The 144179-nt window shown below is 34.7% G+C and overlaps 1 protein-coding gene across 2 annotated transcripts; it reads left to right on the top strand.

Moving 5' to 3' along the window:
* Positions 1-26199: 26199 nt before the first annotated feature.
* On the top strand, positions 26200-135998 carry alc (5'-AMP-activated protein kinase subunit beta-1). 2 transcript variants are annotated; one of them, XM_090407065.1, is made up of 8 exons: positions 26200-26462; positions 63302-63500; positions 77394-77557; positions 86773-86866; positions 99234-99351; positions 102537-102670; positions 116886-116954; positions 134713-135998. In XM_090407065.1, exons 2-8 carry the CDS (start codon positions 63345-63347, stop codon positions 134788-134790), a joined length of 813 nt encoding a protein of 270 aa, XP_090263191.1. In that variant the 5' UTR covers positions 26200-26462; positions 63302-63344; the 3' UTR covers positions 134791-135998. The 2 variants fall into 2 exon arrangements, with proteins under 2 accessions (XP_090263191.1, XP_090263190.1); XM_090407064.1 differs by lacking the exon at positions 26200-26462 and adding an exon at positions 36083-36303.
* Positions 135999-144179: the final 8181 nt, after the last annotated feature.

The following is a 144179-nucleotide window of genomic DNA, read 5'->3' as shown; positions in this document are numbered from 1 at the left end:
AGTCAGCCATCCTCTTATCCATGCCAATAATCCAATCCCATATTCTCAAATTTATGCAACAGTCTTCCATGATGCATTCTCTCAAGTCATGAGCAAAATCCAAAAGTATCATGGTGTATCCATTCCCCTTGTCTAGTTCAATGGTAACATTATTATAGAATGTGAGAAAGTTGCTAAATCATGACCATCCCTTCGTAAACTAATGCTGTTCATTGCAAAGTAGAGATTCACTGTCAACCCATTTCTGAATGCGAGCCCTAACCAATTTTTCTAAAACGTCCACCACTACTCCTTAGACACTGATTGGTGGATAATTGGATACATCGGTCTTTGCACCACCTTGTGCAATGGGATAGTTGAACAACCTCTTCTGCATCCGCCACTCTCTCTCACACACCATCTGCATTCAGAAACGTTATTTTTTCATGTTCATTCTTTCTTTTACTTGCAGTATATCGATAGACTTCTTGAGGGTTGTCTTTAGCTTGCAGAGCAGGTCTCTTTTCATACTCAGACTGACTTAGCTTTTCGTACAGCAGTTGTGACTATTCTAGCTTATAATTTTCATAATGCACATGATCCTCATGCAAACGGCTTCAACATCATCCACTTCTTACGAATCTCTTGCTTAATAAGATTACACACCCATTTGACTCCTACCCTATTTATTCTTCGAACTCTCGGGGAACATTCTGCTATCGCATCATTTTAGCATTTTAAGTATTATCAAACCTCACCGTTTCTATAATCCATTGCTTAAGATATTCCTCATCTTTTCTTACCTAATATTAAAAATATGAGCTCGGAATATTGTTCCAACTCTCTTCTTCACTATTTATTTTTTCATTAGTTACTCCGGAAGAATTTGACTCTGCCATCAGAAGACTGTTGTTATCTGTCTTTTATGCACTTTGAATTATCTTATGAACTTCAATTAAATCTCCTCTAATTCTCTTCTTAGTTGAATAAGATTACAGCTAATTAACCGATTCCGCTAGAGTCAACCTTCTCTGAACGCAATCGATTTTCTAGACATCTATTACAACCATATTCTAAGATAGCATTGCGAAAATGACCATTGAGTAACAATAATCCTTTCTTACTGTTCTTCGGATCGTTTGTAACAGCACGGACTTGTAACACGAACACTCAAAAGTGCTATTAATTCTTTCGCATTCCTGTAACACAAGTGCCAATGTCCCATTGGTGGCATAACGTAAATATTTTCAATTCCTTTAAGACTTCCAACTTATTTATCTGTTACCGTGTTCTAAATTTCGCTATCACCTATGAAATGTTGACTGTTCCTTATTAGGAATTCTGAAATTTCAATCATGAGCTGAAGCAATATGCTTTTTTGTTTTTCTTTGGTAACTCCCATCACAAAAGATTAATTATTCCATTAGGACATTCGTATCTTGGATAGCCTAAGAGAATTTATTAGATTATTCATATTTTTTTTTTTGTATTTTTGATTCATTTCGTAAAACAATCTGAAATCTCTTGTGAACAGACCGAATATTTGACAACCAATTCACTACTTTAAGTGGTTGAAATCGTTTACATAAAGTGAGGATGTTCATCTTCCACCTTAAAAATAGCGATGCCCAGTTTATGCCGTGTTTATTATTCTCATCTTTAGAAGAAAACGCATTTGAAAATGCCATGTCGGAAGTTTTAAGTGAAGGAAGAATTCAATCTTAAGATATCTGTGAAAATTAATTTAGTAATTAAAGTTAAGTGGAACAAGAAAATTTTTGAAGAGAAATTTCGAATCGCTACTATTCTTCCCCTCTCTTAATAACATGGCTAATTCCGTGGGAGGGTTCCGGTATTGAGACTACATTATTATGTAATTAAAGAGTTAAATAAAATAAACAATTAAAAGCCGACAAGTTTCGTAAGACATGAAGAACAGATTCAGAACAGGAATGGTAAAAAAATTGATTGACTTTATAGTTTATAATCTTAAAATAATGAATTCCTTCTATAAACAAAGATATACATAAATATACTTGGGCAACAAGAGGATGGAAATCAACATTAGATTACTTTTAAATAAAAAGACATCAAAGTTTACTATGGATGTTAGAGCCTACCGAGGATATGAAATAGTGAACATTTCATCGTTAAAATAAAATGAAGATCACCATCCAGCATTTAAGTTTTGTTTATCTGGAAAAGATATAAAACAAATTGCCAACAGAAAAGCTGTTCAAAAACACTACAGTTATGCAGTGTAAATAGTGCAATTTTTTTTTTGCCTGTTTTTGAGTTGTAAATCTGCAGTCAAAATTGAAGGGGTACAAGATAGTCTGATGATAAAGCAGGTGTGAGATAAAGGTGCAGATTATGAAAGACAATGGTATTAAACCTGATATCAAAATTGGAAATTCTTGATAACAAATTGGATACCCTTAAAGAATATCAAGAAAGATAAAGCTGAACACAAAAAAGTTGTAGAAAGACTGCAAAGCATGTGAAAAGAAAAAAAAAACATATATATATATATATTATAATTTTATACTATATATTTGTTTCATAGTTTATAAGTTTTTTTAACTTACATGAATTACCTGAATTAAATAAAAATATTGTTTTTTTTTTTGGATATGTCGTTGCTTATAAAATTTAAAAAACGATTTCGGAACCTAACTCCACTTTTTCTAGGTGATCTGAGTCTCGTATAATGCGATTTATATAATGCGGCATTTCTATGGAATTTAACATCCGCGTTAGACCAATAAGTTCTTCAAGAACGTTAAACTTATCGTCAATTCTTCTTAGAAAAATGCTTAACTGGGCTACATCACACCTATCAGCAGATTTGTCCAAAGCTAAAGCAAAAAAGTACAAGCATGGACAAGTTGTTCAGATACATGAGAGAGTTATTCGTTGCTTCTGGTAACTGTTTGCTTTGACAGAGCAAGTTTGCCTGCCTTTCCTTCGACATTTTTATCACCAAGACATTGTGCAAATATCTGGAGACAAAGCTTAACAATTTCTTCTCCATCAGAGAAAGACTTCCATTGCGTAGCAGAGAATGCTGGGAGTGAAAAGAACCCTATAATATTGCCATGCAAGAAATGAGGGGATGTTTGGTACTTGAAAGTGGATATTTATGTAATCTTTCATGTAGAAAGAAAAAAATTATCAAATGTTATGTTATGACATGACAACTTTTGGGGAAAGACACGTTTGGTAGTGGACCTCAGCAGAATTCTTGTAATAAATATCGATAAAAATTGTTAGTACTAGTGATTATTTTTTGGAAAGAGAGGGGGAAGAAGGGGGGGTGCGAATTCCTGAGAAGTGCGCGCACGATGCTCTTTAGTATTCTTAGTTGGGACTTTCATAATAGTAAAGAAGTAGGCGGGAGTGCTACTTGCACAACGTTTTACACAACAAAAGCCTATTAACAATTAATTACAAATATTAAATGTTTTTGATAACTTTATAACTGTTAAATATACGCTAACACTTGGCTGGCCTGGTTGGCCGAGTGGTTAGCGTATACGCTCTCCAGCGGCTAAAAGACCGCTGGATCGAATCACGCTGTGGGCATGGATGTTTTTGAGTGTCTGTGGAAATTGGTGTTGCGGTCAGTTGGTGGTTGAGCAGTGGAGACAGAGCTGTGGAGCAGGTGCCCTCCCTCGATGAACCTTTGGATTCCCTGGAGGTGTCAAATAATAATAATAATTGAGAAACCAAAATACAAATGGTAAATTCGTTACTGTATGCGTGTTAGAACATTGCTAGTTGTTACTATCACGTTCTGTGGCATCACGCGATTCTAGGTCCGTGGCAGTTAAATTTATGATTGATCATACTTGATGTAAAATTAAGTCTTTGTTATTATTGCATTGTGTAGGGATCCTAAGCATTTGCGAGGCTTCTTTAAATTTTCTAATAAAACAGTTACGATTAATATATGATATTTATTTGTTGCCAAAGTACCTGATGGCCAGTATTTGTGTGGAATGCCAGGCCTGATTTATGTTAGCTTCTTTTTTTTTTTTTTGACGTCTTTTACGTGTTCAGACATGCGGATCTCTCCTGACCTTCCTGTCTAGCCTACATAACGAATGCCATAAGAGGAATTAATCTCATAGACGCCTGGTTTTTTCATGAGTCACTTTCATATTGTACTTGAAGAGCAACGCAGTCACTTTGAGATTCTTGATGTGAGGCAACGAGATCGCTCTTGTGACATTTGTGCAGGGCAGACAGGAAGATTGGGAGGGATCCGCCTGTCTGAACACGTAAAAGACGAAAAAAGAAGAGAGCTTAAATCAGGCCTGGCATTCCACACAACTACTACGGGCCATCAAGTACTTTGGCAACAAACAAAAATGGCATATATTGATCGTAATTATTTTACAAGAAAACTTAAAGAAGCCTCGCAAATTCAATAAAAATCAAGGCTTAATTTTACATGTGATAATCATATCCCGAGACTTTTATGCAAAATGTTAACACACACACACACACCGACCTTCATCTCAGTTAACAAGCAGTTTATATTTTGTTCCTCATTTAAATGTATTGTCTGTTTCGAAAAAATCTGTATGTAACGGCATTTGAAGAAATTCAATAGCTAGAGAGAGAGAGAGAAAGAGAAAGATTAAAAATATAGTTTGTATTGTTTGAAATTAATTTTATCGGTCATTGCGATCTTTTACAAGCAACAGTAATTACGTAAGAAATGTATTGTTATAATTATAATGGGAAACAAATCAGTCATTTCGCTAAATAAATAAAAGGAAGTGTATTGTTAATTTTTTTTTTGTATTGTTGACCATCATAATGGATATCGTTCAAATACACTGAGTTAACAAAAGCTGAAGTTCTAAAGCTGAAGGATATTTTGATATGCACTTTTTTAATTTTATAAGAAATCAAGTATGTTTCTGAAAATATAATTAGTAATCATTCGATACTTAGTTTATATTATATTAACAATGATATTAATTTATATTAATATTAATTTTAAGATCAGTAATTCTTAATTTATAATATCTCATTTAAACTAATATTTTAATATTCGTTTAAATGAGAAATTAAGAATTAAACGTTTCTAAAAACTTAAGTTACTGATGTATATGAATAATCGCCAAATACTGCAAGATTTTGAGAATTTAATTTAAATCATTTATAACTGTAATAATATAAATGGAAACATTTATGGAACCCTTCCCCATACTGATTTTAATACACGTAAAGAACAATAAAAATAAATTATATATATATATATATATATATATATATATAGCAAATATCATTCCATATTGAGGATATTTATCTTATATTGTGTATTATACTATATTATGAATGTTTGTCTTGAACGTAATAATTCTTAGAATATACTGTATAAATATATAGTGTATTCTAAGAATTATACATTACCTTTGAGACAAACATTTATAATATAAAGCCAAGTAAATGTCTATATAGTGTACCAACCTTCTCTTAATATTGTTCCTTATGTGTATCAAAATCAGTGTGGGGAAAATTTTCATAAAGGTTTCCACTTATTATAGCTATCTTCTTCTTCTTGGGTTCCCGTATTAGGCAATTGTTTGCCGGTAACGTTTGCAAGGGTTTAAAAAGTCTTCTGCCCATCTCCTCCTGGGTCTTCCTCTTGATCGGTGTCCCTTTGGTTTATGTTTCCAAGCAACATTTGGCCATCTGTCCTCATTCATTCTTTCTTTCCAGTTTTCCTCCATTCTCTTGAATTTTTTTCAGTATATATATATATATTGAAGAGTATTGGTGATAATCCACTTCCTTGGATGAGATCTCTATTGGTTTTAAATTTTTTATTGTTTCATTATTAATTTTAATATAGCTTTCTTCCATTATATTTGCTATTGTTTTTGTAGTTTGTGCTGGAGCTTTCAATTCATACAGTGTATTGATTAATTTTGTTCTATCGATTTGATCATATGCTTTCTCATAATCTAGGAAGGCCATATATGTTGGCTGGTTAAATTCTATTCTTTTTTCTATAATTTGTTTGAGTGTAAATGTGGGATTTCTGGAGGATCTTCCTTTCCTAAAGCCGCATTGTTCTTCTCCGATCATTTCTTCGGCCCATGGTGTTAATTTACTTTTAATTATATCTAAATTATATAAAATATTTAATTATATAAAAGATGTATGAAATAATTATATATCTAATAATCTATGCAAAAAATCATCATACACATATAAATGTCTACATACGTACCTAGCCATGCTTACCTGTTATTCTGTTAACCATGGTAACTGAAATCCTATATTTTTATTGTAAATCATGCCTTGTATATTATAAATATTTGTCTCATACTGTATTTCTTTCCATTCTGTAAATGTTTGTATTATATGGGATAACAGTCCATATTGTAAACGATTGTCTTATATAGTATTCATTCGATACTGTGAATATTTATCTTATTGTATATCATCGGATATTGTTAATATTTGTCTTATATGGTATATCATCGACTACTGTGAAAGTTTGTCTGCTATAAATTGGTATTCAATATTGTGAATATCATCCTATGTTCTCAATGCTCTTCTTATATGCTTTATCATCCCTATATTTAAATGGTTGTCCTTTATATGGTATCATTCTACATTGGAATTATTTGATTTATATTGTGTGTGTCATGTGAATTTTTGTTTTAAAGATGAATACATAATTATGTATTCAATTAAAACATGTAACAATCTATGCAAAAAATAATTTTTTTCTTATATTTTTTGTCTTATATTTTATATCATTCGATATTGTAAAAGTTGTCATTTTTTTTATATTTATTGTGTATCATCGCATAATGCGCATGTATGACTTATAGGTGAATAGTAATTATCATGTATAGTATATACTTATGTATAATTATGTATTAAATGAATCTGTATTCTTTAATAATCTTTGATATATAGACAAGTAAATAACTATATACTGTACCTACCCCAACGTTTATGTATTTTTCTAGTATTCGATATGGCGATTATCCTTCGACGTGTAATTATATTTATTGTTGTAAAATCTGCCTGAGGCAGATTTTACGCCAGGTAAAATACGCCAGGCAGACTGCCTGGTATATTTTATCAGCCTATATTGAAAATGCTTCTTTTATATGGTTTATCATTCCATGTTGTAAATCCTTCCCTTATATCACCGTTTATCTTGTTTATCTTATAGAGTATATATTATAGAGTATGTTTATCTTATAGAGTATATCACCCAATATTGTAAATAGTTCTCTTATATATAATATATCATTCCATATTTTGAATGTTTGTCATATATTATATATCACCCCATTATGTTATATCACAAACAATATCATACAAATAAAAAATAAATAAATAAATAAAATAATGATGATGATAATAATAATAATAATAATAATAATAATAATAATAATAATAATAATAATAATGATAATAATAATAATAATAATAATAATAATAATAATAATAATAATAATAATAATAATAATAATAATAATAATAATAATAATAATAATAATAATAATAATAATATACCAATGATCAACAAAAAATTACCAACACAAAGTCAACAACAAACGATGTATTTTCCACCTGTAACAAAACAGGAACTGAAAGAAGCACTCTTACAGCTAAAACCAAAGACCACTCCAGCGATAGACAAAATAAGACTCGTAGACCTTTTAACACAATTTGAACAAATAAATCCAATACTTTTGAGACTCGTGAACATAATATTCGACACTGGCATTATTCCACAACAACTAAAAACTGCGATAATTACGCCAATTTACAAACATGGTTAAAGAAATGATACACAGAACTACAGACCAATGGCTAACCTACCAGTCAACCAGTCCTCTCAAAAATTCTTGAAAAAATAACACACACCAGACTACAGAAGTATTTATAGAAGTACAACATTATCTCACAAAACCAGTACGACTTTCAGAAAACAAAAAGCACAGTCACTTTATTAGAAGCCATCGCCGACGCCATAAACAAAGCCCTCGATAAATACAAGTACGCTGCCCTTATTGACTTAACCAAAGCTTTTTATACACTTGAATATGACATACTACTGATGAAACTATACTCAATCGGAATAAGAGGAACACTGCATACCTGTTTAAGAACTACCTTTCAAGCCGAACACAAGTAACAAAAATAGGTACATGTTACAGCCGGGATATACAAATAAAACGCGGTGTCCCACATGGCGCCATATTATTACCCACTCTATTCAACATATACATTAGCGATGTTCATAACCTGGCCACACAAAATCAAATACATCAATACACAGATGACGCCGCGCTACTGGCAGTCCACACAGACATCAACACGACTCTCTACAAAGCACAACAAGACCTAAACGAAATCACAACATACTTCTACCAAACCGCAATTCTAATCAACGGCACCAAAACAAAGATGTTGATCATACACAACCCAAGAATCATGCTCCCCGCACCACTATCGATACACTGTCACACATATCACTGCATTAACAACAACAAAACCTGCCAATGTCCCAAAATCAAATCTGTAACAAATGCAAAATACCTTGGTCTTTACATAGATTGTCACCTTAAATGGACAAAATATATAGATTACCTACACACTGAACTCCGCATCAAAGTCGCAGCAAAACTCTTCCAAGTAAAATACATGATTCCATCCAACATAAAAAAAACTCCTTTATCACTGTATTTGCAAATCTCTACTCAGGTACGATATAATATACGCAAACACATCAAATAGCCACCTAACAAAATTAGAAACAGAGGAAAATTGTCTCAAAAGTGATTTGGAGACCTTATATACAACAGCCAATAATCCGCAGTTTATGGCGATACAGAGAATCCTGATCATTAAAAATCTGAAATACTACATAATGTTACTAAGGAATTACTTGAACACATAGTTATGCGATATGTGTCTCTGTTGTTATGATAGGCACATATCGCATAACACGACCCACAACAAGTATTTACATCACTAGACCCTTCAACAACTCATACGGTTCTACAGTGAGATAACATCTCATACCCACGCTACTCAGCAACCTACCAAGAAATTTAAAACTCATATAAAACTACAGAACATTAAAACACGAACTCTGGAAACTATACCAGCCAGTTTACATTAATAGCATTAATGCTTATATACACATGACAAATCATCAGCATCCAACGTCTACATTCCATCCATAAACAGTACCAAACAACATAAATAGGGAAGTAGGTGGGATTAGCCAGCCTCATTCAACTAATCCTCATAATCATAGACTGCAAAGTATTGTAATGTATATGTCAATACAGTGTATAATGATAATAAATGATGATACTTATATGAAAAAAAAGTGTGTATTTATATTCAAATTATTGTCTTATAGTGTATATCATCCGGTACAGTAAATGTAAACGTTTGTCTCACTGTGCAAATGGTTGTATGATATAGCATATCACCCCATATGCTGAATATTTGTCTTATATTGTATATTTTCGAAAGTTGTGAATGTTGGTCTTGTATGGAATATCATCTAGCATTGTATGTTATCCCATACTCTGAATGTTTTATATGGCATATTAGGCGATATTGTTAACGTTTATCTTATACTTTATATCACCCTATATTGTAATATTTTTCTTGTATTCTTGTTACTTGTATTATGCTGTACGCTCTATATATACAGTATAGACGTTGATGTTATTGTGAAGTGGAAACAGCTTGGGACAACAAAAGCACAAGAGTGATCTCGTAAGCCACACATTTTAGTAATATTAATTACTAAAATAACAGCGCGGGACCGCAGAGTGCAATTCACTTGTAGGGAAAAAAATCTCTTCTATGATTTAACGTTTAATGTTTTGGTGTTTTTATTCAAAATAAGAACACTTCCGATTGATTTAAAGCAGAAACCTTTAAATAACACGAGAGTAGACAAGACTTTCTAAAAATGTTTTCTCCTCCCTAGCCATCTCCTGATGAGGCACCAAAAAGTGCCGAAACATGTTTCTTGAATGGGGTAGGGAATCTCAGATTTTCGGACTTTATTAGATAGAAAAGGTTTAAGACTGAAAACAGTCTAACTTGAGAGAACTACCAAAAAGCAATGCGGATCTCCTTTGATCTTAAAAAAAAAAGGGGGGGTCAAAATTTAAAAAAATCATTTTTATCTGTCCATTTGGAGGACAGCACGATCTGTCAAGAAACATGTCGGGATGGTGGGAAAGGCACTTGAATCAGGACTCTTATTGTGCGGACATTTTTGAATAGACGTACAGATGACGCGCTGACTCTTAACGTTCCATTGGTTTTAAAACACCCAGAAGGAGGCGCATGGTGTGCGCTGAGACAAAAACGCAGAAATCAGTGGCTATGATTGGTTATTGTGTCAACCAATTCAATTGAACGTTGTCATTTCTCGCGAATTGCTGTTTTGGTTTTCTGAGTTTCATCCGTTTTGTGCGTAAAGTGCGAGGACACCGATATAAGTAAGTGTTTAATATATAATTTTCTATAAATGATTTATAACTTTTTGACCATATTTACAATAGGAAACAGTGTTGACAAATTTCTCAATGTCCCGTTTTCTTCCAGAGCGTTTGTCCTCGTAGATTGTATGATTGTAGTTGAAGCAAGTAAGCCTCGTCCTCCTCTTCCAAATATGCTTCTATATTTACACCTTTGAGTAATTCAAATATACCAACCAAATATAGCATTCTCTTTCATTATTGTTTTTCAATATACCTTAAAATAAACCCATTGTCCCCATTCTACGCAGATTTCGTTACAATTAATTGATAAATTAAAGTATTCAAAGTTATCCTACAATTAATTGCATTGGAGCAGTTAAGGTGAGTACTGATGCACTATGCACTCTTAAAACTTTCATACATCAATAAAATTGCAATCATACGGTCAAACATGAGGTAAATTTTGTAGCGCGGGTTGCATAAGCCACACAACAGCACTCCCAACCGAAATAGGCACGCAACGCCGCTGTCCAGAACATAATATTTTCCCACTTAAATATACATATATTTAAGTGGAAAAATAATTGGATATATGCATAAAAATTAAGCTTTAAAAAACTTCGAAATTTTAGTTTTTAAGTTTTATGTCAAGTAATTTTAATGCAATAAAATTTAAGCAATAATACCAATACAAGAGAGCCTGTGTAGCTCAGTGGATTGTGGCGTTTGTATACCACAGCACTTGACCGCACGAAAGAAGACTTGCTTTCGAATCTAGTCGACGACCAGAATAAATTTTTTTAAGCATTTTTTCTATCGGTTCCCGAGTTAGTCGATCTCTGGCACGGGCAAGCTTTTTTTTTTTTCTACCAGAAACTCGGGTTTTTCGTTCCATAAACTCAAAAAAACCGACCCTAGAACCCACATTATTTCAGGTATTAAATACATATTGTGTTTGGGTTAGGGAGATTGAGGTGGTAACAGAAGAGGTGAGAGAAGATGCGCCTTGGACAATGTTGTATGCAGATGACATCTTGTTGTGTGCAGATTCAAGAGAAGAGGCGGGAACTAAACTGGAAAGATGAAGAAAAGTACTGGAAGAGAGAGGTATGAGACTGAGCAGAAGTAAGACAGAGTATATGTGTTGCGCAGTGGGCGGCAGACAGGAGACAGATCTGGAGCTGGAAGGAAATGTCATCAGGAAGGTGAGAGACTTTAGATACTTAGGTTCAACAGTGGAAGAAGATGAAGGAGCTGAGAAGGAAGTGGGATGCAGGATACAAGCGGGTTGGAGGAACTGGAGGGAGATGGCTGGAGTGTTATGAGATAAGCGGGTCCTGATCAATCTGAAAGGCAAAATTTATAGGACAGTAGTGAGGCCAGCTATGACATACGCTATAGAAACTGTGGCCCTGAGGAAAAATAATATCAGCAGGATGGAAGTAGCAGAGATGAGAATGCTTAGGTGGATGTGCGGTGTGACCAGAAAGGATCGTCTGAGAAATGACTATGTCAGGGGAACAGTGAAATTTACGAACTTAGGAGAGAAAATACAGGAAGCAAGGTTGAGATGGTTTGGTCATGTGATGAGGAGGGAGGACGAATATGTGGGAAGAAGGGTCATGCAGATGGATGTGCAAGGAAGGCGGAAGAGTGGGCGGCCAAAGAAGAGATGGAGGGAGCTGGTAGAAGAGGACTTGAAGATGAAGAACTTGGATGTGGTGACAGCCCAAGACAGGAAGGTGTGGAGGAGACTCATTACAAACAGTGACCCCACTTAAGTGGGAGAAGCTGCAGAAGAAAAAGAAGAAGTGTTAGGGTTAGGGGCCACGAGATGGCAGCACTTGTTGAGCTGCCTCTTCACTGCGTGCCATTTAATTAGTGAGAGACATGGGCCAGCTATCTCTGATTGGCTACCAGTCGAGATTGAACTGCCCACTCAGTCTTCAAAAGTTAGATAGGGCTAAATGGCCTCGCCTACTCCCTATACGGGAATAAAAAGGCGTTAGCTGGTTTTTTTTTTTTGATTACCAATACAAGCAGTTCAGCACAGATTGTAATTATTATCATTATAATCAGTATATTTTATGTAATTCCCATAAAAATATAATTAATGTACTATTAAATTGTTCGCAGTTTATATTTTATCTTTATCTCTTATTTGTTGTTGATTTTAACATATAACAGACAATATTGAAATCAACGGATGCGTTTTATTCAATTTGAAGTCTCTCTCTCCTAAAAGTCCACAACCTCATGCAATCTATAAGAGGTATTTTGAAGTCTTCTGTGTTGCACTCATGTGACTGATTATAACGCCACTTTGTGATGGAATTAGAGATACAGCTGTCCACTCACTGACATGTAAATCTCTTTGCTTTTCTAAAATCGAAACAAAAAAATAAAATAAATAAGCGACATTACTTGCGTATCGTCATTAGTACATACATATTCCATTGGGGAATAAACTTAAATTGGCTAAGAGCAGAATTCTATTTGATGGATATCTCAGAATTGCAGTCGGAATTAACCACAAATTTTTATTTCTTTTTTAACAAAGAGCCATAATTGCCATTTGGTAGATAAGAAGAATTTCAGCACTTTCTTTAAGATGCTCTTCAAATTTGCATGTTCTATGTAGAAGCTTAGCATTATCCCAAAGGATCCTACATATAGCTAGAGTTATTTGACATTATATTCTACAAGGCCAGACTTATGATGTTTATTTAGTTCCATATAGGATTGATGTTTAGAAATACGTTTTTATAACGTATTTCTGTTCACAATAGGATAAGCTGCAGTTACATTGGAATTGGACAGATTCCAAACAGCATAAGTTTTACATTATCATTTGGGGAAGATACGAATAACCTGATTTGATTCAAGGGTTTCTTCATGACTGCAAGATGAAATTTATTTAGGATATGAGTTAATAAGTTCAGAGGTACGTTGCATATAAGAGCAGTATCCTATGAGCGGCATCACTTCTAGTAGAACTGGGGGGGGGGGTGATGATTTTGTCTATAATTCTTGGGTTGTAGCAATTCAGAGAAGATGTTTTCTAGATGATGAAGATTTCCTATGGAAAAGATGCTAATGAAAAACAGATTATGTAGGCTCTTGATAGCAATTTTTTGATAATACCATATTTCTGTGAAGTATGGTGAACTGATGTATATCACAGCCAGAGAAACTAGATTTGTGGTAGACAGAAGGGGAGAGAAAAGAGTTTACTTCTCTTTTTACTGAACGTCAAGAAAGGATAAAGTCTTACCGAATTACATTATTTTTAAAGTGAATTTTATCCTGTGGTAAGTTATTACTTTTCTGTACATCTTGGCTGCAAAATTGTCTTCAGCATATAAGTCTGTCGATCCTGTTTTTTTTTGTTTTTTTTTCTCCTACAGTTATAAGACTTTTGATTCTACAGGTTTCATGGAAGGAGTGAAGCAGTATCTGTTTCGATATGCTATTAGATTTCAGGGGCTTTTGTAACTCAATTGGTATAGACGAGCTCTTTGGTTGGTAAGATCCACGTTCAAATTCATCCATGACCTGAGGAACCTTTATCATGTTTTTTTCAATCAAATAGCGAGTTAATCATACAAAGATGAGGATTTTTTTTATCCTGTAATCTCGGATTTTTCGTTCCTCAGAGTAACAAAACCAGACCCATGAACACACAGCTCTTCAGCCATGAATATTTTCCCTTAGTGGATGCAGAAATAGAGAGAGGTGCGGTTGCATTAATTTGTCATGACTCCTAATCAAGGGACTCTACCCGTCCTAAAGGATGAAATGATTAAAGAAGAGTTAGATTTCAAGGTTTTTCCTCTAGTGATTTCTTACTTTCTTTTCAGTGTCCTTAAGTTATTCTAAATTGGACATATTTGAGAGATCAACACCGAAAACATTGGAAAAGTTTTGCAGTTATTTGTCATGAACGATCTTAATTTTTTAAAATCATATTTAATTAATTATTAACTGATGAATTAAAATTGGAACGTAGTATCATAACTACCGCTTTGTTAGATAAATATAATTCACAGATTATTATTAAGATAAACAGATTTTATTTAGATTTATCGCAGCTCTAAGTTGGTAAATTCTAAATTTTAAAAAAGCATTTGCTAAGTTTGTTTTTGGAAATGATAAATTTCGAAGATTGTCTAAATCTTTCCAGAGTTTTTGCAGTATTTTCTAAATGTTAAATTTTCTTAACCAATTAACAGAAAGAAGTCAATTGCTGCTTTTCGGCAAAAAAAAAAAAAAAAAAAAAAAAAAATCGAAAAAAAACCAATGTTTTTTCCGATTTCATACAAAATCCCAATTAGCATCACTCTTTTCACCGTAGCACTATCTGAGGCCTCTAGTATATCTAATATCTGTACGTTATGTAGCTCATCTTGATTTGATTTTTTTTTTTCGCATGGTCCAGCAACTCACGAGAACATGGTATAGGGTCAGTCAAGGACCCTTCAGACCAATTGCGATATCCCTTACACAGTGTTTTTGCAATTGCTAATGTTTCACTCATGCTCAGTTGCCCTGACAAATGTGATACAGCTTTGTTCTCCAATGAATGAGTCCTCTGTTTGATCCGCGATACCATCTCTCCAACATCAGAGAAAGGGATCCTTGCATGGATGCAATGTTCTCGTGTGGAGCGGGAAAATAATCAGCAGTGGCACTCCTCTTCATATTTTCATAAGAATACCATAACTGCACAAAGGTATACTGAAAACAGATCCTTGAATCCCCATGTGTGACTCTGTACGGTTACGGTTAGCCAGATTTTCTTTTTATGCATGACAGTTCCATTCTTCATGGAATTCAAACGATGGAAGGTATCTTGAGGTTGTTTACAGAATCTTATAGACATCCTTATATTGACTATGGTCCACTGCTGTCAAGCCTGTTTAACTGTTACAGCAGATCATACACCGTATTGGTATTATGTAACCATATTTTCGAGCACACTTGGCCGACTTCTGTATTATCATATGTTTGGTAATTTTTGTACAACCTTATGTAATATTCTTTACAAATGTCCGATTTCTCTTTGCCTCTACTATATTTCATGTAGTACACCAATGTACCAAATTTGGTCCTAATTCATCGCAAACTGCTCTAGTTATATCACAATTTCGAAGTGTTTTGTTAATTTTGTCGAGCAGTGTACATTGTACAGTTAACGGCTTCCGAGCTACCCTTTTCTGTTTATCTGCCTTTCACTACCATTCTCTATTCGAAATCACTAATGTTTTACCTGCTATCACATAAACTCAGATACCATTTTCCCGTATGTAATCAGTCGACAATTTTAGTCCTTGAAGTGCCTGTCACATCTTATACAGTCTTTCTGATAATTACTCCTCATCAAAAACAAATAAAAGGAAAAGTTCGTTTTTAATTTTTTTTTTTTTTAAGAAAATATTTGAATGAAGCTATACGACTTCTGGACCAACAATGTAAAGACTACATTTCAGTCTCTGATAAATAAATAAATAAAATATTCATAAATAAATAAATAATATAAAAATAAAAAATAACGTACTTTTAATTAAAATTTTGTGTTTAATAACGTTTTTTTTTTTTGATAATTTGTAATTCATGCTTTTTTAATTGAATTTTTGTACCTCACCGCTCTACGATTTTGTAAATTCATATCTGGAACAAATGTTCGTCACTATTGAAGATTTATCCGAAGAAATGGGCCCAGTCCTGAACACCATAATCTGGTGTTCTGAATATTACTTTTTTTTCTTTCTTTCTTTTTTTCCTTTTAAATTGATCATTTTCGATTAAATCTGTGTTAAATGGATCGATTAAAAAATTAAAGAAATTTAAATAAATTACGTAAATGAATTATTTTAATGATGTTTTGACATTCAGAAATGAAGCCATTTTAAAATGGAAAAAAAAAAAAAAAAAAAAGAGCACATAACAGAAAACCAGAAATCCATAATCTCTGAAAGAGGTTGAGCAGGTGCACAGCCCTTCGGTGATTTGAACTTTCCAGCTCCGTCCGCAAGTTTCCTTGCTGTGTTTTCTTAAATTACGCTAAGCATTTCGGTTGCAATGAATTATAACACGCGAGGCTTTGTTTCCGTGCCACTGTTTCATATGAGGAGTAATTGATGGATTTATTTGTACCTCGCATTGCACGGTTATGTAGACGCAGCTGTTAACCTTGCCAAATTAGAGCGAGCTAAAGCGAGAGAATGAATTAATATTTGCACGTGTGCGAAGTCAGTCATTTATTTTTAACTTGACCTATGAAATTATTCGCTTTAACTGGAAGGAAAATGTAAAGGAAGTTGTTTACAGTTAAATCCGTTTTTTTTTTTTTTTTTTTTTTTTTTGTGTGTGTGTGTGATTATGGTATTTGTTAATCTTGCTTTTATTGTTGCATACCAAGCTGCTTTGAGCATGTAGTAAAATTGTAACTTATCTTAGTATTTCATTTATATATTTTATTTATTTAAATTTTTGCCTGAACCTATTTTTATAAAGGAAAAACAAAACAAACATGATATGAACTGCAAAAATTATAAAAATAATAAATAAATAACTAAAAATCCATTTTTACAAAACCGAGAAGTATGAATGAATAAAAAAGCCAGTGGCACTGAAAAATAACGGTAAAAACACTTACAGGCTTATTATTATTATTTTTTTTTTAAATAAAAGCTAGTTTTTGGCAGTCTATGATGAACTGCTCGTTGCTGTTCAGTGAAACAGAAATTACTTAAAAAAAAAAAGTTCATGATTTTTAAAATAATATTATGTTCTTAATTGAATAAGGATGGGAGAAGAAACTGTCCTGGCATGTGTTTAAAATTTCCAGAAGTTAGCGAAAAAACGATCCATCTACTTTGGAAATAAAAATATAGAGGCGAAGCTCTTTTAACCTTAAGGCTAAAATAGCGTCAAGATGGGTTCACGACTATATTTTCAAGATGTCAGGGAGAAAATAGGCAGACAAGTGCCGCCATCTTGTGGTTCTACTTGAGTTAGGATATACGTGTGTCTTGAAGAGTGAGAGTTCTAACGTCAATTTTCTTCTAAGATAATGGGTAAAAAATTTATTGAAAAAAAAAAAAACTAATCTGCTCCAGAAATTGGCTAATTCGAAAATAGGATGGAAATTCTCCCCCCCAAAAAAGCTGTTTCAGTAACTATCATCGTTAAACTGATGGTGTGATTCTTTTCACGAAAACTCTCAATTCTCGATTGAACAATTTCTTGCCACTGATAGATTATTGGTATGGATGTGAGTTACTATCAAAACATCTACGGCTATGGACACAGTTCTTAAAAAATAAAATAATAATAATAATAAATAAAATAAAATAAAATAATCGACTGAAGCCTTATATTTCCTTATGGGGGAGGGGGGAGTAAGCGAGGTCGTTTTAGCCTATATACCTTTCGGAGATTTGAGTAGGCATTTCAATCTCCTGTTGTTTTTTTTGGACAAAAAAAAATCATTGCTTTTTGTCCAACAAACGTGTTCATTTAAACCTTTTAAACGCAGATTGCAATATTTTGATTCCATACGTTGATCGTTGCATACGCATATGTGCAAACGTTAAGTTAAGCAATAGATAATGTAAAAGAATAGATAATTCCCCTGCTGTTTATTACATGTAATAAAATAAAACGCATCTGTGATCGGATAAGTACGTACCGATTACCATAAATGCGTGCGTGTCGTGATGCACTGTAATGTGTCCGATACACGCATATAGATTAAAATGAAAAAAGCATCCTCGATTCCACCGATTCTTAATATTTACAGGAACTCTACATTAACATACACATTTTTAAACATCAGTTTCGCATTCCGCAATAATGCACATCATCTGAGCAATGTTGTGTTCGAAAATAAATTACGTACTCATTGAACTAATTTATTATTGTAAAACAATATATAATAATATGTTTGTCTTTAACTGTAACATATACATCCGCCATGACGTTATCACGCAAATTCTTGATTTCGCAACGTACCTCAAAATCATCGGAATGACCATAACTGCCCTTCACTCACTATTAACTTGCTTTACGGCGCATCCTGTATTACGTTTTCTCATTTAAAAAAATAATAATAATCTAATCTTAGTTCATAAATGACTCAAGTACAATGATTTTTATCAAATATATGCGTGCGGATATTTGTGTTTCACGTGATATGGAAAATAAGGATCATTAATTCTTTTTGGTGGGTTGCGTGACATCATAACACCAATAACTATCCTTGTACTTGTGAAAAGTACTACCTATGCTAAACGGATGTGCACTGAGAGCTGACCTTAAATGGAATTCAAAAACATTAAAAAATATTACAGATGAAAACATAAAGATGTCATTTGCTGGCTGGTTAACGTATTCACTCTCCGACAAACAGGATGTGGGTTCGAACGCCCGCCTTAGGCATGGATGTTTTGTGACTGTCCTTAGGTAATAGATGAATTTAACCGCCACGTGTGGCTTAACTTCCCCTTCTAAACTGGCTTGAAAACGTTCCATGTTTGGTTCTCTAGAGCAGAGTTTCTGGCCTAGGTAAAAAAAGGAATAAAAATATTTTTTCAAAAATTAATTTAAAAAAACCGGAGAAAAATCCTCCCACCCACTGTACGAATGTACTATATTTTTATAAATAAACCCTTCTTCAGTGAGCGCCATAAAAAAAAAAAAAAAAAAAAAAAAAAGACGATCTTCATTGAATTTTCTATGCTTATAGATAGGATTTCACTTCCAAAATTTATCCAGTATTTATACATCGATTTTTTAACAGTTAACTTATCACGTTAAGTGTCTTCAGTGAATATAAGTTGCTCAGTGTGCATTTCTCGTATTTGCAAGTTTAATATATTATTTAGGTACAATATACTATGTCTCATTGTTTTATCCTTTATTATATATATATAATCTGATAAAAAAAAAATCACACCAGTTCGCCAACGTCTCACTTTATTTATTTATTTATTCTTATGGCAAAAGGAATACAGAACAGCTAGTCAATGTCCAGTCTGGAAAGCCAATCCAAGGCCTCATCCGTCACCTTGTGGATGTCCTGTAAGCCACCACCACCGTGAAATTGGCGCCTTGGGCAGTCGTTCACAATATGAGTAATCGCCTGAGCCACGGGAGAACAATCGCAATAAGGTTGGTCTAACAGTCTCCATTTATGTAGTAGGTAGCCACATCTGCCCTGATTAGTTCTGATCCTGTTGATTGATGACGAAATCTTCCTAGGAAGAGCAAAACCAGGCTACAAAGCACAGAAATCTTCTACCATGAAGCCGTTTGTTGGGAGATTGTTGGACCAGTATCCTCTTCATATGTCAGGTGTTGATGGCAGGGCAGCTGAAGAGAGTTCATCCACCAACCAGAAAGGTTTTCTAGATTTTACGCGAAGACTAGGTGGATTTATGAGAGTCTGCTGCAGGGGTAGGAGTGGGTTGCTCATTGCGTTATTAAATTCTTTAATCGAGGCTTGTCTTCTCCGTATGTTTGGTGGAGCAATGTTAAATAGGACAGGCAGCCAGGAGAGAGGGGGAGGGGTGCTTCTCACTGTCCCACTAATTGTGCGCATGATAGAGTTTAGCTGGATGTCTATAATGTTAGTATGTGCACTTCTTTCCCAGACAGGGATGCATTCTGCTGCAGAGAATGCGAGGGCTAGTGCAGACGAACTTAAGACTTCGGTACCACAACCCCAAGTTGTTCCAGCAAGCTTTGAAATGATATTGTTTCTCGTTTTAATTTTGTTGGACAGGTTGGTGATGTGCCTTTTATAGGTTAGGCTTTTGTCCAGGCTCACTTCAAGGTATTTCGGGTGAGGCACTTGTTCTACCATTTTTTCGCAGAAAGAAAGGTTGAGGTGTCGATTCGCCTCTGCGTTGTTCAGGCGAAATATTGTGGACACAGTTTTTGTTGAATTTGGCTTCAAGTACCACTGCTTGAAGTACTCTTTCAGGATGTTCAGGTCTGTGTTCAAGGTTGATTCCAGGTTGGAAAAGGAGGTAGATTGATGTTGGATTGCTAGGTCATCAGCGTACTTATACTTGCTTGAGCTGGTATGTGGTAAGTCATATACGTAGATGTACGCCTCACTGACAGGTGGGATTATTAATAATTTCAGAGGAAAGAGTATAGGAAACAGCACAGCAGGCGCTAGGGTCTTTGCTGCCCTCATGCAATGTCTATCTAAGCGCCTCTGTAACGATTCAGCATTTGTGTGGTTCTTTTACGATAATAAAAATTTAAATTATTTGAAATTTCTTAAATAAATTTTGACGGAACAGCCACACGTTGGTTCGCTAAATGTAACGAACCGGGGGCGTTGATTAGGCAGGACAATCATTAAAAACCCGAATATTCAAAAAATTCTCAAAAGTTAAAGCAAATTTTGATAAATCCACTTCACTTTAATCGTTGAATATAATGATACAGGAAACGTAGCCTTCTCACCGACCCGAATCGCTAACAAAATTAAAATGAATTTTAATTAAAGCTAAAATTTATTTGAACTAAAGTTAAAAAAATCCTTGCACTTTACTAAATTCTTTAATAAGTTGTAAAAATTTTTTAATAATTTTTATAAGTGGAATTATCTTTTAGGAAAATAAAAGAAACTCAAGATAGATGAGAAAATAAGAAAAGAATTCAGAAATAATTAGAACATTTAATATAAGTATTCAAAAAATAAAATCTTTACAGAATAACAGAAAATAAATTAAATTACATAAATATACTTGAAATTTTTTTATTAAAATTTTAGGGTTCTTGATTTCATATTCACCAAATTAGAAATAATGGTCTTAACATCTAATTCCGGACATACATCATTTTCAATAGCTATTAACACCAAACTAACAAGGCTTTTTTGTGACACACTTGTTCTTAAGTAGATTTTAATCAATTTCAACTTGGAAAAGGAACGTTCACCGCTCGCTACACTAACAGGTAAGGTTAATAGTATTCTTAAAGCAATTGAAAAGTTAGGGAAAGATAAATTATTGGATACAATAAAATTAAGAATATCGAAAGGCTTTTGAATATTTAAATTATCCTTCCGAAAAATATCCCGGAAAGCACATAACTCGTCATATAGTTCTATTTCATTTACGTTTTTATTGTCGTAGTCCTTCAAGAGAATCTCTAAATTGTCACATTTTTTTCGTATATCTTCGTTATTAATTTGTAGTAATCTATACAAGAAATTGAAATTATCATAATATGTCTTAAGTTGTTCAAAACGTTCTATTAACGAGCACATTGCGACGTCTAGAAGTGTATAAAACACATTCGCTCTAAATTTATGTTCTTGCGATTGTGGCGTTTCGTCATGATGCTCGTAGTCAAATTATTATTATTATTATTATTATTATTATTATTATTATTATTATTCGTGACACCTCCAAGGAGTCCGAAGACTCATCGCGGGAGGACACCTACAACTGTCTCAACCACTACACCGAACCTCTACTACAATCATCTCCATCAACGCCATCTACCGTCCACCTCCACCACTACCACAACTAGTATTTTTTGTCTGTAAATTGCGTGTGTTCTGAAGGTCCGATTTGTCTGTATGCGGGAAGAAAAACCCGAGTTTCCGGGAGAAAAAACCCTGCTACCACGGGATGAGATCGGCTCACTCACCTTCGATTGAAATCGTCCAGATAAAGATTCCTCCCGTCGCGACGAGAATCGAACTTAGGCGTATTCCAATCGAAGGGCGCAATGTACCGTTTTTCTTCCAATTGTCGAACTTCCGTATCAGTTTTAAATTCTTGTTCTCCATCCATCTCTTCACTCAGTTCTTTTGCCGTTTTTAGAACTTCTTTAAAATTTGTATCTGATCGATACTCTTGTAAGAATATTTTTAAGTTTTCGATAAATTCTAAAGCAAGTGTAATGTCCATATTTTTGTCTTGAAGCATTTTACTCACAGGCTTTATTCTGTTAAGTAAATCATGCCAAGTTATAAGAGAGCAAATAAATTTGTGGTCCTTCATTTTAGCACATAATGTTTGTGCTTCATGCTGAGTTTCTTTTTTAAAATTTTTATTATTTAAAATTTCAAAAAGTGCATCGTAAATTTCTCCTAACTGATATCGTAGAGGGCGGATTGCATTAATATTACTTTCCCATCGCGTTTCTGTTGGCTGTTTCAATGTTAAATTTTTTACGAACTTTAAAAGGATTGGCCAACGTTTGTAAGAGAATGAAAAGAAATTATATATTTCTTGAATAATTGCAAAGAAACTAATTGTATCTGCATTCACTTTGGTTGCATCGTTAATGATTAAATTTAGAGTATGAGCAGCACATGGCACGTAAAAGCTCGAGGATTTTTGTTCAAAAGCAAATTTTGGAGCCAATATTTTTTCCCTTTCATATTTGTTCGATTGTCATACCCTTGACCTCGCATATCTTCAATGGGAATATTCCATTTTTCCAGTTGTTCCGCTATTGTTGCACATAAACTACGTCCTGTGGAATCTGATATATTTGCAAAACCTAAAAAGTTTTCCTGATCTCGGCAATTCCATTGTCACAGGAAACAAAGGGAATAATAACGGTCATTTGTTCTGTTTTACTTGCATCAGGTGTGCAGTCTAAAATTATGGAATAATATTTAGATTTTCGAATTGATAATAAAATTGTATCCCTGATTGCGTTATTTAAAGTTTCCAATATTTCATTTTGACAGTCTTTACTCAAATAGTGTACTCTATTGTTTCCTTGTAGGGCCATTTCAACATAATTTTCCATAACGGGATCAAACTTCGCAAACAGTTCGACTAATTTTAAAAAATTGCCGTTATTACTTTTATATAATTTATCAGATGATCTGCGAAAAGCTAAATTTTGGCTACCAAGGAATTTTATAATTTCAATCAAGGGTTCTAAAACACTCGTCCAATGCTTCTTTTCCATTTCATACATGCTTTGAGTCTGGCAATGAATAGTAGTTTTGTTTTTTTAAATTTTTATCAAGTTCCTTCCATTTTAAGAAATTTTTCATGTGAGCTAAACTAGTCTCATGTCTATGCAAAGTTCTATTTACATTTCTCCAATCATTATAACCTTCTACAAGACTACTTGATTCAGTAGGTCCGAAAAGTTTGCAACAAAAGCAAAAAACAGAATTTAAAGTTTCGGAATAAATGAGCTATGTTCTTGGCACAAGCTTCCCGTTTTCCATTTTTCTATTACTATACGTGTCGCCAAATTTACGACTATATGTATCTCTAGGATATATTATATTTTTCTTTTGAACAGGTCCCATTTCAATTAAAACAACTCGTAATTTTTCATCAATATTTCCCCATTCACCTGGATCTTCTAAATTTACAGAGACTAACAATGTGTTAGTTTCGTGGTCAACTACAACTAAATCTTCTCCTAACTGTTTTTCACTTAAATCCTGCATCTGGTTATCTTGTTCAGCAGTTGTAATAGTACTCTCATTCAAACTGGATGATGTGCATGGTTCGTCAACTTTGATTTCTGATGTATCGAGTTGGTTACAATCTGCATCAGAATATTTTAATATTTTAACAAATTTATTAAGAGCCCCAGTTTGTTTCTTAATATCTGATTCTTTCGCAGCATGACGCTTACGATTTTGTGCACCAGATAACTTTTTTTAATTTTTGATTCCATTTCTATTTTATACCCACAAGAAATTATTACACAACACGACACAGAGATGAAACAATAGTCCGCACTGCGCTACTGTCAGTAGCGTATTGAGACACATACTGTTATAAATCTACTGTTGCTATCCTGTCATTACTGCGACATTGTAAAATTTTATTATTATTTTAACTTTGTATACTTGTAATTTCTATTAATTGCTTGTGATGTTTTTTTTTCTTTACTTTATACTTTATTATCCGTTATTCTAATGTAGCTGTGCGTGCTGTCTCTCTCTCAGAATCTCTCTTGTTTATATTATTACGTGCTATGTTTACAAGAAAGTCAAAAAACATTTATTTACATAACTATGACATGTAAACGAATTTAAACATTAGGGAGATTGCTTTCTCTATCCTTCTATAAAAACTCTTTAGAAAAATTTAGAACCTTTTTTCTTCAACTTTAAAATACTTTCTTTAACACAAAACGTTATCTACTCTCAGTTTACAAATTTTACTTATTAAACTCCAAGCTTACTGGCAAAGAGGTTACCTAAATCTCTCTGTTAAGTTATCTTTACAAATTTGATATCAACTTCTAACATGCCAATTGATTCTCTTAAGGACACTTTTTAAACTTATTAAACATTAAACATATATCTTAAAAGTCTTTCTAATACAACTATAAGAGGAATTATATAAACGTTTTGAACTTACAAAGGCTCTGTATCTCACAATTAGTCAAAAGTCTTTCACTAAAAGTTCTATGGCAATTCTTTCATCTCAGATCTTCATCTGGAATTTTGGCTTCGGCTATATCAATTGGGAATGTAGCGGGACTCGTACAGTTCCGGAAATATGTTATTCTCCCACGGCGAAAAGAAAAACTTACGAGCCAAGGTACTTCGGGAAATTTGCCTCGCCTTTTCTCCTTTACTTGGGCTCGCCGAAAATGCCTGGACGACTGCCGTCTCAAGTAGCTTGAATTGCTGCCTCTAAGAAACTGAAAATGCCGCCTCCAAGAAAAATGAAACTGTTGTCAACTGTCAATCAGGATCCCTCTGGACTTGAAACTTTTCTCTTCTACAGCGTTTGGGACTTCTCCTTTCGGCAGTTTGAAAGCCCTGTCTGTGGCCTAGAAGTCGTTTCTCTCTAGCGACGTCGCGAACCAAGAAGCTCCTTTCTGGAAGAGGAAAACTACTCTCTCAACAAACGTCTGGTTCTGGGATGCTCTCTGATGATGTCTGGAACCGAGCAGCTCTGTCTCTCTTCGGCAACGTCTGGGACCGGGCAGCTTTAGCAATGTCTGGAACCGAGCTGCCTCCTCGACAGCATCTGGAACTGGGAAGCCTCTCCTGTCTCTCTGTGGATGTGTCTGGAACCGGGCCCCCTCTACTTCTGCAGCAATCTCTGGATCCGTGCAGCCCCTTCTGTTTGCTTCAGTCCCTTTTTATTAGGCCTCCTCTGAGACCTTGCATGAAGTTTGGCAACCCCCCAAAGAATCAGTATGATTCTTTCATCTTAAGTTTCAAGTTCGCACGCCTTTTGTTCTCCTCCACTTTCTTTTAATTGTAAGTTGCCGGCCATCGGAAAGTTGTTTGAACCTTTCTGCCTCACTTAGCAGATGTTTACACTTAGAGCCTGCAAACCTTTCCCATACAAACAAATTTTAATAAAAATCTTTCTAATGCCGCCATGTAGATCTATTACATGTAGCTTCGGCGATATAAACGTTGCCTTTGTTTTTAACACTCTAACATATTCTTATTAAAGCAGTATATACAGTTAACTTCCAGAGTGTTATTTACAATAACATCTAAAACAAACTATACAGAGACAAACAAAGTTTGTTTTTACAATATTCACATGGGACTTAACCTAAGTAAACAATCGAATGTAATGTGTTTTGGAATATTTAAGCAACAATCGAGTTTTTACAGTACCATATGACTGGTTACGTAGCAACAAATGTTTTGTACGAAAATTCGTTTCTCCACATAAAAACCGTTCACCGTTTCACTTTAGATTCTGGAGGCAAGCATTTAGCCTGCTCTCACTGCAAAATTGTAAACAGCCGGCAATATACAATTTTTTTTTTAAATTTTTATTCGGTGCATCCGGCCTTATCTATTTTAATATTGATCATTCTAAGAATTTTTTGTTTTTATGATAAAAATTTTGTTTCTTAAAAATGAACTTATGACCCATACCCTGGCGCCCTCTTCATAGTGGTGCCCACATGCACCACATGCTCTGCATGCCTGCTTCCGCCAGCCCTGGGAAACAGCTATTGCCGTCTTGTAGTCCTGAGCGTTAACAGGTATATATTATTATCTGAAATAGTGTCAGTTCTGAGGTCTCTCTTTTTTTTTTTAATTGCTGTGAAAAAAAGGCCAGAAAATCTCTTCTCCATAGCGTTAGTCTAACGCTATGGAGACAAATGGAGCTGAAAGAACGCAAAATTGCACTTCAAAGGAAATAACGGGAATTGAGTTAATTAGATACATAGATTCCATGAATGAATTTAAAAATACTGTATGTGAAAAATTAATTTTTATTTCCAAGAACTTCTATATAGGCATACAATCAGAACGATTGGGATTTGAAGTGTCATAACGTTTTACATGTTTCCTGTATAAATAAAAATAAAAAATAAAAATAAAAATAAAAAAACTGAAGTCTACTTAAATCAAATTCGCAGTTGCCAAATCTGATTCAAGCCAACTGTGTGCATATAATCAGTGGCATAGGAAGCAAAGCCAAATTTATTAGAATCCTAGCATTTGGCACTATCGTGATGTTTTGGAATTCTATTCTTTGTCTGTAGATTTCTCCATATGGTCAAAATAACATAATTTGACAAGATACACACTGAAAAGAGAGAGGGAAGGTAATTTATCTTTAGTCAATGGCTGAAAAGAAAACAGGCTACGGATGGCTTAAAGGTGGTACATAGACTAAATTTGTGAAGTCCTGCTTTTCGTTCTGGCTTGACTTTGGAGTGAGCTCTGTGCCTACGAGTTTTAATAGCACTTATGATGGCATGGATACTGAAGGATGTGTGTCCAGTAATAAGGGTAGATTTCTAATAGACAGAAAATGGAATACTGTAAGTAGAAGTTTAAGTTATAAGTATCCAAAAAAGGCAGATTGTTACTCGATTTGTATTCCATGGCAAGCCTGATTATGGCTGTACATGCAGTTTATTTTATTAAGAAACTGTAGTAATTTAATCTTTGAATGTAAACAGGCTGCAAATATGTCATCTATAAAACGAACCCAACATATGTGGTTGGAAATATGATAACAAAACATTTGCTTTCTAGCTATTCTATAAAATAATGGAACAACTCTGAGCAACCTGAACCATCTTGGAAATGCTAGAGAAATAGATTTGTTCATAACTGTTTCTTCTAGTTGTTTTTTTATAACCAGTTTAATCAGGTGATATATAAACCGTATTCATTCTATATTAGAAATAAAACTCCTGATCAAAGACTGGATATCAAGAGTTTTATTTCTAACCTAGAATGAATAAGAAAGATTATAGAACTGAAGAGATGGCATTCTTATATTAAAAACGAGGATATTAGGAAAGAACTTGACATAGTTAGCATTCAGGAATGTGTTAGCAAAGCTGATCTCAGGTGGTATGGTCACTTAAACAGAATGGGAGAGAAAAGATTAGCAAAACAAGTGTTCTCTGCTAGGTTGGAAGGAAAAAGACACCGAGAAAAACCAAGATGGAGGTGGATTGATACAGTAAAAAGTGCCTTAGAAGATAGAAATATAAGATCTGATAATTTTGGAATGTTGACAGACAATAGGCTAATCTGAAGAAAAATTATGGATAGGAAGTTAGTAGTAATGCAACTATGCATGTAGTACTATCATAAGATCCTGTACACGAGGGGAGAAATCTCCATGCTTGCTATGCTTGATGCACAAGCTCATTACTTCAGAAAGAAGTAATATTTATTTGTTAATAAATGCATGCATTTATAAGCATCCCATTTAGACTTTTATTTTTATAGACATAGAACGTCTTAAGCTTGCGCGGCAATAATTGAGCTTTGCGTTGTGTATCGAAGGCCGATGCTTGCTTGTCTAGTCAAAGCTACCTTGGCTTGCTCGGTTGTCGGAGCTTCCAGGTCCTCGCTGCAGCACTATGATTTCATGCGCGCGCATAGCCATTTCCACTCCCTTCACGTCGTCTTTAACACAAGCTATACGTAGTCAAAGTAGCTCTAGTCAATGAGCTTCAGCCAGCCTTTACAAGTGTGCGTGTAGCTTGGGAAAATTAAGTTACAACCAACTTTTTATGACGATGTTATTGAGCAGTTCATAAAGAAGAACCGTAGGGTAGAATTTGTATTGAAGTAGATTGAAAAAGATAGAATATAATTTGTAAAATAAATGTTGTATTTGTATGATTAAATGTACATAAATTTCTAAATATATAGTTTTAAATGGTCAGTAATTCATTATTCCGTTAATCAGACTTTAGTCACACCTCTCGCTCCCTGAATGATAACAAGAGCAAGCGCGAATTTCAAGACCAGCATTCGCCCCTGCTGTACACTCCCCCCCCGTGAGTATATGTCAGGAATTTGATGATGATATGATGAAGATAGTGGAGTGATCAAATCATATGTTCTGTGAACAAAAATGAATTATATACCTTCTGTCAGTGCTTTGCAGGAAAATTGATTGAAAGAAATTGTTGGAGCAGTGTGATTTCGAATTTAGATAAGGATCTTCAGTAAGAAAAGAATTGAGAAACACATTTTCAACCATGAAAATAATCAGCAAATATATCAAAGATTATACGTGTCCTTCCATGGTATCACAAAAGTGAGTATAAAGAATTGCAAATGTTATTATGTCAAACTCACAAAATTAATATTCATTTTATGAATGTTTTGTTTGACATTAACAAAATTGTTAATGATTGGTAAGATTGATAAGATAGGAAGTGAGGTAAGTGGTTTTCTGTAAATTAAAGAAAGACAATGATTTGGTATAGAATTTAATCAGAAAGGAAATTGTGCTCAAAATGTTAAGTAGAGGAAGGATAAATAAAGAATTTTTTGTGAATGCCTGTATTTACGGCAGAAATAATAGTTGCTAGGAAAGTCGAATTTAGTTAAAATAACGTATATGCAATGAATTCAAATTTAGGTATTAATATTATGTAGGCCATACACATAAAAATGCTGAGATTATTGGGAAAACAAATCCGCCAGCACTGTAGCATTAACTGATTTAATTCTAGCAATAGGGATTGGCATAAATGAGACATCATTAAGTAAAATTTACATTTTAAAGTATAGAATATACCGGCTACAGTATGTTTCCGCAGAATAGAAAGGATAAAAAAAAAAGATGAGGGACTACTGTTAGCTTGCCAAGTTGTACCGCTAAGAGTTATCTTAGCGGGATAGAATATGGTATTTGACAATGTATTTGTACAGAGCAAAATTCAAAGAGAGACGAATGAAATGTTTGAAGAAATAATCTTAGTAAGATGCTGCAGATTAATGAGTAAAGCAATAAAAAAGTCCAGTAAAAAAATGCTTCAATTAAAGTAAACTTGATTCGATGAGAAAATGGTATTAGGAGTGTAGAATATTGGTTTCTTTGGTTAATTACAACTTTTTCAACAAAAGATGTAGTTATAGGAAACATTAAGTTTTCGAATGGTAAAATTAGTGATTGCATGACATAATATAATAATCAATAATGTTTCCATATTCTGCTACCAGTTGGTGAAAGTGACCATGTGTTTTTGACGCCTAAGGCATTTGCGCACTTACTTTTTTCAATCAATATGGCTTTTGTAGAATGCAAGATATCACGAGAAATTTAGAACAACTGCTGGGAACATATTCCTTCACGAGGGACATGTTCAGAAGGCGAATCATAATGTTATGAAACAATCACTTGAAGGCAGTAATATCCGACTGCATATAGAGAGTTAGGATGATAAACAAAGCAGATATAAGGTGATTAATAAAATTAGCAGGAAGGCACAATACAAAAAATGCTTCAATAAAGGCCATTAATGAAGTTAACTGAGCAAAATTTTAAAGATTTCCTGAGCTATATGGAGGAAGGAGAAAGGACAAGAGAGCATCCTTAGAAGCTAAGAATGAATGCCGTCAAGAAAAGGGTGAGATCTAGATTTTTCCTCATAGAGTGGTGCGTGATTGGAATGGATTGCCATTGGATGTTATGTGTGTGTGCGTGCAAGCGGTGTGAATGAATGCGAGAACAGGTATGACAGCTGGTGCGTGTAGTATGTGGCTTCCCTCGATGAGTCCCTGATTTCCTGGTGGTCTCTCTTAATAATAATAATTATTATTATATACTGTATTATATAATTGTATAATAATAATAATAATAATTATTATTATTATTATTATACCACTCATCCGCAACTACATCAACGCCATCTATCGCCGACCATCACCACTAGTATTTCCACAGACAATCACAACATCCATTAATTATCCATTATTAATTATTAATTAATTAATTTTTAATAATAATAATAATAATAATAATAAATTTTTAGTATAAGAAATGACATAGATTGGAAACTGGACAAATGATAGATGTGTTTCTCATGAAACAACAATGTCTCAGAGAGGAAGACCAACAAGAGGGATGCTAGGGGTTCCCATAGTGTTTTCTGCTGTACTACTGTTCAACTGATACACTGTATTGGTAACATGGGTTCCAATCAAAAGGCAAAAAAACGGTTTTTTTTTTTTTTTTCAGATGACCCAGAACTTCGATTTGGAACCTCATCCAGTTAGGCATGACACTCAAACAGCAGTTAACAGCTTAATAACAATAAGGCCCCGAGTGCAGATGGAATCCCAGTAGAGTCAATTAAGGCCACAATGGATGGAGGTATAAGGTTGTTACATAGATTGATCACAAGAATTAGGGAGACAGGATCGTGGTCTAGAGACTGGAAGTCGGTTTCATATCCTTACACAGGAAGAGTGATAAGAAGGGTTACAAGAACTATAGCACTATTAGTTTATTCTCTCATGCAAGCAAGATTTCATTAATGATCATTCTAAATAAAAGTGAGGCCAAAATTGAAGCTGATATGCCGAGATCAAGCAGATTTCAGGAAAGGTAAGGATACTAGAGATCAAATACTTTGCCTTAAACAGATCATAGAAAAGTATAAAGAATTTAGACTCCCTGTGGTAATGTGTTTCATAACCTACTCCGAGACTTTTGACTGTATTCAGCATGCGAAATTGTGGGAGGTAATGAAAATAATGCGTTTTCCTCAACACATTATCAGGTTTCTAACTGACCTGCACAGTGAATAAGAAGTTGTGATAAGAACTGTTGTTTGGATCACTTGTTTAATATTCATACTGAGAACATTGTGTGTATCATCGAATGAACCTAAGGCAGGAATTAGGGTAGGTGGCAGATGGATTATCAATCTGAGGTAGGCTGATGAAAATATTCCCCTTTCTAAGGAAAAGGGAGAATTAGGAAGTATCCTTGACAAAGTTAATGAGATCGGTTAGAACAGACAAGTTATTCAATCCTAGCAAGAATAAGATCCCAAGAGAGTCAACGATTTTAGTTATAATAGGAAAGAGAATATCACAGACAAGTGCCATTATTTCATGGCCCTCGGCCCTATATCTTATCGTATGAAATAGTGTCTTTTATGATCTCTTTTCATGAATTGTAGCATTAAAAAGGAGAATTTCGGGGAGAAAAAGCCCTACTTTCAAATGCCAGAAATCAACTAACTGGGGAACGTATCAAAGAAATAGTTGGACCAAGAATACAATTAATTATACATGCGTCGTGAAGACAGGCAACTGACAAGTGGTGCCATCTCGTGGTCCCTCATCCTAACACTATATTGAAAATAGTGTGGGTCCTACAGTCGATTTTTTTCTTGAGTTTACGGGACGAAAAACCGAAGTTTCCGGGGAGAAAAAAAATAACAAAAAAAAACGCCTCCCCGTACTAGACATCGACTAACTCGGAAACCAGTCGAAAAAAGGCTAAGTAAAAGTTCCCCTAGTAGTCAGCTGCTAGAATTAAACTTACATACCTCTCTCTTCAGGCGATCTACTGCAGTCAGTGGCACACACACACACTTCCACTGAGCTACACAGACGCATATAATAATGATAATAATGATAGCCTTTTCTTTCCATATAGGGAGTAGGTCAGTCTATCTAGCTTATGGAGAGAGAGTGTGCAGTTCAATCTCCAGGGAGGCAATCAGAGATAGCTGGACCATGCCTATCACTAATTATGGCGGTATCGATGAAGAGATGGAAAACCATGTGTCGCCATCTGTTGGGTACCTAACCCTAACATGATATGGTACCTAACATGATATATTACTCATCTGTAATAATGTCTACGGTCTAGTTTCTTGAGTTTGCGGGACGAAAAACCCTCGATTCCGGGAGAAAAAAACCGCTTCCCAATGCCAAAGATTGACTAACTCGAGGACTCATCGAAGATAGGCTTAGAAAAAGTTCCTCCAGTCGGCGACTAGAATTGAACTTAAGTCTACCTTCGGGTGGCCTTGCTCAGAGGATGCAAGCGCTACTTCCACTGAGCTTATTATTAACATTATTATTACGGACTACTCTATGGAGTCCTTAGACTCATCTAGGGAGATCCTAAACATATATCAAGCAAGCACTGCCCAACATTTGCACAATATCTAAATCATACTTGGCTTTGAACTCATTTGCAGTCTTGATACTCACAACAGATTTTGGCAACCTATTCCACTCATTCACCACTTCAAGCAAAAGCTGTATTTGTAACACGCTTACTAACTACATTCTTACTCAGTTTCCGAGAATGGCCCTAGTTCTACCACCGTCAAACATGTTCTGAAAAAGTTTCTTCAGAATTAATCTTGTAAACCCCTTCAGTAATTTGTATGTATCAATAATATCACCCCTTGTACGCCTGTCAACCAGTTTCTGTAACCCACAAATCTTCAACTTGTTCTCGTAAGGATTATTCCATAGACCTGCTACCATCTTGGTCTCTTGCCTCTGGATCCTCTCCACCTCTTTCTCATCGCTAAGAAACCCTGCTGCCTAGATCTGCGCTAGTGCAGATCTAGGCAGCAGGGTTTCTGTGCATCCGTAAAATAGCTTCCTAACTTTCTTGCCAAGTCCAATCCTTCTACTAATTTCTTTAAACTGAATTCTTTAACGGATTCATCACAATTAGAATCTTCGGCAGAAACTTTCCCCGTCATTTGGTTCGACGTCATCTACTAATTGTACCGGTTTCTCCTCATTTAAATATATTTCCCCATCACTTAATTCACTAATTTCGTTTTCAACCATATTGCAAAAGCCCTCTTTTCCGATATGGTTGAAAGTAGCCATTACTATAAAAATAAAATTTTTACATAAAAAAGCATTACATATTGTATGTAACTCACCAGAAAATAAAGTGCTCAGCTTGAGATTAACACACTTATGATTTTTAATGCGCTTTCCTGGTAGAAAACGCAGACAATTTTCAACAATAAACACTTTATACGGTAAACAATGATGTACATTGTTTACCGTATGTACAATGGCTATATGAACAAAGAATTAACCAGTATATAGATAAAATAAAACAAAATGAAGAAATAGAAATAGAATGGCTTAATATAAAAACGATACTAAATGCAGCAGCAAATGAAAGCTTAGGAAAGACCAAAAAATTCAATAAAAGAAAAAACTGAAGATCTGGGATGATACAATCAAAGAAATAATCAAAAATAAAAAAGAAGCGTATCACAAATGGTTAAGCAGTAAAAGATTAGAAGATGAAATAGAATATAAAAGATTAAGGGCCATAGCTAAAAGAGAAGTCAGAAAAAGACATAGAGAATCATGGAATAAATTTGTTTCTAATTTAGAACATGATTTATATAAAATAAGACCCAATGTATATAAGATTTTGAAACACCTAAATGCAGATACCAAAGAAAACATAAAATTAAACACTGAATTGAAATTAGAAGAATTTCTAAATTATTACACAGAACTGCGGACAGACAAATATTTTAAAAAAGACAACTGGCAAACAATTAACGAAAATGAAAAGGAAATAACTGAAGAAGAATTAGAAATCAGCCTGAAAGAAACAAGAAACGGAAAATCACCTGGAGAAGATAAGCTAGGTTCGGAACTATATAAATACGCAGGAACAAGATTCAAAGGAAGACTCTTATTATCTTTAAATAAAATTTACTCAACTGGTATCCCCCCAATAGAATGAAAAAATGCAATTGTGATTCCTATCTTTAAGAAAGGTAATAAAGATGACCCTAAAAACTATAGAGGTATCAGTATACTAAATTCATGTTACAAAATATACAGCAGAATCTTAAATAACAAACTAATGAAATATTCCGAAAACTTTATTCTAGAGGTACAAAATGGATTTAGAAAAGGACGATCATGTATAGACCCAGCCTTCTGCCTAAAATTAATAATAGAGAAAAGAAGAGAATATAATTTAGAAACACATATTGCATTTATTGACTTTGAAAAAGCATTTGACAAAGTTAAAAGAAACATATTATTTAACATATTAAAAGAAAGACAAATACCAAATAATATCCTAAAAGCTGTCACAAGTATATATGAAAATAATCAAATACAAATAAGATTAAATCATGAGCTATCATATACAAGAGAGATAAACCAAAGGGTCCGACAGGGATGTCCCCTCTCAGCAACTCTTTTTCATATCTACTTAAATGAAATAATAATAAAATGGAGTAAAAATTTACATTAAGGAATTAAACTTTCACCTACAGTTAACTTAAACACTCTCCTCTTTGCAGACGACCAAATAATAATTACAAATTCTGAAGATAACTTACAGAAAGCTATTTTAAATCAAAATGAGATATCCAAAGATTATGGTATAATAATATCAACGGAAAAATCAAAAACTATGGCCTTTAAAGGACAAGATCTAGCAAGAACTAAAATAGTATTAGATAACAAGATCTTAGAACAGGTGATTTCATTTAACTACCTAGGATGTATGATCACTTATGAAAATGAAAAAGATATAAACATTAAAATTGCAAAATATTTAAAAATAACAGGAGTAATTAACTTTATATTTAAACCAAACCTAGTTCAAAAACAAACCAGGCCAAAAGTATGCAATACATTAGCCCTACCAGTCTTAATGTATGGAAGCGAAATCTGGACAATAAAACAAAAAGACAAACAAAGATTAACAACTGCAGAAATGAAGTTTATGAGAAAAACTGCAAAGTATACCCTATTTGATCACAAAAGAAACGAAGATATTATGAAAGAATTAAGCCAAGAACCAGTAATTGAAAAAATTAAAAAATATAAACATAGATGGATGGAACACGTTCAAAGAATGAAAACAGAAAGATTACCAAAACAAGCCTTAAAGTACAAGCCATTAGGAAAAAGAAAACCAGGACGTCCTCTTAAACGATTCAACGATGACTTCTAAGGCCGGAACAGGCCATACTAGGCCTAAATCCTTGATACATATGATGATGATGATGATGACGTACATGAGTGCTAAAGGGAAGGGTATTTCCCTTAATATAAATTCGCTACTTATAAAACTACATGCGCAATACTGGCTGACGCAAATTTAACGAAGATAAAATTTGATTTTTATTAAAGTCGGCGGTGAAAAATATATGAAAAGATAAAGGGTTACTACAATTTGTAGAATTTGTTATATCGAAATCGCGTTGTATAAGTACTGCGTTTTACGAGGGTTACCTGTACTGTATTTTTCAAGTGCATTTTAAATATGTTGCTACTTCAAGAAAGGGAGTTGAGATTTGGGCTAACTTTGGGCTAAACATGTTTCTTATTCGGAAATCTCATGGAGTAAAGGAAACAAACATTAAATATGGTGACCTGTAGAAGTTTGTAGTAAAAAGTTCATTTAAGCTAAAATTATGCATGACTTATTTTTACTCTAGGTTATGTAAAACGTGGCAAGGGGAGGAAAATTGGCATGGCATAATCTGTTCACAGTGTTCGAGTTCTGCAAACAGTTATTTCATTTTTAGATGAGTAGGATTACCTCATGTTTCTGAATTCTGTTACATACCGCATTCTCAGGTATGTTTACTTGAGGTTGTATATAAGCATAAAATGTTAGGAGGTTAGGTGTTGGTATGGATAATCATCGACCTTGTTTGTTGATGTGTGGGAGGGGGGAATATACATACATACAGACGCCCTTTTCTTAATATAGTTTAATGAATATTTGTAATCCTTGAAAATTTCGAAGGATTATTCTGTCTGCTCTGATAACTTGTATACGTCTGCAAGCATGTTTTTTTTTTTTTTTTTTTTCCGTAAACGGCATCCTTTCATATATCTTATGTATAGACTTTATTAACACAAAGCGTATATTTAAAATAATAATAAATATTAAAAAAAAGCATCCCAGGCCACTTGGGATGTGTCTTTTAACTCCAGGTGGGATTCGGTTAATCATGATAGTAATGATTATAATGATGAATATAAGATAGAATTTGCTGATTATTATTTTGTTCCTTTGGAACAAAACAATCATCAGTAATTGATCAAACGAAACAAAATAAACATCAGTAAAATGTGACAGCTATCGGTGTGTTTTAAGTTATTAAGTAATCTTAATGTTAATAAGGTGGTTGAACTGGATAAGATTTTGTCGCTTATTGTGAAAGCAAATGTTATGGAGGATTTAAAGAAGAAAGGTGATCAGCAAGCTCACAAGCAGTACAAAACTCAGGCTAGAAAGGTTACCAGCATGGTAAGGAAGACTGAATCAGATTATGAGAAGACATTAGCCAAGCAGGTCAAAGGAAATCCAAAGAATTATTTTGCTACATAGCAAGTAAAAGAAAGAATGACTTGAGAAGGATAACTTTTGTGAATGCTGATGGTAGTGAGGTGACAGAGTCAGGTGTAATAGTAGAGTTACTGAGTGACTACCTTTCAAACGTGTACATCACCAGTGAGAATATTTCTGTATCTTATATAACAATAAATGATATGAGAATTAAGGTTAATGAATCAGATGTACTTAGGATTGTAGCATTTAAATGTAAATACTGCTGTAGGTTTGGATTGTGGAGGGGGGGGGGAACATGGTTTTGTTAAAGATTAGTCTTCCCTGAGTAATTTATTAACTTTTTATAATAGGATGATAGCTGAGGTGTACAAGGGGAATGTCTGCATAGTAATGCTGCTGGATTTTGCTAAGGCATTTGACAGGATACCCCATGGAATACTGTTATACAAATTGGAATAAATGTGGATGGATATTCAAGTGGTGATGTGAATATGAGAATGGCTCATGGACAGATACCAAAAAGTAGTGTATGAGGAGCAGAGTCAAGGATGAAACAGGTGAGCAGTGGTGTGCCATAAGGCCCTGTGCTTGGACCATTATTTCAACTATCTGTTATCATCCTGAAATCCATAGTCTTGTAAATTTCTTGTACTCCATTTCCATCTGTATAATATAGCTCTTCCATATAATATAGAAAACTGCCATCCGTTTGATGCCGTAGATCAAAAAAGGATTAATTGATTGTTTTTCTTCTTTTTTTACTAAAATGAACTATGTATTTTGAGTGCAAAATTTTCTAGATCCAAAGAAGAACCATTCCAAAGTTGAAAGATGCGGATGCTGTCAACATATTTGTACCAAAGTAAAGGTTCGGGGAAAATATTTATGAGAAGATGTTTGAAGTGTTCCATAGAGTAGTTAGCAAGTGTTAGTGAAAGAGGATTTCACATTGCTGCGCCTTCAGTTTTATGGAATGGTTTGTTCTGAATGGTAAAATATCCCCAGTGAATAATGAAATCAGAAAGTTTAACAATAGCAGAAGAAAGCTTGCATGAGTAATTTGCCTGTATCTAATAAAGAAATACTGATGAAGAGTGACACTAAATCTAAGCTAATCATAATATCAGAAGGGCTCAAAAATAACAAATTTTGTTTCTCAAGTTCAAAGTGTTTTTAATAGGAATGAAGGATTTCCCAGTGAAAAGTTTGAAAAATTTTTAGATAGCTTATAAGTAGAACAACCAATACAATCAACAGTAGGTCTTAAAGGAATACTAGGAATACAATTCTCTTATTTTGTATAAAAAATAATAAAAATCCATCTTGTAGTACTTAAGAGGGCAAAAGACACTAGCAGCACTGTGTTTACGGAATAAACACGATATATTCGATGATCAACAAAGAAAAACTTGAAACTGAACTTAGAGTATTCTACAGTAGACCCGACATGCATGATTATTGTAAATTAATTGACTTGTTAAAATTTATAACAGAAAATAATTTAGATTGTGTTCTTAGTGAAATTACTATACTGATAAAAATTCTCTTGACAATTCCTATTACTACATCAAAGCATGAATGCTGTTTTTCAACATTAAAGAGAATAAAAATATTTCTGAGGAGCACTATGAATCAGGATAGGTTAAATGCACTTGCGATGATTTCAACGGAGAAAAAATTCTTCAACAGTCACACAAACATCAAAGAAAAAGTTATTGATCTTTTCACTCAAAATAAAACAAGAAGAATGGATTTTATTTTTAAGTAATTTTGAATTATACTAAACCGTATAATTTTATCGATGATAAACAATATTTTTTCATGTTTAATTTTTTTTTAAATTTTTACCATAATTTTGATATTTTATCCAAACACGTATACACTGTACTTACAGTGTGTTTGTATATTTCGAAAGTTGCAGCACCCCCATGATTTCAAGCCACGGGCCGCCACTGGTTTCCATCACCTTCCTTCTTGCCATCTTTTTCATTTGACAAGCTTTGTAGTGGCCATATATCCCAAGATCTTCCATAATATATATACATCTTCAAGGCCCACGTTTCCTAATTGGGTTGTGTGGGCAGCAGCTGCAAGAGGAACTTCCAATGGTCACGATCCTCCGCCACCAAGCTCAGGTGTTTTGGTGCGACTCCGAAATGTGTCCACCCAAGGTTTTGGATATAATCTATCCAGCGAGTCATTGGCCTTCCATGTGGCTTCCCACCCTCTGGCTTGGCAAAGAAGGCCTGCTGGGGGGAGCCTTTCTTGTGGCATTCTGACCAGGTGCCCATACCAACATAACTGTGATCTCTCAACACAGAGAAGCAACGGTTGAGTATTAAGGGTTTCCCGAATTGCAGAGCTTCTGACTCTGTCGAGTCTTGTCAGCCCTGCAATCCCTCGAAGGAACTTCATTTCAGCTGCTTGGATTTGTGTCCGCATTCTTTCAGTCATTACCCAACTCTCATGACCATAGGTGAGGATGGGGACATAGACTGTATTAAAGACAGCCAGCTTTGCCTTCTGGCTTAACTCTTGTTTCAGTACTACCGAATGGCCAAGCTCCCGCAATATTGCACTTGCTGAGTCAATCCGAGTATCTAGCTCTAAGTCCCACTTTCCATCACTTGTGGATATGGACCCAAGGTATTTAAACTTCTCCACCTGCCTCATTGGGACTCCACTCACATGTAGAGTGCACTGGGATGGTTGTCTTGAGACCACAAATGTTTTAGTTTTAGCCACACTGATCTTCATTCCAGCTTCTGCACAAATAGCTACAAACCTATCAAGGGTCTGCTGGAGGTCATCTATGGAAGAGCTAAGCAGAACTAGGTCATTGCAAAAAGAAGACATCCAATGCTACATCTTCCAATTCTGACACACTCGCTGCCTCGGCTGTGCCTATCAATCCAGTCCATAAATATTATGAAAAGGAGGGGTGACAGAACACACCTTTGGCAGAAGCCAACCTAGACTGTGAAAGGTTCAGACTTTGTGCTGTTTATCCTAACACAAAACTCTGGACATTCATTGATGGCAGCTAATAGTTGGCCATCTACTCTATACTCCTGTACTACTTGCCAAAGCTTATCCCGAGGAACCCAGTCATATGCCTTCTCCAAGTCTACAAAACATGTGTAGACATTCTTGGCATATTCCCAAGATTTCTCGAAGACTTGCCTTAAAATGAAGACTTGGTCAGTTGTGCTTCTACCAGGACAAAAGCCACATTGTTCTTCCTGTAGCTTTGACTCAACTATGCTCCTGCACCTTCTTTCCAAACACCTGGCATGTACTTTCCCAGGCAGGCTGAGCAGAGAGATGCCACGATAGTTGCTGCAATCTCTCTTGTCTCCCTTCTTGAAGACTGGTATTATTATGCCTGTCTGCCATTGCTTTAGTGCTCACCCAGATATCCAAGCAGCCTGACACACTCAAGTCATCCAAAGAATGCCATCTTGATTTAAAGACTTTAGCATTTCTGACTGAATTTCATCATCACCAGCAGCCTTGCCCGATTTTAGAGATTTTATTGCTAAATGGACCTCTTCTGCTGTGAGACTAGTCATCGCCCCTATCTGCATCTCTTGGATGTCCACAACTGCTGGGCTACCTTGGTTAAGAAGGCTCTCAAAGTATTCCCTCCATCTTTGGAGGATATCCTTCTTGGTTGTTAAAAGTGCACCATCAAAGACCTTAACTGCCCTTGCTGTGCACGATTTCCTCCCTCAAAGGTGGTGGCTGGTCTGCCAGAATACTTTGTTTGCATAGGATGAGTCTAATCTTCCATAATATAAAACATAATCCACAGTTCAGTAAACAGTGATCTCCTTGTGTTATTTCAGTGGAGTAGAGACAACCCTTGTCAAATTCAAGCAAGAAAGACCACACTTTGTAATCAGTCACCTTTGAGAATACTACCTATAACTCCAGTGAAAATCAGATGTGTCATCTCAGACTGACTGATATGATTTTATCCTCTTCTGTCATATGCACATCCTCTCCATCCAAAAAACTAAGTGTGCTTTTCTGTTTAAGACATTTCTCATCTATACAACTCTTAACACTATATAAATTCTAAATCCGTACTACCTTAGAATAATGTTCTCACATATGTGGTAGCATACCAAAAAAACCTCTCCAAGAAATGTTTGATGGTCACCAGAACAGGGTGATTCTTCTCTTACAGACTTACACCACCCACTATCTCATTGATGTATCATTTTCACTCTCTGCCTCTTCTATAGATATATGCAGCTAAAGGTAATTCAAAAGAATTTTATTGTTATGCTACAAGCAAAATAATGAATGAATGTGGATGAATAACTTTATTGAATGCAGATGGTACTCTAGTGTCGGAAGTTATTGTGATTGTTCAATTAATGAGCTCACTTCACTAAGATAGGTGTATGTAACATGGTGCACAGTGTTACTGCTACATTGCGTGAAAAGTTAGAGGTTCATGAAAATGAGATTGAAGAGCTATTGCATAACCTGGATAAGAATTTGTCAATAGGGATAGATGAAATATCAGCATGTTTGGTAAAGGAATGTTCAACTGAATCAGCTAATCCTTTCACATGTTTGTATCTTGTTCTGTTGTATAAGGCTTTGATTAGGCCACACATGGACTATTGTGCCCAGATTTGATCACCTGGTTTTCAGAAGGATGAAGAGATGTTGGAAAGGGTCCAAAGAGGCAACTGACTAAGGTAGTTTCTGACCTCTGGAATGTCGAGTATGAGGAAAGGTTGAGAAGATGTAATTTGCAGAGTCTGGTGGACAAGAGGAAGAGGGGAGATGTGATAGAGACCTACAAGTTGGTAAGGGGTTGTTATAGGATCAATGCTGGAGAAGTTCTACAGAAAATAGTGAGAGATCGGAGGAGAACCAGAGGTCATCCCTGGAAACTATATAGGTGTGAGTAGGGGAGTGAGAGGCAGGTTTTTTTTCGTGCAGTTGTAAATGATTGGAATGCCTTGCCTGAGAGTGTGGTGTCTGTAGGGAGTTTGAATGTGTTCAAAGCACGGTATGATAAGTTGTGTGTGTGATAAAAGGACCTCCCAGATGAGTCTTTGACTCCATGAAGTCTTGGGGTAATAATAATAATATAACTTGAGTTTCATCTCAGGAATGGGAGGAATATATTATAATTCCATTATACAAGGGTGGGATAAAAACTGATGTCTAACAACTGAGCTGTAGCTATCTTTAGTGTGGTAGTGAAGATTTTAGAGAAGTTGATAAGAACTTGCATACAGCAATGGTTAGACAAACAAGCTGTACTCTGCAAGGAGCAGCATTGGTTTACTAAAGGAAGGTCATGTTTTGGGGTGCTTAAGGGTCAAAGCTGTATAACTGAGAGGAGACCTCCACATAGCCTTTAAAGGAATGCGGAGAACCGACCAGGGCTTCTGACCTAATGTCCAATCCTCACCTTCTCGTGGTGCACCCTGTTGGGTATCTACTTTGATACTGAACGAACGAGGATGGGCTGGCAATTTGGGATTTAGCCGACCAAATTGTATTCTTATTGGTTAAACCAAAATGAAAAATGATGGTACAACATGACAAAATTTCATGCCGGCTGGGGCGTCGCCCGGTTAAACAAGGCCCCCGTTGTTTTCGCCAGGGAACCAGGGCGAACAGCGAAAAGTCAGCTACTGGAACAAATCTGAAAACAAACCCCAACTCAACATCACCAGAGTTAAAGATCAGTACTATCAACGTAAGAAGCCTGAATGGCAAAGAAATGGAGCTAGCTGAGGAATTAGATAAGTACTAGATCGACATAATAGAGGTGACTGAAACAAAAAAGACCAAAACTGGTGAGATCTTTCTGAGCAATAAATACAAAATGTTATATTCAGGCAATAACAATCAAGGAAAAGAAGGAGTAGCCATAGTATTCAACACAAAATACGAGGCTAATCTTCTTGAATGGCAGTCAGTCTCAAGTAGAGTAATGTGGGCAAATATGAGAATGGGGAACTGGACAATGAGACTTATTTGTGCCTATGGTCCCACAGAAGGTTCTACTAAGGTAGAAGTGGAGGAATTTTTTGAGGCTTTAGAAAAAGCAACTGACACAATGAAAAAGGAAAAGTTGGTCCTTGTTGGGGATCTAAATAGTTGAGTAGGAAATGATTGTGAGACATACAAAAATATTTTGGGAAAATTTGGAGAAAAGAGCAAAGCTAATAATAATGGCAAATATCTATTGGATTTCTGCTCAGGACATGGACTGGTTATTACTAACACCATGTTCCAACATAAAAATGTGCACAAATTCACATGGAGAGAAGAGGCTAGGAATAAGAAAAGTCTCATTGACTATGTTATTGTTGATAGTGATGTTTTTTCCCTGGTGCAGGACACCAGAGTGTACAGAGGATTTGAAATTGGAAGTGATCACTATTTAGTCTTGAGCAGGATAAAATTGAATTTCATATTGAAAAGAATAACATGTAAGAAAGTTTTAAAGCGAATAAAAGTTGAGTAGCTCTCAGATGTAAACTGTAGACTAAAATACAGAAATATTATTGAAAAGAAAATGAAAGAGTTTGAGAACAGGAATCAAACCTTGGAGATTCAGTGGCAAACTCTGAAGGAAACATTGATTGATTCTGCCAGAGAGGCATGTGGTGAGGTTGTGTGCAAAGATAAAAAAATCAGAACTCCCTGGTGGACACAGGAAGTTAAAGAGGCAGTGAAGGAAAAGAAGAAAGCATATCAAAAGTTCCTGGCAAATAAGTCAGCTTTTACTCTTACAGAATACAGAGACAAATGTAAGAAAGCTAAACAGTGTGTAAAACTAGCTAAACAAAAGTCATGGGAGGACTTTGGCAAGAATATAGAAAATAAATATCAAGAAGGTGGCAAAATATTCTGGAGGTTGTTGAAGAAGCTTAGGAATGGAGGAAAGAGTGCTGTAAAAGGAATTAGAGATGATAAAGGTGAAATGAAAACAGGAGAAAAAGATATCCTTGAAGTATGGAGTAATTACTTTGAAAAACTGCTAAATGAAACAAGCAGTGATGACAGCACAGTGATAAAAAAACACTGACCAGGCATGCAGTCAGGAATACATATCCATACTTGAAGTAGAAAAAGCCATCAAAGGCTTGAAATGTGGAAAGGCAGCAGGAGTAGATGATATTCGACCAGAAATGCTGAAGTATGGTGGTATAAGAATCTTACAGTGGCTGCACTGCATAGTTCAGAAAGCCTGGACAGAGGGACGAATTCCCGATGATTGGAGTAGAGCTCTCATAGTACCCATATATAAAAAGGGAAATAAAACTGAATGTGAGAATTACAGAGGTATTTCCCTACTGAGTGTTCCTGGCAAGATCTATGCAAGTATACTTGAGAAACGGTTGAGAAGAATTGTGGAAGAAAAGCTTGGTGAAGAACAAGCTGGATTCAGGCCAAATAGAGGCTGTCAGGATCAGATCTTCACTTTACGACAAATAGTCGAGAAAGCATGGGAATATAACAAAGATCTGTATTTAAGTTTTGTCAATTTGGAAAAGGCATATGACAAGGTGCCAAGAGAGAAGCTATTCAATACGCTGCAGTTATATGGTGTTAATGGGGCATTATATCAAGCAATACTTAGTCTTTATTTGAGTTGTGAGTCAGCAGTTAGAATTGAAGGAAGTACAGGAAGATGGTTTAATGTTAAATCTGGTGTGAGACAAGGATGTACATTATCCCCTCTGTTATTCATTATCTATATGGATCACATTATGAAGGAATGTGGTATTAAACCTGATATCAAAATTGGAGATGTTAATGTCAACTCTTTGCTTTATGCGGATGATGTTATACTTCTAAATAAATCCGCTACAAGTCTTCAAGATTCTCTGACTAAATTGAATAGCTGTTGTAATAGATATGGTATGAAGGTCAGCAATAAAAAGACAAAGACAATGAAAATAGGCAGAATCATTGAAAATGTCAACTGTGTTGTGAATGGAGAACCTGTGGAACAAGTAAACCATTTCAGCTACTTAAGCACAATTTTTACTGAAGATGGTAAACTAAATATAGAAATAGACAACAGAATCAGCAAAGCTGGTATCATGGGAAGTCAATTGAATAAATTCATATGGAATAAGAAAGAAATTAGTCGGAACACTAAATTAGCTGTATACAAGACTGTGTTCAAACCAATTTTAACTTATGGATCTGAGAGCTGGGTCAGAAGTAAAACACTTGACCAAAGACTAGAGACCGCAGATATGAGAGTCCTGAGAAAGATTAGAGGTGTGAACAGATGGCATCAATGGCAATATCATATTAAAAATGAGGATATTAGGAAAGAACTTGAATTGTCAGCATCCAGGAATGCGTTAACAGAGCTAATCTCAGATGGTATGGTCACTTAAATAGAATGGGAGAGGAAAGATTAGCAAAACAAGTGTTCTCTGCCAGGTTGGCAGGAAAACGACCCAGAGGAAGACCAAGATATAGGTGGATTGATACGGTACAAAGTGCCTTAGACGATAGAAATATAAGATCTGATAATGTTGGAGTCTTGACAAGTAACAGACTGATTTGGAGGAAAATTGTAGATAGGAAGTTAGTAATGATGTAATTTTTTCATGTAGTACTGTCATATCCTGTACACCCCTTGAGGGTACATGGCAGGAATTTGATGATGATGATATGTTTTAGCAATTTGCTCATTTATAATATGGCCAAGTTGGATAAAGAGAATGGATACACTATGATAATGTTGAATTTTGCTCAGGCATTTGATAGGATACTACAAGAATGGCTGCTACATAAACTGGAGATTATGGGATTGGAATATGAAGCTAGGGTTTTTAATCCTGCATACAGACAAATCGGACCTTCAGAACACGCAATTTATAGACAAAAAATACTGGTGGTGGTGGTGGGCGGTAGATGGCATTGATGGAGATGATTGGTAGTAGAGGTTCGGTGTAGTGGTTGAGATTTGTATTATTATTATTACGGGCAACTCCAAGGAGTCCATAGACTCATCGAAGGAGGCCCTAACATCATGTGAAGAACAACTATTCGACATTCACACAGTATCTATCATATGTCACCTTGAACTCACTCACAGTCATGGCACCCACAACAGACTCTGGCAGCTTATTTCCACTCATTCACCACTCTCCAATAAAAAAACCTAGCTCTAACACCCTTACTAACCACACTCTTGCCCAGCTTCCATGTATGGCACCTAGTCCTCCCACCACCAGTCCTATTCCCAAAAATATCTTCTGAATTAATCCTATAGAAACCCTTCAGTAATTTGAATGTCTCAATCATACACCCCTTTTCTGCCTATCAACCAATTTCTGCAACCCACAAATCTTCAACCTTCTCATAAGGTTTATTCCAGAGACCTGCTATCATCTTGGTCACTCATCTCTGGATCCTCTTCACCTCCTCCCCATCAAGAAGAAACCCTGGCACCCATATCTGGGCACAGTAGTCTAGATGGGTTCTTATCAAGGCTTGATACAGAGGAACAATAACCTGTTTGTCTCTGCTTGTTGAAGTATTTTTCAGCAACCAAGTGATTTGATGAGCTGATTTAGCCACTTTAGCGATGTGCCCCCTAAACTTCAACTCCCTATCCACCAACACTCCAACAAATCCCTGGCCTCGTCATCTCCTGGAGTACAGTTCCACCAATGTGATATACTGCTGCTAATCTTTTCACCCCAAAATGCATAACCTTACATTTTGCCACATTAAATTGACATCCATTCTCCTTTGCCCAGCCCTCCAAACTATCCAAATCATTCTGCAAAATTTTGACATCCTGTGCACTCACTATTGCTCTACCCAACTTTGCATCATCAGCAAACAAATGAATACTTCCTCTCAGATCCTTTCGTATATCGTTAATGAACAAATTGAGCAGTAGTGGTTCCAAGAACAGAACCCTGTGGCACACCACTAGTCACAGGCCATCTTTTGGGCTCTACTCCTGAATAAACCACTCTCTGATATCTCTCCATCAACCACCCAACTATCCTTCTTGCCAACCCTATATCCATCCCCATATGCTGCAGTTTACTGATTAGAATTCCATGTGGTATCCTGTCAAAGGTCTTAGCAAGGTCTAGTAGAATCACTGTAAACCCATTACTCTTATCTAGTTCAGCCGTCACTATGTTTTAAAACATGAGGAAGTTACTAAGGCATGATCTACCTTCACAAAACCATGCTGTCCCCCATACAGTGTCCCATTTTCATCTATCCAATCCTGTATTTTCCTCTTAACTATTTTCTCCAAGACCGTGACAATGATTCCTGATATGCTGATCGGTCAGTAATTTACAACAGCATTTTGGAACCTCCTTTATGCAGTGGAACTAATTTCCCCTCTTTCCACCCCCTCGGGACTAACCCAGACCTGAGACTCAAATTAAACAAAATATTCAAGGGCACTGACAATTCTTTAGCCGCTTCACGTACAACACGAGCTGGTATACCATCCAATCCCACAGATGTAGACATGGAGGTTTTGTAATAGACTATTCACCTCCACTTCATTCACCACAATTCCTGTATAAGCTATTGTTTCATTCATTCATTCATTCCTGCGATGTCACCACCTGGATGATATACTCTTGCAAAGTGCTCGCTCAGTAATTCCACTATATCAACTGATTTGGTTACCTCCCTACCACTGGCATTCTTTAAAATCATTCTGCCATATACATTTTTTCTTTTACTTGCAACATATCGGAAAAACTGTTTGGGATTCTCTTTAGCCTGCATGACAAATGTTCTTTCATAATCGCTTTTGCTTTTCTTACCACACTCGTTACCCTTTTGGCCTGCGCTTTATACCATTCATGTGCCTGCCGGTCACCTTTCTCCTTAAATTCACTCCACAGTTGTTTCTTTTTTTTGCAGCTCAAGCTTAATGGTGTTATTCGTTCAGTCATATTCGTTACAACCAAATTCTCAGATGCAATTACTAGGTCAAGCACTCTCTGATTCCTAGTATTTTCATTGCAGTGTACAGTTCTTATTTTGCAAATTTAAAGTTGTTAGTTGTTCATGAATTTCCTGTGTGAGTTTCGTTTTTCCATTCAAGTGCAGAGTTTGAGTCGCTATAGATAGTTATTCCTTCTGCAGTATTTATTGCTGAATTAGAGAGATATAACTAGAGCTGCTTATATGGCTATTAGTTCACATGTGAAGTTTGAAGCTATTTCCAGCTGGTTTTAATTTGGATTTCCTCACCTCTAGGTAGAGTTATATAAACCCCTGCACCGCCTTGGTTGAGAGCTTCATCAGATGATCCATCATTATAGGTGATGACATGGTTTAGATTATAGACCAACTTACATGTCTCACTCGTATACCCTCTTTTCTCCTATTTTCAAGGCTCTGTAAGTTGCATTCCCTCAATTGCTCCTCATATCTGACATTCCATAGACCTGATACTAACTTAGCAAACCTTTTCTGGACACATGGCAATACAACCCCCCCCCCTCCTTAAAACCAGGCTACTAAATCTATGCATAATGGTTCATATGTGGCTTGATCAAAGCCTTATATGAGGGAACTATAACGTCTTTGCTTCTGCATAACAATGTCCTGCTCGTTATTATTATTATTACAATTTTAGCAATATGATCCCTGAACGTCAAATCGGCTACCATCACTTTCACATGTCTCATTTCCTCCACCTCCTTCAAAATTTCTTTCTTCTTCTCTTCCATCTAAGACGGGTTGAGTCTTCTCTTGAGCAGGATCTTCCAGTCTTCTCTATTCCTTGCTGTTCGAAAAAGTTCCTTATATGTTCTGCATCCCGAGATGTTCTTTATTAATTTCAGCCAGGTAATTCTTGGTCTTCCGGGTCTTCGTTTTTCAGTTGGAAAAGTATTGATTAGGACGTTAGGAAGTCTGTCTGCATCCATGCATACAGTGTGTCCAAACCATCTCAGTTGTTGTTTTCTAATTTTTTCTATTATTGTCTTTTTATACAATAGTTCTTGTCTGACTGTGATGTTTGTTTTTTTTTTCTATCCAACTTGTTCTATTTATTTTTCTTAAGCATTTCATTTCAAATGCCAGCAGTTTTTTCTCCTCCTTTTTTTAACTGTCCACGCTTCTGCTCCATAGATGACTGTTGGTATAATTATTGCTTCATATAATTTGATTTTGGCTTGCTTAGATATCTTGTTTGTTTTCCAGATTTTCTGTAATTTCCCATGGTGGTCCATCCTATCGCTATTCTGTGTTTGATTGTTTTGAGTTCATCTATTGTTTCTGTTAGTTTTGATTCAAGGTATATGAAGTTGTCTACTTGTTCTATTTGTTCTCTGTTTAGGGTGGCTGAGATGGTAGTTCCGTTCCTCCCTATTTTCATCACTTTTGTCTTTTGTATATTTATTGTCATGTCATATGTTTTACAGGTTTCGTTTAGCTTGTTGATCAACTTTTGTAGTTCATTTGGGGTTCTTGCAAGAAGGACGAGATCATCTGCATGTTTGATATTATTTATGTTTAAACCATTAATGTTGATTCCAGGCTCATTATCTATTGCCTTCTTTACAGCTTCTTCTAGATATATGTTGAATAGGCATGGGGATAATGGGCATCCTTGCATTACTCCTTTTTGGATCTCTATGGGTTCTGTTGTGAGTGTGTCCTTTTTAATTATTGCATTTGTCTTAGAGTAATATTTTATCAGAAACTGTATTATATATTTGTCTATTGCTTTTTATAGTAGAATTTTAAGAAGGATTTTTCTGTTGATGTTATCGAAAGCTTGTTTAAAGTCCACAAAAAACGACAATATAGTTCTTTATGGTCTTCCCAGCTGAGCTCTGCTAGTTGGTGCAATGTGAAAATTTGGTCTATTGTTGAATAGTTTCCTTGGAAACCAGCTTGTTCTATGCCTATCATTTCTTCATAGGTGTTTTTTAATCTATTTTGTATAATTCTTATGAATATTTTATAGGTGTGAGGGAGTAAATTGATTGGTCTGTAATTTCTGCAGTCTCTTTTGTCTCCTTTCTTGTATATTGGGATGATTTTTCCAGTTCTCCAGTCATCTGGGATCTCTCCTGTTTGTAGTATTTTATTGAATAGGGTTGTTAAATATTCTATTGATATGCTGCCTCCATATGACCACAGTTCAGTAGGGATAGTTTCAATGCCTGGTGCTTTATTGTTTTTCATCTGTTTTATTGCCTATCTAACTTCTTGTAAAATTTTTGGGTGATCATTATTTTCTTCTATTGTTGGCATTGTAGTTTTGTTTCCTTGGTGGAAGATGGTCTTAAAATGGTTTGACCAGATTTTTTTTATATATTCAATATTCCCGGCTTCAGTCATCTTGTTGTTTATCATTGTTACTGCTTTTGCAGAGAATTCTTTTGTAATTTCTCTTACAGTATCATGGAAGACTTTTAAGTTGTTTTGCTGATATGCTTCTTGGCATTAGCTTTTTCTTCTAACCATTTTTCTTTGGCTTTTTTGCATAGGTTATCAACTTTATTTTTTAGTGCTCCGTATTTTTCTCTATTCTCTTCATTGTTTTGTTGGTTTACACATATGAAAATGAAAAAGATATAAATGTAAATATTGCAAAATATATAAAAATAATAGGTGTAATTAACTCTATATTTAAACCAAACCTAGTTCAAAAACAAACCAGGCTAAAAGTATACAATACATTAGCCTTACCGGTCTTAATGTATGGAAGCGAAATCTGGACAATAAAACAAAAAGACAAACAAAGATTAACAACAGCAGAAATGAAGTTTATGAGAAAAACTGCAAAGTATACCCTATTTGATCACAAAAGAAACGAAGATATTATGAAAGAATTAAACCAAGAACCAGTAATAGAAAAAATTAAAAAATATAAACATAAATGGATGGAACACATTCAAAGAATGAAAACAGAAAGATTACCAAAACAAGCCTTAAAGTACAAGCCATTAGGAAAAAGAAAACCAGGACGTCCTCTTAAATGATTCAACGATGACTTCTAAAGCCGGAACAGGCCATGCTAGGCCTAAATCCTTGATACGTATGATGATGATGATGATGACGACAAGTATCTTGGCCTTTCTTTTCTCTTCTATGGTAGCTATGATTTCTTGGGTTTAGAACCTAGAGTGTCTTTTGCAATTGATAACACTGTTTCTTTTCCTTCTTCCCAGTCTTTTCTGCTTTTCTGGAAGATGGAGGGTTTTAATTTCAAGCACATCTGTTCTAAAAATCGACTTCTGCATGAGCTATCTTTTAGTTTTGATAGGTTGGTGTTTTCTTCTTTTCTGATATTGTTTTTCCTGTTGAATTTTATCTTCACTTTGGCAGTTAATATTTCGTGGTCAGTGTCAAAATCAAAACTTCTTAATGTTCATACATTATTTACTGATCTTTTCCATTGTTTGTTTATGATGATATAGTCTATGCAGTTCTTTATATTACCATCTGGGGATGTCCATGTATATTTATTATTAGGGTGTTGATAGAACAATGTGTTTGTAATCATTAGATCGTTTGCTTTACAGAAGTGGAGTAATTGTTCTCCTCTGTCGTTAAGCTCTCCATATCCAAATTTCCCCATCACATCTTTTTTGTCTGCTGTGAACTGTCCTATTTTAGCATTATAATTATAATAAAATTTCTTTATTAATTGTATATTCTGCATATCAATTTTGCCTACCAAATTTCAAGACCTTGCACTTTGCGCCATTAAACTGATAGTTCCATTTGTTTGCCTGCTCACTCTATTCAGATCCTCATGCAAGGTCTACTTCTCATAGCTCTTCCCAACTTTGTATCATCAGCAACTGCACATTTCCAGTTAAGCCAGTCCCAATATCATTAATGTTCAAGTTGAACAATAATGGTCCCAAAAGAGATCCCTATGATACTCTATTAGTGACCTTCCTCTTTTGGGATACAACTCCTCCATACACAACCTGCCAGTTATCCAACTTACCAGTCTGTTATCTAATCTCATCTGTTTCAATAATTATAAGGATTTGTACTTAAGTTTTGGTATACCACAAGGTGCCCAGGGAAAAACTTTTCAAAACATTACAATTATATGGGATAACTGGAACATTATACAGAACAATACATTGTCTGTATTGTTCTGTATAATGTATAATGAATTGAATTTGTCAGTCAGCAGTTAGAATTGAAAGAAATACAGGAAGATGGTTTGATATAAAATCAGGGTTAAGACAAGGATGCACGTTATCTCAACTCTTAATCATCATCATCATCATGTATATGGATTACATTATGAAAGAAAGTGGAATTAGGCCTCCTTTCTTTTAGTGTTGCACGGCATTCATTTTAGAAATTATGGACTTTACAACTGTGTTATAAATATTACATCCCATATAGTTTCTTAGCCGAATAAGAAACTCAGAGTTTCATGCCGAATATAGTAGAAACTATATAAAGTTCGGCGATTCCAAGCGTAAGCAAATACCTGGATACTGCAGCACTGATCCCAAAGGGTAGTGCAAGCTGGGGCAACTCGTGGTAGAAGTGGAGCAAGCTCCGATCACTATTCTTGATATTTGCCCATAATGTGAACTTAGCTCCTAGGAACTGTATTTTTGTTCACATTATGAGAGAAGGTCACTACCCAGACCGGTTTCGACCTTTATTGAGGTCTCATCAGTGAGTAGCCAGACCTAGTTAATATCAAGTTTGTAGCGAACAGAACTTGTACCCCTTCTACGAGTATTGCCGTGAGGTGCTCTAATAAATTATTAGATATGTGAAGAGCCAAAGGCTTCAATTCGGCAACATATATAACTTGTTTAAGTTAAGGGATATTACATCCCATATAGTTTCTTAGCCGAATAAGAAACTCAAAGAGTTTCATGCCGAATATAGTAGAAACTATATAAGTTCGGCGATTCCAAGCGTAAGCAAATACCTGGATACTGCAGCACTGATCCCAAAGGGTAGTGCAAGCTGGGGCAACTCGTGGTAGAAGTGGAGCAAGCTCCGATCACTATTCTTGATATTTGCCCATAATGTGAACTTAGCTCCTAGGAACTGTATTTTTGTTCACATTATGAGAGAACACCGATCTGGATAGTGACCTTCTCTCATAATGTGAACAAAAATACAGTTCCTAGGAGCTAAGTTCACATTATGGGCAAATATCAAGAATAGTGATCGGAGCTTGCTCCACTTCTACCACGAGTTGCCCCAGCTTGCACTACCCTTTGAGATCAGTGCTGCAGTATCCAGGTATTTGCTTACGCTTGGAATCGCCGAACTTTATATAGTTTCTACTATATTCGGCATGAAACTCTTTGAGTTTCTTATTCGGCTAAGAAACTATATGGGATGTAATATCCCTTAACTTAAACAAGTTATATATGTCGCCGAATTGAAGCCTTTGGCTCTTCACATATCTAATAGTGTTATAAATAACTATTTTAATTTCCCGACGTTTCGACCTTCATATTAAGGTCATCATCTGGAGTATATACAGATATACAAGGGCAAGCTGAGTTACATTTCACACAGTAAGCTAAAGAAACAATGATTTGATCATTGGTTATTCTACTAGCATGACCTCTTGTGGAAAAAAATACAGATAAAATTACAAATTAATTAATTATTTAGAAACTACATCAAAGCTAAATTCTATTTAAGATAACATGAGAGAAACATTCTTTCTTATAGATAGTTTTCTTACAGTAACAATGATGTCCTATTTTTAACATGACAATTGTTATATTAGATTTACGATTCTGGATTATCTGCAGTCCTGTTTATAGTTAACTCTTAGGGAGAAAGGTTCTATGGGTAGAATATGTGCCTTCCATATGCTTGGGATTTTTAGACCATCATTATTGTTCAGATTGGGGTGGTTGATAAGAATCTCACAGGCTTCCTTAAATTTGCATTCCTACCATGTTTTGGTGCGATGTAAACGACTGGTGCTTTTCCAGTAAATTTATGTAAAGTGTTCAGGAAGCTGACCTTTCTGATCATGTCCTGAACACTTTACATGGAATTGACTGGAAAAGCACCAGTTGTTTACATCACACCAAAACATGGTATGAACACAAATTTAAGGAAACCTGTGAGATTCTTATCAACCACCCTAATCTGAACAATAATGATGGTCTAAAAATCCCAAACATAGGGAAGACACATATTCTACCCACAGAACCTTTCTCCCTAAGAGCTGACTATAAACAGGACTGTAGATAATCCAGAATCGTAAATCTAATATAACAATTGTCATGTTAAAAATAGGACATCATTGTTACTGTAAGAAAACTATCTATATTAAAGAATGTTTCTCCCATGTTATCTTAAATAGAATTTAGCTTTGATGTAGTTTCTAAATATTTAATTAATTTTATCTGTATTTTTTTTTTTTTTTCACTAGAGGTCATGCCAGTAGAATAACCGGTGATCAAATCATTGTTTCTTTAGCTTACTGTGTGAAATGTAACTCAGCTGGTTCTTGTATATCTGTATATACTCCAGATGATGACCTTAATATGAAGGTCGAAACGTCGAGAAATTAAAATAGTTATTTATAACACGGTTGTAAAGTCCATAATTTCTAAAATGGAATTAGGCCTGATATTAGAATTGGACATGTCAAACTTAGTTCTTTGCTTTATGTAGATGATGTTGCACTTCTAAACACATTCAGTGCATGTCTCCAGGTTTCTCTAATTAAATTGAATAACAGCTGTAACAAATTTGGCATGTAAGTCAGCAATAAAAAGAACAAAACTATGAAAATAGGACATTAGGAAACTTCTGCATAAAGATCCAATATATCAAATAAAATATTTCAGCTATTAAGTTTATATGATTATTAATGTCTTATCAACAATTTTTTTCCAAATTAGTCTATTAGAATCAACTAATTTGAAAAGCAGGGGATTTGAAATAAACAACAGAATAAGCAAAGCTAGCATGGAATAAGAGAAAAATTTGCCAAAACACCAAACTAGCAGTATGCAGTGTTAAGACCAGTTTTAAGTTATGGATCTGAGAGTAGTTGGGGGTTGCAAGACCTCATATCTGTGGTTTCTAGTCTTAAACTAGAGACCACAGATATGAGGATTCTGATAAAAAATTAGGGAAGTGAACAATGGCATCAACGTCAGTATCATATTATATTATAAATGAAAATATTAGAAAGGAACTTGACATTTTTAGCATTCGATAATGTGTCAACAGAGCTAATCTAAGGTGGTTTAACCATTTAAATAGAATGGGCTGCACATCATCATCCTTCACATAAGACAGGTATTATTAAGTCTTGTACACACACAGGTTTTTCTTTGGACAGAATTCTATCAGAACAATTAAATAAAATACAAATTACTTTCTTGTCTAATGGATGTAATGGACACCAACCAGAAGATAATAATCATCATCCTTCAGCCAGACTACAATATCTGAAGAGGATTTCCATACTCTATTTTAAACAAATTTCTGAACAAATAGCAAAGATTCTCTACAAATATTACCAGCACAGAAGTTGTTTTCTTTCTTACCATTTATTAAAGATAAATTATCTCCACTATCCTTTTCTAGTGTTTGTCAAGCACTCCTTTTCATGTCGACATTACTATATTTTGGACAGACCTTGATTCTGATCCTAAGATCAGAATCAAAGTACACCAAGATTACATAAGATTTCCGGAATCAAAGGGTTCTTCTCTTGCAATTCACACTAGACATAGAGATCATTGAAATCAGACAAAGATGTTACACTATAGTAGATTTAAATTCAATTGTCTGTTCCTTAAAAAGTGTGAAAAACTGTCATTCAAATCTTAATTGAACATCCTGTATACCTAGTTCCAAGTTTTGGGAAGTAATACCCATAAACTGTTCATGATCTTTTGTTATTTATATTTTTTTATTATTATTGTTTTAATTATTTTTGGTATTTTTTTTTATTAAAAAAAACTATACCTGACCTGAACTTGAATAGTATTGTCTTCTGCTCACTCAAGTGTGACCAGGATGCGATAGTATGGCTCATGCTGTTTTAATCATTCTTGTGTTAATTTTTGAATGTTGTAACCAATTCTTTTGCTCTCTTTCTTCCCCCCCCCCCACTCTCCCTGAATGATGCTCATGATACAAGTGACATATATAGTTAAAAATAAATTCTAATTTTCTTTACATGTGTTAAACCTTTTTATTTTAATATATCACTATTTTATACCAGGACAATGAAATATTTGTTTCAGTTATCAATGAGACAAAAAATTAAATTTTTTATATTAATGATCTATTCCTAAATCACAAACAATAATATGTATAGGATTGTTCCAGAATGAAATTCCAAAGTCAAAACTTATACCCACTTTGAAAATCGCTACATCAAATATTTTTCTCCAGATATTCTAACTTTTTCACTGTTTTGTTATAATTAGTAATTATTGCATTTGTTTATGAGTATATTAGACTGACACCCAGCAGCTCCTAGTCATTCTTTGTATGATTGCAAATGATATGTAATGTGAATTTACGTACATATATGTAAATTTTTTTTTACTTAGATATTAAATATTTAACCTTGTAATGCATAGTACCATGGATGGGCTAAATGGAAGATAATCTTGTAGCCCTACTCTAGAGAATAGAATGTAGCTTGAAAACTCCAGATAATCAAAGTTGTGGTTTATTAATGATCTATTCCTAAATCACAAAGAATAATACGTATGGGATTGTTCCAGAATGATATTCCAAAGTCAAAACTTATACCCACTTTGAAAATCTCTGCATCAAATTTTTATAATGTGAATTTATGTACATATATGTACATTTTTATTGACTTAGATATTTACCTGCTTACCTGTTTTTAATGATAATCCCATCCACAAATGACTGTAACCTTGTAATGCATAGTACCATGGATCGGCTAAATGGAAAATAATCTTGTAGCCCTACTCTAGAGAATGGAATGTAGCTTGAAAACTCCAGATAAGCAAAATTGTGGTTTCACAGCGGGTAATAGTCCAACATATGATTACATTCACAACTAATTATTATTATTATTATTACCCAAGACCTCATGGAGTCAAAGACTCATCTGGGAGGTCCTTTTATCACACACACAACTCATCATACCGTGCTTTGAACACATTCAAACTCCCTACAGACACCACACTCTAAGGCAAGGCATTCCAATCATTTACAACTCTGCATGAAAAAAAACCTGCCTCTCACTCCCCTACTCACACCTTCTTTATAGTTTCCAGGGATGACCTCTGGTTCTCCCCCGATCTCTCACTATTTTCTGTAGAACTTCTCCAGCATTGATCCTATAACAACCCCTTACCAACTTGTAGGTCTCTATCATATCTCCCCTCTTCCTCCTGTCCACCAGACTGCAAATTGCATCTCCTCAATCTTTCCTCATTCTCGACATTCCAGAGGTCAATAAATAACACGAAATGTTATCTATTCAGCTAATAATGAATGTAATTCGCATTACATTGTGAATAACTAATCTCTTTCACTAACTGTGCTTTCATATTTGTGGCACCCAGATGCAGGGCCACCCTATGCAGTAGCATATTTTGCCGCCCCTTCTCCCTTATTTTTCGTATAGTTTATGCCAACTTTGCTGCCCCGTGCAAATGCACATCTTGCACCGTCGGTAGAGCCGGCCCTGCCCAGATGTCTACTATGATGGGTTAGTAACTAACCATGAGGTGTCATTCTTTTTTTTTTTTTTTTTTTAATATATGAAATAATATTTTTGTAGTGATATGATAGTTCATTTGGGAAGGGGGGGGGGTGTATTATTGAGAGATGAGCAAGCAGGAATCACTGCTTAACCTATATAAGATACTATCAAAAAAAAGAAACCAGACTGTGGTGGATACTTGACGACAGATCAAGTTTTACAGTCTCATGCTGTCAGTGGCGTAGACACTGTTGAGTCAGCCTGCCATGTGGCATTGAGCTGTGTGCACCAGAACTCGTGTAACGCATGTTATTCCTATCACGCGTTTGTGCTGTTGTGCAATTTTATCATGAATGCAAAATTAGAACAAAGGGCAAATGTAAAATTTTGCATAAAACTGGAGAAATCTGCCACAGAGATCTTTGAATTACTTCGTAAGGCATATGAAAATGAAGCCATTAGCTGAACTCAGTGTTTTGAGTGGCACTCACATTTTAAGACGGGCAGAACCACCTTGAAGGATGACAAGAAGCCAGGATGACTGTCCACCATCATAATCCATGAAAATATCAAAGAAATTTCACAGATCATCCATGTTGACCGAAGCATCAGCATCCAGGAAGTTGCTGACAGAGTTGGGATTTCATATGGAGCAGCTCAAGCGATCATCACGAGAAATTTGAATATCTATCATGTTACTGCGAAGTTTGTTCCCCGTCTCTTGACTTCTGACCAGAAGGAGCACTGTGTGAACGTCTGCTGTCGAGATCTTTGGCAAAAGGCCATTGATGACCCAACCTTCATCTCAAGGGTCATCACAGAAGATGAAACTTGGGTTTACAGCTACAACCTGAAGACAAAACAGTAACTATGACAGTAGAAGAGTCCACTATGAAGAAAGAGCATGTTTATCATCTTTTTTGACATTAAGGGAGATTGTGCACCAACATTATGAGGGCAGATTGAGAATTTGTGGACTGCAGGTACTAGTAAATAGGTGAAAAGGGGGGGGGGGGGTTATACGATAGAGACCTACAAACTTCTGAAAGAGTTATGTTATATAGGATACCAATAGATGGAATTTTTAATTTTAATGAGAGTGGGAGAGGACAAAAGGGTATCCATGGAAATGGGGTGAGAGCTGGATTTTTCTATCACAGAGTGATGCATGATTGGAATGGATTGCCCTAGGAGGTCATGAGTGCAAGTAGTGTGAATGAATTCAGGAATAGTGTATGACAGCTGGGCCTCCCTTGATGAATCCCTAACTTTTTGGTGGTCTCTCTGGTTGAGATGTGGGAATTTTTAATATAAATTGGACCAGTTTTCTTTTCAAGTGGATAATATATTCACACTCCCCCATCAGGCTCTTTCTTGGTTTGAATCCTGCTGTCACATGGATACTTGTTATTCATTTAGTTATTAGATGATTTTCATTGCCCATTGTGCGACTACTACCATACTGATAATCTTAGCGTTATAGATATGTGGTTAATGAGAATATTGGGAGTCCACTTCTTTTCTGTATACAAATACCAGGAATATCAGAAATAAGGAAAATGTGTCTGATACAAATTCTGTCCAAAATTTATTGAGATTTGTGAAGCATAGTTAATAGAAGATATCTTTACAGGAGTAAAGTTGAAAGGTATCGTATATTTTAGGAGGATGGGATGGAGAAGAGTGTTACTTATGATAGCTGAAAGTTTTGTTTTCTCAGGAGCAAATTCATACAGAATTGACTATGATCTTGAATGTATGGTGACGAATAGAGGTGACAATGGCAGAATATTTAATAAAGGCTTGCAATTATTATTATTATTATTACTTGACACTTCCAGAGAGTCCCATACTCATCGAAAGAGGGTACTTGCTCTACGACTCTCCGTCTCCATCACTCAATCCTCTAACTATAGTGAACTACATCAACTGCACCAATGCCATCTACTGCCCACTACCACTAGTCTTTTCTTTTCATAGACAATCACAAACATCTATGCCCATGGCAGGATTCAAATCCACATCCTTTTGGCTGGCGAGCAAATTACCTAACCAAGCCGTATAACAATGTAACTATATAATCTATATAACTCAAAGAAAATTCCTCTTCATCATTCTCTGTTTCCTATGCTATATCAGTGGCAAATTAGTTATAGTAAATACAAAACATGTGATCTTTATGGGGGCGGGGGGATTTCAGCTATGATGACATACATTAGGCACAGGGCATCATCCTAATTTTAAACAAGAATGATGTCTGTTTGAAATTGTTTGGATTTATAGCCAACTAAAAAGCAACTAAAGCTGAGGCCAGTTTGCCTGTTTTGTTGGAGGAAAACCCTTCCACTTCTGTATGAGATTGACTAACTCACCTCCAGTTATTTCAACTTGTAGGTTCTTTGTGTCTTAGACTGGATTCAAACCCTAGTCTTTTCAACCCAAGGGTCATTGTCACTGACTGAACTATGGAGGCTACCAAGAAGAATGGCCTAAGTGCTTCTAGGATATGGATGACCCATATGCAACCTATATATTATATACATACAGGGTTTGACAAATTATGCAAAATCCTACTGGCCATAAACAAAATGTACCCATCCCCATTTTTTCAATTATATGCCTCAATAAGTCAGTAGGAGTTCCATAAAGTGATTAGTGGTGCTCTATCGTTTGGAGAACATTTCTTTTGTGAGCATCATTACAAGGAGAAGTCAATAATTTATATAAAAAAAAAAATAATAATAATAACCAGCCTAACTGGCTGAGTGAATAATGTAATAATTTATTAGCATTCCAACCACTAGGTTGTGGATGTGAATCCCATCATGAAACATTCAGAAACATCCATGAGCATGGATATTTCTGAAAGCCTGCTTTGAATTAGCTCATATAGCTCTTTGAGTTTGTAAGGCTTGGCCATAAAAAAAAATAAATAAAATAACAAGAACAGTAAAGACAAGATTAATTTTTTTTGGAAAATATAATTTTTTATATTAATTTTTTTAACTAGAATGGTCCTTTATGTTATGCATATTCTTCAGTGTTTTCTTTAAAAAAAATTTTGTTTAGAAAGTTCATTTTTTATTAAATGAAAAATATTCCATTTTGTATGATCTGCAGCTACTCGCTGTCGGCGAGTGTATGTATTAATGCTGGAGAGGGACACTAGCAATAGCAAAAAGAGAACATTAGATGAAGGAAAGGCATATACTGCAATTTTCTTAGACTTAGCGAAGGCATTTGACAGGGTGCCACATGATAAGCTGATATTTAAGTTGCAGCACATGGGTCTGGATGTCAGATTGGTCAACTGGATTCAGGATTAGCTGTCTGATAGGTATCAGAGAGTTGTGTATGGTGGAGCAGTTTCAAGGAGGCAGAGGGTTACAAATGGGGTCCCACAGGACTCAGTACTAGGACCTATATTGTTTAACCTTTATATCAATGACATTGCCAGTGGATTGCAAGGGATATTCAGTTGTTTGCGGATGATGCGAAGCTGGGAAGGATTATTAGTATAATAGTGCAGATGTGGTAGCCCTGCAAGAGGATTTGAATAAGCTAGATAAATGTTCAAATGAATGGGGGTGTCAGTTTAATGCAGCAGAATATAAGGTCTCGAGGTTTGGGAAACATCAATGGGATGCTGCATACTATATGGGAGGAGTTATACTGGAGGAAGTAGGGGAGACAAGAGATCTGGGGTTGATGATTGATAGAAACCTGAAATTTAGGGGACATATTGCAAAGGTGGTGAAGGTAACACAGAGGATTGCTGCAATTATGAGAAGGACACTGACCTGCAAAGATAAAAGGGTTATCATTCCGTTGTATAAGTCTCTGATCAGACCACACTTAGACTATTGTTCTCAGATTTGGTCCCCAGGATTTGAAGGGGATAAATTAACTGTGGAAAGGGTACAAAGACAGATGACAAAGATGGTTTCAGGACTGTGCAATTTTAGTTATGAGGATCGGCTGAGGGAATGTGGACTGCAGAGTTTGGTGGATAGAAGAAGGAGAGGTGATATGATTGAGACTTTTAAACTGTTGAGAGGTGGTTACAGGGTTGACACTGGGGAGTTCTTTCGCTTGGTTGAACAGCGGGAAGGAGTGATGACAAGAGGCCATCCCTGGAAGTTACGAAAGGAAACTGTGAGCAAGAGGGCGAGGAGTGGTTTCTTTGCATGGAGGGTGGTTGAACCGTGGAATGCATTGCCTGATGGAGTGGTGAGAGCGAGAACGGGCAATGAGTTTAAGGAGTGGTATGATAGACTTTGTGTTTCTTAGGGGGGGGGACCTCCCCTCGATGAGTCTTGACAGACTTTGTTCTTAGGAAGGACCTCCCAAGATGAGTCTTTTGACTCCATGGAGGTCTGAATAATAATAATAATAACATAAAGGACCATTCTAGTAACAAAAATTAATATAAAAAATTATATTTTTCAAAAAAATTAATCTTGTCTTTACTGTTCTTGTTATTTTATTTATTTATTTTTTTTATGGCCAAGTCTTACAAACTCAAGGAGCTATATGAGCTTATTCAAAGCAGACTTTCAGAAACATCCATTCTCATGGATGTTTCATGGAAAATATAATTTTTTATATTAATTTTTGTTACTAGAATGGTCCTTTATGTTATGCATATTCTTCAGTGTTTTCTTAAAAAAGATTTTGTTTTAGAAAGTTTATTTTTTATTAAATGAAAAATATTCCATTTTGTATGGTCTACAGCTACTCGCTATGGGCGAGTGTATGTATTAATGCTGGAGAGGGGCAATAGCAAGACGAGAACTCTAGGCTAATACTTAACCAGTGTTCTTCAGTAGTATAATAGAACTCCAACCAGTAGCTGTTGATATAGTTTTACTTATATGCATGTTGTATTTATTTATTTAAAAAAATTAATAATATAATTTTTTGCTTTTATTTAATTTTATCTGATTTTTAATTATTTTAATTCAACTATTGACCCTAACCCAGAGTTTTGGCTAGGATCAACAGTAGAATTAAAATAATAATGCTGTAGCTTACTCGAGTGAATCACAACATAGCTTGTGCCCATGTGTATGTTTTTCTGGTGATGATCTTAATATTAAGGTTGAAATATCATTATTTTATTTTAAAATTAAAGTTATTACTGCTGCAGTTGTCTCCATAATTTTACCATAGTGAATGCTGATCACTGTGTAATAATGAAAGAAAATATTCAGTCCTAGATAGTTTTCTCCATTCTTTTGATCTAATGCCTATTGGTTGAGGGATATTATATCTATCTACTAATGGACCCATCAACATGAAGGTGTAAGCAAAGGATTTAGTTTGCTGCAGCCAACTGAGCTTTGACAAAGTTTACATACCCTACACCTTCTAGTGACCAAAACTGGGGTTCCATCAGTTTTTTTAGACTTCTGAGGTTTATCTGTTGCTTATAATCTATCTTGGCTGTCTGACATCATCAGCATCCTTTTAGGCTTATTAAGTTCTTTTTAAAAATTCAATTGTATGTTAGAGGCATTTTTTGTATTTTTATATCCAGATCGATATATAATAAAGGTATGGAATTACTATGTGTATTTTTTTTTTTTTTTTAGATTGAAGTTCACCATCTATGCAACTCTATAACTAGTTGAAACAATGGGAAATACAGGGTCAGGGAAACGTGACCGAGGTTTTTCCTTAGACACTGACAGTGTGCCCTCATCACCTGGTAAAGATGACAGAGCATTTGAGTTTGGTGTAGGAAGCAAGAAAAACAGGTTTCTTTACCAACCATCTTTAGATGATGCAGAGGTTAGTATACTGTAATTAGTAATTGAATAGAAGCTATCTTGATATCTTAAAATAAGCTGATCTGTATTACAGTAGACAAACAATTACAGGTATGAATTTGTATAATTTGCGTGCATCATATTGCATTCATAAGTGTGTTTTATACTAAAAGCAGTTAACTTCAATATAAATTGTTCTGAGTACAGTGGGTTTCTTCTTACAATGATCAACTGGGACTAAAAACCTCTCAGCAAGGAATTTCATCATCAGTGAGTAATGTGAACAAGTTTTGGATAATTTACTGTTATAATGATATGATATGGTATGGTATCTAGATGGATTCTAATAAAGAATATGTTAAAACCCTAGTGTCTAGCCCCATTGCCACTGGCCACATGATGAAAAGGCCAGGGGTTGTGGCAAATTGGGACTTTTAACATTGCAAATAAAACTAAAATTTTGCATTAAAAATTTAAAAATCCATAAAAATTAAGAATTTTAATTAAGGATTATTAATAAATTTAGATTTTTACTATTAGTTTTATTAAAATTAATAAAATTCAGTATTAAAATTTTTAAATATAATTCAATTTTTATTACAACACTGAATTATCTTTATTTATCCACATAAAAATGGCACCTCTTTCAAAAAAAAAAAAAAAAAAAAAAAAAAAAAAAGAATTTGATATTTGTTTATGTACATGTGGTGAATGAAAAAATGTTTGAACACACTGTTAAAAATATTTCATTACTTATTTTCATGAAAATATGTATGCTAAAATAAACAGAACTATAAATTCTTTGATTTAAAAAAAAAAAACTTGCAACATTTAAAGTCTTTTAGAAACCTGTTCAAAATATAATTAACACACAAATAAAATCATTCATTGCATTTTAATGAAAATAAAACCTTATAAAAAATAGTTGATTAAAAAATGCTTCCTTTGACAATTTAGTCTAAAACAAAACACAATCGCAGCTCATTAATAACTGTAGAACCAGTGCTGCACTTTCAGTAGAGAGATAGTAAGCATTCCCTATAAGAGAAAGTTAGTTTTTTTGGTAGAAGTTATTCAGTCATTTTTGTATTTGCTCTGAGTCAGTCAGTCACACTTATTTTTAGATTGAGAAAGTCTGGGAACTTTCTCTCTCTCTCCTAATGTTGTCTGGAGGAGAGAGATTAACATTCGTCTGAAGACAAGAAGTAAGTTACATTTCTTCTTAAAGCATCATTGATTGCCTGTTCTGCTTTTGACATCTCATTCAAGATAAATATACATAGCTCAATATGAGAATCAATTCCTAAACAAGCCTTGAAATCTCCACCATTGTCAGAGCCATGTGAAGATGATGATTTCCATTTGTTTTACATCAGTAACAATTTCCTTTGGATTTTACATCATCAGTTCTTTTGTGATCAATGTATATTCAGGTTTTGACAACTTCTTTGTTGATGTCAAGAATTTCTTCTTCAAAGATTCCTAAAAATGAAACTGGACAAGCTCCTCTACATCTTTTGATGTAACTTTAAGGCTGAAATTTGAAATGTACTCCAGGCTGTTCAACTTCAATTCTTGTAGAGTTCAGATCCTTAAAAATCAGGCACAATTCATGTGTCACAAATTTTTCAGTGCTGCTGACAACGGTTTCTGGCTCATGTTCACTCATACATTGGTATGAGTGAACATACGGGGTAAATTTCATCCTTAAAGTTACATCAAAAGATGTAGAGGAGCTTGTCCAGTTTCATTTCGAGGCATCTTTGAAGAAGAAATAGGCATGAAATGATTTACAAATCAGTCCTGAAATTTGTCATAGTTGACCCATGCCTTTCAATTATTACTCTTAAAAATCACTAAGTTATCTTAATTATATTTTTCAAGTTTCTTAAGTTCTTGAAATGAAAAATAAGGAGTGGTTTCATTTTGAAGTCTTTGTCCCATTCATTCCCATTCCTCTTTTTAAATGTCTTTCAACAATCTTTTGATGTCTAGGCAGCTTCTATTCGTCCCTTCATAGTGTCTTCTTTGGCATCTTTTTTTGGGAAATGAGACCCAGTTTTGTGGAAGGTGAATAACCTTGGATGAGTTCATTTTCCTTCAAATTCGTTAACTGCTAATGGTCTCTCTCTCTGTATGCCTCATAGTTGTATTGCAGTTCTATTCTAAACCTAAAACCACCTTGCTTTAAATTCCAATGTGCAGCTTGGATATTCTCTTTTCAGAGAAAATGTGGTCTGTACTTTTTCTCATCTACTTTTACATACTATTTTTTTTTTTTTTCAGGAAGCAGTAAAATGTCTTCCCTTAGTTTAACTACTTTTATGCAGTCAATGCGCTTGTTTATGTTTGACCCACACATGACCTTTTAGTATCAGTGTTGTGTATGGATAAAGTGAATGGAGGAATCTGTTGACCTGTTTTTGAACAGCTGAAGGCTTTAGTCTTTGGAGAAGACAGAGGGAGGCTGTTCCTAAGAACCAGAGATAGAGGGGGTGAAAGAGGAGGAAGAGAAGTTGGTTTATCAAGTGTGGAGTTGAATTGTAAAGATATTGACCAGCAGCTGCTCTTGTTCTTCATGTTGGAAAAAAGTGGAGGGAGAATAATGGCCATTTCAGCAGAGCATTGTTTAGGAAATTATCTATATAACAGGCATAAAGCAGAAACTGAATCTCTAAGAGAGGAATTGGAGTAGATCTGTGAAAGAGGGATCATCATTTCAGAAGAGGGCAGTCAGGTTAAATTATGATCCCTCTCTCAGAGAGGGATCATCTGGTGCACCTAAGTCCTCTCTCTCTCTCTTAGAGAGGACTTAGGCGCACCATCCCAAATGTGTGAACAGTATTTGTGGTTTATAGTGTCATCAATTGAACAGGTTAAAGCAGTGCCCTGAATGGAAAAGTACACAGTTTTTAGTGGCTGTAGAAGTTATGGCTGAGATTTATTTATGCTAGGAAAGGTTGAAAGTGTAGGTCAGCTTAGGAAGAGAGATTTGATCATGTTCAGATATTTGGATATTATTAAAAGTTAGGGGAAGTGACTTAAGATCTTTCTTCTAAGAAATTAGAGAGGATGAGTTTGGGCAGTATTGAAATTTACAAGGTTGTCCCATTGAAGTATAGTAAGGAGATCAGAGTTTAGTGCATTGGTTATGTTAGATCTTAAAGCTGTTAATAATTGGCTGCTGCAAAGTTTGTCAAATGAAAAAGAGCAATGGATTGTATTGTCATCAGCAAAAGTACAGATAAGATTTGAAGTCAGTGAGAGCAGGTCATTTATGTACAGGAGGAAGAGCGCGAGTGAAAGTACAGAGCCCTAAAGTACTCCTGCATTGTTGGGAAAATCAAATGAGAGAAAGCTGGCAATCCATCTTGCAAAGGATAGAAGCCTGGCCATAATGGAATGGCAATTTACTGAGTAGGCCCCTATGTCAGACCTGATCAAATGTCTTAGCCATATCAAGGGCATCAGGTGACTTTCTCCAAAATTTTCCATGGCTTGATTCCAATAATGGAAGATATAGATCATCTGCAGATCAAGAGTGCCAAAATTCATTATTTTTGAGAGAACTGAAGTGAGAGCAATTGGATGATAGCTCTCACTTCAGTTGCCAGGTGATAAGTCAGGCAACAGAAGCTGCCTGACTTTTATCACCTGCAAAGTACTGACTTTTTTTGAATGGACCTCAAATGTAGGCTTTCTTGTTTCACTTAAGTAGGAAAAAAGATTAAAGTTGGGATAATATGGGTATTAATTCTAGAGCACAAGTTTTTAGCAGGATTGGGGGGGGGGGTTAGAATACCACCATGACTAGATGTCTTGTTTATGGCCAAGTTAATCAAAATTCTTATTTCTTTCTGGTGAAAGACTAGAGATGGCATGAAGTGAGCACTTCTTGGTAAAATGGAGATAATTTTACTTTGGTTATCAATGTAATAAGAGAACATGATACCAACAGGTTGGCCTTTGGATGATGTTATATAGTATCATCTATATGTGAGTGCAGTAGAAACAAGTATTGCACCTAGTGGCGTTGGCGAGGGACCAAGAAACTCAGTCACCATTGGAACAAGATGTGAGTTTGTGATATTTGGTCCTTTCCAAATGTTTTTTTTTTTTTTTACTGGCACACTTGTTGAAGAACCAAGGCTTGGTTAGTGGTCAGGAATTTGAAGTAAACATTTGGGATGAAAGTTTTCATTCCAGTGAGAATTATTTCTATTATTTGGTCTGAGCTGGTGTCTCAGGAGAACAGACACAGTACTCAAGGAGTAGAAATCATGTAATTCATCCCATTGTAATTCCAAAGGATGCAAGACTGAGAATTGTTTTGGATGAAGGAAAATAGGATGAGATTGTGGTTTGAGTTACCAAGAGAAGAACTGATATCCACAGTGTATTTGGAAGGGACACTGAAAGAAGAGTTCAAGGGTGCTGACAGAATAATGAGGGTGTCTCATATTCTGGCAGGTTGATGAACTGTCTGTGTTAATTTGTTGCTAATGGAAAACACCTTGGCATCCCTGCAAGGTTGAAATCACTTTTAAATTGTCGATGTTGAAGTCCTCAAGGAAGATGACCTTGTTATTTGGATATTTTGAGCAGAAAATCAAGCTGTCGAAATAGTTCAAAAGGTCAGAGCCAAAGTAAATCAAACTGGGAAGAAATTTGAGTTTTTGCATTCTCTGACATGAGATGTCAGCTGTGATGTGATAAATGTAAAAGTGCCACCCTTGTGGCAGCTGAAGTGGGCAGCAGTGGTTGAGGTTCCATTAGATTTGGATAACTGTAGGATGATAACACATAATTTTTATTGCTATTAATGCTGCAGATGTTTGCAAAGTAGATATGGAATTTTTTTAATTGTCTTTTGTGGAAGATTTTTTATGATTTTCAGTAAAACTTTCTTTAGGTTGTTCACCATATGTGGGAGGCAGGGGGGAAGAGATTTATAAAGAACAAGTGCATGCAGTGGTGGGGATAAGAGACTCAAACATATTGTATCAGATACAGAATACAGTTTAATCTGCTAAACGACTCCTGGAAGTCTACTCCTAGTTATCTAGCTTCAGCCCTTTTACAATCCAAAATATATATGGGGATGCAAATAAGAATTTCATTCCTTTTAACAAACCAGAAACTGTGAGATTTTTAAAATATGACAAAGTTCTATATATTGTTAACAGTGTTCGTTCTATTTATGAAACCTCAATGCTTCCAACTAAATGCGGGTGAGCTAGTTTCATACAGAGCTGGAGTCTGGCTTCTTCCTGAACAAGCAACCAGCCAGAGAATTCTTGCAATTTAATGACCACTGTATGTGCCTCATAGAGCTTTATGATATAAATGACCAACCAGCTATCTCTAGTGATCAACCCAAGATCTACGTATGTTATAAAAATCATATCCTATAGGTAAAAAAATTGAAATAATCTTCATGTCTCAGAATCTGCTAGACTGTTGTAATAAGGTTCCTAGTTTCATATTTTTTAATGGTTTTCTCAAGCTCAAGAGCAATATTCAGACTGTAACATTTGTGTTTCATGGAAGGTGGAAGAATGATGCATGAATTTGTAGATCTGTGGATTGTATTTTAAGAAATGCATATAAAGTGAAGTTATTCAGATGACAGAAGAGGGGATGGTAAAAAGATTTTTAAACTTATATAAAATCATATTTAAAATTATATAAACTTTTAAATAATGCAGATTTAAGGGACTGCTTATACACACATTAATTTAAAAATTAAAATAAGGAATGTGGTGTTTGGGGGTTTGCTTAGGAGTTAAAGCTAGATAACTGGGAGGAGACCTCTACATAGCCTTTTTGGAAATGCAGAGAACTGACCAAACCTTCTGATATATCCAATCCTCACCAACTCATGGTGAGGATTGGACATATCAGATCAATTACTGTTAATATGTATCTACCTGGATCAATTTATATTCTGTATTGGCTTAAACCAAAAGACCATGACATCACAACAAGATGAGATGTCATCCAGTTCCCAGCCTTATTGACTGAGTGGTTAGCATATTTGCTCTCCAACAAACAAGCTTGGGTCCAGATCTCTCCACTTTTGTGATAGTATTTAGGTGTTAGCTGAATTTCATTGCCCAGTGTATAACCACTGCCCCACTTAATGGAGACCTGAAATTACTTGATTCCATGTTTAGTCTCTTGAGTAGGATTTCAATACTGGTAAAAAAAAAAAATAAAGAAAAATTTTATAAATTACATAAAATTAATAAAGTAGAAAAATTCTTAGCCCATTCAAGGTACTATCATATTATAGGATTGTGGGTGGGAGTCATATTAAAAAAAGAGGAGATTCCCACCGTCTTCATCATAAAACCAGTGCAATGCAAAAAGTCAGATACTGAAGCAGGCAAACTTGACATTGCAGAATTCATGCTAGGTACCATCAACAGAAGAAGAATTTGAGATTAATCACATCAACACAACTAGTATTACCAAAATAGAGAAGACAAAAACAGGTGAGATTCTTCTTAATAACAAATACAAGGTGTTCTCTTCAGTCAATGATGATCAGGAAAAGAAAGAAGCAACTATAATATTCAACACTAAGCATTAAGATAATCCTCTTGAATAGCAGTCTGTGTGAAGTAGAATGGTATGGGCAAACATCAGAATAGGGAATTGTACAGTGAGGCATATTTGTGTCTATGGTCCCACAGATGGTTTATCTAAGGAAAAGTTTAGGCACTTTTTGAGTTATTAGAGAAGTCAGCTGATCCTTATTGGAGATCTGAATAGCAGGGTAGAAAATGAATACCAGACATCTAGAAATGTTTTGGAAAAATTTGGAGAGAAAGATCAAGCTTAATAATGGTAAGTACCTACTGGATTTCTGTTCATGACGTGGACTTTGGGTCTCCTGCGATGAATCTTCTGACTCCATGGAGGTACCCATATAATAATAATTACTAACACAGTGTTCCAATAGTTTGTGCACCTCATGTAGATCTAACAGTTGTTGCTGTAATGAGAGACGTAAAGCATAGCTAAATTTATAGCTGTAATTATTGTTAAGAGTTATTATTCATAATTAGGTGATTGCAACAACTTGAACCATTGAAGCAAACTCAAATAAATAATTTGGTTAATTTTAATTTTGAAATATATGAATATTAAAAATAGATTACTTAAGAACTATTGAAAATTATTATATAAAATGTATCTATCTAAATTTAAAACTAACAACAACTCTGCAGAGATAATTATAAATATGAAATATATTGGCAGAGTGACCCAAAATTCATTGGTGTTCACTGCTATAATTTATGGCTATGAACTTGCTTTGTTCATGGAAAAAGTAAAGAATATCAACTATAAAGTAAATGTGTTAAATATAATTGGTAAAAACATTAGAAAAGAGAAATAATCAACAGATTTGTTAGTAAGAAATCTTCAATATGTTATATTCAAACAACATGTTGGAAAGCTTGCATTTAGACCGGAAAATTCTTTTCTTCAGGCCATTCTCTGACATTGGAATGTTGAAACCACTAACCAGTCCATTTAGCAATACAGAAAATGTATATACACATGTTGACAGCTGCATTATTTCTGTATGCTTCATGACACTGCATGAATTAATAAGCTTTAATGATATTTCTGCTCTAAAACTCATTTCTGTATTGTCATACACACCATAACATATTGCACAGGCTCATGTTATCTATCACCTTTCACATCTTAACTGCGCTCACTGTGTCACCTAGATGATGTAACTCTGATTATCTGGTTTTTATTCATGAGATATATGCAAATGAGAAAAATTACAGATAAACCAAACAACAACAACAACAACAAAAAAAAACATTAAATGTTATTGCTCAAAATACCTGAAAAGAAGAGAGCATAGGGGAAAGGAAGAAAAGAGAAGCAGAAAGGGAAAAAGTAAGAGGAGGATGGAGGATGTCATGTTATAACATGGTGCAATTCATACTCTTCAGTATCTATTCATAAAGATATTTCATGATCCCATATTCATGAGCTTGGAAATTGAGACCATAATTGAAATACCTAGTAGTATTTAGATGGTACAGAATCACCAACACTTCCTTATCCCTAGTGATCTGGGATCTGATCACTATTATAGCCAGGGCTTGAAAAAAAAACACTTGTCTTCTTGAAACTCCTCTTCTGGTTTTTTGTACTCATCCATTAGCAAGGAAGAAAATCAGAATAGAAGTTTTTAATCAGTTTTATTTACATAATGCCACTTCTATAGTTACTTTGTGTTGTAAGTAGTTTGCTTTATATACATAATTTTTATTGCTTTGCTGTGTAGCAATTAAAAGAAACAGTGATCCTGAAAGAATAATAATAACCTTAGTGAATGCAGATGGTAGAAAAAGTGTCAGATATACAAGAAATTGCTAAGTTGTTAAGTGATCACTTCAGTAAGGTATATTCCAGGGTCATCCCGGATCAACAATCATTGACACAATATTGAGATTTTTTTTTTTAAATAACGAAATTAATAATTTTTTAAATTATTAATTATAATTAATACTGAGATAGAAGCGCAGTGGACATGACCATAGGGTGCTACGAAGGATAATATGTAAAAACCACCATGCATTGGCCGACACATCAAATGCAGAGATCCAGGCATCAAGTGGGATACAAATGTGAACAAAAACATTCAGAACTTAGACTCACAACATGGGTTTCCAAGGTAGGACTGCAATATGCAAATATTGTGGTCCTACCACATCCTACACAATATGCTTTCACATCCCAGTGTACATGCCAAGAGCATGTACAGTGGAATGTGAAAGCTGTGTTATGGAGCAAAGAACCATGCTACACCCTCTGCCAAGTAGATGGACAGGTGTGGCTGATGCCCAGTGAATATCTCTTACCAAAGTGCATAACCCCAGCTATGAAATTCGGAGGTGATGGTATGGTCCTGTTGGAGGTCAGTCAACACACTTGACTGACCTCCAGAGAGAGCCCTGATCTCAACCCTATTGAACATCTGTAGTATGAACTGGAGCATTGAGTGAGGTCAAAGGACATCCACCCTACAACAGTCCAGGACCTCATCACATGCATATGTGAAGAATGGTCCAAAATTCCCATTGATTGCTATCATATGCTTGTGGAAAGTATCCCCGTAGGATTGCTGTAGTCATCACAGCAAAAGGAAGTTCTACATTTTATTGAGACAGGTGCCATGACTGTTTCTTCCTCATTCTATTGTGTTCATTAACTTCTTTCCAAGCAGTTTGTGTGTGTATGTATATATCTGGTCTAGATTATTACTCTTCCCACATGCTCACAACAAGAGTGCTATGCCCTACTTAGAAGATGAGTTCATCTCTCACTGGATAAAAAAATCAACTTTGGTAATATTTCCTCACGGCAACCTTAACAAGAACCATTGGGAATGATCCTGTGTGACATTTGGAAATCTCTCATTAGATTCTTTCAGATGCTCAGAGCAAATCATCTGCAAACAATGCTAAATAGTGGTTGACTAATGCCACTTCTCACGTGTTCCATGAGTTTCAGAGATTGTGATCTGTTACCAAGAGGAGTGGCATCTCTATCTGGAGAGAGACCTGGTTAAGAAAAGATTCAGTGTTGGATAAGTGGTGAGGATTATCAGGAATTCTGGTTGGGAGATGAATGATTTAGGTTATTGCTTACAGCAAATATCTCTGCTTCTCTTTCAGCCTGATCAGTGGAGTTGGAAAATAAGGGAGCCAGTTAGAACCTTGAACATTAACACCAAGAAAGATGACTTTACTGTTTAGGGAATCTGGATTGCAGGAAATCAAGCTTTAAGGATAAGAAGCCATAGAGGTCAGAATGATTTTCAGTGTTAGAGGAATGATAGAGACAGCAGATGAATGGTACATAAGAGGTTAGAAAATCTTAAACCACAGAAGATCAAAAGGGAGATATTCAGGATTTGGCATTCTGAGGCATGTTGGATCATGCAAAAGCACAAAGTAATACCACCTTTGTGGCTGAAGGGATTAGAGATTTGGGGTTCAGAAAAAAGTAGCCTAGAAAAAAGTGAAGATATTTTGCATGCAAACTATGGTTTGCTCAACTGTGGATAAAAAGAATGAAAAAAAAAGAATATAATTGCCAAGTATAATACAGGATGTTTCAAAAAGAATGTCCCGATTTGAAAATTGTATATCTTTGCAACCACGTACCACAGGTGGAGAGCATTATTAAATATTATTATTTAACATTAATTTATTTGTTATTTATTATATATATATATATTATTTATTATTATTTATACATATTTGCATTATTAAATATAATTATTTGAAATCGGGTCATTCTTTTTGAAACACCCTGTATACTAAACCCTGAAGTTGGCTAATGCTTGCTGAAATGCATAATATTACACTATGACACTATAAAGACTGCCCCCCCCCCTCATTTCTGCACTCATAATTCTGATATATTCAAGGCAACTTACTATACATCACTCTTCCAGTCTCTTTGAATGGCTGCAAACAGCCACATATCTCAGTTAACTGAAATATGAGTTTATAGGGTTGTGTAAATTCAACCAAGCAATGCAGAGGATCTAATGTAAAACATTTTTAGAGATCTTCTGTTATTAATTAAATATAATATTAATTAAAAGTATTTTCATTAAAGATTGTTTTAAAAATAAATACAAAACTTAAAGCATTGCTATAAGCATGAAAGAAAAATTTCAATATGTATGTTACAATATGTATATAGGATTACTATGTCCGGTTTTTACTGTATTTAAGAAACTGAGTTCTTTAGCACAGGTTACTTGTCTTTTTTAATTACAATATTTTTCAGACAACAGTAGAAACATGCTGTTTATTATGTATATTCGTAACCTATTTGTTTCTATGGAATCATGACATCACACACACACACACACACACACACACACACACACACACACACACACAAACAAACTTTTATAATATAATAAAAATTACGTATACACCGAATTCTCCATTTACATGGTAGATTGGTTCCAAAAAAAAATGCGTAAAAAAGAATACAGTGCATATGAAAAAATAGAAGAATGGTCCGAGATGTGAAAACCCGATATGAACGATAAGTTATTTTCAAACAAAATATATGAAAATCATTGAATTAAACTCTAATTTTAATGGAATATTTTTTTTTTAAATTTTAAATGCTTATTTAAAGTATATACCTATGTATCTTTCTTAAAGAAAATAGTGTGTCACTAATAAAACAGAAATTCGAAAAGGCTCAAATACACCACACATATGGTTATTAGTTGAATTGTATTTGCCGTCACTTTCTGACAGTATCTGCATTCTTTTATGTGAGACAGGAATTAAATCACTTCCATCACTTGAAACACTTTGGCTGTCCTGTTCATACTGTCCTGTTTTGACTAGATCTTTGTATAATTCTTCATATCACACCATACATGACTTCAGTTCATGTTTAAATTGTTCAGCTCGTTCGGTATTTGGATCATGTCTAAGAAAATGACTTTGCAATTTACTAGCCATTTGAAGCCCTTCTTTAATTAATCTTACAGTGAGTGGCATCTCTTCATCATCACTTTTTTTCTTTTTCATTGAGATTCTCAAGGACAGCTTCTATTATTTCATCATCACTAATAGCCTTGTCAACCATCAATTCTTCAATATTTGCAGATGAAAAATCATCAAATCCTTCTCCGCCAACTGCTTGTGCTAATCTGATGATATTGGGTCAAATAGCGTTTAACTTCTGGAACAAAAGAGTGGTGGAACCATTCATTAAAAATTTCTTTTGTAACCAACCATTTTTGTTTGCCTTCCAGTGCAAACACTGTTTAACAATGGTAACGTGTTAAAATCCACACCTTTCATTGCTCGTGTTCTTAGGGATCAATTAATGCGTAATAGTTTTAATATACGATCTCCTGAAGCATTGCTGCAAAATAAGTCACACAGTCCTTAGCTGCTTTAAAGCCACCAACACATTTTTGTGATTTTGCTATATGTTCTACTTGGTTTCCAAAAAAAGATTGGTCTCATCTGTGTTCCAAACTTGATCAGGAGTGTAGCCACCACTTTCATTAATTTTATACAGTTTTGAAAGAAATTCCCTAGCTATTGGCTCATCTACAGATGCAGATTCTCCTTTTATTTTTACATTATGAAGCATGTATCTTTTGAGAAATTTTGTAAGCCAACCTGTGCTTGCAGAAAAATCACAATTGTTGTTTGATGTTGTTAGCTCCTTTTCCTGAATCTGTTTGTACAACCGTAATGCATTCTCTTTGATGACATTTCCATCTAAATGTATTCCTCTTTGTGAGCAATCTTCTATCCACATCACTAGGGCCTTTTCCATCTTCACTTTTATAATGTTTCACGTATACGACGATGACTTGACACCTAATTTTGTTCCATAAAGAACAGATTTTCTAATGGCCTCTTCATGTTTTCGTAATCGTTCTCATGGTAGCTTCGTTCAGTCCAAAATATTTCCCTAAGGATGTTGAGCCTTCTTGAGCTGCTAAACAATCTAAAATTTGGATCTTTATTTCTAAAGAAATTGAAATTTTTCTCTCTAACTGAAGTATCTGACATCGTGATTAATAGGGTAATGTTACGAAAATATCTGAAAATAATCAATAATTAATTTTACTAATTTGATATTACATGTACAAAACTTCAAAATTTAATATATACCTGTATAACTCTTGCACGAACAAAACGTTCATGAACAAAACACAAGACGTGTAAACATTTCAAATTGTAAACAAGAAATAATTGTTTAGCAAATAGCTTAACTCCTTTCAAGCAGCTTTATATAGGTGGGCCCCCACAACGGACCAACTTAACTTTGAGGAATCAGTATCACACCCTTCTGCTTCCAGGAACCAAAGGCAAATGAACATAATGGATCATCCGTCGGCTAAACTTCGGGGAATCGTAATTACAAAAATTGATTTTTTTGTTGTCGCCACAATTGTCTACATTGTGTAGCGTAGAGTAATCCCCGATATTTCAAACATTGAGGGGGTTCCCCAAAATTCAAGTAGATGTATAGTACTAGGAAATGATAATTATAATGGAAATACCATTTTTTTACATGTGCTGAGATGCCTGTGATACTGAGGTGAAAATTCTACTAATAAATAATATATTACATGAGTTAATTCTGTTATTATAATTTCAAGTAATGGAAATACCTTTTTTAACAGAACTGAATTCAAACAGAAATTTTAAAAATAAGCGAAATTTGAACTGTGTAAAATCAAAATAGAATTGTTTCTGTTTTCTAAACCGTGTGATTTCAAAATTGTGTAAAAAAAAGGCTGTGTAAAAAGAGAATTAGCTGTATTATTATCTTCTACCACACCATCCCCTTAATGTACTAAGCTCACTTGCCTGTCAATCTAGTTAGTTAACTTGACTTTGTATACACCTATTGAATATCATGAAAGGCAGTTATTCCTTCCTGCATGGTCTGCTATGTGTGTGTGTGTGTGTGTGTGTGTGTGTGTGTGTGTGTGTGTGTGTGTCAGTTATTCTCATCTCTTGACCTCTAAGAATGAAAAATGAGACCTCAGTTACCAGGAGTATAATATTGTGTAAACTTTGTACATGATCAGTTAACTTGCCATCATTTGAAAAGCCCTTATGAAAGGTTCTTGAGATTCTACACAGGATTTAAACCAGATCTTTTTAACCAAAAGGTAATGAACATCCAATTAAGAATTTGTGTCCCCCTAAATATTGTGCAGTGCATATAAGCATTTAGTTCATTTATTTCCAGTAACGTTTAAATTTTCATCATTTTAAATGCTGTTAAACAATTGACATATCTAAATTTTTGGAGGTTCCATTCAGGAGACTCCATCATGCAAAAAATATACAAATTTATTTCATTTAAGGAGAAAATGGATGGAGAGATGCGTCCTAGAGCATCAACTGTGACTCCTGGCACTAGCATAGATGAAAGTGCCCTTCCTACTGTTTTCAGATGGGAAGGTGGGGGTAAAGATGTGTCTATATGTGGAACATTCACCAACTGGAAACCTATACCAATGGTTCGAAGGTAATGAACTTTAATTTCTTTAAAAACAATGTTTTATATAAATTTTCTTTTCTCTAATACAGTATATCTCGAGTGCACATTTAAAAACTTGTGCAAACTGATTATGAAATAAGAAAAAACATATCTATTCCGGTTTGTTATCTGGTTTTCCAAGTGCTAAAAATTTTAGGATGATTAAAAATTGCCACATCAAATAAAAATTTAATGAAACAGTCTTTATTCTAAAGAGTGCAGCTATTTTTCCCAGAACTTTTAGGTTACTTTGGTAAAAACCTAAATATATGAGTTAAAAATAACTGAATAAAATGAATGTTAATTTTTATAATGTTTAACTCTTAACTGGTTGTCTCTTTCCTTGACTGGACACGTTTAACATGTTGTCCATTTATTTATCATGATAAATGGTAGAAAATATTTTCTTCTTCTCGAGTATTCTGCAGTTGAGCAGGTTCTTCTTTTAGGAGCAAAAACGTTTCTTCCACTCTCTTCTGTTCTGAGCCTTCTCTTTCAAGGTTCATCTAGCTTTGTTTTCCTTACTCTTCCTCTGGGTCTTTTTCCATCTATTTTTCCTTTGATGGCATCTCTGATGATTCCATTCCCTCTCAGAATATGTCTGATCCAGTTTCCCTTTCTTCTTTTTATCTTCCTTAACAGACTTCTTTCTTCTTCTTCTCTTTTTAAGACCTCTTCATTAGTTATTTTATCTGCCCATTTGATTTTTTTCCATTCTTCTCCAAATTCGCATCTCAAATCTTTCCAAAATCTTAATTTCTTCTTTCTTCAATGTCCAAGTTTCAGCTGCATAGAGGGCAACACTCCGCACATAACATTTTATTAGTCTTTTCTTAGGTTTCTATCCATTTTGCTTCTGAACAAATTCCATTTTCTATTAAAGGCATCTCTTCCCATCGCTATTCTTGGTTTTATGTCACTTTTACATCTTCCATCACTGCTAATAACACTTCCTAGATATTTAAATGTCTTTATTTGATTCAATTTATCCCCATTTATTCTGATATCCATATTTGTCTCTTTCCTTGCTATTTTCATTACCTTTGTTTTTCTGATGTTAATTTTCATTCCATAATTGATACAGGTTTCCAGTAATCTGTTCAACAGATGCTGTGGTCCTGTTTCAGTATTCGATAATAATGCCTTGTCATCTGCATATCTTATTACAAATGTCTGTCTACCTCCAAACTTTATTCCTTCTTCCGAATTCTCCAGTGCTTCTTTTAACATTGCTTCAGAATACATGTTAAACAAAATTGGTGACAGAGAACAGCCTTGTCTTACTCCTCGTCTAATGATACTTGGTTCTGTTGTACCATATATGTCTCTCACCATGGCAGTTTGTCTCATATATAGTGAAATAATTAGCCTTCTGTCTTTCCAATCTATACCAATCTTTTCCATTACTTCCACCATCTTATCCCATTTCACAAAGTCAAAAGCTTTCTCAAAATCTATACAACAGATATTAACTTCTTTATTCACTTCCAGACTTCTTTCACTTACTATTCTTAACAGTCTAATTGCATCTCTTGTTCCCCTACCCTTCCTGAAACCAAACTGATCTTCTCCAAGAAATTCTTCCACCTCAGATGCAATTCTTCGTGTTAAGATTCTCATAAGTATTTTTGATGTATGGGAAATGAGGCTTATTGTTCTAAAATCCTTGCAGTTCACTGCATTACTTTTCTTTGGTATAGGTATAAATATTAAGGTCATAAAATCTTTTGGTAATTCTCCTTTGTTATAAATTAAATTTATTATTTTGGTTATTTCTTCAGTTCCTTTCTTCTGAAGTTGTTTCAGGAATTCTGCAGATTTTTTATCTATTCCTTCTGCCTTTTCACATTTTAGTTCTTTAGTGGCCATTTCTACTTCTGTCATCAAAATCTCTGGGCCTAGATCATCTTCATTTACCTTCTTTATATCTTCTAATGGTAACTCATTTTGTCTATTTTCCTTATCATGTAGAAAATATATGGACTTAAAAAGTGACATATAATATAACTTTAAAAAGAATATTTTAAGAAACTTGGTTTTTTCTTCATTTCTCCTATTGACTATGGATTTCCATTCAGTTTTCTTTTTTACTTTTTTTTTTAATCACTATTCTATTTTTTCATTTCCAAGAAATTCAATAATATACTGTTATTACTGTTTTCTTTTAATCATATGACCTAACTTCCTTTTTGTTTCCTTCATGATATTCTCCCTCGAACTCTCCGATTGAGTACTATTAATAGATATCTTCATTAAACATATCCATAAAAGTTAGTTTTTTGTGACTATATTTTAACAATATTATACACACTGTGATGGTAATTCATTTCTTTCTTTGTTTTATATTCAGTCCAAAAGGTATTATTATTATACACTCACGGACAAAGAAATTAGCGCACCTGGAAGAAAACATGGTACAACGGCGAAACTAAGTAAATAGCTAGAGTGCTGGGTGGTATGCAAATGATCCAAGTTTGGTGGGATTGCACATGCCCACACACCCTGCAGTGGTGCTGCAAGCACGAACTGGCAGCCTTATAAAGCCAGCATGTAGTTAATAGCCGATTAAAGCGAAAAGCACCGGCTGACGCAAGCTAGAGTACAGAGTGACAATACTGCCGGGTAGATGCCAGAGACGTCGATTTAAGCAACTTATGGACTTTGACAGAGGCATGATCATCGGCCTGAAAACCGGAGGGTGGTTGGGCGCCCTATAGGCGTGCAGATGAACCGTTCTGACCATACCGTCTGACAGTGTTGGAGCTGTGGACACGTTCCATCACTGCCACACGGCAGAGCAGCACCGGTCGGATCAGGAGGACCAACGTTAGAGAGGATCGACGGATCGTATGACAAGCACGGAGGGATCCTACGGTGACCTGGTCCACTATACAGGCAGATGTAGGGGCTCCTGTGTGCCCACGAACCATTTCCCAATGCCTCGCGGAGGCGAATCTACAATCCCAGTGCCCTTTACATGTGCCCCCATTAACACCGCAACAATGCCGACTGTTTGCAGTGGTGCCAGATGAGAGCGACATGGAATGCCCCAGACTGGTGACGTGTGGTCTTCAGCGATAAGTGCCGCTTCATCTTGGGGACAGATGGTCATCGTGTCTGGGTGTGGAGGACCCCTGGTCAAGGACACAATCCCGACCTCGCTATCGAGTGCCACACCTCCCGCACTGCAGGCATTATGGTCTGGGGAGTCATAGCCTATGATAGCCGATCACCCCTTGTAGTGGTATGTGGTGCATTGATGGGGCAGCGGTATATGGATGACATCCTACGGCTCCACCTTCTCCCATTCCTGCCTGGGATACCAGGAGCGTTATATACCAGCAGGATAATGCCCGTCTGCACACGGCTCGGGTTGCCCAGGCCTGCCTATGTCATGTACAGACACTTCCATGGCCTGCCCGCTCCCTGAACTTGTCCCCTATCGAGCATGTTTGGGAGCAGCTGAAACGGCAGCTCCCACCATGCCACAATATCCGGGATTTGGAGCACAGCATCCAACACGTGCTGGCCAGTCTGCCGCAGGACAACAACAGGCGTCTGTTCGCCACCATGCCGGACCGTATTGCAGCATGTGACGCCGCACAAGGTGGTGCAACATGCTATTGATGATGACCGGATTGCGTACCACAGATCCATTTGTAATTCTCCTTCCGCTCTGTTTTTGCCATCATGTACATTACTCACCTGTTTCATTACACCAATAAAATTTCAGTTGAATCCTGTGCTTCCTTCTTGGTGTGCTAATTTCTTTTTCCGTGTGTGTATGAATATCTCTATAGTCTGAATACCCATGGAGTCCTCTGACTTCATTGAAGAACAATTGAATCAGGATACAAAGATACATCACAGGAGACACACACTAACCATTATATTATACACACACACACACACACACACACACACACACACACACACACACACACACACACACAATACCTGTCATACTTCTCCTTAAACTCATTTGCTGTCATGGCACTCACAATTACTTCTGGCAGTTTATTCCACTCATTCACTACTCTCCAAGCAATCTAATTCACACACTGTTACTAACCACACTCTTGCACAACTTCAGGGAGGTAGTCCCTTATTCTCTCTATTTGTCATATATTGAAAAATTCTTTTGTGTCAGTGTCATAGAACCCCTTTAGTAACTTAGAAATTTCTATCATGTCCCTTATTTTCTGCCTATTAACCAAACTTTGCCGATTCATGGGGAGTATTCCATAGACCTGTTACCAGCTTGGTCACTCATCTCTGGATCCTCTCCACCTTCTGATCCCCAAGAAAACCAGACTACTATATCTGTGTACAAGCATGATTTGATTTTTCTCAAATATATTATTTTACAGACTGTTTCTCTTTTCTTATTGATTTTACAAAAGTATGTTATCATAGTTTCAACTAGGTAACTAGTTATGATAATTATAAATATGCACAGAAAAACTAATGATTGGTTAAAAAAAACTGGAAGTATTGTAGAACTTTCTTTGATGCATCGAAGAAGTGAGTAAATCTCTTATCCTTCCAAATATATCATAGTCTTTGCCTTCTGTCATTATTTGTGAAGGAAAGATTGAAAGAATCTTGACCATTCTGGATTCCACAGTTTCCTGGTCCTGCTGGCATTTCTCTACTTGCTCAGAAATGTTAATGTGTCCAGGTTTGACTTCTGTTTTGTATTGCTTTTCATACTCTTGTGTTCTTTTTGATATATACCTTAGCCTAGAAAATTGCCTGTTGGTAAGATATCATTTCTTTTATTTATTTCTAGTATATGTGTTCCTAAACATTACTGCATTATAGAATTTCAAGCAATAAAAACAACAGGACTTATTGGGAAAAATATGGTTGGGCAGAACATTCAAAATCTATACAGTAGTAAGCTAATACTATAAAAAATAATAAAATAAAATAAAAACTACTATAGTAAACACTGTATTTCTTTAGGCCTTGTTCTAATTGACCTTGTAGCACTCACAGTTGTTCCTGCTAAACAAGTTTCTTTAATTTTCATAGCATTGTCCATGAAGGTGTGCAATATGGATTCCTTTAATCCTGTTGCTCTTGCAATATCATGTATTCTTTTCTTTCAAAACATTCTATTATTTCAAGCCTCTCCTCAATACTTCAGGCTTTCCTTTTTCATTCACTGCTTATATTCTTATAACCAGGATGCATACTAATGTTCAAGATGCATTAAACACTTTTACCAAGAAAAGTCCACAAACTCAGGAGAACGGTGGCATATATACCCCCAGTATATACCCACATGTAGGCAACATGTGGGTATATACTGGGGTGAGAGAAAAAGAAGTTGAGATGTGTATGCATGCATTTTGTATATTTCTCCATGGGTCACTTCATCAGCCAGGTGGTGTTTTCACATTCACTTGGTGTTACCTGGTAGCACAAAGCATAGTCACTTAGTGAAAAATCTTGTGTAAGCTAATACAATTTCATGTTTTGGTAATTTTATTCTTTAATTTATCTATTGCATGTGAACAAATTTGTGCATTACAAACAAGCATTATAGGAGAAATAATAGTATTGGCCTATAGATAAATGTTTGCTTTGCCTATTGGTAAGAAATGAAGGCCATTCTTTACCTCATTACCATTCTGCTGCTACTACTTCAATCCTCAATAAAATAATAGAAAAATCCATTAATTGCATAACATAAAAATTCTTGCTTTTATTTTTAATAAAGTGATACACTAGTAATATCTCAAGTTATTTGATTAATATATTCCACAAAATATCCATAACTGGAGATTATATTTCTAAGATGAATAAAATTGGAAACAAAAAAATACTTTCATAAGGGAAGATTTATCTGACTAATAAGCATAATAATATAAAAATAAAATAAATGATTATTGTAATTTAGCATGATATGAAATTACAAACATTTAATATGAGGTAGTAAAAATAGTAGATAAGAAAGAAACAAAAATTAAAATGATTGATCTTCATGTTTGATATGAAGACTTTGAAGCATTCTTATTAATGACTGCATTAATAAGAATTCATAAGAAAGATGCTACATTGTATGTAGCATCTTTCCTCTCAATACATTTGTTTATAACATGTATTTGCATCCTTTCTCAACCTGAAACCTGCATACTTCTTTCTTCAATGGAAACAAATATTTGGCTGGACATAGACCAGTTTCATCTAAATAAATTATAGCTGCAATTCTTAATTTTGGCAACTTCTTAGTTTTAAATTTTAGAAGCCATGACAGTCTTTGAAATTTTTAGAACTATCCAGCAATAGTGTTAAATGCTTTATCCTCAGAATTTCACTTTTTAAAGACATGAATGTTTCATGTTTTTCTTGAATCGCTTTAGTAGAAATGGAAGTGCTTTCTTTATTTTGATGACCAATTCATGAAGCTAGAATCTTTCCATTTTTCCCATAAATACTGGTTGAACAACAAGCTCAAGCTTATTTCAAAATTTAACATGCCACATGATTCTTTTAATTTTTTTTTCAACCCTCTGATGGTGAAGCATTGATTCATTAAGTCCAGTCACTAATTTTATATCCTTTTTTTCACTCGTAACTTCTCACAACAACAAAATTGTCTTTTAAGGTAGTAGTCTTCTTTTCTTTGAAGATGCATTAAAACTCATATTACAGGGTTCACTGAATTGGGGTTGGTGGGAAAACAACCATCTACAAAACAGGTAAATGAACATAACTGGCATGGAACATGTGTGATCACGGCTGAAGCTAATATCTGTAAGGGTGTTAAACATAAACTTCCATATACACAGAATTAGCATGCACACACCAATCTACACTGTAATCACTATCTCACAGACCATCCAATTCAGCTTTGTCTTGTCTATAGGTGCTTTCATGGATAGTTTTTCACTGAGATCTCATTCATCATTCCTAAAATAATGCACTTTTTTGAAATATTGTTGAACTTATATAACCTGAACATAACATAACCTTACTCATGAAGTACTTTTCTTCAACTCATCATCACCAATTTTCTGATATTCACCCTCAAGAGGTGTACAGGTTGCTGGATGGTACTACATGATTAAGTTTCCATTATTACTAATCTCCTATCAATGATATTCCTCCAAATTTGTCTATTACTTGTCATATATAACATTTCAGTTTTCTAAGGTACTTCTGACTGAATCAATCCACCTAGATATTGGTCTTCCATTTAGGATTAGGCATTTGTCTGTTCTGGCTTCACTGGTCTTTCCATCTTGCAGCTTCTTCCTCTCTCTCTCTCTCTCTCTCTCTCTCTTTCCCTTTGATCTATATTTATCCACCTCTTTTGGTAGCTATATCTAGCTCACTTCTGATATCTTCATTTCTTGTATGATCCAGTTTTGTGCATCTTTTAATTGCTCTTAAAAATCTTATTTCTGCAGCTTGTAGTTTACTTTCGTCTTTCTTTTTAATAGTCCCTATTTCTGAACCATATAATAGTGTGGGAGTAGCCATTACTTTATAAAATTGTAGTTTAGTTTCTTTTCTAGATTTTTATTCAGTGGCCTTTTAATTGTTAGACAGATTTTCTGAAATTGCTTTAGTTTTTCATTATATCTTTATCTTTTAGATATGTTCTTGTGCAGCCTAAATAATTAAACTGTGTCACCTGTTCTATTGTTATTTTCTATGGCTATTTTTGATCTCACATGATCTTGACCTTTAAATGCCACGAGTTTTGTTTTCTTTTTGTGAAATTTTTAAATTATAGGTATCCCTTGCTTAACACGGATTTGATTGACGCGGCGAAATTAATTGCGGCAAGAGTTTTGATTAACGCACCTTTAATCATGCGGAGCTCGCAGCTGATCTGACAGATACATGCAAAATGTTTAATATAAATATTCTTACACAATTCAGTGTATAGCTTGGAGGTCATGAGTAGCTGTGCATTCATATGTTACGAGTGATATTCCACACTGTTTTTTGCTGTCAATTTGGTTTAACATATGTAATGTAGAGGTGTGTGATATTTGACAGTAAATTGTATCTGAGAGATACCGCGACCTCCGATATCAGTATAGTATGGTTTAGTTTTTTTTGTTTTTTTTATTCTTTGTTCAATAATTTTTAGATTGTAACTAAAAATAAATAAACCATCATGTATTACAATAGAGGGCCAAAGACTTATTTATCATGCATGTCGTCTAGGAGATGTGCTTTACATTTATGGAAAATACTAAGGAAAGTGATCTGGAACTAACTCCACCTTTACTACGAGTTGCCCATAAGGTTGCTTATGCTTGCATCTGCCGAAACTTTTAGTTTCTATATTAGGCTATGAAAAATGTTGGATTCAATATCCACTTAATTTGTACCATCATGTATTATATCTGCAGTGTTTTTTCTTTGTTTTATTGTTTGTTTGCCGAGGTCTAGAGTTTGCTTGTTATCGTAGAATCTATGCCGATAAGGAAAAAACTAAAACTGTTCAAACAACTCTTGATAACGTCTTTTGATAAAGAAATTGTAGTAAATAATGTAGGTACAAGTATTTATTAAACATTTACTTTACATTCATTTTTTATCTTTCCTAAAAGAGTACCATATAAAACAAATTATTAATACAGTAATCGATCATGGACGAATTGTAATTTTTACCATTGATTATTAGATTTGATTAACGCTATTTTGGTATACGCGGTAACATCGAGGGATTAATCAACTGCGTTAATCGAGGGATACCTGTATATTGTTGGCTTATATTGTTTAATTCATAAACTAATTTTTGAAGGTCATCTTCATTGTATTGTGTATATATTGTATATATACACAATATGTATATATACAATATATATAATATTGTATAATATATATTGTATTATATTGTGTATAATATGTATTGTGCAATGCATAATACATATTACCATTCATAACTGAAAAGACACTCATTGCAAGCCTGCTGCAGCTGAGTATGGCTGAGACTGGGGAAGTTTTGTAAATGTCTAAGCAATAAAAAAAAAAAAAAATATATATATATATATATATATATATATATATATATATATATATTGTTCATCTTTCAAATTTACAATTAACTAAAATAAGATCATTTTGAAATTTATTGTATTATAATTGTTCTATGGAGATGGCAGTTCATTCATACTTATATGCTTACCTCTTTTTTTTTAAAAAAGGAAACGTTGATGTTTAATTTTTTTTAGCCATGGAGACTTTGTTCTTATTTTGGAAATTCCAGAAGGTGAACATGAATATAAATTTCTTGTTGATGGCAATTGGAAACATGATCCTAAGGAGGTATGTTTTTTTGATTATTGTTCATTTATTTAATTATTGGTATCCAGCAAATGAGAATTATTGAGCATAATAAAATGCTGTTAATCAAACAGTGACACACACACACACACACACACACACGCATATATATAAAGTCAATTGCAATCATTTGAGTGGACTAACTATTATATGAACTGACAGTGATACAGTTCATATATTCAAATGTGACTATACTCACAAGAGAGTATATGCATTTCTGATATATTCTTAGCTATTACAATTTCTCAAGAGAAGTGATATTGGTTGGCACATTGGGAACCAGTCAGCCTATTACTTAGTATTCCATTGATGATCTTGATGATGTTCAGTTCACTGGCTAGCAAGCAGGTATGTGCACTTTTGTATTATGCAGAACCATAGTGTTATATTGTTTAATACTGTATAGTGCCAAAACAGTAGTACTGAACTTCAATACCCCACCCCCTTCAGTACACATAGTGTGAGATATGTTGTTCAATTGCATGCACATTAATAGAAGAGCATGTGTAGAGTCTGCTTCATTACATTTAGCTGTAACAATGATGTTGACATTGGAAGAAAAGACATTTATTGTTGAGCATTATTTTCGTTCATGCAGAGTTGGTAGAGAATGGTTATCTAGTGATAGTTATCCAGATGAGTAGTATACAAGACAGTATTCAAATCCCTTTTTACTTATTTTGTGAGTCGGGTTGAAAATGAAACATTTGATCAAATTAGACTAGAAACTACAAATATGAAAGTTCTGAGAAAAATTAGGGAAATGAAGAGATGCCCTGTCAGATAACTGACTGATAGTACAAATATGCTATTATACTAATCTGTATATTATACTAATCATGATTTATACATAATATTGTATGAATGTATTGTGTTGAATGTAGTATTTTAGTAAGCTTTGAAAAAATAATCGCTTTGAATAAATAATCCCATGTTTAGGTGTGCAGTGTGAGGCTTGAGATAACTTTAAAAAAAATACATCTTTATTCTCATTATTACCTGGTTATCTCACAATATATTAATGTATGTGTACAATTCTTTTAAAATTGTAAACATACAGCATTTTACAATTAATTATAGCAATGGGAGAGAAAAATGGGTATAGGGGAAGTAATTTAAAAGAAATTTTGGCATGCACGTTATTGTATATTATAAAAATCGAAAATTGGGATTTCGTAGCAAACTTTATTGCATATATTGTATTAATTAGTGCATAGAGAAGAATTAATGATTAAGTTTTCAAATGTTACAATAGCTTAATATCACTAACTAGAAATCTTTATAAAGAACTAAATATCTAAGATTTATCCTATAAAAATAATCTGCCCTTTAAAATAAATTAGATTAAAAGTTCCAAGTCCCTTCAAGTTCCATTGAAGCCAATGAGAGTATAATCATATGCTTAAAAAAAAAATTGTGCTTGCTTACCAGTCAGGCAAATCTCACTTAGATGTCACTTAAGATATCTCGTCAGATGGGTCTACCATGGTCACTTAATATATCACAGTCACATGTTTATTCTTAATCTGAACAATTTATAAGCTTTTTTGTGAATTGTGTTAGATCCTGAATGGACGAATTTTAAATAAATTATTCATTCAGAATCTAACATGAGAATTCTAGCTAACTTAAATAATACCTGCTCACCAGCAAAAAGTTCTGATTTGTTGTATAGGAAATTGTGTAATAGTATATGAATTGTATCAGAAATATTTGTAGTCGAAAACTAAACTGGAGAATTATCAGATATTATGATTTTTGTCTGGAACTTCGTAAATCGCCAGACAGTAAAGAGCACCAGTGCAAAGGTCGCGTCTGAAATGCACGTGTCGGCTGTAACGCTGCAGGGTACTGCATATGCGGAAGATGACGCAAGCACACTTCCCTAGAAGACAGCACCTAACGGCAGTAAGGAAATTGAGGATCATCTTGAGGGCATAAAAATTAAGGGTTGTGCGAAAAAGAAGGGGGAGAATATAAGGCAATACGTGCCATATTGCGGAGCTTTTTGTTCCTAACTTCACCTCAAGGATTCCTGACCGGTGGACGGAAAAAGGACGAGCCAGGGTCCTAAGATGTTGGACGGCGGGCAGTCTTTCTGAGTATGCTGAATGAGATCCCATGACGATCTGCTCACGAATCATCGCCCTACGGAGAAAATGTGCCAGTCGCTGGATGTCCCGTTCAGTAAGGAGTGGAGATAACCCTCAGTCGAGGCAGTAATAAGTTTGAGTTCGGAAAATGTAGAAGGGACAACGTAGCCATAAGCCAGGCACCGAGACAACCGATCAAAGGATGACCCAAACAACATGTGGCAGTTAACAGACCTTCGAAAAGAACTGGGTAATGTAAAGACCTTTACTGTAAGTTTTGAAAGAGATAGCAATTAATGTTAGATTAAGTTATGTGGACAATCCATAGACGACTGATAAGAATTTGTAATTTGAGATTGCATAATTCTGTTGAACAAAGAAATGTCTGGAATGAACCTATAATATAGTTGCATGTGACTGAAATTATATGTGTATTTAGAAGATGACCTTTATCAGATAGTAACAAGTTGTATAAGATGTCTTTAAGAGTAGCATGCATAAGAGAATTGATTTAGAGTAATATTGTCATTTAGTTCTATTGTTTTGGATGATTAGTATTGTGATCTGAGTGTATTTTGATAAGTTTAGCATTGTGTAACTAGCGTAGCATGAGATATTAACCTAGTAAGAGATTTGGAAGTTTAGGATTTTAATCCAATTTTAGTTGTAATTGTCATTTGTTCCAATAAACATGTTTTGTTACATATACCTGACTCATGCCTGAATTCGAGATTTCAAATTACCACTTATAAAAATTAGAACCATAGCGGGAGGGATTTTGATGAATGTGTTTAAGTAATAGATTATTGGCCACGATTGCAATTTTGTACCGATATCTATTTAGTGTGTTAGAGTGAATGCCAACCAATCTAGGAATATTCTCTGAACCTGAGTAAACTCATGTTATAGGATACTGGCTGGCGCAGCATAAAAACATAAATTTGCCAGTATCCGAAAAGGAATCATTCCTATGTAGGGTCGAGTTAGGCACACATAAAGAAGTATATAAAAGAGGAGTTTATATGACAAAAGGTTTAATAGGTATGAAAGAGATAAGAACCATAAAGTTAAATATATAACAACCATTGATTGAGCGGGAGATGGTAAATCCTATTTTATTTTATAGGGGTACGAAACTCGGGTCGAAATCCATCGACATCCATAGAGTTTCAGTGCCGAAAAAACTATCGGCGGAACCAAGTGTAAATGATCACTTGGGTAGCACAACACCAGGGCAACTCCATGCAAAGGTGGAGCAAGCTCCATCACTAACTTTAATATTCTCTCATAATGTAAAACCCAGCTCTTAAGAGATGTATAAATACTGTTTTACATTATGAGAAGAGGTCACTACCCAGACCAGTTTCAACCTTTTCATCCATAGAGTTTCGGCATTGAAACTCTATGGATGTTGATGGATTTCGACCCGAGTTTCGTACCCGGCTATAAAATAAAACGGGATTTACCTTCTCCCGCTCAATCAACAAATTCGTCAGTAAAATAGCTTTTCGGCTGATTATCTTTGTAATATAACAACCATTGTTTTAACAATTGCTATGGTTAAATTTAATCCTAATTATGTATTAATGTGTTTACAATTCTTTGAAGAAAAAAATTCATTCTTTCCTTTAATAAGTGATATAAGATCATTTATTATGATGATGATTTTAATTTACAAAATAATACCATATTTTGCTAGGTTTTCCTCTCTGATACTTTTAATGTGTTGAATCACTTTTATGGAAAAAGCAAACAGTTTCTTCTCTGCCATTATAAGCAAATGTTGAAAACATTCGCTATCATAAAAACCTCAATAAAATATAAAACCCTTAAGTTTATACACAACTATATTAGTGAGTTTTTGAATTCTGATTAGCTCTGAAACATTCTCAAATAGACAGGGCCAGTGATATAATATGACATGGCAGCAACTCATAAAACACTTGAAAAACATTTAGGTTGGAATAAATATAATAAAATATTTGAGGAAAAATACTTCCTTTTAAAATTTTCAAAGTTTAATGTCCATTATCAGTGGTTCTTATTCTGCTTATTTTATCAGTGAGTATGAAATAAGCTAATTGTTGCTGTCCACTGCACATTTTAGGTTGCCATGTTGTGATTAAATGGTTGCCTCTGAGTACATCCAGCACTGTCTGAAAATAAAATGATATGTGTGTGTGTATGTACTATACTCTCATTGGTCATATATTAATATTTTGTTGACTATATATCCTGTTACTTAATGTAAATAAGTGTACAAGTTCTATTCCCAAGACTATGTATTGTTGTTTTTTCACTATGCCACATACATGAAAACTAAGTTTTCTTTTTTATATATTTTATTTATTTTTTTATTTTATTATTTTAAATAAATATATATTTTATTAACAGAGTATATACAGAGTATAATAATTTATACTCTGTATATACAGAGTGAATTAAAGTATCCCTGTTTAAGGCCTTGTGGAATGCCGCCCAATGATCCAAATGCTGCAAAACTTTACAGGAATGCCTTGTGCCTCATGCAGAATAGATATCTAAAAAAAAAGTAGTTCCAAAATTCACCAACAAGGGGTGGGGGGGGTGCTGTATTGATGTACCGAATGTAGACATAATAATTTTGCTGCATGTGTAAGAAGGAGAAAAGCGATACAAACATAAATAACATGTTTTTATTCACCTCCATTATACATTCACGGGCTGTACTGTTCAATGTGCTGCCCTTTCCAGTATGCCACAAACTGAATCCTTTGTACAGTGTGTTCAATGGCAGAATGTAGGTAGTTCGCACTGATATTGTGCGCATGTTACGTTATGCTATCTTTCATCACAGGCAAATCATCAGGATGATTTCGATAAATCCTGTCTTCGAGAAATCCCCAGAGCCAGCCATGTTCTTGAACAACCTCCTGTACAGATTGACTGATGTGTGGAGGGATGCCATCCTATATGAAAATGACTGAATCCATCCATAGACATTGCTTTAGCACAACAAAATTGTCTATCATATCACAATATCTCTCTGAAGCAACTGAAAACTGCAGACCCATTGAACTGTCTTAGGATGACTAGAAGAAACACTCTTATTGTCTTATATCTTTGGAGTAAATTTGATTCTTAGATAGGTAGAATTAATAGATATTAATTAATAAATTAATTCTACCTATCCAAGAATCAAATTTACTGTTATTCTTGGATAGGTGCTTTTATAATTTTATCTTCATATTTCCTATCATTTCTTATTTTGGACCAGAGTAAATTATAACTTTCAACCACCTGTATTTTATCTCCCTCAAATATAAATTCATCCAAATTGCCAGAAACTATCACTGTTTTTTTTTTTTATTATTATTATTACTGATGTTTAAATTAATCCCGACTTATTTGCCCTCCCTCTTTGCCAACAGAATCAACTGTTTTAGACCCTCCTTACTTTCTGCCATGCAGATTGTGTTATCTACATATCTTAAATTATTTATTTTTCTGCCTCCATTCTTAATTCCTATAAAAATAAGGGCAACAATATACAGCCCTGCCATACCCCATTTTTTTTTTATTTGAACACTGACTGTTTTTACTGAAGCTTCTTGGCTCAGGTATAGTTCGCCCACATTAGAGGTCCCTCGACACTTCTGCGCATGTCAGAAAAAGGATAATCCATTCCGATAATAGGGTAATCAATCTGTCTTCTGGGATGTGTTTGTTTATTATTACAGGTCAGTAAATTTAGCTTTTCTTTTACGAACATTGTAGTTTTTAAAGTGTAACTATTTTGCTTGTATAACAGTTGGAAAAATGTACATAGAGTATTAACAAAATTAAAAAAGGTATAGCATAAAACAAAAATTTAACTTTATTTTTAAGAAAGTTTTCTATAAAATAAAAATAATTATACAGAAAAAAAAATTTTTTCAAATGAACTTAGATATTCTAAACTTACAGTTGAAAGAACTGAGACACTTTAATGTCCTAAACTGATTAATTATTTATGACTTGTTGTGACTTTTAACAAACCCATGCAAAAAAAGGTTGGAAAAAAATACCATTATCAAATCCTTTTAATCTTCATAGTCATCTGAATCGGTGTCCGAATCGCCATCACTTTCACTTAAACTGATCACCAAAGGTTTGCATAATTCTTCGATAATTCCGTCTCTGTCCCAATACATATTTTCCAATGAGGTGACATGAAAGCAACATTTTCCCCAGTTTTGAACTGTAATACTTTCAATCGCCTGTTCTGAAAGCTTAAAAAGTTTCAACATGTCAATATCCCCAGTTACGTTGCGATGGCGAATGAAACTTTTCACTTCTGCCCAAACATACTCAATAGTATTAATATCGCAGTGATATGGTGGTAGCCTCAAAGCTAGAAATCCATGCTCTTTGAGCATCGTGTCGAATTTAAATAGTTTAGTTGTGGGCGAGTTTCTTTTGACCAAATTAAGCAATTCAATTTTTCGCATATCTGGGGAATGAGAAATGTTATTTGCAGAGAGCCAATCCATAAGAACTTGCTTCTTATCAGACCAATTTGGAACTTTGTTTGATCGAATAGAGTGATATGAAGCGTTATCAATTTTAACAACAGCATTTTTAGGAAGGTTTGGAATCAGTTTTTCTTCTGCCCACTTTTCAAAGATCATAGAATTCATTTGCCTATGGTAATTAGCTTTGTATAATGAGTTTGAATTCGGTAAAAAACCCATTTCTTCACCCGCACACAAAATTATTATGCGCTGCGAGGCATTTCCGGTTTGTAGCACTCCACATTCTTGTTTAGACTGCCAACATTTTCCATAATTTAAATTACTATCAATCCAAGTTTCATCTAGATACACAATCGTTTTTTTTTTTCCTCCCTGAAACGTCTCATTGCTCTCAAATACTGCGTTCTAGATAAAACAATGTCACTTCGCTCCATGATAAGTTTCCTTTTATTCTGGGACTTTTTAAAACAAAATTCGATTTCATGAAGTATTTTCCTTAAAGTTTCTGTTTTCCAAGGAAAATTAATTTTTTTCTTTAAGCACAGGAATCAATTTCGAAACAGTCCTCACTCTTTTCTCGACCACGTAAAATTTGTGAATAGTTCTTATAACGTCTACATCAAAATCATTCAAAGCTACGGTTTCGATGGTTTTCTTTACTCGGACACTTTTTTTTTTAGGAGATTTAAATTTTGGCTTACCTTCACCTTTTGCTTCCCTACGAATTCTTTTAACAGTTGACCCTGATACGCCCACAATTGCACTTGCACGTTTTATGACTTGAGAAAGGGGAACAAGGTGACAATTCTTTTTCGCAGAATGTCAGCACATTATTCAATATTCTTTTGCAAGAGCTACTGAAACGTTTAACAACAGAACTCGTTGACTGTACTGGATCCATCATACAAATTAATAATAAAAAAATAATGCAAAAAAGTGACAAAAAAATCAAACTAGTACAGCGACAGACAAGAAAGCACGTGATTTCGCATGTTGGCGACCAATTCGTACATCCTTCATTTCTTTCTCCCCTTCAGCATGAAAATCGACTATTCTTGGCAAAATGCCAAGGAGAGCTCTACAAACGGTGGGTGAACTATACTCCCCTTGCGCTCATCACATTCCACAGTCAAATGTTTTCTTATCGATAAGAAAATTATCAATTTTCTTATTGATATGATAAAAGAAAATGTTTTCTTTCTTTCCTTTCCATGAAAAAATTCTTTATCTCATGTTTGCTATCTGGTGTCTAGTAACCTCTACCTTTCCTAAAACTTGCCTGTTCTGGAATTTTTCTATCTATTCACATTTGGTTCCAGCCTTTTTTTTGGATTACTTTCAACGTAACTTTACTTGCATGTGAAATTAAAACACTGGTTCAGTAATTCTCACAATCTCTGGAATCTCTGTCTTTTTGGAATTGGAATAAATACCATATATTCACTGTAATACGTTTTCTTCAATATAAAATCTGCTGACAGAGTTCAGTTAATATATTCGCCATTTCACTCCAGCTGCTTTCTGACTTATTCCATTGACACACTTAACACCTCCGAGTGTTAAGTGTGTCAATGGAATCAGTTCGTTATCGTTATCATAGGTTCCTCAACAAATTCCTTCTTTCAAATTCTCCTTTAATATCTTTCTTGTACAAATCTATTCATCGAATTTTTTTTTCCCAAATTACTTTTTATTCTCAGTCTAAGCATAAACTTAACTTAATTTATCTGTCTAAACAGTCTCTTGTTCTTCCTTCTGTCATATTACTTTCTTCATTTTCCCTGCACCATTTGTTTAAGAGCTTTTCTTTATCTTTCCTAGCCTATCTGAAAATTTGCATTCAACTTCGTAATCCTTTGTTTCCCTGGAGTTTTGATTTTCTTCTGCTATTTGAATTGCTTCTTTTGACAGCCATTTACAATCATTCTTTCTGGTTGATTTAATCAGATTCTTCTTTGTTTCTTCTCACAGTTCTAATTCTCTGTCTTATCCAGACTTTTTTAATTTCTTTCCAACTTCTACTTCAAATGTTTCACTTAATGAAATTGAATATGAAACTGTCTCTTTGTTTCTTCTTAGTCCTTAGTTTCAATTTAAATTCAGGCAGAGATTAATAATTCATGATCCATCCTGCAGTTGCACCAAGTTGTATTTTCGCTGTTTTGATAATAAAAGATTATACACACACACACACACACACTTCGCTTAACACTGAATACAGAAATCTGGTGGATTATTCTGTATACAGTAATCCGATTTAGTGAGGATCAGTATAATATTGATCTCTATATTCATTGTTAAAGTCTGTGTGTACAATCTTATGTTGCTGAAAGTTAGTGTTTTAATAAATTATTCTCTACACAAATTCCAACACTCTTTCTCCTGCTTCATTCCTCAGTCCCTAAACCAAATTTTCCAGTGATGTGATGTATTTCTTTTTCTCCTACTTTTGCATTCCACTCGCCTAATATCACTAGAAAATCTGCCATGTCATTAATGTATGCTTGTTGCAGTCTACTGTAAAATTCTTCTACTTCATCTTCATTTGCATTTGTAATGGGCATACACCTGTGAGTATGACATGCATCAAATATGCCTCTGTTCTGAATTGGATTATTCTGTCAGACACTGGGTTGGGTTACAAATTACAAAATAATTTCAGGTTAGAACCCAAAATTATTTCCCTAAATTTGAATGCTGTGGTGATCACTTCCTATTAAAGACCTCTATAGACATGATAGAATAGGTCTTTTAGACTATTGTTACAGCATGTCGCTCATGTTATATGCTGATCACGTGCAAGATTGCTGTGTAACTAATGAACGATTATTGTATTCGAAACATGAAACTGTACTTCATTTAGATGTAAAATACCTCCCCCACATTATGCTTACTTGCTTTATGACTCTCTCTGTGATTTTATGAATGGTATAAATCCTGTTAAGATTGAGAAATGCCAGGCCACAGAAGCAATGCAATCAGGATATATCCTTCTACAGTAGGTTGCCATCTGACTGAGACCACAATGTGCAATTGAGAATGAAACTTTTATCTGGTATGAATGATTTCCAATAGTTGAATCAGCATGGTTTATTTTTATCTGACACAAAATTTAATGTCACAAAATATTGTGATGTAAATAACACCATTTACGTTAAAAAATAATCACTGAATTATGCAGAAATTACTTCACAAACGCAGGCATTTTAGCCTGCAGTTGTAACGAGCTGTTGTGATTTCCCTCATTCTTTATTTATTATCAGTTTAAATTAAAAATATTTACAGCATAGTGGACATTATTATCCTCATAAATCTGAAAAAAGGAAAATTTGAGAATACAAAATACAGTGTGAAGAATTTAATACCACCCATAAATTTACATTACAGTACTTAAAGATTCTTGAAAAAATTGATTCCAGTCTAAGAAATTCATGATCCAGATTTGGAATGGAGTTCAAAGGTTTTAGCCAACCCTGTAATGCTTACAGAGAAATTTATGAACTTCAGAAGAAACTACATTTTATAAACACACACACACACACACACACACACACACACACACACACACACACACACACACACACACACACACACACACAGTTGACCCTTGAACAACAGGTTTGAACTGCGTAGGTTGACTTATATGCTGATTTTTTTCAATAAACATATTGAATAATTTTTTGCAGATTTGTGACAATTTGAAAAAAATTCACACACAAACTGTGTTGCCTAGAAATATCGAAAAATTAAAAAGTTATTTGTGTTATAAATGAATAAAATATATGTAGATACAAGTCTATTTTATCATTTACTAAATCTAATATAAAAAAATTAAAATTTATCAAAACTTACACACACACACACACACACACTTACACGCCATACGTGGTGCTAATGGCAGTCAAGAAAATTGTAAGCAAATGTAAAGATGCAATATTAAATCATAACTACATAAAATTAACTGTTAATTAATTAGCATAAAATAAAAATTTTATAACAATTCATTCAGTGGTGTATAGGCTAGACAACCGGGAAGCAATCATATTGATTACATTAGGCTACCATAAAGCAATCATGCTGAGAGTTTATTTTTCACTTGGTTAGACTATAATAAGTTTAGTTTAATCCTTTATCCAAGTGTGAGCAAACAAAGTTAGTGCCTGAAAGTATCTTCAGGATTGGGGTAAGGTAGTACAACACCTTATCATATTGCTGCTTCTTCGTTATTAGTGTATGAATCGTTATACATGTAAATAAATATAAATTTCTTTTTCACATTATCCTTTCATTTTTGATGTCTAGTGTTAGTAATATGTATTAACGTTTACAGTGTTTTGTATTGTATAAGGCAATATTAATGGTATCGACAGACAGATGATTCATCTTGTAAACAGAAGACATAAACTTATGGTATTGATAAATACAGTACTGTAAATATATTTTCTCTTCCATATTTTCTTTTCTCTAGCTTACTTTATTGTAAGAATACAATGTGTAATACATATAACATATTTTGTATGTTATATGTATTACACATTGTATTCTTAATCGACCATGTGTTAATCGACTGTTTCGGTCAATGGTAGGCTATTAGTAGTTAAGTTTTTGAGGAGTCAAAAGTTATACCTGGATTTTTGAATGATCGGGGAGTCAGCACCCCCATCTCTGCATTGTTCAAGGGTCAAGTGTATATAATTTCATTTAAGAAGCTTTTAAACAGTAGATCCTTTTTCAATAATTAAATAAATGTATTTCTTTATGATTTCATTATTCAAATGCCATACTTTAGTGACAATTTTGATGTGTCATTTTATGCTTTAACTGTATTTCCAGCAACAAACCTCAATTCATGACACTGAGCCTATAGTAACTCATGGTTTAATTTACAATTGCTCACTTAACAATGGCCTTTCAAGCACCATTTAGGCTGTAAATGATGTAAGAAACAGGTATCGAGCAAAAACAAGTCATTCAAAATAACTCATATTTCAGGTACCTAAAATATGAACCAAACACTATAATGCCAAAAATAAAAAACTTCAAGAGTACATAAAGGAAATAGTATTGTGAATTATATGCTGAGTTATATCATCTGCATAAAACTTTGTGTGCACTAGTGGGCTTCAGTCACAACTTGCCACAATTTCTTATAGCACATCATTCGGTGAGCTTGTTATATTTATAGTGATATATAGCAAAATTTATAAATTCAAAAATATAAAATAGTTAAATTGAATTTAGGAAGTTTGAAAATCAGCAATTTAATCTTTAGAGTAATAACTGATTTATTATTCATTCAAAGAATTGGCTTGGGGGGGGGGGGGGGGGGTAGCTATGTTAGCACATAGGTCTTTCATGTAGTTCGCCTGTCTCTGTGTGTTCTCCAACTTTGTTTCTGCTTTACAGGACGAGGGTAACTGTTCCAATTCCATCTAAAACCAGTTAATTTATCCTTGCGTGACAAGGCTCAGAAGAAGTTATTTGTATACGTGTACTTAATAAGAATCATAACCAAGCCTTTCTAAAGAAATGTCTTTCTAGTATTTTATTATTAAGGTACTAGGCGAGATATTATGGATGTATTTTTACAAAACATTCTGTAAATGTGAAGTGCATTGAAAAGCAGTTTTTAGTATTGTTCTTTTTTCTCTTCTTAAGTGAATGCTGATAACAGTTTTTATTTCCTTGTACCTTTTTTGATTAAGAAATTTTACATAAAAATTTTATAAAATGCATTTATAATAATATATTCGTGTCTTTCAGCCCTTAACTGACAATGAAATGGGAACCAAAAATAATTTTGTGACAGTAAGAAAATCTGATTTTGAAGTGTTTGAAGCACTTGCGATGGACAGTATTAGTTCAAGTAGTGGTTCTCAAAGTAAGTAAGACTAATATTTCTTAGAGTACTCAAATGGGGCACTCTGTTTAACCTTAAATTTATAGTGGTAAATATCTGATATAATGATTGCTGGTACTATCTCTAAGTGCAATTTTACAAGTTTTTTTTAATACATAGTTAATATAATAATAGCTACTTTTTTTATTCATTTTGCCAAATAGGCCTCATTTTTTATAATTACTGTATTTGCCGGCGAGTAAGATGCACCCCCTTTTTTTGTACACATTTTTTAGGAAAAAACTTTATCGCTGAATATAATAATGAATTTACAGTATTTCAAATATAAAGTAATAAGTGGTCTACTTTCAACAAATGCCTAATCTAACTAGGAAAGAATACCCACCTTTTAATCTTCTTTGCCGAAATCCAGAAATTCATCTCCAGAGCTAAATGAAGAGACACTTCAAACCTCTTCTAAATCAGAATCCGATTCCTCATATAACAAATTGTCCTCTGTACCATCCAGTGTATTACTAATGCCACACTTCTTAAATGATTCAACCACTGTCTCAGTTTCACAGCATCTCATGAAGCTTTGACCCACTCACAAACTTGCAAAATGCCAGGCCTCTTCCTTCTTCCTGATGGCGTAACCTCAAAATCTGAAGTCTCTCCAGCTGTTCCACTTCTCCTTCATAAATCCCTTAAATCGTTTATTAATACAGGCATCTAAAGGTTGAAGCTAACTAGTTAGACCTCCTAGAATTACAGCTAACTGAGTTTTCAATTCCTTGAGTTTATTTTTAACATCTTCTGTCTTGTGAGAACGAAACTAATCCCATACTAGCAGGGCAGGCTTCTTCAACAGACCGTCAGGGAGCCTAGACCAAATTTTATCTATACATAACCTCATTCCTCCTCCATCCATCCAGCCTTTTGCAAACATGTACAAACACTCCTTTAAGCAGTTTTTCTTTGGGTAGCATCTTCCTTTTAAAAATCAATAGTGGCAGCAATTTTGTCCAATCAGCACAGCAGGATTAACAACCATGTAGTGAGTTTTTTCATCTCCCAAAGTTTTAACAGTAACACATTTTGTGCCCTTGGAATCTACAGGTTTGTTTGACGGCATATCAAAAGTCAGCGGCACCTCATCCATGTTTCCTATTTGCGCAAGATCAAAATTTTCTTGTTTCCTTGCGTTAATGACGAATCGATGAAATTCAATAATTTTTTCTTCATATTCAGCTGACATCTTATGTGATATTTTTGTTTCAGTCCACATACATGAATCTGGAACACCATGATACTGATCCAGTAAAGTTGGTGATCCCTCTGTTAGTGGCTATCATTTTCACTTGATGAATAATCATTTTTGTAAACACCGAAAGTCCCGCTTTTCTGTGTTCAAAAATCCAAGTATTCAGTTATGCCTCAAGTTCTGGCCATTTTGCAGTTCCACTTCATAGTTATGTTTACTGTGAGTTACTTTTTTTTAGATCCCCTTCCTGATTCTGCCAAGTTCTTATCATTTTTTCAGTTGGGGGTGGCCCGAATTGCCTCTCTGCAGCTTTGTTTTTCCATGTTCTTTAGCATACGCAATCACACGTAGCTTGTATGCAATATTGTAGCAACACCGATGTTTTTCGGCCATAATTTGCCAAGAAATTTGGAGAAAATTGAATGGCAGAAATTTATCACCATTCACAATGATTTTGTGGCAGATAAATTAAATTAAATTGGCACTTAAATTCAATCAATGAAACATCTCCCTTATTTTTGATTCTCCTGGCATTTGTAAATAAACACTGCAGTTCACTTTTAGGTCTATAACCAGTCCTACCCAAGCCACTTGTTGGTTGTGATTAAAGCTGTCATGAAATAGTATACTGTACTGCTTCATTACTGATAGTTGCATTTGCATCCAGTTACATTTATTAAATTACAATAGAATTTTAATTATTGTGCATGTTTTTTATCTGCATTTGTTTCCATTACTAAAGAATTAATGTTAAATAACTATTCTCCACAATGGATTGATTTTCATTCCTTTTTTACAAAGAATGAAAAATTACCTATAACAAGTATTTATATTAAATGCAGTATAATTCTACTGTATTTAATTTCAATGTGATATAAAATAGATATATATATACAGTATTGACCACTCTACTGGACTCTTGATGTGTTTACACATCAATAAATACATGTGTGCAAAGCATAAATCATGTATGGCTGTTTGAGTGGTTAATAACATTTTTTATTGCAATCTTTCTCTTTCTTATTGGATTTTTAGTGATCTTTGTAGAAGATTATTTGATAGCTATCGTTCATTTTTTAGCAGTATATAATTTCTTAATTCCTGAATAGATATGGTTTCAGTAGCAGCAGTTTTTTTATGATCAAAATGGGGTAACTTAGGAAAGCACTTCTGCATATTCTTAAGGGATATGATTAAATAAACCTTTATTTAATCTAAAATAATCGTGAATCTTAAATAATTGTAAATCTTTACCTTTCTTAATTCTGCTTTCTACTAAGTATCCATTTGGTTGCTGAAGTATTGAAAATGTGTTGGCAGTTCAGGACCTGCCTACTGATCTTTATGAAAAGAAGCAGGCATCATATGTAAGCGAAGGTTTCTGTGGGTAAGCAGTTCTGGAGATAGTTTTCAGTATTGAGACCACATGTTTATTAAATAATAAAAATAAAAGAATAAAAAATCCCAACAAGTTTCATTCGTTGTAAGACTTACATCATCAGAGGTAATGGTGTATAAAAGTTTAATGCAACGACCAAAGATAATTGATAACTAAGAGTCAATTGGATGTTTTTGACTTCACAAACCGTTCATTAATTGAGAACCCAAACATAAAATGAGATATTCGTTATTGCATGCTTGTTGGAGCAATGCTAGTTGTTGCCACGTTCTGTGGCTCACGCGTGTTGTATCTTTTATTTTTATTGTTTAATAAACATGTGGTCTCAATACCGAAAACTATCTTCAGAAGCACGCACACCATTTACATGTTAGCATCATTAACAGAAAAAAAGGTGAAGCAAATTGATTAACTCCAACTTGGTTAGGTTTATGCAGATTCCTTGTCTTGACTGAGGATACATTTCTGGAAGTAATCATTTTGAAGTTTACCATTAAGATTTTAAACTTTTCACTTCGAATATTTTATTGCAGTTTAGTTATATAATAAACTGTTTGTATTTAGGTTTGTCTGGATCACCTCCAGGAGAGTACTCACAGGAAATTCCCCATCACAGACCATATGAAAAAACAGCAGGCCCTCCCATCTTGCCTCCTCATTTATTACAGGTCATCTTAAATAAGGATGTGCCACTATCTGTAAGTATTAATCATAATATTACCTGCATTATTAATGCAGGTAATATATAGGAATAGTAGTAAATCAAGTCTCAAGGAACAAAAAAATATCAACTTGAAATTAAATGAATTAAATTATATGAACATCAGTTTTACTCACACCAACCTGGTTTTGTCTGATTTTCTGTAGCATCTGAAGATTTTAAGTTCCAGAGTTCCCAGAAAGTTGTATTTGTGAAAAGGTCATGTCACTCACAATCTTTTGAAATAATTGTATTGTCAGGCTGTCCTGATCAGTTGATGGTAACTTGCTCAATTGATGATAACTACTGTGTTATTATGGAGCTCTACTGATATTTCCCTATCAACACACAAAAAGTTATTCATGGGCAAAAGGTTGTGAAGAAAGGAGACACTTCTTAACATTAGATTTAAATAGTTATAGATTACATTAGGAAAAAATGTATGAAGGAAGATGGTTTCAGTGAACATCAAGAGAGAGAAGAAAAATTTTGTTTTTTATCTGAAGTTGCTAGCTACTGCAAGGTCTTAAAAGATTTATAGGAGTATGAAGAAATTGCAGATGTCAATTTTCTGAACCTCTGTATGAAAGAGTTGATTAATGATGAGAAAATCAGTGAGGGATGGGTCATTGATGCCTATTTCTCTCTTCTGCTCTAAGTAAGAAATATTTAGAAAGCTTTTATGGCACTAGCTCAGATGTAAAACTAATATCCTGTTGCAGAATGGATTTGTGATTAATAGTTAATAGAAAGGGGGATGGTAAATCCCTTTATGTTTCTACAGCCGGGTACAAAACTCGGATCGAAATCCATAGAGTTTCATGCCGAAAAAACTATCGGCGGGCCCAAGTGTAAATGATCACTTGGGTAGTACAACACCAGGGTAACTCCATTCAAAGGTGGAGCAAGCTCCATCACTAACTTTAATATTCTCTCATAATGTAAAACCCAACTCCTAAGAGATGTATGTGTGTGTATGTGTATATATATATATATATATATATATATATATATATATATATATATATACATCTCATAAATAGCCTTTCGGCTTATTAACTTAGTAATTAACAATAAATATAGGCGCACACCACTTCGGCAATTCGATAGTAGAGGTATGCAAGTTCATGTTCACTTAAAACCTTGATATTCCAGGTCTACCTACTCACTGATGAGACCTCAAAAAAGGTTGAAACCGGTCTGGGTAGTGACCTCTTCTCATAATGTAAAACAATATATATATATATATACATCTCTTAGGAGCTGGGTTTTACATTATGAGAGAATATTAAAGTTAAGGACGGAGCTTGCTCCACCTTTGAATGGAGTTGCCCTGGTGTTGTACTACTCAAGTGATCATTTACATTTGGGCCCGCCGATAGTTTTTTCGGCATGAAACTCGATGAAGTTTGATCCGAGTTTCATACCTGGCTGTAGAAACATAAAGGGATTTACCATCCCCTTTTCTATTAACATGTTCGCTAGTAAAATAGCCTTTCAGTTTATTAACTTAGAATTAATAGTTATTTAGTAGTGTAATGTCTCACACAAAACAAAAAATTAATAAATAATAAGAAGTTCATTGGATGCTGAGATGATATGTCAAGAAAGATTAGGGAATAAAAGTCTAATAGAGTGTATCCTTAGAGAAGCTACAAGGCATTCAGCCTTTTTTGCAGTGTGCATATATATTGTCTCTTTGCTATGTTCCTTGGAAATACCTTTGTGACAGGGCTAAAATATTGGAAGATAATTAGTTTAAATTATATTTTTGACATCTATTTCTTCCAAAAGCCATGAGATAACATCCAGATTTTATAGAGGTAGATAATACATGGATGCTTTATATTTCCATATCTTCAGCATGTACCAGACAAGTTACCACTTAAGAAACCTAGTATTGCTACAGCTGCTATTTGTAAGATATTAGAATATATCTATCACTTTTTTATGATTTCAATATTTCAAGGCATCATTGTGCATGTCCTACAAAAAAAAAAAGGGGCGGGGGAGTGAAGTGTAAAAGTATTACTTGTTCTTGCTCGACTCAGAAAAAGTTCCAGTTATGTACACAGTATCCCAAGTATCAGAGAGAGGATGGGCAGTAAAGCTTGCATTGGATAAATACCATATTTGGAGAAATTTAAGCTGGATGACTCCACTTAACCTTTAAGGAATATAGAAAATTGACTAGGGCTTCTGACCTAATATTTAATTCTCACCTTCATGTGGTGTACCCTATTAGTAGTTCACTGGATGCTGTTTTATATTGGCTTAAACCAGAAATAATCATGATCGTACAACATGAAATTTCATCCTGGCTGAAGCAGCAATGTCTGGTTAAACACAAGCTCTCTGCTGTCATCAGGAAACCAGCTTCCTCACACTCAACCTCAGCAGAATTAAAAATAGCTACTATTAAAATAAAAAGTATCAATAGAAAAGAAATTGAACTGGCTGAAGACTTAGAGAAGGAAGCACTATATGGACATAATTGGTGTTAAGGAGATGAAAAAGACTAAAACTGGTGAGTTTGCTTTCATCTCTTATATCCTGTTAAATAAATATATATAGAATGTTATATTCAGGAACTCTGCATTTCTTTAAGGAATGCAGAGAAGTGACTGGGACTTTGGACCTAATGCCCAGTCCTCACCTCCATGCGGTGTGCCCCATTGATAGGGATTCACTGGGTTCTGAATGAATGAGGATGGACTGGCAATTTGGAACTTTGCTGACCAAATCGTTTTCTCTCTCTCTCTCTCGGCTAAACACAAATACATATGATGGTACAACAGTCTAAGGTTTCACATCGGCTGGGACATCACTCAGTTAAACAAGACCCTGCTGTTTTTGTCATGGGAACCAGGACAAACAGTGAAACGTCAGCTACTAAACATCACACTGGAAAATGGAAAAGCTGGTCCTTGTTGGAGATCTCAACAGCAGTGGGAATTGAATCCTAAATATATAGAAATGTTTTTGGGAAAAATTTTAGGCAAAGCTAATAATGGTAAGTGCCTGCAGGATCTTTGTTCCGGAAAGAGACTAGTCATCACTAATACTATTTTTCAACATAAAAGATGTTGTAAAGTCACACAGAGAGAAGACACACAAAATAAGAAGTCTTATTGGCTGTATTCTTGCTAACAGTGATATGTTCCCATTGGTTCAAATTACAAGGGACATACAGTATGGTGATTTAAAAGTGAAAGTTATCATCACTTAGTTTTACACAAGATAAAAAATGAATATCATATTGAGAAGAAAAATTAAAGGTGAGCATTACTGAGAAATAAAACTAAATGTGAGAATTATACAAGAATTTCTGTATAGAAATTGCTGTATAATTCTCACATTTATACAGGTAGACTTAAGAGGCTAAGAAAAATTGTGGAGTAGAAACTTTGTGAAGAGTAAACTAGGTTCAGGCCAAATAGAGGTTGTCAAGATCAGATTTTCACTTCACAACAAATAGTTAAGATATCATAGGAATATCCCAAGGAGCTTCGTAATTCTAGTGGAAAGGCTTAGATGTTGGTTATGCATTATTTCTAAATAGTTTAGGGAAATAACAACATAGACTAGGATATACATTAAAATAACTTTTTAATACAAATCCAATATTTCGGCAATGTCACGTTGCTATTTTCAACAGGAACTTGTGAGCAAGACACGTGCACGCAGGCACAGTAAATGAGAATGAAGCAGGAAGCTATTCTTTCTCCTAAAGTCCTACTGATGCCCCCTAGCGGGCAATGTTGGTATTCTTGGGCGATTGGGCTGAGGTCTTCTGATGTAGGTTTCCCAAATTTGAGGCAGTCTCATGCTGCCAAATTTGTTGAGGTTTGGATTGTTTCTTAGGGCTGAGGCTGATTCCATGAAAAGCCTTTCGTACTTGTATTTACTCGTGGCTTTCTTCCACCAGGTTGAGTTGTGAGCGTTGAAGTTTCTATGGAAGATGACTTTTTGGATATTTGAACTGCAGAAAATCAAACTTCAGAAATAAATAATCAGATATCAAAGTATTCATCAGAATTTGGAAAGAGATAAAGAGTCCTCAAATAAATGAAACGGAGTGTGATGAGGAAATTTTTAGCCAGAGCTAATCAAAAAGAGGAGATTACAGGTTTGACATTCTCTGGTATGATATAAGAGTTCTGATGAATGCACAAATATAATTCTGTCAGCAGGCATTGTGTGTAGAGTGTAGTTCTGATATCTGATGAAGGCAGACAGCAGTTGATGCCGCCAATTGAGGTTCTGTTGAGAAATGACTGTCTTCCTGTAAGTTTGCATCTGAAGTATTTTCAGGACTATATAATTAGTACCATAGCCAAGTGAAAAAACTCCCATCAACTATCTCTAATCCAGAGAATTTTAATAATAAGATGTTGACATTTTTTGGCAACTCGTATATGGTGATACGACTTCTGCATTACTTCCACCTTAGTATCACTACTTCTGGGTCTGGCTCCCACTGACGAGACCTCAATAAAGGTCGAAACCAGTCTGGGTAGTGGCCCTTCCCTTAAAGCCATAGCATTATACATGTCCGCAAGGAGATGTGTTTTGCATTATGGGAGATACCAAGGCAAGTGATCAGAACTTATTCTACCTTTACCACGAGTTGCCCCAGTCCTGAAAATACTTCAGGCTTAAATTTTGTTTGCTTACACTTGGATAAAGGATTAAACCAGATATATAACTGGTGATGCACATTATTTGTTTGTGTTATGACCACATAGGTTGGTGTAGTGGATGTGGAAGAATTGTAGAAGATATTTTCTGATATATAATATTACTGTATTTATTATATCTTTCATGGTTGATGACAAAAAAGAGTTAGCACATGCATCTTTCTAATGAATGACTGAAATGTGCCTTCCATTTCCCAGCAGTTTATCATATGTTCCACTATCTTGGGATTCCCTTCAGACATGCTCTGGTAGAGCAAGTAGCAGTAGAAATATATGCTAGCTAGTTTGGAATGCTAATGTTATTTTCTAATATCTTTATTTTTAAGTGAATTAGGAACACTCGTATATGCAGTCTCCATTCTGACAGTTGGTGTTATGTTTAACTTGTCTTTCAATGATCTATGTTGATTTAGAAATAAATAGCAGATATTCTCTTGTATACTTCTAGCTTGGTGTTTCAGCTGATTTCTCACATCAGTCTTACATCTATTTCACTGTTTAATTTGCCATTTTCACTAAAGATTTGCCTAAATAGTTGAAATGTATTAACTGACTGAAGTATTCAGAAGACAGTAGTACACTCGGGTCTCTTTTTATGCATATTTTTTTTATACAGTTTTGAAGTTATGTGGTGCATAACTTCAAAAGTTATGTACTGCATAATGAACAGTGTGTTGCAGCACATTCTGGCGTAATGCGATTAACATGTAAGCAGCAAGTGTCTGTGAAGTTTAATTTTGCATGTGAGTAAGTTTGTGTTTGTCTTTTCATTATTGTAAGTCTAAATTTTGCTAATTTTTATTTTAACGATTTAATTTGACTCAATGGAGAAAAAAAAAACACCAAAGAAAAGCAATTTCTTTGGAAATGAAAATTGCAATTTTAGCTCGCTTAGCAAAAAGAGAGGGATCTATGGCGATTGGTAAACATTTTAATTTAGGCAAATCTACTATAAGAGCAATTAAAAATAAGTCGCAATAAGAAAATCTGTCATTTTTGGCACAAAACTAAGTGCCAAATTATCATCGTACTCAAGAGATGCTTTATTAAAAAAAACAGAACAAGTGCTCGTAATTTGGATTGAAGAATTAACTCGAAGGATAATTCCTATAAGTGGTTAATTAAACAAAAAGCTCATTGGTTTTATGAACAGATGAAGCAATTAGAGCATCTGCTTCCCAGGCTGTTAAAGAATTTTTGGCTAGCAAAGGATGGCTAACCAGGTTTTCAAAAAGGAATGCACTTTATAATGTGAAGGTGAGGTTACAGCAATAGATGAAGGAGCGAAAAATTTTCAAGAGAAGTTAGTCAGAATTATTGAAGATGGTGGATATTGTCCCAATCAAGTGTTCAGTGCTGATGAAGGATTGTTTTGGAAGAAAATGGCTAGTTGAACTTGCATCGCAAAGTCTGAGAAAAAAGCAAGTGAGTTTAAAGCAAGCAAAGATCGAGTAATGTTGTTACTTTGTAGCAATGCATCAGGGAATCGAATGTTGAAACCCCTCCTAGTAAATCGATCTCTAAGACCACGTGCTCTAAAAGGCAGAGATCTAAAATAGCTGCTGGTACATTGAATGGCTAATCAAAGGCCTGAATAACAACTGCTGTATTTACTGAATGGTTCAATAATTGCTTTGTACCAGAAGTGGAAACATATGTGAAGCAAAAAGCTCTCGATTTTAAAGTTTTATTAATTGTTGACAATGCACCAAGTCATCTGCATTTAGAACTTCCAAATGTGCAGCTAGTATTTTTTCCACCCAATACGACAACCATTATTCAGTCAATAGATTAAGGCATAATTGCTACTTTTAAAAAATATTACGTTAAGCACACTTTTCAATTTATATTGGATAAACTAGAAAATGAATCATTAACAGTAACTGATGTTTGGAAAAATATTTCTATTTTGGACTGCTTAACACGTTCGCTGCCACGCTACTTTGGCATGGTCTATTCCCCTACGCCGAGCAGTTTTACTTCTTCAAGGTCAGTACGATAATCTCGTTACCAGAGGTAAACGTCCTACGAGTATACTCGTAGTTGGCTTGTACAGAGCATATACGTTCTATGAGAATACACAGTTTTGATGCTAGCCCCACAAGCCAAGGATTTTCACTTCTTCAAGGTCACTACAATAATCTCGTTCCCGGCGGTAAGCGTCCTATGAGTATACTCGTAGCTGGCTTGTGAAGCAGGTTTACCCACTACGAGTATACTCGTAGTTGGCAGCGAACGTGTTAAATCATGTTGCATCTACTATCGCTGAAATAAGACCACAGACTTTAAATGCCTGCTGGGAAGCAGCTTGGCCTGGATGTGTTGCAAACATTGCAACCATCCAAACATCTACATTATCAGCTGAAATCATTACTTTGGCACATGAAATTGATGGAGAAAGTTTTGATACATTTAGCCAGAATGATGTAGACGAATTGCTTGTGGATAATGCCTTAAGTGTCGATGATATTATTGGATATCGAATAACTTTAGATATCATCGAAGATCTAGAAAACTATAGTGAAGCAGAAGAAAAACCTGTTCCCCTCACTGCAAATATAATTGAGAAGGTCTTGAACTGTGAAATAAATTGGAAAATCGTTTTCTTCTTCATGACACAAATTCTGAACTAGCCTTTAAATTCCATCGTGAGCTGAAGAACTGTATGTCTGGATATCGGGAGCTGTATAAAAAAATTAGTAAAATCATTATCGCAAAGTTTAATCGCTGATTACATTGTCAAAAGAAAAAATCACCAACGATGCACAGAACGAGTGTGAAGCTAATTCTGTTTGTGAAGAACCATTGCCTTTACAATACAGATGTGATGTGCTGTCTATCTCTTCTGGTGATGAAAGTGATTTTGCACCAGTTTGCAAACATTGCCGAATATTGTCTAATAGCGACAACAATTCTGATGAAAAAAAAAAAATTTACTTTTCAATAAAATTAAATGAATAAAGCTTTAAAACAAATTTAGGCATTCTTATTTTCTGAATTTTTATAAACTTTTTTTATGTGATTTTAGGTTTATTTTAATTCATTGCTTCGGTTTTATGCAGTTTTAGAAAATTATGGAACGTATCCCTAATTTTTCAACGTAAGTTAAGTCTTTTTTGGGCGATTTTTTATATGCGATTTTCTCTGGAACATATCTACCACATAAAAAGAGACCCGACTCTACTTTGTTTGCTTTCCTAGCTTCGAAGTGCTTTTTTTTTTATGTCAATAAAATCCACAAAATGTTTACTTTTTCACACACTACCATATCTACCACCTAAAGACTTGTACAAATATTTGTACCCTTTCCCTCCAACAAGGGTGACTGGAGAGCAGTGATCCACTCAGCTAATCAGCCCAGAAAAGGATTTTATTTGGCCAGAAACTCCTGAAAACTTGCAGTAAATTTATTTAAGAGAATAACGTCAGCTATATAGAGGAATGAACTATGCTTATTAACTCTTGTATTGATATTGAATTGGATATAAAGCTCTTATATTTTTTATAGATTATGAATAAGTGGAGATAGTTCCTGTCCTTCAATTCTAATTGTTGTTCTCCAACTTAGCTCTCTCTCTCTCTCTCTGTGTGTGTGTGTGTTTACACAATATAGTTTTTCTCTTTTATACCTTATCATATACATTTTCAAGATCACCAGAACTAAAATGGCCATCCCTGCTATATTCCATCATTTTTTCCAACTGTTTGTCATAAATGTTGAAAGTTTTTTCACTTTCACTTAATTATACTATAAATTAACGATGCCAAGAAATTATATTCTTGGTATCGTTAATTTATATTTATATAATTAAATTTTTAATTATATAATAATTAATTAATTTATCCAAGTGTAAGCAACCCAAGTTTGCAAATGAAGTAACCTCACGACTGGACTACTTGTATATAGAGGCTGATGATTTCACATCATTTGCCTTAATATCCCATTATGCAACCCACATATCCTTAAGGACATGCATAATGCTGTGCATTATGGGAAGGACCACTATCCAGTTTCGACCCTTATTGAGGTCTCATCATTGGGAGCCAGACCCAGAAGTGATACCAAGGTTGAAGTAATTCAGGAGTCATATTTCCATAAGTAGTCAAAAGATGTCACACCTTACTAAAATACTCTGGATTAGAGATAGATGTTGAAAGTTTTTTTCACTTGGGTATATTATAAATTAAAGATGCTAAGACATATACAAATAGCCTAATCATGAAGTGACATTTTGCTTACCCTTGGATAAAGGATGAAACCAAGAATATAATTTCTTGGCATCTTTAATTTATGGACCACATCTGCACTGTTGTGCTCTTATTTGGTTACATGCCTTGCAAAGGGATATGTCAGTAATGTGGTCAGAGAACTGTGGAATTCTCTGTTTGAGACAAAATTAAAAAGATATTATGAGTTACAGAATATGGTTGATAGCAAAAGAAAAAAAAAGTTTTTCATAACAATCACAGATTGGTGTTATGAAAAAGATTTCATGGGATAAATGCAGATTCCATGAAACATGCAAACCTGATAGAAGACTTGCAATTAATAGACATACTACATTCTCTTCATAGCTTTAGTTATTTCAGTAGTAATTCAACCCAAGGATAGATGCAGAAGATATTGTTCAGTAAGTAACATGAGGAGACTGAACAAAGGGTTATCTCTGGAAATTGAAGAATGAGTAGAATGGATTTTTTCCAGAGGAAGTTGTGGATATACTCTTCATGAGCAAGTTTAAAGAATGGTATGATATACTTTGTGTGAGTAATGAGTAACATGGGTCTTCCATAATTGAGCCCTAGAATTCCAAGCAAATGCTCAAAAATCCTATTTTCCTCTAAAGTTAGCATTCAAACTAACTAAGCAGTAATCAAGAATGCAGTGAAAGTAATATTATCCATTGACATGCGATTTAAATCGCTGGGGTAATTATGTACCCATGTTATTGTTTGCATTTCATTTTAAAGCAACACTAGCAAACTTTAAAATATTTTTTATGTTATATTTTAGTGCTTGTTACTATTCTACTAAAAACTAACATTAAAAAATCTTTTTTTTTTTCATTGAAGTAAGGCATATGTGATTAATTAATTAAGAAAAGGTCTGGCAGTTTGGAAGAATGTTGAGGATTGCCTTGTATCCTGGTTGTAGGTTCACTATTTATGTTAGATTAGATCACAACTGGTTGCTAGTGATTCGGCCTTCTCTTCCTGTGAAAGGAATCACAGGAAGTGGAGACAGTTTGTGTTCAATGGAAGCTGGTTTGTGTTGTGAACATTAATGTATTCTAGAAAGATAATCTCACAATTTGAGTAATTAGACTACAAAATCAACTTTCAGAGAAAAGTAAAAAAAAAAAAAAAAAAAAAAGCACAGCATCATTGTCTGAATTTATTTATTTATTAGTGTGGGTTTCCCCCCCATTTCTTGACTGCCCCTTAGGTCTAGTTGAGCATTCCTAATGAGGGATATAACAGTAGCCTGTGTGTTCGCAGCGCATGGTCAGCAAGACCAGATGGCTGTATTGGTGAAACCGGATGTAGTCCTTGTGTTCTGAAATTCTGATATTCGCTGTCCTGCCTGTTTGGCCAAAGTAGGACAGCTTACAGCTTCAAGGGATCTGGTATACACCAGGTAGGTCTAGGGGAAGTGGTTGTTCTTTAGTGGAGCAGATAAGGGATGCCAATTTTTTATATGGTCTGTAACAAGGGGTCAAGTCATGTTTTTTTAAGATTTTGGTAATTTTTTCCAAGGTGCCTCAGATGTAGGGAATGGTGATGGATTTGGAGTAATCCTTGTTTTGAAGGGGGAGAGGTTTGTGGTTTACTGGTTTCAATATTTTTTGAATTTTTGGGGCGGTAGCCATTGGCTGAGAAAGTGTTGACATTTTCATTTGAACATGGTTATGGCATTTTCATTTGAACATGGTTATGGCATTGTCATTTGAACAGATTAGTTTACCCCTGTTGTATAGTGTCTTAATAACTCCAAATATTGTTGTGGGGGTGGGGGGGTGGGATTGTTGCTGAATGTATCTGCCTGTATCGATGGGTTTTCTATAAACAGAGAAAACCAAGGTTCCATCAGGCTGGCAGGTGACTAGTGTGTTAGGAAAGGGATGCTGTTTTCCTCTTTTTTCCAGGGTGAACTTGATTCTGGGGTGTTGGTTGTTTAAGTGCGTTAAGAAGGAGAGGAGTGTATCAGAGCCACTTGGTCAAATAGCGAACACATCATCAACATAGCGAAACCATATGGTTGGTTTTTGTGGGACACAGTTTAAGGCTTTTTCTTCAAAAGTCTTCATAAGTGGGGAGAGTGGAGACCCCATGGCTGTCCCCTCTATTTGTTTGTAGAATTTTCCGTGCCAAACGAAATAGCCTGAGTTCATTGTGAGCTGAAATAGGGCTGAGATATCGGGAGGAAGTTTAGCTAGGATTAGCTCTAAGGTTTCCTTGAGTGGAGCATTTGTAAATTAGGAGGAGATGTCAAAACTGACCATTATGTCAGTATGTTGGAGTGTAAGGTTTTCTATGCTGGCTTTGAAGTGGGCAGAGTTTTTTTTGTGTGTGATGGTGTGTTGCCAGTATAGTGTGTGAGCGCTTTGGCCAAATGTTTAGCTAATTTGTATGTGGAGGAATCAGTGCCATCCACTATGGGACGGAATGGCACATTATCTTTATGTATTTTTGGGAGTCCATATAAACGGGGGGTGGGGGGGTGGAGAGCTTTATATTCACTTTTTTAAATAACGAAACCTGTGGTGCGTTCATAATTAGAAGAAACACACGTATAAACCACAGTGAAAATTATTTAATTGTAAATATTTCATCCTAAGTATCTTAGGACATCATCAGTACAGTATTTAAACAAAAATTAGGAATAACATACAGTTAGGACGCATGATTACAATAGAATCTCATGAAAACGTGCATAACGTGCTAAAGTAGTACAAAAAGAAAAAAAACATTAATTATTTAACACAGTTTTGTATGATAATTTCCCATACTTTAGGAATAGTAAAAACGTCGTTGCGGTTTAGGTTTGGTCTGTGTAGTGGAGCTTCAGAACTTTCTTTGTATAAACGTTCATGTTTAAATAACGATCTATGTAAAAGTTTAGCCTTTTCCCAATGGATCCTATGGTTTGGATTTTCAATTCCGTGTTGAGAGAGGCCAGATTTCTGCGGTTTAAGAAGACGAATGTAGTCTTGATGTGCCGAGCTGCGTTTTTGAACAGACCTACCTGTCTGTCCAAAGTAAGATAATTTGCAGGAGCATGGAATCTCATAAACACCAGGTAACATCAAGGGTGAGAATTTTTCCTTAGGAGAAGGTAATAAGTTGTAAATTTGGGATTATATCCATCCTAAATGGATATAATCCCAAAACAACTCAAAAAATCATCAGTCACTTCTGCATACATCAAACCAGACAGGAAGAAGTGCATAGGATTCCCATACCTTACGTTAAAGGCATCTCAGAACGTCTTTCTAAAATTATGAAGAAATACAATTTTGCCACTACTTACAAACCTATCAACCAAATTTACAACTTATTACCTTCTCCTAAGGACAAATTCTCACCCTTGATGTTACCTGGTGTTTATGAGATTCCATGCTCCTGCAAATTATCTTACTTTAGACAGACAGGTAGGTTCAGAAACGCATCTCGGAACATCAACACCACATTCGTCTTCTTAAACCGCAGAAATCTGGCCTCTCTCAACACGGAATTGAAAATCCAAACCATAGGATCCATTGGGAAAAGGCTAAACTTTTACATAGATCTTTATTTAAACATGAACGTTTATACGAAAAAAGTTCTGAAGCCCTACTACACAGACCAAACCTAAACCGCAACGACGTTCTTACTATTCCTAAAGTATGGGAAATTATCATACAAAACTGTGTTAAATAATTAACATTTTTTTTTTTGTACTACTTTAGCACGTTATGCACGTTTTCATGAGATTCTATTGTAATCATGCACCCTAACTGTATGTTATTCCTAATTTTTGTTTAAATACTGTACTGATGATGTCCTAAGATACTTAGGATGAAATATTTACAATTAAATAATTTTCACTGTGGTTTATACGTGTGTTCCTTCTAATTTATATTCACTATTGGATATGTTAGATTTTAGTGGTCTTGCTTTGGTGAGAACACAAGGTACATCCAGTCTAATATTGTTAGCGATGTGGTTCAGAAGGTGGCGGGTCCCACATTCAATCTATATCATTATATCCTCTGCCGGTATTTTTCTGGGAGCAATGGCAAAGTTGTGGCCATGTGAAATTGCAATGAGTGCTGCAGGCTTCAAAGTAACTGAAGAAAGGTTGACAACAGTGTTGGTTGGAAGTTTTGGTTTGGAGGTCTAGTTCTTTTAACTTCTCAAATTTCTTGATATGTCGACCCCGTATTTTCTCAAATTCTTTATCTGCCGCAGTGCACGAGACATCATATAAAATTGGCCAAAGCTTGTGATTTAACGTGTTGGAAAGCTCTTCTTCAAGCGCCCGAATAGCTTTGTTTGTTTCAGCTAAGAGAACCCGCTTGGCGGCAATTTGTTCCCATAGTAAAGCAAGAAAGTCACAATAATACACCGTATCAAGTCCAAATTTGAAAGACTTCATGGAATCAGCCTCAGCCCTAAGAAACATTTCAAACCTCAACAAATTTGGTTGTATGAGACTGCCCCAAATTTGGGAGACTTACTTCAGGAGACCTTTAGCCCAACGGCCAAGAATACCTACATAGCCCGCTAGGGGGGAACCATCAGGACTTTTAGGAGAAACAATAGCTTCCTCGGTTCGTCCTCATTTACTGTGTGTACTGCCCGAGTGCATGTGTGTTTAATTTTAAGTTCCTTTGAAGATGGCAACATGGCGTTGCCGAAATATTGGAAATATATATTAAAGTTTAATTTAATTTATATTCTAGTGTACGTTGTGAATTCCTTAAGTTAATTAATTTAATAATCATGTATAATCAATGTATGAGCCTTTCTACGAGAATTACAGATCACTTACTGATACCTATAATTGGTAGTGTATATCATTGGTGTTTGTATTTGATGCCTCATCAGATGATGGTTAAATGAATGCGAGAGGTTTTTTTTTTTTCATTGGATGAGATTTTGGCATTATTTTGCATTCAGTGGCTGCTCAATAGTATGTAGTGGCTCAGAGCCATTGAATGCTGTTGAACATTAATATTAATTTTCAAGTGCATATCAACTAAATTTATTTATTAATGTAAATATGCAAAAATCTGTAAAATCAGCATTATATGCTGAGCATTAAAATTAATTTTCAAGAATATATCTAATATTATATGGTACATTTAAATCTATCTGCTTGAACACTAGAAAATCGATTTCAAAATAAAACATAAAATGTGAGTTAAATATAGAAACAATTGTTTTATTTCATTTATTATTTTTTTTTTAATTCAAGATTATCTTCTAGTATGCACATGATAAAAATTAATAGCAATTCTTCCCATCTAGTGTGAACCTACATTACTTCCTGAACCAAACCATGTTATGTTAAATCATCTGTATGCGTTATCAATTAAGGTAAGTTTGAAAGTTAATCATTATTAAGTTTTTATTAATTCATTATCGAGGTAAGAATTTCAAAATTGCATTTATGAAGGTTGCATTATCAAATGTGTTTTTTTTTTTCCTATTAGTTAATTGGACTAACATCATTTAGTATTACATTCCACTTTAGAAAGGATCATGGCTCACGTAATTATTACTACCAATTTTTATTGTCAACTTAATTTTTTTTAGTGATAACTACACATTCCAGATTACAGAACCTATAGCACATTTTTAATACTATAGGCAAGCTGCTGGTTGAGAAGAAAAATAAAGTTTAGTATAGGTTATTATTTGTACTAGTAAATGAAGGAAAAATACTATACTCACGAGTTTGATTTGTGTGAATTTAGAATTAAGTTTCTTCTGTCTTCTCTGAGTTAAGACAAATGTTGTATATCTAAACTTGGACTTTATCTAGATGCAAATCATGTTTTAAAACATGGAATAAAATTTGTTCTGTGAGAGGGTGTCAAGTAGTTGCTAAACCACAGATTTAGAAGAGAATAAGAGATTATTGATGCCAATTCTGCTGAATAGTGCTCAGGAAAATGCAGAAAGAAAAATTTGTAGAAAACACAAACAGGAACCGAACACCTGTGAAAGAGAGTTGATGAATTAGAGATGGGTCATGAATTAAGCAGCCTAATTACTCTCTTCTGTACTAAGTTAAGTATTTTTAGGGAGCTCTTAAGGCATCACTCCAAATGTGAAAACAGTTCTCAAAGGTTGAGCTGATTTGTGATTTGGTAAGATTTAATAGCAGTTCAGTGATAAAGAAATACCTCAAGCAACAGAGAGAACATAATGTTGAATTTTTTCTTGACAATTATTCATAAGACTATTACACTTTTTTATATATAATCTTTGTCAAGTAGCTTTATTTTATCCTCCTACATGTTTTGCCAATTTTTTCTATTGGCATCCTCAGGAAATACAAACTAGTAAGCTAAAATGAAGGTTACAGACTAGGTTATAACTGATGGTTCTAATTCATACAAAAAATTGGTATTGTGCGTGTCTCATTAATGTGATTTATTCGTTATGGTTCACGACGTAATTGTTATGAAATTTCATTTCTTTGATGTTTAATGATCTGATAAAAGTTTTCCAAATTTCTGGTAAAATTAGACCCTGATTCTTGTTTAGGTTTTCAGTTTTACAGGCAACTATAGCTGCTTCTTTAAAGGTTCTTGAATGGTAGTTATCTTCTATGTATGGCATAAGGCTCTTATCCCACTCAATGTGATGGTTAGTAGAGGCAAAGTGGCATGAAAGGCCTGAAATGTCTTGTCTGTTATTTCTGACATATCCTATGTGTTCTTTCTTTCTCGTTTCAAAGCTTCTAGAGGTCTGACCTACGTAACTAATACCACATGAGCAAGATATATTATATACTCCAGAGTACTTGTAGAATGGGTGAGGATCTTTTGGTGATCTTAAAAATTTCGGAATAGTGTTGATTGGTTTGAATGCCACTCTGATCTTATGTGGTTTCAAAAGGTTAGCTAATTTTTTGGAAAGGTTACTGACAAAAGGAATCGTAATTGTACTGATGTATTGGACGTCATCACGTTGTCGATGTGGTATATCAGTAAAGAGAATCTTGTTGTAGAGTCTTTTTTGGGTAACCATTTAAAGAAAGTTCTCTGGATATTGTGGTTAATTCCGTTAGTAGGTCATCCTTGTCTGTCGTATACTGTATAGCTCTTTTCTTGAGACTATGGATAATGCTAAGTTTCTGAGCTATGTGATGAGCTGAGTTGAAATGAAGGTATAGTTCGCCCACCATTTCTAGATCCCTTGTTGGATTTGTGCCAAGAATAGTCGATTCATGCTGAAGGGGAGAAAGAAATGAAGGATGTACAAATTGGTCGCCAACATGCGAAATCACGTGCTTTCTTGTCTGTCGCTGTACTAGTACTAGCTTGATTTTTGTTGTTCTCTTTTTGCATTATTTTTTTATTATTAATTTGTATGATGGATCCAGTACAGTCAACAAGTTCTATTGTTATACGTTTCAGTAGCTTTTGCAAAAGAATATTTAATAATGTGCTGACATTCTGCGAAAAAGAATCGTCAGAAGGCCGTCTTCTTGTTCCCTTTTCTCAAGTCATAAAACGTGCAAGTGCAATTGCGGGCGTATCGGGGTCAACTGTTAAAAGAATTCGTAGGGAATCAAAAGGTGAAGGTAAGCCAAAATTTAAATCTCCTAAAAAAAAAAAAGCGCCAGAGTAAAACCATCAAAACCATAGCTTTGAATGATTTTGATGTAGACGTTATAAGAAGAGCTATTCACGAATTTTACGTGGTCGAGAAAAGAGTGCCAACTGTTCCGAAATTGATTCATGTGCTTAAAGAAAAAATTAATTTTCCTTGGAAAAGAGAAACTTTAAGGAAAATACTTCATGAAATCGGATTTTGTTTTAAAAAGTCCCAGAATAAAAGGAAACTTATCATGGAGCGAAGTGACATTGTTTTATGTAGAACGTAGTATTTGCACGTATTAATACACTACGTATATTTTTCCAACTGTTATACAAGCAAAATAGTTGCACTTTAAAAACAACAATGTTTGTAAAAGAAAAGCTAAATTTTCCGACCTGTAATAATAAACAAACTCAGTTTGTTTATTATTACCTCCCAGAAGACAGACTGATTACCCTATTATCGGAATGGATTCTCCTTTTTCTGACATGCGCAGTAGTTTCGAGGGACCTCAAATCGGTGGGCGAACTATAACGTCCAGTATTTGTAGGTTTTCTGTATGCAGATAGGTTGATACTATTATTGGTTTGTTTCTTTATTAAAAGGGGTGCTTAAGGGTCAAAGCTGTATAACTGAGAGCACAGCTCCACATAGCCTTTAAAGGAATGCGGAGAACCGACCAGGGCTTCTGACCTAATGTCCAATCCTCACCTTTCAGTGGTGCACCCTGTTGGGTATCTACTTGGATACTAAATGGACGAGGATGGGCTGGCAATTTGGGATTTAGCCGACCAAATTATATTCTTATTGGTTAAACCAAAATATAGAATGATGGTACAACATGACAAAATTTCATGCCGGCTGGGGCGTCGCCTGGTTAAACAAGGCCTCCGTTGTTTTCGCCAGGGAACCAAGGCGAAAAGCCAAAAGTCAGCTACTGGAACAAATCTGAAAATAAACCCCAACTCAACATCACCAGAGTTAAAGATCGGTACTATCAACGTAAGAAGCCTGAATGGTAAAGAAATGGAGCTAGCTGAGGAATTAGATAAGTACCAGATTGACATAATAGGGATGACTGAAACAAAAAAGACCAAAACTGGTGAGATCTTTCTGAGCAATAAATACAAAATGTTATATTCGGGCAATGACAATCAAGGAAAAGAAGGAGTAGCCATAGTATTCAACACAAAATACGAGGCTAATCTTGAATGGCAATCAGTCTCAAGTAGAGTAATGTGGGCAAATATGAGAATGGGGAACTGGACCATGAGACTTATTTGTGCCTATGGTCCCACAGAAGGTTCTACTAAGGTAGAAGTGGAGGAATTTTTTGAGGCTTTAGAAAAGCAACTGACACAATGAAAAATGAAAAGTTGGTCCTTGTTGGGGATCTAAATAGCAGAGTAGGAAATGATTGTGAGACATACAAAAATATTTTGGGAAAATTTGGAGAAAAGAGCAAAGCTAATAATAATGACAAATATCTGTTGGATTTCTGCTCAGGACATGGACTGGTTATTACTAACACCATGTTCCAACATAAAAATGTGCACAAATTCACATGGAGAGAAGAGGCTAGGAATAAGAAAAGTCTCATTGACTGTTATTGTTGATAGTGATGTTTTCTCACTGGTGCAGGACACCAGAGTATACAGAGGATTTGAAATTGGAAGTGATCACTATTTATTGTTGAGCAGGATAAAATTGAATTTCATATTGAAAAGAATAACATGTAAGAAAGTTTTAAAGCGAATAAAAGTTGAGCAGCTCTCAGATGTGAACTATAGACTAAAATACACAAAGATTATTGAAGAAAAAATGAAAGAGTTTGAGAACAGGAATCAAACCTTGGAGATTCAGTGGCAAACTCTGAAGAAAACATTGATTGATTCTGCCAGAGAGGCATGTGGTGAGGTTATCTGTAAGGATAAAAAAATCAGAACTCCCTGGTGGACACAGGAAGTTAAAGAGGCAGTGAAGGAAAAGAAGAAAGCATACCAAAAGTTCCTGTCAAATAAGTCAGCTTGTGCTCTTAGAGAATATAGAGACAAATGCAAGAATGCTAAACGCTGTGTAAAACTAGCTAAACAAAAGTCATGGGAGGACTTTGGCAAGAATATAGAAAATAAATATCAAGAAGGTGGCAAAATATTCTGGAGGTTGTTGAAGAAGCTTAAGAATGGAGGTAAGAGTGCTGTAAACGGAATTAGAGATGATAAAGATGACATGAAAACGGGAGAAAAAGATATCCTTGAAGTATGGAGTAATTACTTTGAAAAACTGCTAAATGAAACAAGCAGTGATGACAGCACAGTGGTAAAACACACTGACCAGGCATACAGTCAGGAATACATATCCATACTAGAAGTAGAAAAAGCCATCAAAGGCTTGAAATGTGGAAAGGCAGCAGGAGTAGATGATATTCGACCAGAAATGCTGAAGTATGGTGGTATAAGAGTCTTACAGTGGCTGCACTGCATAGTTCAGAAAGCCTGGACAGAGGGACGAATTCCCGATGACTGGAGTAAAGCTCTCATAGTACTCATATATAAAAAGGGAAATAAAACTGAATGTGAGAATTACAGAGGTATTTCCCTACTGAGTGTTCCTGGCAAGATCGATCTATGCAAGTATACTTGAGAAACGGTTGAGAAGAATTGTGGAAGAAAAGCTTGGTGAAGAACAAGCTGGATTCAGGCCAAATAGAGGCTGTCGGGATCAGATCTTCACTTTACGACAAATAGTCGAGAAAGCATGGGAATATAACAAAGATCTGTATTTAAGTTTTGTCGATCTGGAAAAGGCATATGACAAGGTGCCAAGAGAGAAGCTATTCAATATGCTTCAGTTATATGGTGTCAATGGGGCATTATATCAAGCAATACTTAGTCTTTATTTGAGTTGTAAGTCAGCAGTTAGAATTGAAGGAAGTACAGGAAGATGGTTTAATGTTAAATCTGGTGTGAGACAAGCATGTACATTATCCCCTCTGTTATTCATTATGTATATGGATCACATTATGAAGGAAAGTGGTATTAAGCATGATATCAAAATTGGAGATGTTAATGTCAGCTCTTTGCTTTATGCGGATGATGTTATACTTCTAAATAAATCTGCTACAAGTCTGCAAGATTCTCTGACTAAATTGAATAGCTGTTGTAATAGATATGGTATGAAGGTCAGCAATAAAAAGACAAAGACAATGAAAATAGGTAGAATCATTGAAAATGTCAACTGTGTTGTGAATGGAGAACCTGTGGAACAAGTAAAACATTTCAGCTATTTAGGCATGATTTTTACTGAAGATGGGAAATTAAATATAGAAATAGACAACAGAATCAGCATAGCTGGTATGGTGGGAAGTCAATTGAATAAATTCATATGGAATAAGAGAGAAATCAGTCTTAACACTAAATTAGCTGTGCACAAGACAGTGTTCAAACCAGTTTTAACTTATGGATCTGAGAGCTGGATCAGAAGTAAAACACTTGACCAAAGACTAGAGACCACAGATATGAGAGTCCTGAGAAAGATTATAGGATGAACAGATGGCATCAATGGCAATATCATATTAAAAACGAGGATATTAGGAAAGAACTTTACATTGTCAGAATCCAGGAATGCATTAGCAGAGCTAATCTTAGGTGGTATGGTCACTTAAACAGACTGGGCGAGAAAAGATTAGCAAAACGACCCAGAGGAAGACCAAGATATAGGTGGATTGATACGGTACAAAATGCTTTAGACGATAGAAATATAAGATATGATAATGTTGGAGTCTTGACAAGTAACAGACTGATTTGGAGGAAAATTGTAGATAGGAAATTAATAATGATGTAATTTTTTTCATGTAGTACTATCATATCCTGTACACCCCTTGAGGGTACATGGCAGGAATTTGATGATGATGATGATTCTTTATTAAAATGTCAAGGAATGGCAGTTTTTTATCTTTTTCCATTTCTAATGTGAATTTGATGGTATTGTGTAAACTATTGATTTGGTTGAGGTAATTCATTAGTTCTTTCGTATGATCCCAAATGATAAAGATGTCATCTACATATCTGTACCAAATTTTCGGTTTTGCAATGATCTGGGTTAAGATTTTTTTCTCTAGATCTTCCATGAATAAGTCAGCACAAGGAGGTGAGAGGGGGCTACCCATAGCTAATCCAGTGAGTTGTTTGTAGATCGTTTTTTGCCAAATAAAATAGAAGTTAAACAGTGATTGAACAAAGTAGTGATGTTTCTTGGGAACAAGTTGTCTAAGATGTTGATGACTTCATCCACTGGAATGTTAGTAAACAGAGATGTAATGTCCAGGCTTGCTAGTATATCCTCTTCAAAAATAGGGATGTTTTTTATTTTATCTATAAAATGTTTTGAGTTTTTAATATAAGTATCCGAGACGTGAATGTGTTGTTGTAAAATCTTCGCAAGATACTTGGATAGTTGGTAAGTGGGAGAATAGATTCCATCAAGTATTGGACATAACGGTATACCTTCTTTATGAATTTTTGGAAGGCCATACAATCTAGGAGTTAGTGGGTACATTGATTTTAGTTTTTTTTATAATTTCTATAGGCCAGTTATTCATTCCACGTAATAATTCATTGGTGTCATTATGGTTTTTTGTAGTAGGATCTCTACTGAGAACTTCATATACAGACCTGTCAGATAATAGATTTTTAATTTTTTCTTCATAATCTGAAGTATTTAATATAACTGTATTATTACCTTTGTCGGCTTTGAGTATGATGATATCTTTATTATTCCTTAATTTGAGAAGCTTTCTTCTTTCCATTTGGTTAGAGTTGGTGTTAGGAGATCTTGACAGAGCTGAAAGGATTATGCTGCTTTTTAATCGTAAGTCATTAGCTATTGTAAGCGATAGTAATGTGAAGGCTTTTTCTAAGTTGTAGATGAACTCTATTTTAGGAATGACAGTGGGTTTTAAAGCAAAATTGAATCCTTTTTTGAGGATAGAGATCTCAGGTTTACTTAAAACGTGTTTAGATAGGTTAATTATCACTTGGTTATCTGGTAGAGACGGTTTGCAGTTGCTATGATTATCATACAGCATATTGAATTTATCAATTGGTGTCTTTTTGCTGTTATTAAATGTTTTGGTAAAACTGTTGCTAATCATATTGTCTAATAGTTGCCATGTCTCAGCGTCAAGATTATTAGAGATATCTGTGAATAAATTATAGCACTGTGAGTCTATTTTGCTAAGCATGAATCTCGTATGGATTCATGAAGAAGAGCATACGAAGTTCATTTGTAAATCAAGTTGGCTTGTCTAGTTTTATAATATTGTTTCAAACGAAGAAATTTTGGGATCACACTATTGTCTCTACATCTTTTTAAAAATATTAAATACTTCAGATTATAAGAAAAAAATAGATATCTATTATCTGACAGGTCTGTATATGAAATTCACAGTAGAGATCCTACCACGAAAAACCATAATGACACCAATGAATTATTACGTGGAATGAATAACTGGCCTATAGAAATTATAAAAAAACTACAATCAATGCACTCACTAACTCCTAGATTGTATGGCCTTCCAAAAATTCATAAAGAAGGTATACCGTTACATCCAATAGTTGATGGAATCTATTCTCCCACTTACCAACTGTCCAAATATCTTGCGAAGATTTTACAACAACACATTCACGTCTCAGATACTTATATTAAAAGCTCAAAACATTTTATAGATAAAATAAAAAACATCCGTATTTTTGAAGAGGATATACTAGCAAGCCTGGACATTACATCTCTGTTTACTAACATTCCAGTGGTTGAAGTCATCAACATCTTAGACAACTTGTTCCCAAGAAACATCACTACTTTGTTCAATCACTGTTTAACTTCTAACTATTTTATTTGGCAAAAAACGATCTACAAACAACTCACTGGATTAGCTATGGGTAGCCCCCTCTCACCTCCTTGTGCTGACTTATTCATGGAAGATCTAGAGAAAAAAATCTTAACCCAGATCATTGCAAAACCGAAAATTTGGTACAGATATGTAGATGACATCTTTATCATTTGGGATCATATGAAAGAAGAACTAATGAATTACCTCAACCAAATCAATAGTTTCCACAATACCATCAAATTCACATTAGAAATGGAAAAAGATAAAAAAACTGCCATTCCTTGACATTTTAATAAAGAAACAAACCAATAATAGTATCAACCTATCTGCATACAGAAAACCTACAAATACTGGACGTTACCTCCATTTCAACTCAGCTCATCACGTAGCTCAGAAACTTAGCATTATCCATAGTCTCAAGAAAAGAGCTATACAATATACGACAGACAAGGATGACCTACTAACGGAATTAACCACAATATCCAGAGAACTTTCTTTAAATGGTTACCCAAAAAGACTCTACAACAAGATTCTCTTTACTGATATACCACATCGACAAAGTGATGACGTCCAATACATCAGTACAATTACGATTCCTTTTGTCAGCAACCTTTCCAAAAAATTAGCTAGCCACATAAGATCAGAGTGGCATTCAAACCAATCAACACTATTCTGAAATTTTTAAGATCACCAAAAGATCCTCACCCATTCTAGAAGTACTCTGGAGTATATAATATATCTTGCTCATGTGGTATTAGTTACGTAGGTCAGACCTCTAGAAGCTTTGAAACGAGAAAGAAAGAACACATAGGATATGTCAGAAATAACAGACAAGACATTTCAGGCCTTTCATGCCACTTTGCCTCTACTAACCATCACATTGAGTGGGATAAGAGCCTTATGCCATACATAGAAGATAACTACCATTCAAGAACCTTTAAAGAAGCAGCTACAGTTGCCCGTAAAACTGAAAACCTAAACAAGAATCAGGGTCTAATTTTACCAGAAATTTGGAAAACTTTTATCAGATCATTAAACATCAAAGAAATGAACTTTCATAACAATTACGTCATGAACCATAACGAATAAAATACCAATTTTTTGTATGAATTAAACCCATCAGTTATTACCTAGTCTGTAACCTTCATTTTAGCTTACTAGTTTGTATTCCCTGAGGATGCCAATAGAAAAAATTGGCGAAACATTTAGGAGGATAAAATAAAGCTACTTGACAAAGATTATATATAAAAAAAGTGTAATAGAGAGAACATAACTTTTTTTTTTTTTTCTGCTGAGGATTCATTGATTGCTTTAGAGTTTATTAACACAAAGATAGCAAAGGGAATGCTGTCATTACAAAGATTACAGCGGTACACATGGCAATGCTAAGAAGATGATTTTTGTAATGTGTTTATACCAGGAGGGTATAAACCCATTACAAGAAGAGAAATCATATCTTGTCTAGAAATGAAAATGTCATCAAAAGTAAGACTAGAGGAAAAGGTTTTTTGCAAGAAATGAAACAGGATTCAGCTTTACTAGCATTGAAATTATTAGATTATCAGAACCTTATTGAACAGTAGTTAGATCAAAATTTTAAGGTTATAGAATCGGTAGTGTAGCAACTATTCAACATCCCTTCACAGAACAAATTTTATTCCATGTTTTAAAACACGATATGCATCTAGATAAAGTCCAAGTTTATAAGAGTGAACTAGCTGTTCATTTTCTTTATTTTCTTCCATCACTGGTCTTTGGAAGCCCCCCCTCCTCTTACAGTAGTCCATAAGGATTACAATCTAAAGTTTAGACAGATGACATTTGTCTTAACTCAGAGAAGACAGAAGAAACTTAATTCTAAATTCACAGGTGACATCATTAGTTATAATGTTGGAGGATAGATACATCTGCTATCCCACATAATGTGCATTTGGACAGAAAGCTGCCAACCCTGTTGCAGAACTCTGAAGATAGACACTATGATGGAAGCTTACTTAATAGGACTTCATGCCAAACCCAATCAAATGCTTTAGTTATCAGGAGCAACCGCTCGAGATTTCCTGTTGATGACAGTGCTGGAATCCATACTGTTGATCATTTGTGAGTTGAAAGAATTCAAAAGAGCATAGAAGTTGAATATTAATGATTTTCTTCATTACTTAATAAAAAACTGAAGTCAGTGAAATTGGACGTTAATTGACAATGATTTATAACCCTTCTTAAGAATGAATTAAATATGAGCTAATTCCTAAGCTGTAGGAGCACAGAGTTTCAGTAAAGGTGGAATGCTATCAAGACTAGGTGACTTTTTTGATGTTCATTTTGAACAAGATTCCTTTGTGAAAATTCATAGGGGACGTTGAGTGTTGCATGTTTGGAATCTCATGGCATCTTACTTTTCCACTATTGCAAGTATTAGAGGAAAAGTAAGAAGCTAGATGATTCGCTTTATCTCTGGGTAATGATGCATTTAAGCATTCAAGTTCAAAAAAAGTGAAAGCATGTTTGGACAAAAGTTATATCTATTAATAGGAGACTAGAAAACATTACTGTTATTTAAACATGATGCAGTCTGCAGTTTTTAGTCTTTTTCGAAGTCAGTTTTATTATATTATATTACCCACCTTTGACATAACAGAAAAGGAAGTTGGAGGGTTTTTTTTTTTTTTTTTTTAATCAGCCTATTTCTTCCCACTGTTGGGTAAAGGCCTTCCCATTGCAGGAGGGTTGGGTCTACTTCTCCTGTGGTGACCCATTCCATCTTGGGAGAGTGTTTATACACTTGTATGAATGAATGAATGAATGTATGAAGGTGAAAGACAATCCAAACATCCATGCCCATGCCAGGATGCAGGATTCAGACCTGCAGCCCTTTTGGCTGGAGAGCAGATAGCTTTAACCACTCAACCAACCAGGCTGACAGAGATTTCTATGAAAGCCAAAAAGTGGAGTGGGAAATAAATGTTTTCCTACCAGTAAGAATTGCATCAGTGATATGTTCAGTGCAAATGATTGGATCAAAAGACTGAAAACAGTGTTCCAACCAATGAAGTTATGAATATCATCTCACTTGGCTTTCTTATAATGGCAGACAATATGTGGATGAGAACAAGTGCATGAATGTTGCTCCATGGGAGAAGAAATTGGCACTGAGTTTCTTTCTAAATTTCCTAGAGTAGCAGTCTTTCTCAAAGTGTGGGCAGCATGAGAATTTTATTAGTAGATAATATTTTTTTATCTTAGTTTGTAAATTTTGAGATACAGTTTAGAATATAATATATTAAAAATCCTATTGATTTAAAAGTTAATGTATGAGTGCATTGGGGTTGGGTTATATAAAATCAGCCACCATGGCCCACCCATACTCTGAAATGTGCTGTCTGCCTTGCTGACTGGTTGTGTCCCTCTCAGTAAAGATGACCCATCAGTGAGGTATAAGATAACATGGACTTTAGAAAAAAAGTTATGCTTTTTTTCTAAATGGAAAAGTTTGAGAATCACTGGTGTAGAGCTATGCTCTACACCAGTTTGAACTATGCTCTGGATGGCAAATAGTATCCAGAGCATAGCTCAAAGGGCCACTAGTAGTGAGGAAGAGATTTAGTATTGGGACAGTGGTTAGTATTATCTGTTATTCTAGTAGACATATAAATAATTTCAGTAAGAGATGATTGGTGTCACAAATGTCTCAGCATCTCTACCTTCTTGATTTGTGCAGCTGAAAAAGGAAAATCGAACTGGAGGATATCAACATTTAAAGAAAGGGAATCAAAAAGTTCAGAATGGTTTATGGCATTAGGAAAGTGATAGACATCGAATGAATCTGCTAGAATGGGACTGAGAGATTTTTAAAAAAAAAAAAGATCCAAAAAAGGGCATTCTAAGTTGGAAATTCTCTGACATAGTCTATCAGGGTGAATGTATACACAAACACCACCTCTGATATGAAAAGAGTCAAAGAGGATGTAATTGTCACAGCTGAAGTGAGTGGTCCTTGATGAAGCTGAAATTCGAGTTTCTTGGAAAAAAGTACAGGCAGTCCCCAACTTATGCAAATTATCCTGAAAGGACTAAAAAACAATTCGAGTTATAAAAATTTTACTTAATGTGTTTACATTATTTTCACACCACCTGATATGTTGTCCACAAGGCAGGCAGTCTGTGGTGTATGCCTTTCTTACTATTGAACATGGACATGCTACATATTTGTATTCATACCCTTTCATAATTTTTATTGTTTGTGTGTACTAGATTAGAATATACAGTTATGACTGGGAAAAGGAACAGCAGTGGAAAAAGCAAACCCATATAAACACACCAAAAATTGATCTAGAGATGAAAATTGTAAAGAAAAAAAATTATGTGGTACCTATATGATAATTGTCGTTTGAATAGTTCGGTACCAGGTACATAATTTGTCCTCCCACGTGTTTAGAAGTTGCTGAAGTTGTTTTTTGTGTTGTATCAGGCATTAAAAACATCTTTACCATAAGTTTTCCTTGCCATGTGTATGCACACAGCACTCTTGAATGTGACATTTCTGTAATGCATTGCTTTATGACATTAAAAATGTTTTTACCGGCATTATCCAGAAATTTCATTATGAAAAACTTATGTTACAGAAACATTACATTTATGTGTGCATTGCAAGGGGAACTTATGGTAAAGATGTTTTTAATGCCTGCCATGATGCAAAAGTCAACTTTGGAAACTTTTAAATATGGCAAGACACATTATGTAACTAGGAAAGAACTTTTCATGATGCAGATTTCTGGATAACATCAATGAAGATGTTTTTGTCTCTATGAAGGTGGACAAAGCAATTGGAGGATCATTCCTAATGCTTCATGATCTTGAAACCCCAAAGAGATATAGATGATGCTTTTATAAACAGAAGAAAGATGCCACTGTTCAGTTATTGCTTGATAATTACATATTATCATATATGATAATTACATACACACAAATTCTAATTTGTGTATATATCCTGTTAATGAAACCAGCAGAACTAACTTTTAAAACATGTTAATTCACTACCACATACACATATTGTAAACACATAAGCAAATGGAGTGCAATTAATGCATGACCTGACTAAATTCAACTTAGTAAAGTCTGTGGAATGTAAGTCGGGGACTGTCTATATGTGGGTTTTGCAGGCTGGAGGAAATAAACATAGTTGAGGTTCGAATTTACTTTTCTTTTTTGACTTTTAATGTTTACTGTTTTAGGTTTAGTTGAAATTGGAAGAGATATAGAATATACAGTAATTTTACAGTGACATCTGCAGTACTGTTCCCCACATACCTTGAGAGTACTTAAAAAAAAAAAAAAAAAACTTTACTGTGAATATTAAAGACATATAGATTGTGAATATGCAGTACATATTAAAGATATTTAAAAATTGAGAACATTTAGGTTTAACAAACTTAATTGTCTTTTGATTATTTTCATCATTACCTCTGACGGAAACTGAAAAGTCTTGCCTTTCAGATCTTGAACTGTAGAACTCACTAAAATTTAAGAATAAAACCATCCTCATGGGAGATGGTTTGATGTGTTTGTGAGGGGAATTTGTATATTATGAGGAGAATGATAAGAGGGCAGATGCCTGAAGTGGGATGGGGGGGGGGGTCACTTGATGAGCATGTAACAAGCTATACAACAAACTCATGATCCTTATCCACTTAGCAACAGACAATCTTAGCTTTTTTGCAGGCTTTCCTGATATGAACAAACCAGATGAACCAACATCCAGGAACACTGAATGCATACCTGTTAAGATTGACTGACTATGGCCGGATTGCATATAAAATATGCTAATGAGAAAACTGCTTTACCACATTATAACAAATACAAATTGTGAAGCTTTTCTTGAAATCAGTAGCATTTCCTGAAGAAGTGCTGTAACCTCAGCAAGTATAGTTGCTTAAACATTTCCAAGATCTGTGGTATTGTGATATCAAGGCCTCATGTTCAAGAACCAAAGATCTAGTCATCTATAGAAATTTCATGCTAGCCTCAGATTGCCCCCCCCCCTTTCTGATAATGTCTCCATCAGAGAGACTAGATGTTTCTTCAGCCATATCCTAAGTTAGTCAATCTTTTACACAGTCAAGTGGAATATATGTTCTTCCAGAAAAAAAAAAAAAAGAAGAAATTTGGTTTATTAATCCAGCAACTCAGTAAAATTGATGGTGGAATGCACACACTATTCCCATAATAGTTTTAGGATAGGAATATGAAATAGAAGCAATTTTCTGATATATTATTGCCACATTCTCACCTAAAAAAAAAAACACAGAATTTAACTCAATTGCTGAGAATGGTGAGAGGTAATGACCAGCTACAAATGAACTACCTGCTACTTTTAAAAAAATAAAAAGGCATGCAACAACATGCAAGCATTATCTACCACCACTTGAAAACTGTTACATCTTTTTGTAGTCTCTAAACCATTCTTTGAACTATCATATTAAGTTAAAAGAATACACTCTTGTGACATTCTGTATAAGAGGGATTAGAAATGTTATCATGTTTTACAGATTAGACCGATGTAATCTGGATTAGAACAATCATCTCTCTCTCTCCTCCCCAAAAGTTTAGGAGATTCTCATTTTATGTAAACTTCAAAAATAGTTTTAATATTACACTCAGTGGACAAAACATTAAAGATACCTACCTAATAGCATGTTGGTCCTTCTCTAGCATGAACAATAGCCTGTACTCTGAGTTATTGACTCCACCAGATGCTTTAGGTAATTCCAGCCATGCCTGTTGCAGCATTGTCCACAACTGTGCCTTAGACATCAAGAGATACTGAGAGATTCGATCAGATTTAAATCTAGGGACTTTGGGGCCACTGGATGGTCCAAAACTCAGATGAGTGTTCCTCGAGTTTTAATGTATATATAATTCTCCTAATAAACCATGAGTCTGAAATAAATCACCGAGTTACCTAAAGTCTCCTTCTCATTTATAAAGAGACTTGAGCTTTTGTAACGAGGAGCATATGCAGCTCATATAATAATTTGATTGGAAAGTCAAAAAGTCCTTTGATTGGAAAGGCTTGGGTTTGAATACCCCAGGAAAAGGTTTTTTGCAGATAATGTTTACAAACACCCTAAGGACTTTTCAACAGAAGGTGAATTAGCCGCTCTCATGTGGAGTTGAGGATATTTTTTTTGGAAACTCAGCTTTTTCATCATTCAAACAGCAAAGCTGATCTGAAAAACACCAGTTAACAATGTCTTGACCTCATAGACTAAAATTGTATTGGAAGCAATACCAACAGAATATTAATACCAAATTTGTCATAATAATTTGCACATAATAATAATTTTATGAACAGTATTTCTCTTGGAAAGGCTTAGACGTTGGTTATGCATTTTTTACTAAATAATTTAAGGAATTAATAATCTCTAATAATCTCTACTAGAATTAAAGAAAAACAAGAAAATAATAATCACCAAAGCTGATAAAGGGAATGCCACAGTATTGCTTACCCAAAAGGATTACACAGGTAAGCTGAAAGCTGTATTGTTAGATTGGGCTACTTACCTCCCTATCAAGTACAATCCCACCAACTCACAAATTAGAAAACTCCACAGGCTCCTTAAGAAGGTCACGTCTTGGCCTGTGTAAATCACTAACAAATTAAAACCATTTAACTCCAACCCCCCCCCCCCCCCGTATTTATGGACTCCCAAAAATACATAAGGAAAATGTGCCATTATGTCCCATAGTGGATGACATTGATTCCCCCACATACAAACTAGCTAAACATTTGGCCAAAGCTCCTTCATACTATACTGGCAACACACCTTCATACATAAAAAAAAAACTCAGCCCACTTCAGAGCCAGCATAGAAAACCTTACGCTCAAACACACTGACATAATGGTCAGCTTTGATGTCTCCTCCTTATTCACAAATGTCCCACTCAAAGAATCTTTAGAGCTAATCCAAGCTAAATTTCCTCCTGATATCACAGTCCTATTTCAGTTCACAATGAACTCAGGCTATTTTGTTTGGCAAGGAAAATTCTACAAACAGAGGGGGACAGCCATGGGTTCTCCACTCTCCCCACCCTTGGCCAACTTTTATATGGAGACTTTTGAAGAGAAAGCCTTAAACACTGCCCCACAAAAACCAACCATTTGGCTTTGCTATGTTGATGATGTGTTCGCTATTTGGCCACATGGCTCCGATGCACTCCTCTCCTTCCTAACACACTTAAACAACCAACACCCCAGAATCAAATTCACCCTGGAAGAAGAAAAAAACAACTGCCTTCCTTTCTTAGACACACTAGTCACCCGCCAGCCTGATGGAACCTTGGTTTTCTCAGTCTATAGAAAACCCATCCATACAGGCAGATACATTCACCAAGAATCCCCCCTCCCCCTTACAACAATATTTGGAGTTATTAAGACACTATACAACAGGGCTAAACTAATCTGTTTAAATGACAATGCCCTAACCACTGAACTAAATCACATCCTCAACGCTTTCTCAGCCAATGGCTACTGCCCCAAAAATCCAAAAAATATTGAAACCAATAAACCACAACACCCCCCCCCCCTCACAACAAGGATTACTCTAAATCCATCACCATATCCTATATATCCGAGGCACCTCGGAAAAATTTACAAAAATCATAAAAAAACATGACTTAACTTCTTGTTACAGACCATATAAAAAATTGGCATCCCTTATCCACTGTACTAAAGACCCCCCCCCCCCAGACCTGCCTGGTGTATACCAGGTCCCTTGCAGCTGTTAGCTGTCCTACTTTGGCCAAACAGGCAGGACAGCAAATATCAGAATTTCAGAACACAAGGACTACATTTGGTTTCACCAATACAGCCACTCTGGTCTTACTGACCATGCGCTGGATACCAGCCATAGGATACGGTGGAAGAAAGCCACAATAATACACCATAGTATATACAAATATGAAAGGCTTTTCATGGAATTAGCTTCAGCCCTAAAAAACAATCCAAACTTCAACAAATTTGGCTGCATGAGACTGCCTCAAATTTGGGAAACCTACATCAGAAGACCTTCAGCCCAAACGCCCAAGAATACCAACATTGCCCGATAGGGGGCACCATCAGGACTTTAGGAGAAATAAAAGCTTCCTGCTTCTTCCTCACTTACTGTTTGTTGTGCCTGCATGCACGTGTCTTGTTCTTAAGTTTCTTGAAAATGGCAATGTGACATTGCCGAAATATCGAAGTATATTAAAATTTATTTTAATGTATATCCTAGTTGATTTGTAATTTCCTTAAATTATTTAGTAAAAAATAAAATATGAACAGTATTATTGTGCTTCATAATTTTCACTCATCTCTAAATCATTATAAAATTCACTAAAAATAAGAAATTTCAGATAATAAACATTTATTGAAAATTTTAAATTTTCATTTTTTTTTTTATCATAAATGTATGTAGTTGGAATTATTAACAAGAACACATGTTGAATTGATTACGATATAATCCTGAATTTTATCTGGTTAACAGAGCCTGAGATTACCAGTTTAATGATAAAATTTATATTGTGTGCACTTTTGTATAATAAGCTGAAAGGAAAAGAAGAGAACTAAAATAAAGTGTTTCATTAATATTTCAGGATGGAGTAATGGTGCTCAGTGCTACTCATCGTTATAGGAAGAAATATGTCACTACTCTGCTTTATAAGCCTATCTGAAAATGTATTTTAAGTTGTTTTTACTGTCTCTCAACCTTCCACACAGTTGTGGTCTACAACAGACATTAAAACTAAGTATAGTAATAACCTGATATCTGCGGCATTTTTCAAAAGAAAAAGGAAAAAAAGATATGTATGTATGTATGTAGGAATAATCAACATCTCACTTAAGTCATATTTGTTTCAAATTTAGAAAACTATATATATATATAAATAAATATAAATATATGTACATATAAAAATGTAATGTAAATTCTGAAAAAATAACAAATGAATGGATCTGAGTTTTTTGTATTTATAGTAGTAATCCTTGTGAGAACTATTAGAATCCAAATTACATTTTCTTCATAAACATGATTTTTGCTTTGTTGGATACTATTCCTCTTTACATTATAATTCAAATGTGTGCCTCTTGAGAAAAGAGACTGTTTCAAGACCTAATCTTTAATATGATTTATAGAAATCATGAAATAAATAAGTTGATTTAAGCTATTTGATTTTATTGTACATTTTATTAAAAACTATATGCAAGCAAAACTGTATATTCTGGTCTATAAAATGGAAAAATTACTTTCTAGGTTAAAATTCTCGGTTTTACATTTCAAATGTCGTATGTATTGTAAATACTAAACAGTCGTGTAGATAAACATTTTCAGCTTATTTTTCTAATTGTTTTAACTTTCGATTTTATTTGAACTGAAATTATTGCAAATTTATAAAAAAAAACTGGATCTTTGTGTTTTAGGTTTCCAGGAAAGTTTAATCAAAAATATTAAATCCTTATTACCATTAAAAAATAAAAAAATAATAAAAATCTTTTGCTTTCAATACAGACATGAGTATATTTTTAAAAAGAAGTCATTTTTTTAAATTAATTATATAAAAAAATTATGCTTTGCATCATTATAACTGGAATGCAAATATAAATTTTACTGCTTTTTTTAAAATAAAAGAGGAATTTTTTTTCTTTTTCTGTTTAGATAATTATCCTAAATAATAATTCCCTAAGTACTTCCTACCAAAAAAGACAAGAAAAATATTTTTACCATCTTATTTAAAAATATGATGCTAAAAATTAAACAATCATTAAATTTAAGAAGTCAAAAACTTCTGATAGTTTTTTTTTAATTAAATGAGTGATGGCTTTCTAGTATAGTAAACATGTCATATATTTGTATAAGTTGTGTTATAATAAATTCCTTGCTTCATTTGGTATTATTCCTTTTATATTATTCTGCTAAACTCTTTTTCTTTTTTTAAATATTATTTTTCTTAATTTTACTCTGCTTTTTTTGTGTGAATTTTTAATACTATATGTTTTCACCAAGTACAATTATTAATAATTCCTACATAATAGAAGAGTGTCATAATAAAAAATGGAATAATCTAACAAATTTAATTATGTCAACAAGCACATCCTACTTTTCTTTTCCCAACTCCACTTATACTGTATCTGACAAAAGTGAACCTAATGCTTTTACGTTGATTATAAATTATTTAACTGTATGCTGTCTCTAGATGAAATAGAAGTATTTAATAAAGGTCTGAATTTTACTATTCCTAAAATTTTTCATAGGAAAGACTACATCATTGATTAAAGATGCCAAAAAATTATATTCTTGGTTTAATCCTTGATCCAAGTTGAAGCAAACAATGTTCGTGCATGAAGTATCTTTAAACTGGACTACTTGTATATAGAGGCTAATGACTTCACATAAATTTCCTTAGTGCCACATAATGCACAGCATTATGGAAGGGGCTACTACCCAGACCAGTTTTGACCTTTATCGAGATCTCATTAGCAGGAACCAAACCCAGAAGAGATACCAAGGTTGAAGTGATGCAAAAGTCAAAAAGATGTCCTTATCAAAATACTCTGGATTAGAGATAGATGTTGAAAGTTTTTTCATTTGGTTATACTATAAATGAAAGATGCCAAGAAATTATATTCTTGGTTTTATCCTTTATCCAAGTGTAAGCAAACAATGTTTGCACATGAAGCATCTTCATAACTCTGCTACATTGAAGCCCAAACCAAAGTAGAAAATGTCCCAACAAAGATATATTTTTTCAAAAAATAAATCATATCATTAATAGTAAAGTAATTCCAAAACCAATACCAAATCTCTCTCTCTCCATGACATGCTATAAAAAATTTTGAAATAATTCTAATATTATCAATAAAGTTGGCAAAGGAAATATAACCATAATAATTAACAAAATAGATTACCATAAAAAAAATTCTAGACATTGTTAATGAAATTATATAAAAATGTTAATGAAAATCCTACTCCCAGCATCATAAAACAAGTCTAAAAATGTATAGAACACAAAGAAAACCAAATGAATACACTGCCAAAATAAAAACACTCTCCCTCCTGTACAAACCATTCCCATACTATTTTAGGGTAAGTTAAAATACAGAAACCAGGGTATCTCTACACTCCATAATTTCATACAAACACACCACAACAGTCCCCCCTTTATCAGAATTTATTGCACGATTATTAAAACCTTTACTGAACTATTCAAACTTTGATTAAAAATACTGATCAACTCTTTCAACACATTAAGCAAACCATCATTTTGCCTAATTATAATATTCTTTTCTTTAGGTGCATGCTCTCTATATACCAATTTTAATGTGCCCAAAACCCTGCACATCGTTCACACATGCACTGCTTATAAATTACCAGAATCTACCTTAACATACACAATTATTTCTGTCAGACATTCCCTCCCTAATACAAATAATAATCTGCAAATTTCTTTAAATACAATGGCCATTTTTACAAACAAACTTTTGACCTTTCCATGGGACAAACTATTAGTAGTCCACTGGCCAAAATTTTTCTTGCCCATATAGAAACGCAATTCTTATCTCCTCTACCTGCTAACATCTCTTACTATGGGAGATATGTGGATGATGTGTGATATGATAGAAGTCTATAAACTTTTGAATGGGTGTTATAGCATTTCAAATGATGAAATTTTTCATTATATGGAAGGTGGGGAAAGAACACGGGGCATCTATGGAAGTTAAGGGTGTTCTCAGTCAAGAAAGGGGTAAGAGCTAGGTTTTTCTCCCAGAGAGGAGTGAGTGAGTGGAATAATTTGCCCTTAGGGGTAGTGAGTGCATCTAGTGTAAATGAATTTAAGGGAAGGTATGATAGCTGGGTTGGGTAATTTACAACCTCCCTCGATGAGTCCTTGACTCCCTGGAGGTCTCAGATAATAATAATGTGCTATCTGTTTGGAATGTGAATGTCATACAACAAATAATTCATTCTTTCAACATATTTAGCTACAGGTGAAAATTCTCTGTTAAATATAAAATAAATCCGTAAACCTGACTGGATCCAATCATTACCAAAGTATGATTGGATCAAGCCACAAACACATCAGAAATTATTTACATTTCACCTCCTATACCTTTATTTTATCAAAAAATCAGTTATATTAACACAATTCATCAATGCCTACAAATACTCATCTTCTATCACTGATTTAAACCAAGAAATCACTCACCTAAAAGAGATCTTCCATTATCAAAAATATCCCCAACTAATAGATTATGCTATTCACTCAACCCAAAATCATGTTTCCTCTTCACACTGGAATATATTAAAATTCCCATATATCCATAACATTTATAAAGCTATAAAACACATCTTCAAATATTCAAATTACAAAATTGTCTTCTCTACCAGTAACAAACTACAAAATTTCCTTAAACCAGAACTACAATTGCCACATGCTATATTGGATTTATTCAGTCTATAAAATCATGCCTAATTGTATATTATCAAGATTGCATATTCCCATACCAGATAAACAAACAATAGCAACAACCAAAATTCCACCACTGAAACAATCCAAATGCACCTCTCAAATTTAAAAGGTCATTATTATCGATTGCCAAGAAAATTAAAAAATCAAAAAGGGGGTGCTTAAGGGTCAAAGCTGTATAACTGAGAGGAGACCTCCACATAGCCTTTAAACGAATGCGGAGAACCGACCAGGGCTTCTGACCTAATGTCCAATCCTCACCTTCTCGTGGTGCACCCTGTTGGGTATCTACTTGGATACTGAACAGACGAGGATGGGCTGGCAATTTGGGATTTAGCCGACCAAATTGTATTCTTATTGGTTAAACCAAAATATAGAATGATGGTACAACGTGACAAAATTTCATGCCGGCTGGGGCGTCGCCCGGTTAAACAAGGCCCCCGTTGTTTTCGCCAGGGAACCAGCGAAAAGTCAGCTACTGGAACAAATCTGAAAATAAACCCCAACTCAACATCACCAGAGTTAAAGATCGGTACTATCAACGTAAGAAGCCTGAATGGCAAAGAAATGGAGCTAGCTGAGGAATTAGATAAGTACCAGATCGACATAATAGGGGTGACTGAAACAAAAAAGACCAAAACTGGTGAGATCTTCCTGAGCAATAAATACAAAATGTTATATTCAGGCAATGACAATCAAGGAAAAGAAGGAGTAGCCATAGTATTCAACACAAAATACGAGGCTAATCTTGAATGGCAGTCAGTCTCAAGTAGAGTAATGTGGGCAAATATGAGAATGGGGAACTGGACAATGAGACTTATTTGTGCCTATGGTCCCACAGAAGGTTCTACTAAGGTAGAAGTGGAGGAATTTTTTGACGCTTTAGAAAAAGCAACTGACACAATGAAAAAGGAAAAGTTGGTCCTTGTTGGGTATCTAAATAGCAGAGTAGGAAATGATTGTGAGACATACAAAAATATTTTGGAAAAATTTGGAGAAAAGAGCAAAGCTAATAATAATGGCAAATATCTGTTGGATTTCTGCTCAGGACATGGACTGGTTATTACTAACACCATGTTCCAAAATAAATATGTGCACAAATTCACATGGAGAGAAGAGGCTAGGAATAAGAAAAGTCTCATTGACTATGTTATTGTTGATAGTGATGTTTTCTCCCTGGTGCAGGACACCAGAGTGTACAGAGGATTTGAAATTGGAAGTGATCACTATTTAGTCTTGAGCAGGATAAAATTGAATTTCATATTGAAAAGAATAACATGTAAGAAAGTTTTAAAGCGAATAAAAGTTGAGCAGCTCTCAGATGTGAGCTGTAGACTAAAATACACAAAGAGATACATTGGAGATTCACTGGCAAACTCTGAAGAAAACATTGATTGATTCTGCCTGAGAGGCATGTGGTGAGGTTGTCTGCAAGGATAGATGAGCCAAGTACTCATCAAGGGAGGCTATACAACATGCAAACCAGCTGTCATACCTTCCCTTAAACTCATTCACACTAGATGCACTCCCTATCTCAAAAAGCAGACTATTCCACTGATTCACTGCTCTGTGAGAGAAAAATCTAGCTCATCTCTTTCTTTCCCACAAACAAACTTAACTTCCATGGATGCCCTCTGATATTTTTTTCCTTCTATATAATGAAAATTTTCATCACAAAATATCCTATAACACCTATTCAGAAGTTTGTAGACCTGTATCATATCATCTCCTCTTTCTCCTGTTAACCAGTCAGTTGTTCCACATGCTCGCAATCTGTCCTCATCATCTATACTCCATAATCCTGATATAATCTTTGTAACTCTTCTTTGCACCCTTTCCACAGCTTCTTTATCTCTTACAAACCCAATAGACCAAATCTGCACACAGTAGTCCAGATGTGGTCTTATTGAGGCCTTGTAAAGAGGCAAAATTATATTTCCTTATCCCTACACGTCAAGGTTCACTTCAACATCACAATTATCCTCTGAGTTGTATTTGCAAATTTTGCTATGTGACCTTTCAACTTCAAATTCTTATCCACCATTATGTCAAGATCCCTAGCCTCATCATTTTCTTTTAACATAGCTAATATAATATGCCATTGGAAATATCATTACTCCAAGGTACGTAACTTTATACTTATTTAACATTGAACTGATATCCATTTTCATTTGTCGAAATTTCCAGCCTTTCCAAATCATTCTCCGAATGCTCAATATATGTAGCATCCCTTGCCCTGCCTATCTCTACATCAGCAAACAATTGCACATATGTTTAGACCCTATGTCAATAATGTATAGATTGAAAAACAATGGTTCAAGGACTGATCACTTTAAATCTGATAAGGTGACACATCACCGTATACCACTTTTTGATATTTGTCAACTGTCTGCTTATCCATGTCAAGAGTTTATATTTCAAACCCATATTCTCCAGTTTATGCAACAGCCTTTCATGTGGTATCTGATAGGATACCACATGAAATAATTGAACAATCTCATTCAACAGTATCATAGTGTTTCCATTCCCTTTACCCAACTCGGACATGACATTACAAGTATAAAGTATGAGAAAATTGCTAAAACATTTTCTCCCTTTAGTAAATCCATAAATCCTTGCAAAATATAGCTTGTCTGTCTATCCATTTCTAATAGACAGTACACCAGAGATACTGATAGATCACTAGTTAGAGACATCAGTTTTTGTACAATGAAACTGTTATGCATTCCTTAGATTCCTGTTGTATCTTTCCTGAGCTGAGACTTGAGTTACAGAAACATGTGAAAGGCCTAGCCAGTTTGGCTGAACATGCCTTTGACATATATGTTGATATTCCATCTGTCCCTGTTTCTGAACTCTTATCCTAGTGATGCAATAGCTCTTCAATCTCATTCGTGCACTCCTCTAACTGTTCATCTAATGTAGTAGTAGCACTGTGCACCATGTTACATACACCTCTTAGCAAAGTGAGTACTCATTAATTGAACAATCTCATTAGCGTCTGGCACTCGAGTACTATCTGTATTCAGTAAAGTTATTCTTCCACATTCATTCTTTCTTTCTTTTACTTGCGGCATAACAACAAAATTCTTTTGGACTACCTTTAGCTATAATAGTCAATTTCTATTCATGCACCAATTTTGCTTTCTGCACAATGCTTATAACTTTTCTGCCCTTCACTTTTTTTATATATTTCATAACACCTCTCACTCATATTGTCACAATATTCCTTTCATATAATTTTTTTTATTGCTCTTTTGCTTAATGAGGTTACACATCCATTTCACTTCTGCCCTATTTATTCTTCGAACTCTAGGGATACTCCCTCATTGAAGCATTTTTTCAAAGATTCAAATGCATTGCTGATATCTTTCCCATTCAGTAACTCGGGACCCCAGATGGTACTCTTCTAAGGTAATCATAATTTCCAACTTTGTAGTTTAGCATGTTCTTTCTTCTTCTTCTTTTGAGCCATTTTCTGTCCACAGCTGGGCGAAGGCCTCCTCCAATTCTTTCCACCTTTCTCTGTTCTTGGCAATGGTTGACCAACTTTCCCCAATAAACTCTGACAGTTCATCACTCCACTTTCTTTTAGGATGTCCTTGGCTTCATTTACCTTCTTTAAGAATCCATTTCGTAAGTATGGTGGTCCATTGCTCATCTTCTCTTCTCTTCTCTTCTGAATAAATGTCTGGGCCATTTCCATTTTAGTCACTTGTGGTGAAGAATGATGTCTGGCTTCTTATCTTTTAATGTGATGCCTAGCATCAACCTCTTCATTTTTCTTTGAGTTGTTAATTTATTTACCAGTGCTCTTGTTAGCGACCAAGTTTTGCAACCATATGAGATGACTGGAAGTATACACTGGTTAAACGTCTTCCTTTTTAAACAGAGTGGGACATCATCGTTTTGAAAAATGTTTTTCAATTTTCTGAATGCACTCCACGCAAGTTGAACTCTCCTATTTATTTCTTTTTCAAGTCCACAGTTTAGCTCAATGAGATGACCTAAGTATGTATGTGAAGAGATTCTGTCCAAAAAATTGTTTTCTATTATTATGTTTTTTGGTGTTACCAAATGATTAAACATGATTTTAGTTTTTTCTCTGTTTATTTTTAGACCGACTTTTCTGCTTTCATGATGTAGGTCTTCTATCATTATATTAAGGTCTTCTGGAGTGTTTGCAAAAATTATGATATCATCTGCATATCTTAGATGTGTTAAGTTTCTGTTATTAATTTTTATACCAAGGTTTGTCCAGTTTATATTATTAAATATTTCTCGAAGGACTGCTGTAAAGATTTTGGGTGATAGAGAGTCTCCTTGTCAGACACCTTTTTCAATTGATATTTTATTGCTACTCGTATGAAGTTGGATTGTTGCTGTTGCAGTGAGGTATATTGCCTGGAGGAGGTCCATATATTCTCCAGGAACTTCCCGATTCTGGAGTGCATTGATTATTGCATTAGTTTTGATGGAATCAAATGCTTTTTCATAATCAATGAAGGCTAAACAGAGAGGCAATTGGTTTTCTTCTGCTTTTTCTATTATTTGCTTTACTGCATGAATATGGTCAGCTGTGTCGAAGCCTTTACGGAATCCTGCTTGTTCTATTGGTTGATTTGAGTCTAGAAGAGGTGTTAACCTGTTTGTTATTACTTTGTGAGAATTTTGTACAGATTAAAGAGAATACTAATTGGTCTATAGTTCTTTACTTCTTCTTTGTCCCCTTTTTTAAATAACAGTATCATAGTAGCATTTCTCCAATTTTCCGGTATCTTCCCCTCTTCTAGGCGTACATTTAGTAAGTTTGTGAAATGGTGAATTATATTGTTTCCTCCCTATTTAATTAATTATATGTGAATTAGGGCTTCACCAAGACATTTTTCATTTGTTTTAATGCTGGTTTTATTTCATCTGAGGTGAATGGGAGGGATGAATTCCATGTGCGATGGAAAGGAGTTATTTATAGTTGATTTATCTGTTGAAGGATCACTATAGAGTTCTTTATAAAATTCTTCTAGCCTGCGTAGGATTTGTTCTTGGTTCCTTATGGTAGTTTCCATTCTTATCTTTTATTGCAGTTATTTGACTTTTGCCAGCTGATAAATATTTTCATATTTTTATTGTTTTCAATTGTTTCTTTTATTTTTTTTAGTGTTATAAGATCTTATTTCATTTTTCATCTTTTTCCTTATTGTTTTGCATAGTTCTGCATATTCTATTTTAGAAATTAAGTTTTTGTCTTGTTTCATATTTTGTCTCTTTTTTAGTAGTTGTTGGGTTTCCTCTGAAAGTTTATGGTCTTTTTTACATGCTAAACTTTCAGAGGAAAGTTTAGCATGTAACCTGTCCTAATTTTAACATCAATTAGGACAGGTTATATGTCTGCCGAGTGGTTAGCATATCCGCTCTCCAGCCAAAAGACTGCGGGTCGAATCCTGCTGTGGGCATGGATGTTTGTGATTGTCTGTGAAAGTGGTAGTCGGCAGTAGATGTTGGTGGAGTAGTGAGACGAATAGTTGTAGAGTAGATGCCTTCCCTCGATGAGTCTTTGGACTCCCTGGAGGTGTGATGTAATAATCAATATAATCAGATAC

The sequence above is a fragment of the Typopeltis vanoorti genome, chromosome 17 (assembly GCF_054136105.1).
Source record: "Typopeltis vanoorti isolate ZY-2024b chromosome 17, IOZ_Tvanoo_1.0, whole genome shotgun sequence".
Classification (NCBI taxonomy): domain Eukaryota; kingdom Metazoa; phylum Arthropoda; class Arachnida; order Uropygi; family Thelyphonidae; genus Typopeltis; species Typopeltis vanoorti.
Note: the sequence above shows the minus strand (reverse complement) of the source record. Positions and strands in the feature narration are given on the sequence as shown.

Bases quoted from the DNA above. Each gene is read 5' to 3' on its own strand.
- alc (XM_090407065.1), top strand. From the start codon at position 63,345: ATGGGAAATACAGGGTCAGGGAAACGTGACCGAGGTTTTTCCTTAGAC. The intron at 86,867-99,233 runs GTATGTTTTTTT...CGTGTCTTTCAG, and splicing joins GGAAACATGATCCTAAGGAG to CCCTTAACTGACAATGAAAT. The intron at 99,352-102,536 runs GTAAGTAAGACT...GTTTGTATTTAG, and splicing joins TTCAAGTAGTGGTTCTCAAA to GTTTGTCTGGATCACCTCCA.